Raw genomic sequence first — 106068 nt, forward strand, 5'->3', positions numbered from 1 at the left:
AGGGTGCCATATCTTCCACGGTAGCAATTGTTTTTCATTTACGCAGCATTTATCATGCACTTCCCTATCCCAGGCACCAGGCTGGTTCTGTGTGAAAGATAAGATAAATCAGACATTACTCTGTCTTCAAGGAAGTTTCTGTTTGGCAAGGGAGATAAGATCTAGACAACCACCCAACACAAGGCTAAGTGATAACGCCCCAGAAAAGTTTGGACTTGATTTTTGGAAAAAGCCAAAAGTCCTTTGGTTTCAGTCTCCTGGCCAGGTAGATGATGGCGCTGTCTGCCAGCACACTGCTTTAAGCCCGTTTGTCCTGAGCGTCTCCAAACAAGGAGCCCAGCGTGTTTCCAGCACCCCCTGCCCCAACAAGAGACTCCTGGGCATGTGTGTCTGAAGTCCAGACTCTCGCCGATGGCAGTATACTCCGAGGCCTCCCCAGCTAAACTCTGGGCTCTTTGAGGGCAGGTGCTGAGGGCTGATCCTGGTCTTCACAGTATCTGGATTCATCATACATATTAGATGAATATTCATTGAGTCACTGAGCCCAAAAGGCGTCTCAGGGCATGCCACATGGACTTCAAACCGAGTGCCCTTTCTCCCATGTGGTTTACTCGTAGTGGCAGTTTTACAGATGCCCAAGGGGCAGGAGAGAAAAACGGAAAGGGCTAAAGCCGGGGAGGGCAAGCGAGGGGGCACTGGCGGCGGATCCGGGAATGGAGCCCGCGAGTTCCTGCTTCCTGGTTCCCCGGAGCAAGTGTCCTTTGGTGGGAGCCGCAGGGAAGGGAGCAGCCCTTCCTGCGCGCCGGGCGCCCGCCCCTTCCCCGGCCTCCCAGGGACTCGTGCGGAGGGACGCCGGGTGGCGGGGCGGGAGGCCGGGCCCCGTCCACCTCCCCCCGGGACAGCCCCACCCCGGCGAAGAGGAAGGCTCTCGGCTCCTGGGAAAGAGAGTCCGGACCCCGCCAGGACGGGAGGGCGCGGGGCGCGCAACCCGCAGGCAAAGAGTCGGAGCGGAGAGATCGAAGAGCGAGTGGGCGTGGGGCCCGCAGCCGAGGCCGGGGTGGAGGGGTCCCCGCGGTTCCTCGACCCCCTCCCCCGCCGCCCGCCCCGGCCCGGCCCGGCCCCGCCCCGCCCCGGCGGCCCGGCCCCTCGCCCGCCCGCGCTCCGCGCAGTCTCCTCCCCGAGGTGCCGGTGGCCCGGCCGCCACTCCCTCCGGCTCCCTCCCTCCCGCCGCGGCGCGCATCTCATTCCAGCCCTCATTCCGCGCATTCCAGCGTCCTCCTCGCACACTCGAGGCCGGGGGGCGGGAGGGCCGCAGCTCCGGCGCCGCCGCGTCCCGCCAGGTGAGAGGCGCCCGCGCCCGCCTCGCCCGCCGCACCCGCCGGCGCCCTCCCGGGCCGCGCGCCCCATGCCGCCGCCGCCGCAGCCGACCGCTCGCGCCGCGTGCTCGGCTGCTCTTTTCTTTCCGCGGCCCGCGTTCCCGCCTCGGACCTCTGCGCCCCGGCGCGCTCCGTCCCGACCTCTGGCTTCCCTCCGCGCTCCGACGCTGCTCGCTGCCCCTCTCCCGCTTCCCTCCCGTCCGCCCCGCGCTCCCCTCCTCGCTCCCGGTTGACTCACTCCTCCAGGAATAGGGATCCCCGTGTTTTCCCGTCAGTCCCATTCTGGGAAAACTCCTCCCTCCCGCGCGCTCCGCTCCGCTCCGCTGGGTGCACCGGGGCCGGTCGGCGCGGGGTGGGCTTGGCCCCGCGGCCCCGCCTTCACTGCGCCGCCCGTCGGCCCCGGCCGGAGCCCGGCTCTACGCGCTGACGCCCTGTCGTCCCCGCAGAGCGATCGCCGCGGCCAGAAGAGTTGGCGCTCGGGGCGGACTCCTTGGAACTGGCTTAGCGCACACATCCCACCTTCCCGAACCCTGGGACCGGTAAGGCTGGGGAGCGGGGACTTGGTGGGACTTTGCCGGAGGGCAGGAGTCTGCGCGGTGAGTGCGGTGCTCCCTCTCGGGAGGAGACTGGGAAGAGCGAGGCACGTGGAGGCGGCGCAACTGAGGCTGGTGGAGGCGAAGCGGCTCCAGGGGCGGGTAAGGGGGGTGGACACTCGGGACTCTGGGGAAGAGGGAGGCCGGTGTGGAAAGCACCGGAGAGGCAGAACCGAGAGCGTCGGCAACAGAAGAGACTCAGCACCCATGCCCGTTTTCTGCTGGGCCCTTTTTGAGCCTGGAAGGGAGAGACCTGGTGGTAAGCGGACTGCCTGTTTTAAGTGCACAGGCGATGCGAAAGTGGGGGGACGCCTGCAAAAGGTCCTGCACCCCAGGGCTTGGGAAGCTGCTGTGTTCCCTGATGGAGACTAGTGAATCGATCCAGGGAGCAGAACTTTCAAACCCCAAAGTGATCATTTCCCCCGCTGCGCTCAGGCACCTGAGGCCCCGCGGACTGACTGCGTCTGTGCTGAATCTGTGTGACAACTGACTGCGCGTCTCCCTCGCTTTGAGTCTCTGTGTGGGTGATATCTATTCACGTGTGACTCACCTTGGCTTCCAGTGGGCGTATTTGTTTGTGTTGAACGTGAGTGACAGAGTGTGTGTATGTGTCTGCGTAAGAAGGGGCTCTCTGAAAGTGTGAGTATCTCTGAGTAGGTGTGTGATGCCACGTCTCTTGAGTATGTGTTTCTCTTCGAGGATATTGGTTCTGGCTAGGACTGTTCTTCCTCCCTACATAGCCGTGGGCAAGAGTCAGTGTCTTTGGTTGCCTGAGTGCAGGGATAATTTGGCTGTGGTTTTGGAGTGCGTGGCCTCCAGGCTCCGTTTCCCCTGGACCGGGCAGAGCTGGAAGGAAGCTGTCTCCACCTGCCTCTTTCAGCCAGGAGGCTGACTTTCTCAGGGCGAGGGGCTTGTGCTTCCGAGAACAAGCTGGTAGGAGGCTGAAGGAAGTTGAGATCTTTGCCTTTGGGGGAGGGGATGGGTGAGTGAGATTTGGGAAGGTGTGTTGGGATGGATCCCTCAGAAACAGGAGACAGTTTTGAATCTGGAGACTTGTGTAAATACTGCTTTTAAGTTGGCCCCCAAGGACAAACAGATAGGGAGGTATACCAGCCTGAACTACTTTTCTCCTGGTTTAACTCTCCTTGGAGCTAACCAGGTAACCCAGTAGAAGAATCCCTCATTCTTTCCAACTTGCTAGACATTCAGCACTTCCTTTGAGAAGAGGAATGAGTAGCTTGTTGCATGAGGGCCTCAACGTGGATATAATGTGTAGGGCTTTTTGGAAGGAAGGAGCCAGAAACTGTCTCGGGGATTGGGGGTTCTTGTCCTCGCCCCTCCATTCATCCTGAGGATTCAGATGTTCTTGTGGGAAACACCTCATCCTCTCACCTCTTCAGCCTGGTGTGCGATGGTCTAAAAGCAGCATTGATGGAGTGGAAAGGGCACAGGTTTGGTGTCAGGCAGACCAGGGTACAAATTCTGAGTCTCTCACTACCTTTAAGGCTCTCAGGCTGTTACCTGGTGGGTAATAGGAGGGGAGCTTGTCTGTCCAGAAAGTTTCCTGTGAAAAGTCGATGTTTGCAGAGCCCCCACGCGGTAGCACAGTGCCTGGCACACCCCACGGACTCCATAGGATGGCTGTTGTATCCAGTGTTTCCTAAGCTTATTTCAGTGAGAACCTCTTTTTCCTAGGGATTCGTGTTTTTGGAATTCGTGTTTCTCTGAGCACCATCTGAGAAACCTTGCCCTGTCTATCATGTTTATTTAGCAGACATGGACCGAGCATTTACTATGAGCCAGGCCTACACTGTGTTCTGCATCCTTAGGAATCAGGGTCCTAGTGGCCCAGGCCAGGAGGGAGGGGGACAGACAGGGCTTGGTCACCAGAGAACATAGTCCCAGCTTCTATTTTTCTGATTCCAGTTTTGCCTTGGCCCCAGGGTAAGCTTGCTGAACATTATTAGATACCCTAATGTCAGCATCTAAGTCCCTCGTTTTATTTTATTTCACTTTTATTTTACTTTACTTTTATTTTATTTTATTTATTATTGAGATGGAGTCTCACTCTGTCGCCTAGGCTGGAGTACAGTGGCATGATCTTGGCTCACTGCAACCTCCGCCTCCTGGGTTCAAACAGTTCTCCTGCCTCAGCCTCCTGGCCGGCTAGTTTTATATACATATATATATATATTTTGAGATGGAGTTTCGCTCTTGTTGCCTAGGCTGGAGTGCAATGGTGTGATCTTGGCTCACCACAACTTCTGCCTCCCGGGTTCAAGCGATGCTCCTGCCTTAGCCTCCCAAGTAGCTAGGATTACAGGCATATGCCACCATGCTCAGCTAATTTTGTATTTTTAGTGGAGACGGGATTTCTCCATGTTGGTCAGGCTGGTCTCGAACTCCCGACCTCAGGTGATCTGCCCGCCTCAGCCTCCCAAAGTGCTGAGATTATAGGCGTGAGCCACCGCTCCTAGACGTTTTTTGTACTTTATAGTAGAGTCGGGATTTCGCCATGTTTGCCATGCTGGTCTTGAACTCCGCCTCGGCCTCCCAAAGTGCTGGGATTACAGGCGTGAGCCACTGCACCTGGCCTAAGTCTCCCATTTTAAAGATGAGGAAACTGATGCCCCTAGAGGGACAGTAACTTGCTTAACGCCGCAACCCTGGCGAGTGGCAGAGCGGGGATTAGAACCGATGCTCTCCCTTTGGCGTTCTGTCTCCTACCCTGTGGATTGCAGTGCTTGTGCACTCCCTACTCCCCCCAGCCGCCTTCATACAACAGGCGGGGAAGCTGGAGCAGACTGACTTGGGCTGTGCCTTGTGGCTCAGATAAGGTTGGTAGGAGCAGAAATACTCTGTTCCATCCTGGCAGAAAGCACCTAGCTGTTCTGGGGAAGGAGCCATCTCACTGTACTATCTGTGGAGTCTGGAAGGGGCCCTCGGGTCTTTAAAACACACCCTCCTCTCCCCTTGATGAGCCGCCAGGTGAAGGTTCTCCCTATCTTTTTAGATCTCCTGGGTTGCAAATGTCACAACCTCCTTTGATTTCCACTCTGGAGTCTTGCCCCGATGACTGTCACAAAGCAATGCCTGTTGCCAAACCTGTAGCTCCTCCTCCTCCTTCCCAGTGGAAGTGGAGGACGTTGGTCCCCAGCTTTGGACCTTGCCTTTCCTGCAGTTGAGGTCAGTCCAGTGGCAGTTGGAAATTCAGGGCTTGTGAGGGTGGCTTTACCTTGCCTGTCTTCCTTTGCCCCCATGACCCTTTGTTGGCAGGGGTTGGACGACAGCTCCCTTTAAAGCTCTGAAATTGGAGCTGAACAGCTGCTCTCCAGTGAAGGGGGGTGAGGGGGCTGTCAGCAGCCTGGGGGGCCCAGGTGGAGGTGGGGGCAGGGCTTTGGCACTGGGGAGCACACAGTCTCCAGCTCCTCTCTTCTAATTCCGGTTTTGCCTGGACCCCCTTCTGAAATGACAGTTCTTCCCTTGCTTTTGGTTTTTCCGGCTCCTATCTGGGAGATTCTAATCACACCTGTGTGATCTGGCCCTGGGGCCTTCAGCTGGTAGGGACTGGATATTTGGGAAAATTTCCACTAGAACTCAGGTCTCCAAGATCTATGCCTACCTCCTCCTGCATTTCATACAGGGGGGCTGCTGGAAGGGCCAGAGGATGGGCCAGGCTCCCTGCAGCGGGGGCCAGCTCCTTAGCTTGGCGTAGGCAGGCGGGCCCCCATGGGTGGGGACTCTGCTTCCTTTGACCCAAACTTCATGGGAACAATAGACTTCAGAGGAGTCACCAGGGGCAGGAAATGGGAGCTGTGCTGAGGCAGGGGTGACCCTCCTGGGGGATGGGATTGCATATCCGGTAGAGGGTTGGGGGCAGTGCAGAGGGCGCTGGGGAGGGGCTGATGACACATAGGGTGGGCCTCTGGGGTGGGGCCCTCCTCCAAAGGGGGCTGTTGACTCAGCGTGAAGCTGGAGCTCAGTGTTGGTTCTGTGCTGAGTTTTACGCTCTGTCTTACTAGTACAAGTCTCGTGTTTGCCAGCCTCCTCTCGTGCCACGCTTGCCCCTGCCAGGACCTGGTCTTCCCCTTCCCCTCAAGCCCCTGAGTTGTCTTTGTGAATCATCCTGGGCAGGATAAAAGGCCGGTGTTGTTGCTCCCTGGCTGGCCTCCACCTTGGCAGTGAGCCTTGGGCAATTGTGGCTGGAACGGTGATGTTGGGTTGTGGGCAGAGCTCTGGGCAGGGAGTCCCAGGCTGGGGTCGCTGGACAACATGAGGGATTTCTTTTTTTTTTTTTTTTGAGATGGAGTTTTGCTTTTGTCGCCCAGGCGGGAGTGCAATGCTGTGATCTTGGCACACCACAACCTCTGCCTCCCCGATTCAAGCAATTCTCCTGCCTCAGCCTCCTGAGTAGCTGGGATTACAGGTGCCCGCCACCACACCTGGCTAATTTTTTTTTTTTTTAATAGAGACAGGGTATTTCCATGTTGGCCAGGCTGGTCTTGAACTCCCGACCTCAGGTGATCCACCTGCCTCAGCCTCCCAAAGTGCTGGGATTGCAGGCGTGAGCTACCTTGCCTGGCCATGAGGGGTTTCTTTAGCCACAGGCAGAGCGAGACAGCGGGTGGCATGTTCTGGAGGCGGAGGTCTCTTATCTTGCCTCCATCTTTGTAAGGGTGGACCAGACTTTGTGAGAAGGCCACAGCTTGCCCTGGGAGAATTGTGAGTCAGACCACATGAGCTGCTTTTCCTGAGTTCAGGTTGCCAGCTTTGGGGTCCCAGAGAAGGTGTAGGAGTGACCCCAGAACCACTGCCAGGACCTGGAAGGAGGGTAGGAGTAGTGGAGACAACACATGCTGCCTTGATTTGTTTCTTCAAGGGAGCAAGATGGGGACCCTGGAAGGGGCACACTCCTAGAATTGATTCCTTGCCCAATTCTAGGTTAGATTTTGTTTTTTAATGATTTTTTACTTTTTTGAGACAGAGTCTCACTTTGTCACCCAGGCTAGAGTTCAGTGGTGCAATCATGGCTCACTGCAGTCTTGAACTCCTGGGCTCAAGCAATCCTCATTGCCTTAACCTGAGTAGCTGGGACTACAGGTTCGTGCCACCACACCTGGCTAATTTGTAAAGTTTTTTTGTAGAGACAGGGTCTCGCTTTGTTGTCCAGGCAGGCCTCAAACTCCTGGGCTCAAGCAATCCTCCTGCCTTGGCCTCCCTCCCAAAGTGCTGGAATTACAGGTGTGAGCCACCATGCCCTGCCAATTTAAAATTTTCTAGTAGCCACCTTAAAGAAAGAAAAAAAGTGAAGTTAATGTTAGTGTTTTCTTAAACTCTAATATTATCAAAAATAATTTCAGTGTAATAAATTTTTAAAAATTACCATTATTGGCCGGGCGCGGTGGCTCAAGCCTGTAATCCCAGCACTTTGGGAGGCCGAGACGGGCGGATCACAAGGTCAGGAGATCGAGACCATCCTGGCTAACACGGTGAAACCCGTCTCTACTAAAAAATACAAAAAACTAGCCGGGCGAGGTGGCGGGCGCCTGTAGTCCCAGCTACTCGGGAGGCTGAGGCAGGAGAATGGCGTAAACCCGGGAGGCGGAGCTTGCAGTGAGCTGAGATCCGGCCACTGCACTCCAGCCTGGGCGACAGAGCGAGACTCCGTCTCAAAAAAAAAAAAAAAAAAAATTATTATTATGATCACAGACAGTGTCTTGCTCTGTCACCTAGGATGGAGTGCAGTGATGCAGTCATCATGGCTCATGCAGCCTTGTTCCCAGGATCAAGCGGTCCTCCCACGTCAGCCTCCTCAGTAGCTGAGACTGCAGGTGTACATGGTTGCACTCAGCCTTGGTTAGATTTTTGAACAAACAATCTGTGGAGAGTGTGAACATGAAGTTGAGATACCTAGTAGCCGACATGGGTTCACTCTACCAAATCTTAGAGAAAACAACTCTAATTTGAGTGGAGGAATGTTCAGTGAGGCTTTTCAGTCTAATGATCTTCTTGGTACAAGAGAAAGCAGTGTGGTCTGGCTGATCCAGCGGGGAGGTGGTTGTGTGACTGTTTGACCCACTACACTGGATGCTGACTCCTGACTCCTGAGCTTGTGTTACTGTGAGGAGGTCCCCGCGATGTGCCGCAGGGCTCTCTTTGGCTTAGTCCTCTATGTTTTCCATAGATACGAGCCTCTCCCAGGAACCTGTGTGGCCCGTGTCTTCTGTTTCTCATTTCTTTTTCTTTTTTTTGAGATGGAGTCTCATTCTGTCACCAGGCTGGAGTGCAGTGGTGTGATCTTGGCTCACCCTCTGCCTCCTGGGTTCAAGCAATTCTCGTGCCTCAGCCTCCTGAGTAGCTGGGATTACAAGCACACGCCACCATGCCCAGCTAATTTTTTGTATTTTTAGTAGAGACAGGGTTTCACCATATTGGTCAGACTGGTCTTGAACTCCTGACCTTGTGATCTGCCCGCCTTGGCCTCCCAAAGTGCTGGTATTACAGGTGTGAGCCACCGTACCCGGCCTATTTCTTTTTTTTGAGACGGAGTCTCGCTGCCCAGGCCGGAGTGCAATGGCGCGATCTCGGCTCACTGCAACCTCCGCCTCCTGGGTTCAAGCGATTTTCCTGCCTCAGCTTCCCAAGTAGCTGGGATTACAGGCACCTGCCACCACGCCTGGCTAATTTTTGTATTTTTAGTAGAAATGGGGTTTCACCATGCTGGCCAGGCTGGTCTCAAACTCCCGACCTCAGGCTATCCACCTGCCCTGGCCTCCCCAAGTGCTGGGATTACAGGAGTGAACCACCGCACCCGGCCCTGTTTCTCACTTCTATGGGCGTTGAGGGTGGCAAACATTGGCTGATAGAACCGGGGTTCATAATCATCTCAATTGACTGGAATGCTGCCATTAAGTAGAAAGATGAAGTTTAAAAATATTTCTCTCTTAAAATTAATACACGTACATTGTAGAAACCCTGGAAAATAAAGAAAGTCATAAAGGAAAAAACAAAATGATACACAATACTATAATTCGGGGTGGCTGGTATTTAGGTGAATGTCCTTCCAAATTTGTGTTCGTGCAAATCTATATATTTTAGCATAATTGCAATTATACTCTATCCTTTTTTTTCCCTGCTGAATGCTATCTAATGGGTAATAGTACAAGTCGTAAAAATTATTTAAAACCATAATTTTAAGGATCCGAGTAACATTTCATTCTATGACTATACTATATTTATGCCCTACTGACTTTAAAAAATTGTTTTTAGTTTTTAGCTTTTAAAAATTACTTGACATTGAGCAATGTTGAACATGTACTTATCTCAAGAAGAAATCTAATAGGTCTAAGTGTAAAATCCTGCATTTAAGTTCAAAACATTAATTATGTAAGTCTGGAATAGAGTGGGAGTTACTATTAATTCATGTTGAGGGAAAAGGCCTGGGGTTTTTGGCTGAAGAAGGAAGGGAGAGGGAAATGAACATATTAGTGCCTACTAGGTGCTAGACCATTATTCTAGACATTTTTGCCTCCATCATCTCATTTCATCCTCTTAGCCCTGTGAGAAAGGGTTGGTTGGTTTGTTTTTTTTGTTTTGTTTTTTAACCTCTACTTTACGGAGGGGACACTGTAGAAGTTATACTGTAGTTGAAGTTTGTACCCAGGTCAGTCTGACTCTTAAACTGCCCCATTAAACCATAAGCCTGTGTGGGCCAGTGCTGTGGTAAGGTCTATGTCAAAGGAGCTTTAACCCACTAAGCTCTGTGACACTCAGGCCACATTGGAAGCCACATCTGGTTTTGGAAAGTTTATACATCCTGGGCTGTTAAGTATTGAGCTCACCATTTTTATGGGTCTTCCCCTACCCCCTACCAGTGATCTGATCTCAAACATGTGGCTTTTTTTTTTTTCTTTTTCGAGACGGAGTTTTGCTCTTGTTGCCCGGGCTGGAGTGCAATGGCACGATCTCAGCTCATTGCAACCTCCGCCTCCCAGGTTCAAGTGATTCTTCTGCCACAGTCTCCTGAGTAGCTGGGATTACAGGCATTCACCACCATGGCTGGCTAATTTTGTATTTTTAGTAGAGATGGAGTTTCTCCACGTTGGCCAGGCTGGTCTCAAACTCCCGACCTCAGGTGATCCGCCCGCCTCGGCCTCCCAAAGTGCTGGGATAACAGGCGTGAGCCACCGCGCCCAGTCCTTTTTTTTTTTTTTTGTGAGACAGGGTCTTATCTGTTACCCAGGCTAGAGTGCAGTGTTGCAATCACAGCCCACTGTGGCCTCAACCTCCCGGGCCCAAGTGATCCTCCCACCTCAGCTTTCTCAGTTATTCAGGTCTCAGTAGCTGGGACCACAGGTGAATGCCACGTCTGCCTAACATTTTTTTTTTTTTTAATTTTTATTTATTTATTTATTTATTTTTTATTTTTTTTATTTTTTTGAGACGGAGTCTCGCGCTGTCGCCCAGGCTGGAGTGCAGTGGCCAGATCTCAGCTCACTGCAAGCTCCACCTCCCGGGTTCACGCCATTCTCCGGCCTCAGCCTCCCGAGTAGCTGGGACTACAGGCGCTGCCACCTCGCCCGGCTATTTTTTTGTATTTCTTAGTAGAGACGGGGTTTCACCGTGTTAGCCAGGATGGTCTCGATCTCCTGACCTCGTGATCCGCCCGTCTCGGCCTCCCAAAGTGCTGGGATTACAGGCTTGAGCCACCGCGCCCGGCCTAATTTTTATTTTTTATAGAGACAGGATCTCTCTGTGTTTCCCAGGTTGGTGTTTTTTTGTTTTGTTTTGTTTTGTTTTAATAGATAGGATCTTGCTCTGTTGCCCAGGCTGGAGTGCAATGATGTGATCATAGCTCACCGTAGCCTCAAACTCCTGTGCTCAGATGGTCCTCCTGCCTCAGTCTCCCAAGTAGCTGGGATGACAGGTATGCACCACCATGGCCTGCCAATTTTTAAAACTTTTTGTAGAGACAAGGTCTTGCTATCTTTATCTTGCCCAGGCTGGTCTTAAACTCCTTGCCTCAAGCGATCCTCCAGCTTCAGCCTCCCAAAGTGCTGGGATTACAGGTATGAGCCACTGTGCCAGGCCTGTGAGTGTCTTAACAGAGGCTGGATGAGGACTTAGAACCCGCCCAGCATCTGGGTGCTGTCATTTCCCACTTCTAGAAGGTAGGCACACTTTGCAGCAGCAGCAGATAAGGTCCTTCTGACCTGAAGTCTATTACTTCATTATGTAGAACCACGTAAAACTACAGTCGGCCGTCTGTATCTGTGGGTTCCATATGGATTCGACCAACCCTGGATCGACAGTGTTCAGGGGAAAAAATTCCACAGAGTTCCAAAAAACAAAACTTGAATTTGCTGCTCACTGAAAGCTGCATTGAGTCCATGCAAATGAAGTGATGTTCGTGCGTTGTGTTAGGTATGATAAGTAATCTAGAAATGATGTAAAGCTCATGGGAGGTTGTGCGTAAGTTATATGCAAACACTATACCATTTTCTATGAGGAACTTGAGCATCCTCGGATTTCAGTATCCTTAGGGGCCTTGCAACCAATCCCCCACAGGTACCAAAGGACTGCGGCACATAGAGTTTCATTATGTAGAACTTGTTAGGGACGCTTTGGAGGAGTCTCTGCCCTGCTTGGGAAATTGGACTAGGTCACCCCCAGGGCCACTGCTTCCTCGAAGATTTTGTGGTCCTGGGCCTCAGTTTCTCCACATGTCAGCATGCGGGGGTTCCATTAGATGATGTGTGAAACATTTTCCCACCTTGACACTTCGGGATTCCTGCCACAGGGAGGTAGCGCTAAGCTGCACCTGGAGCTGGAGGCAAGGCTTGGGACGAGGGTGCAGTGTCCGAGCAGTCAGAGGAAGCAGAATGGGGAGATGAGGGAATTATTGCGTGGCTGCCGTCATCTTTGTCCAAGTGAGCACGGTGTTAGGAACAAGCGGAATCTGGGTCCTGCCCTGAGGCTGCAGGATGGGGAAGATGACCCCCCACAACCCCAGAGAGTAGTGGCTGTCAGTGCAGACTCCGGAGTGGTGCTGTCCCGTAGAAATCAATGTAAGCCTAGGAACTACATTTAAAAAGTAAAAAGAACTGGGTGCGGTGACTTTTGCCTATGGTCCCAGTTACTCAGGAGGCTGAGGCGGGAGAATTGCTTGAGCCGAGGGGTTTGAGACCAGCCTGGGCAATATAGCGAGAACCCTGTCTCTTGAAAAATGAAAGGAAAAATTAACTGGTCAAATGCATTGTAATAACATATTATTTAACCTATGTCTACAATATTATCATTTTAACATGTAATCAGTAGTAAAAAGTATCAGTGAGATAGTTTACCTTTTTTTCACACAAAGCGTTAGAACTGTAGTGTGTATTGTACACTTAACAACACATCTCAGTTTGGACTAACCACGTTTCTTGTGTTCAGTAACCACGTGGGGCTAGTGGCCGTGGTTGGCACAGTGTGGCTTGGTTGGATCTCTGTTCTGCCACTTAACACCTGGGTGGGATAATAAGGTTAATCGAACCAACCTCATATGGTGTATGTGAAGACTAAATGAGTTACTATCTGTAAAGTGCTTAGTTCTTTCCCTGGCACATAATAACCACTGTGTAAGTGTTTGTCAAATAACTTAAGGACCTATAAATGGTTCTTAAAAACTATCGAAGCTGGAATTTGTGAGAGGTAGGGGTCGATGATGTGTGTGGAAAAACCCAATTGTAGAGTGGCCCTGTGGAGTTACTGATAGCCTATGCCCGTACGGTGGTAGTTCTCCATAATGAAACGGACTTCAGATCCGAAGATCCTAATCTACTCGTTGCTGTAAAGAGCGCCTGCCTTCTGGAAGTGAGAAATGACAGCATCCTGATGACAAGACAGGTTCCCATCCCTCAGCAGGTGCGTCCTGAGCATCTGTCTGCCCGGGGCTTGAACTGTGCTGGGTGGCACGCAGGAAGCAAAAGCATCCTCGGAAATGCTCCATCATAAATTGCATGACCTCATGTTGGAATGAGAGGTGGGGTCACTTCCAGCACTTGGAGGTTGAAGCAATAGTTGCTGCTTATGCAAGAGAAGAAGTAAGCTGTACTAGTGCCTCCCATACCTCCTCAGAGCACGGCCAGCTCTCCTCTCTTGGCATCAGCTCCCTCCGATTGCATCTGCCCTCACTCAATCCACAGCAGCCACAGCACCCACGGTGTGCCTGGCACTGTGCTAGGTGCAGCGGGAGTATGGATTGGAAGCCCTGGTTCCTGTCCTCACGGAGCTTGCAGGGAAACGGACTGAGAAGCTAGCAGTAACATGCTTCTAGATGAAAGAACATGCACAAGCAGGGTATGTGGCAGTGCCTGGTAAAGGACGATTGATTCTGTCCCAAGAGGAGGAGGCAGCTGAACTGGCTTTGAGAATGGGTGGGGTTTTGACAAGCGTGTATATGTCTATGTGAATTCGTGTAAGAGAGAGGGAAGCAGACAGAGAGAGGAAGAGAGAGAAATATCCTTGAGAAGACAGAGGAAATGTAGTGATTTGAGGGCTATTGTCATGAAGTGATGAGAGGAGGGGAGATAAGTGGGTATTATGTTTTTTTGTGGGTTTTATTTTTACATCTTCTTTCTTCTTTTTTTTTTTTTTTTCTGAGGTGAAGTCTCATCTGTCACCCAGGTTGGAGTGCAGTGGCGCGATCACAGCTCACTACAACCTCCGCCTCCCAGGTTCAAGTGATTCTCCTGCCTCAGCCTCCCAAATAGTTGAGATTACAGGCACGTGTCATGATGCCCAGCTATTTTTTTGCATTTTCAGTAGGGACAGGGTTTCACCATGTTGGCCAGTCTGGTCTCGAACTCCTGACCTCAAGCGATCCCCTGGCCTCAGCCTTCCAAAGTGCTGGGATTATAGGTGTGAGCCAGAGTCTCACTCTGCCACCCAGGCTGGAGTGTGGTGGTGTGATCACAGCTCCCTTCAGCCTTGATCTCCTGGACTCGAGCAATCCTCCTGCCTCAGCCTCCTGAGTAGCTGGGACCACAGGCATGTGCCACCACACCTGGCTAATTTTTTAAAAATTATTTCTAGAGATAGGATCTCACTGTGTTACCTAGGCTGGTCTCAAACTCCTGGGCTCAAGCCATCCTCCTGCCTCGGACCCCCAGAGTACTTGGATTATAGGTGTGAGCCACCACACCTGGCCAAGTGGCTTTATGAACAGGGTGTGTTTGACCTTGACCCTCTGGGCAGGATAAGAAGGTCTTATTTTACATTTGTTTATTTATTTAGCATCAGGTAGCATTTCTCTTTTTTTTTTTCTTTTCGAGACGGAGTTTCGCTCTTGTTGCCCAGGCTGGAGTACAGTGGTGCAATCTCGGCTCTCTGCAACCTCCGCCTCCTGGGTTCAAGCAATTCTCCTGCCTCAGCCTCCCGAGTAGTTGGGATTACAGGCATGCGCCACCATGCCCAGCTAATTTTTTGTACTTTTAGTAGAGACAGGGTTTCTCCATATTGGTCGGGCTGGTCTCGAACTTCCAACCTCAGGTGATCTGCCCACCTCGGCCTCCCAAAGTGCTGGGATTACAGGCATGAGCCACTGCGTCTGTAGAATAACATCTCATTCCATGAAATAGAGTGAATCTTCCCCTAAATTTATTTTTAACATACATACAGCAAAATACACCGTTTTTGGTAAATAGTAAGTGTTGACGAATGCACAGAATGTGTTTTCACCGCCACCATCAAGGTACAAGACAGTTCCATCCCCCGAACAGTTCCATCATGCAGTGGCCCCTTGGAGGTCATCCCTCCCTGTTCCGCTCATGCCATCCCCTGGCCACACTGATCTGTTCATTCCTGTAATTTTGTCTTTCAAGAATGTCTCACAGATGGAATCCTGCAGTTACGTAGCTCTTTGCGTCTTTGCTTCTTTCACTCAGCAAGGTCATAGCTCACTGCAGCCTTGACCACCCAGGCTCAAGTGTCCCTCCCACCTCAGCTTGCTGGGTAGTGGGGACCACAGGCACATGCCACCATGCCTGGCTTATTTTTGTACTTCTTGTAGAGATGGGGTTTTGCCACGTTACCTAGGCTGGTCTTGAACTCCTGGCTCAAGCAATCCACCCGCCTCGGCCTCCCACAGTTGTGGGTGTGTGCCACCATTCCCAGCTGTTGTTCTGAGAGTTCTTTAATATTCTGGATACAGGTTGTTTGTCAGGACAGTCAGATATGTGATTTACAGATGTTTGGAGAAAATTAATTTATGGAGAAAATCTTCAGAAGATGATGGGAGTGAGGAACGATGAAAGTGAGGCAAGAGTTTGGTGTCCCGAACTGTGGCCTTTCTCAGAGTGCAAGATGGGACCAGAATGAGAAGTGGGGTACACCTAGAGAGTGACCTATGAAAAAGAGGAGTCCAAGAAGCTCTGTTCCTGGCATAGAGCATGGTTCAGAATGAGAGGCACAGGTGGGAATTTTGGTTTGCCAGGCATCCTTCCTGCCTGGCGGCCTGCACCTGGTCTGCTGCTAATGGCCTGCTGGGTCAGGCTGGGCTGGTCCCATCCAGAAAAACAAATGTTCATGTCCAGCCTACATTTCAACCACTTCCATGGCCTTGTTTCCAAACCGGATGACCGTGCCCTCTGGAATGGGAGGTGCGGTAACCGTCAGGCCTGCAGGAGTAAGGTACTGGGTGTGTGGCTGGTGCAAGACAGAGTCAGTGAGGGTGAGTTTTCTGGGTCAGGGTGGGTCCTCTGGGATGGTAACCTCAGCGTAGGGTCTGAGTGAAGGCTTCCAGCTATTTTTGTTTTCTTTTTTCTTTTTTTTTGAGACGCAGTCTCATTCTGTCGCCCAGACTGGAGTGTAGTGGCACGATCTTGGCTCACTGCAGCCTCCGCCTCCCAGGTTCAAGATGCTTTACCCTCCTGAGTAGCTGGAATTACAGGCTTGAGTCACCACGCCTGGCTAATTTTTGTATTTTTAGTAGAGATGGGGGGTCTCGCCATGTTGGCCAGGTTAGTCTCGAACTCTTGACCTCAGGCCATCCACCTGCCTCGGCCTCCCAAAGTGCTGGGATTACAGGCATGAGCCACTGTGCCCGTCCGGCTTTGAGCTATTAACAGAATATCTGAAACATCATAATCTTCCTTCCTATCCCTGACCAGGCAGGGTGGCTCTGGGACAGAAGACTTCTATGAAAAATGACCAAGGCCAGGATGGATGCCGCCTCCCACCTCTTGTCCAAGCTCATTCTAACCCCACCTGTTCCTGTGTCCTCAGAGCTGTGGCCCAGTCCAGATGCTCGAGTCTTCATTCTTCCCCCGGGGTTGCAGGTGCTTTTCTAGAGGTGCTTAGGCCATAGGGCTGGAGAGCAGGGCAGAGCTGAAGAGTCCTACTTTCCTGGAGCTCCTACTGCCTCGCTGCCTCCAGGATGTCCTGTGGCTCCCTGAGGCTCTGGGTCCTGGAAGGCGTTCCCTGATGTGGAGACTCCCTCTTCTGCCTAGCTCCTCCTCCCTGGGCAGGGCGTGCACTGAGGCCCCACCCAGGGTGCCTGTGCTGCTTGGACACCTGGTTTGGGCTGACCCTTGGGTTCTGACAGGGTGGGACCCTTCTGCCTCTCTTTGAGACAGCAGCTGATTGAGGGCAAACCCACCCCCAAGGCTGAGGAAACAAGTGTGCTGGCTTTGATGGGATTCCAGGGCAAGCTTCTGTTAGTCACTCCAGAGCTAAATCTATTAATATTTTCAGATCTGCCTTTTCCTAGGACACGCCTACTTAAAGTGAAGCCAACTGGTTTGGTTCAGTACTTGTGCCTCTCAAGTACTGTATTTTCATAACTTTTGCTTTATTTTACTTTTTAAATTTTGTATTTATTTATTTGTTTATTTTTATTTTTATTTTTTTTTTTTTGAGACGGAGTCTCGCTCTGTTGCCCAGGCTGGAGTGCAGTGGCCGGATCTCAGCTCACTGCAAGCTCCGCCTCCCGGGTTCACTCCGTTCTGCCTCAGCCACCCTCGAGTAGCTGGGACTACAGGCACCGCCACCTCGCCTGGCTAGTTTTTTGTATTTTTTAGTAGAGACGGGGTTTCACCGTGTTAGCCAGGATGGTCTCGATCTCCTGACCTCGTGATCCGCCCATCTCGGCCTCCCAAAGTGCTGGGATTACAGGCTTGAGCCACCGCGCTCGGCCATTTATTTATTTTTTAGTATCCCTGTCATGGCAGCTTTTGCTTTATTCTAGAAGAAAGGCCCCGAGGAGATAGTCTTACTCTCAACCTTTAAAAACAAAAAAGATTATAATTTTGAGTAGTTTGGGGTTTACAGAAAACTTGAGCGGAAAGTACAGAGTTCCCGTAGATACATTCTTGCCCTGCCCCCAGTTTCTCCTAGTCTTAATATCTTGCATTTGTTGCAATTGATGTACGTTTGTTGCAGTTAATGAGCCAATATTGGCATATTGTTATTATTATTACTATTATTTGAGACGGAGTCTCCCTCTTGTTGCCCAGGTTGGGGTGCAATGGCGCGATCTCTGCTCACCGCAACCTCTGCCTCCTGGATTCAAGCAATTTTCCTGCCTCAGCCTCTCAAATAGCTGGGATTATAGGCATGCACCACCACGTCCGGCTAATTTTGTATTTTTAATAGAGACCCGGCTAATTTTGTATTTTTAATAGAGACAGGGTTTCTCCATGTTGGTCAAGCTGGTCTTAAACTCCTGACCTCAGGTGATTCGCCCGCATCGGCCTCCCAAAGTGCTAGGATTACAGGCGTGAGCCACCGCGCCTGGCCTGCACGTTATTTTAATCCATAGTTCACATTAGGGTTCCCTCTTGGCGTTGTCCACTCTATGGGTTTTGCCACATGGTAATAACGTGTACCCACCATTACAGTGTCATGCAGAATAGTGTCACTGTTCCCCATATCCTCCAGGTTCCGTTTGTTCATCCCTCCTTCCCACTTCTGGCAGCCATCAATCTTCTGACTGTCTCTGTAGTTTTGCCTTTTCTAGAATGTCATATGGTTGGAATCATACACTATGTGGCCTTTTCAGATTGGCTTCTCCCACTTAGTGATACGCATTTGAGTTTCCTCCATGTCTTCATAGCTCACTTCTTTTTTTTTTTTTTTGGAGACAAAGTCTCACTCTCTCATCCAGCCTGGAGTGCAGTGGCACGATCTCGGCTCACTGCAACCTCCGCCTCCCGGGTTCAAGTGATTCTCCTGCCTCAGCCTCCCGAGTAGCTGGGATTACAGGCATGTGCCACCACGCCCGGCTGATTTTTGTATTTTTAGTAGACACAGGGTTTCACCATGTTGGCCAGGCTGGTCTTGAATTCCCGACCTCAGACGATCTGCCCGCCTCAGCCTCCCAAAGTTCTGGGATTACAGGCGTGAGCCTCCACGCCTGGCCAGCTCATTTCTTTTCTTTTTTCTTTTTTTTTTTTTTTGCTGATTAAAATTACATTCCCCCACCTTTTGTTTTTGCAAATGAAGGCACTGAGGCCCAGAGAGGGGAAGTGACTGGCTCAAGAGGCACCGCGAATCTGTGGTGAAGCTGCGCTTGGAAGCAGATGGGCCTTCCTCTGGGTGCCTGTTTCCAGGGGCCTCTGGGCCGGGCGCTGTTCTGGAACTAAACCTGTTTCATCACAGTCCAGAGGCTGAGGGGAGGCCAGGGGCAAGGGCTTTGTTCACCACTTGCCTTGACCCACTTCCTGCATGTGTTGGGTGGGGCCTGCAGATACCCACGCCCCTGACGCGGAAGGGGTGGTTGGGGGGGCGGTGAGGTCTCAGCTTCCACCTCCCTGAGAACTGAGGAGATGGGATACTGGGGCCAGGCCTGTACTCACCACCCCACTGCTGCCCAGGCCTGGGGGCTGGGAGGGAAGAGACTGCTTGGGTTGGGCCTGAGCTGGGCCTGCAGCATTTAGGAATCTTATCTCCCTCCATTGCTCTCTGAGCTGCCCCTCCCACTGGAGACTCCTCCTGGCTGGCCTGCATCCCAGGCCATCTCCACCGACTTATTACCTCCCCTCTTGCTAGCCTGCAGGCCTCCTGCTCCTTCCTCTCCATCCCGCCCTCCATCACCCTTCGTGATGACTACAGGGCAATGACGGGGAATGTGTGAGGAGCCCCTTTTTGGGCCGAGCTCTGTGCTCCTGTCTCATGGACATGATGGGATTCAATCCTCACAGCAGTTCTTTGGGGAGATTGAGATTGCATTGGTGCCTCTTCAGTGGTTGGGAGGACACTGAGGCTTAGAGAGGTCGAGTAGCTTGCTCAGGACTCCCAGGTCCCTGTGAGGCTGGGCCAGGATCTGAGCTCAGGCATCCGAGTCCAGAGCCCAAACGCTACATCTCTGCCCCACGGTGCTTCTCTCTCTCTCTCTCTCTCTCCCTCCCTCCCCCCGCTTCCTTCTCTCTCTCCCTTTCCCCCGTACCACCTTTTCCCTCTCTCTTTTGACTAGGCATTGCTCAAGGGTTCCAGCTCTCTGACTTTTGTTCCAACATCTCCATAGCCTGGGATGGACTGTGGAGCCTCTCCTCCTCTCACCCGCTCCGCGTTCCTGTCCCGTCCTGAAGCCGGGTGTGACGAAGGCCTCACACCAAAGGATGGCCGGGATGGTGCTGCCGTGCGTTGCCTTGCAGGGGCTTTACTTGCTTTTCTCAGTCCTCAGTGGCTCTGCAGGCAGGAATGCTCATCCCCGTTTGACAGGTGATGAAACAAGCTTTGGGGGAGGTTCAGTAAGTTCCTGAACAGCTGTGCAACGTGGCTGGTGAGAGGCAGGTTTAACTCAGGTCACAGGACTTTGAGGCATCTTTAATGTGTCCCAGACTTCATGTGGCCTTTCCCTGAGAACCTGTTGCATTCAGGAGAGGAAGGGGCACTGCTCAACATGAGGGAGGGACTCCAGTGGTGGGAGCTCAGGCCCCGGGACACCTAGGTTTTCTTGGTCTTATTTTCTGAGAAGGGCCCTTTTCTGGCCTCCAGCAGGCCGTGGCCCTTCCGAAATCACAGTGGGATCTGTTTGTTTCTAATTGAGTACATGGCCTGGCCCAGCCTAGTCCAGCCCAATCCATTTCTCTGCTGGGTTCTTTCCTTCTCCACCATTCCCTTTCCTTCCATCCCTAGGGACTCACCTGCCTGTGACCTGGGGACTCTCCTGTCCTTCCCTTTTCCTTTCCAGCTGTAACCAGGCTCTTTACTTTGTCTCCTGTATTTTGGGCCCAGGTTTCCTGCAGTCCCTCTTTTCCTTCTCTGCCCTCTTCTTTTTATCTTCTATCTCCTCGTGCACTTTAAACAGTTTTTTTTTGATGAAATATATGTAACATAAAATTTGCCATTTGAACTCTAAATGTGCAGTTTAGTGGCATTAAGGACATTCGCAGTTGTGCTGCGGTCTCCTGCTTCCATCTCCATGACTTTTTCATCTTCCCAAACTGAAATTCTGTACCCATTAAACAGTAACTGCCTGCTTTTTTGTCTTTTTTTTTTTTTATTTGAGAGGGAGTCTCACTTTATCGCCCAGGCTGGAGTGCAGTGGTGCAATCTTGGCTCACTGCCTCTGGGGTTCAAGCGATTCTCCTGCCTCAGCCTCCTGAGTAGCTGGGACTACAGGCCTGCACCACCACTCCTGGCTAATTTTTGTATTTTTAGTAGAGACAAGGCTTCACCATGTTGGCCAGGCTGGTCTTGAACTTCTGACCTCAGGTGATCCACCTGCCTTGGCCTCCCAGAGTGCTGGGATTACAGGTGTGAGCCACGGCACTTGACAATGATTGTTAATGTTATGAATGAAATTCCCCATTGCCCCATCCCCAGCCCCGATAGTCTCTCTTCGGCTGTCTCTGTGAATTTGCATATTCTCAGTACCTCATGGAAGTGGAATCGTATGAGATTTGTCCTTTCATGGCTGGCTTGTTTTACTTAGCGCAATGTCCTTAAGGTTCATCAATGTTGTAGCCTATGTCAGAATTTCATTCCTTTTTTTTTTTTTTTTTTTTTTGAGATGGAGTCTCACTCTGTTGCCCAGCCTGGAGTGCAGTAGTGTGATCTCAGCTCACTGCAACCTCCTCCTCCCTGGTTCAAGTGCTTCTTGTGCCTCAATCTCCCAAGTAGCTGGGATTATAGGCACCTGCCACCACGCCCGGCTAATTTTTGTGTTTTTAGTAGAGACAGGGTTTCACCTTGTTGGTCAGGCTGGTCTCGAACTCCTGACCTCGGGTAATCTGCCTGCCTCGGCCTCCCAAAGTGCTGGGATTACAGGCATCAGCCACCGTGCCCGGCCATTTCATTCTTTTTTAAGGCTGAATCATATTCTATTACGTGGATGCACCACATTTTGTTTATGCATTCCTCTATTGATGGACATTTGGGCTGCTTCCCCTTTTGATTCTCCTGGTGCCTTTTGACATTCTTTGCTTAGAAACAGTAGACAGCACTTCTGCACTATGCTTGGGGCCACTTGAAGGAGCACAACCACCCACAAAAGTGCAGAAGTCATAGCACTAAATAGACCCGGAACAAGACACTTGCTTACAGCAGGAGAACTGACCCAGGTAGACAAAGTGCAGTGTCGCCGACCTCAGCTGGGAGCGAATGTCAGGCAGTGAGAATTTGTGGCTTCTCAGTGCACACATGTGTCCATGAATGACTGTGAAAGTGCTGGGAGTAGTGATTTGGGGGTTAGAAATTCTAGCAAGTTGGCAAACTTGTAAATACAAAATCTGTGACTTCTGTGATTAATGAGGATTGACTGTACTTGCATCTTCATAGATGACTCTCCTTCCCTCCTGAGATGACAGCATTCATCCATTCAGGAAGGCAGAGCCCACATGACCCAATCACATCTTAAAGGCTCCATCTCCCAACATTCTTGGCTCCATCTCCCAACATTCTTGTGTTGGAGATTAAGTTGTTTTTTTTTTTTTTTGAGACGGAGTCTTGCTCTGTCGTCCAGGCTGGAGTGCAGTGGCCGGATCTCAGCTCACTGCAAGCTCCGCCTCTCGGGTTTACGCCATTCTCCTGCCTCAGCCTCCCGAGTAGCTGGGACTACAGGCGCCCACCACCTCGCCTGGCTAGTTTTTTTATATATTTTTTTAGTAGAGACAGGGTTTCACCGTGTTATAGCCAGGATGGTCTCGATCTCCTGACCTTGTGATCTGCCCGTCTCAGCCTCCCAAAGTGCAGGGATTACAGGCATGAGCCACCGTGCCCGGCCAGGGGATTAAGTTTTTAACCCACAAATTTGAGGGGCACATTTATACCAGAGCAGTGGCCAATGCCTGGCATAGAGTACATGCCCAGCGAACAGTGAGTGAATGAAGGCACAAGGACTGAAGTACCCATGCTGAGGTGTTAGGCATTTAGGCATGAGAATCAGCAGGGAGAGGTCTTTCTGGCAGGGGAGCCTGTTCCTCTCCTCCCTGGGAACAAACCCTCTCCTGTGCTCATTGACAGGCGTCCAGTTTCAGTCATGGAGGTCGGAATTGTGCGGCAGAAAAGTGCAGGCCTGAGACGTAGTTCTAGTCCCAGTTGTAACAGCTTTTGTGGTCTTAGGCAAGTCACTTCACCTCTCAGGGCCTTAGTCTCCTCACTTGTACATTGGAGGGCAGTTTTCTCCCCTGCGATTCTTTCCTCACACAAACCCTGGGATCCCTGCCTCTCTCAGCTGGGACCTTCACTGGAGGCTGTGGGAACAGTGGGGTCCACGCGAAGAAAGAGACCAGGAAGTCTTCAAGTCTGCAGAGAGAAACTTCTCTAGCTCCCCTTAGCCTGCCGATCCAGGCTACCCCTCCCTCCTACTCTGCACGTCTAACTGCATCCCTCATGCTGCAGCCAGATCATCCGCCTTCCTATTGCCAACAGAAGTGTTGGCAAAATAGGCTGAACGTGGTGGCTCACACCTGTAATCCAGCACTTTGGGAGGCCGAGGCGGCTGGATCACTTGAGGTCAGGAGCTCGAGACCAGTCTGGCCAACATGGTGAAACCCCACCTCTACTAAAAATACAAAAATTAGGCCGGGCGCGGCGGCTCAAGCCTGTAATCCCAGCACTTTGGGAGGCCGAGACGGGCGGATCACGAGGTCAGGTGATCAAGACCATCCTGGCTAACACGGTGAAACCCCGTCTCTACTAAAAAATACAAAAAACTAGCCGGGCGAGGTGGCGGGCGCCTGTAGTCCCAGCTACTCGGGAGGCTGAGGCAGGAGAATGGCGTGAACCCGGGAGGCGGAGCTTGCAGTGAGCTGAGATCCGGCCACTGCACTCCAGCCTGGGCGACAGAGCGAGACTCCGTCTCAAAAAAAAAAAAAATACAAAAATTAGCTGGGCGTGGTGGTGTACACCTCTAATTCCAGCTGCTCAGGAGGCTGAGGCAAGAGAATCTCTTGAACCTAGGTAGGAAGGGGAGGTTGCAGTGAGCCCGTATCGCTCCACTGTACTCCAGCCTGGGCGACAGAGAAAGACTTTGTCTCAATTAAAAAAAAAAAAAAAGTGTTGGCAAAATAGGTCAAAGAAGCATCATGGCCGGGCGCAGTGGCTCACGCCTGTAATCCCAGCACTTTGGGAGGGTGAGGTGGGCGGATGATCTGAGGTCAAGAGCAAAACTCCATCTCAAAAAAAAAAAAAAAAGCAGCATCATGATGGGCAAGAGGCAGCTTGCAGTAGGGAAGGGCTTCAGAGCCACAGACTGAGCCTTGACTCTTACTGACTTTGGGCTGGGACACAGCACTTCACCTTGAGGAGCCTCCGCGTCTTCACCTGCCAAATGGGGCAGTGCAGCTACCTCAACGGGATGGGGGCAAGACTGGAGGAAGACGTCATCAAGTGCTTTGCCCAGTGCCTGGCGCAGAGTGGGCATTCGAAACTGGCACCTCCTAGTGTCAAAGTAGTAAAGTGTGTGTCCCTCAGCGTCCTGGGCACCTCTTTGACACTCAGGCCTCCCACAAGTGCTGGGCTGTCTGTATCCGTCCTGCAGGGTCCCCTGCCCACTGCACAGAGGCTTGCACTGTGTGAGGAGGCAGCACAGCCCACCCGGCACTGCCTGCAGGACAGGTTCTTCTTTCCCCCCCGCAGGTCCCCTGGCCTCCTCTCTTTGTCTCCTAGCTCCTGAGTTTCCAAGCCTAGTTAGCATGGAAGACAGCAGACAACTGATGGGCCAGAGTAGCACTGCACATTCAGGCAATCGGTGTAGCAGCTCAGGGGCCTCTGGGAACTGGGACTCAGGGAAGCCTTCTGGGTGGAGGGGGCCTCTCAAGAGTTTGTTGATGGACTGTTGACAGGAATTAAATTAGTACTGAGGCCCACCCTAGCAGGGAAGCAGTAGGAATAGACTTGGGGCTCAGGAGATGGTGAGGAGCCCAGGGGTGCTCCAGGGTAGTGAGGATGAGCCTGGAAGAAGGCTGGGGTCTGCTGCTCCTCTTTCCCCTGTCTTATTTTAAGAGATGAAATCTCTTAAAATGAAGAGACTTCTTCATTTCCTGTTTTGAGAGATGAAGCCGGTGGCTAAGATCAGGATGTTTCTTCTGGTGCAGTCCACAGCTCTAGAGGCTGGAGGAGTTGTATGAGGGGAGCAGGGATCACGAGTGGCCACAGAGGCTGAAAAGGAGGGCTGGGGCGTGAGATGGAGGACTGGGGAGAGGGGCGGGGACTGGGGGAGGGCGGGACTGGGGGAGGAGGGAGATGGGCCGGGACTGGGGGAGGATGGGGCGGGGACTGGGGGAGGAGGGGCGGGGACTGGGGGAGAGGGGAGATGGACGGGACTGGGGAGAATCTCGAGACCTCAAAATCGAGATCCGTCGAACAAAATCAGTCAGATCGCGCCTCGAGATCAAAAAGCGTCATTCAAAATCAGCTCGAGATCAAACTCGGCGAGATCCAGCATCGGGCTCGAAATCAATCAGACTCAAAAGCATCGAGACTCAAAATCTGACTCGAACTCAAAAATCGATCAGATCAAAACTCGTTCAAAAAATCGATCAGACTCAAAATCAGCTCGAGACTCCGGGTCATCAGCTCGTTTTCAAAAAAGATCCGCTCGAAGATCCGCGTCGAGATCCGGCGTCGAGGACTCCGAAACAGAACAAAATCGAGGATCGGCGTTCAAAAGCGTCAGGCTCAAAATCAGATTTCCAGAAAAAAATAAAACTCAAAAACTCGAGATCAATCACGAGATTTCAGAAAGATCAAGCTCAAAAGAAATCGCTCCGAGATTTCAAAATCGGCTCCAGAAGATCCGGCGAATCTCAAATCGGTTCTGCCTTTTCTCAGGGCAGGTCTTTTGCCTCCCTGAGGCTTGGCCTCTGCGTTTGGAACTTCCATCCTGATTCTCTTCCTGTCCTGGAAGTGTTTTTGGAGGAGCTTATTGTTCTGAGTATTAGGGAGATCTTAATAAAAGCCCGTACGTTCCTGATCCTTCTGGAAATTCCTGAGTAATTAGCACCTGTGGGCCCGAGGGTGGAACAACCTGCTGGTCTGAGGTTGCCCTGGGGGCTACCCTGTAGCTTTTGGGTGGGGCTGAGGCAGAGTAGAGGCTCCTGGGCTGAGCCCTGAGAACCAAGTCTGGGATTATTTTTACTCCTCTGTTCACAGCGCATGGCCCAGCTCCATGATGCCATCTGTCCCCCGCCTCCGGCTCTCCCCTGGCAGGCCCTTCTGGGTCACTATGGAGCACTTGGGGAAGGAGGAGGAGGCTGGTGCTGGCTTACCCCATTCCACGAGCCTCAGGGCAGGGTGCTGCATGGGAGGTTTGGCGGGAGGCAGCTGCCAGCCCCGGGACGTGGGCCGGGGGCAGATAGGAGAAGCTCAGCTGTGAACCTGGAGCACCAGGGACACGTGGGGCTGGGAGCAACTCCATTTCGGTAACAAATCCTGTGGCCCAGGGCCTTGGATGACCTGCTGCCCTGCTTTTCCTGGGACAGACCCAATCCTGGGGACATGGAGTGCAGGTCCTCAGAAAACCCCACTCGTGGGGCAGGGTCTGGCATTAGGAGTCTTTGGTTCTCCCCACGTGTGTGTTTTGCTGGGCTGCCCTAGGCCCAACTTCTGCAGGCACTGATGGTACCCGCTTCACCAGGCCAGTCCAGCTCAGCTTGGGTGAAGGAAGGGGAATTCTGAGAAGGAGCAGGGCCCAGAGACCATAGGAGGGATCAGGTGGGGCGAGGGAGGTGGCAGCCCTTCTTTCCATCTCCTGACATCCTGGCCTCCACCGCTCGCTCCACCTGACTCAGGGCATCCATCTGTACTTAGTGTCAGGTCCAGAGGAAAATCTAGGCTACAACCAGGACTTAAAAGGACTCAGATATTAAAATGATTAATTAATTAAGTATTAATATTAGGCATTAGGGCTTGAGACTTTCCACTTGGCATTGTTTATGGCTCAATAATAATGAAGACAGTAAGAAATAGCTTTTTTTTTTTTTTTTTGAGACGGAGTCTCGCTCTGTCGCCCAGGCTGGAGTGCAGTGGCGCGATCTCGGCTCACTGCCAGCTCTGCCCCCGGGTTCACGCCATTCTCCTGCCTCAGCCTCCCGAGTAGCTGGGACTACAGGCGCCCGCCACCTCGCCCAGCTAATTTTTTGTGTTTCACCATGTTAGCCAGGATGGTCTCCATCTCCTGACCTTGTGATCCACCCGTCTTGGCCTCCCAAAGTGCTGGGATTACAGGCGTGAGCCACCGCGCCCGGCCAGAAATAGCTCTTATGAGCACTGACTGTGTCAGGCCCTACACTAGATGACATCTCACTATGTCATCTCTCCTTCGGGACAGCCCTCCAGGATGGATCAGTTCCCCAGCTTTCTGAGCAGAGCCACACGTGAAAGTGTGCAACGTAATTTTAGAGGCCACTGGAGACTTCCGGGATCTGGGGAGGGAGTGTGAACCACAGATATGCTAGCACAGAAAGGACCCTGGATCCCAGTGAGGGCATCCTCGTTTTACAGATGAGCAAAATGAGGCCCAGAGAAATGAGGTGGTTTGTCTGTGGTTGCGCAGTTAGTGGTAGAACTGGAACCAAAGCCAGGCTCTTGCTTCCCATACATCACACTTCCATTCTACAAGCCTCCAAAATAAGCCGAAAAGGGATTTATGCACGATTCAAGCTCTTTTTCTGGTATGCCAAAATCCAGACGTTTCCTGAGGTTTCTTTTGTTTCCCAAAACTAAGCACAGAGCAATCTGTTCTCCCCACAGGGAAATCATTATTCCACAATAACACTTAACAAATATCCCTTCGTCTGTTCGTTCTGTGTTCATCAGCTCTGCAGTGTGCCGAGGACTACAGAGGAAGACAGCTGTGCCTGTCCCCATGGTGTGTAAAGGATGGTGGAGACCGGTGCTTACTGGGAGATGGGGGCTGGCTATGGAAAGGCAGGAGTCTGCTAAGGTTGGAGTCATCTTCCCAGAGGAAGTGACATGTGGCTGGACCTTAAGGCTGAGCAAGAGTTGGTCAGGTGAACAAGGAAAGGGAAGTTTCAGGTAGCACTTCCACCAGGAGTGGAGAAAGCCTAGCATGTTGGGGGGTGATTTGGTGGGTGCAAAGAAGGAAGTGCAGAGGGTGGTGCCTGTGGGCGGAAGGTATGGCCGGAGAGCAGGGATCAGCAGATGCAAGCGCTAGAAAATCCCATCATGGAGTGTGTGGTGTTATCTTAAGAGCAAAGAAAAGGCATTAAAAATTTTTAGGTAGCGGCATCATGTGATCAGGTTTGCATTTTAGAAAAGTCACTCTGGCTGGAGTGAAGAGATTATGGAGCCTGAATGGGGTTGCCAGAGTCATCCAGATGTGCGTTGGTGGAAGCTTGGATTAGGGCTGTGAGATAGAGTAGATTTAGGAGACATTTAGGCAACAGAAGGACAGGATGTGGTCATTAATTAGATGTGGGAGCTATTAATAAGAGGGAAAAGTCAAAACATAGTCATGTGCTGCTTCACGAAGGGGATGCCTCCTGAGAAATGCGTCTCTTGGCAATTTCATCCTTGTGCAAACATAATAGAGCATCGTTACACAAAGCTAGATGGTATAGCCTACGACACACCCAGGCTGTATGGTACAAGCTGTTGCTCCTGGGCTAGAAATCTGTACAGCACGTGACTATACTCAGTTCTATAGACAACTATAACACAGTGGTAACTGTAAGTGTTAGTATTTGTATATCTCAACATACCTAAACAAGGAAAAAGTACAGTGAAAGTAAAATATAAAAGATAACAAATGGCACACTGTATGGGGTACACCATGAATGGAGCTTGCAGGACTGGAAGCTGCTCTGGGTGAGTCAGAGTGAGTGGTGAGTGAATGTACACTACTGTAGGTTTTACTGTATACTACTGTACACTAGGACATTACTGTAGACTTTATAAAAACAGATACTTAGGCTACACTAAATGTATTTAAAATGTTTTTTTCTTCAAGAATATATGAACCTTGGATTTCTATAACTTTTTTACTTTTTAAACTCCTTAATTTTTTGATTCTTTTATAATAACACTTAGCTTAAAACGCAAACACCTCGCGCCTGTAATCCCAGCACTTTGGGAGGCTGAGGCGGGCAGATCACAAGGTCAGGAGATCCAGACCACCCTGGCTAACACAGTGAAACCCCGTCTCTACTAAAAATACAAAAAAATTAGCCAGACGTGGTGGCAGGCACCTGTAATCCCAGCTACTCAGGAGGCTGAGGCAGGAGAATGGCGTGAACCCAGGAGGCAGACCTTGCAGTGAGCCGAGATCACGACACTGCACTCCAGTCTGGGTGACAGAGCGAGACTCCATCTCAAAACAAAACAAAACAAAACAAAACAAAAAAATGCAAACACATTGTACAGCTGTACAAAAATATCTTCTTAATTTGTATCGTTATTCTATAAGCCTTTTTCTTTCGTTTACAAAATCTTTTTTTTTTTTTTGAGACGGAGTCTCACTCTATCCCCCAGGCTGGAGTGCAGTGGCACAATCTCGGCTCACTGCAACCTCCACCTGGGTTTAAGCAATTCTCCTGCCTCAGCCTCTGGAGTAGCTGGGATTACAGGTATGCATCACCACGCCCGGCTAATTTTTGTATTTTTAGTAGAGACGGGGTTTCAGCATATTGGCCAGGCTGGTCAATATGCTGGTCAAGCTCCTGACCTTGTGATCCACCTGCCTTGGCTGTTTTTTTACTTTTTAACTTTGTTGTTAAAAATAGAGACATACCAGCCGGGCGCGGTGGCTCATGCCTGCAATCCCAGCCCTTTGGGAGGCCAGGAGGGCAGATCACCAGAGGTCAGGAGTTTGAGACCAGCCTGGCCAACATGGTGAAACCCTGTCTTTACTAAAAATACAAAAAAATTAGCTGGGCATGGTGGTGCGTGCCTGTAATCCCAGCTACTCAGGAGGCTGAGGCAGGAGAATCGCTTCAACCTGGGAGGCAGAGGTTGCAGTGAGCCCATATTGCACCACTGCACTCCAGCCTGGGCCAAAAAAAAGCTCAAAAAAAAAAAAAAAGATATATTGGGACTTCATTCCGTTTCCTGCCATACAACACCTAAAATCCTTGCAATCTTCAAAATGATGTGTCTTTTTGTATGCTAATGAGTCGGCTTAGGGCTTGCAGCCCCTAGGTAGCTTCAGGATGGGACCAGACTCCAGAAAGACCAAGGGTGGGATTAGAGGGGTGGAACTTTCAGCCACACCCTCCACACCCTCCAACCTCAGGGAGCTGAGAGGGGCTGAAGGTCAGGTTGATCACCCATGGCCAATGGTTTAATCAATCATGCCTGTGTAATGAAGCCACCGTGGACACCTAGAAGGACTGGGTTTGAGGAGCTTCCAGAAAGCCAAACACGTGGTGGAGGGACCTGAAGGGTGGCGTACCCAGGAGGGAACATGGAAGCTTCTCCAACCTTTCTACGCGTCTTGCCCTGTGTGTCTCTATCCTTTGTGAGATCCTTTATAATAAACTGGTAAAGGTAGGTGGTGTTTCTCTGAGTTCTGTGAGTTACCCTGGCAGGTTAATTGATCCTAAGAAGAGGACTGTAGGAACCTCATCTATAGCTGGTGGGTCAGAAGCACAGGTAGAACAACCCAGGGCATGGGATTGGCATCAGAAGTGGGAGGCAGTCCCACGGAACCGAGCCCCCACCCTGTGGGATCTCCTGGCTTCAAGCAATCCTCCTGCCTCTTGGCCTCCCAAAGTGCTGAGATGATAGGTCTGAGCCACCATGCCCAGCCCTGTTTTTCTCAGTGAGGCTTTTTGATTGGTAAATTATCTATTTTTGTCTCAAAATGCCTCTGTTTGATCTTCACTCTTGAATGATTTTTTGTTTGGGTTTTAAATTCAAGATTAACAGATATTTTCTTTTAACAATATGGTGATGTTATATTGAGTCTTCTAGTGTTACTGTTACGAAGTTTGCTATCAGTTTGTTGTTGTTGTTGTTGTTGTTGTTGTTTTGGAGACAGAATCTCCCTCTGTCACCCAGGCTGGAGTGCAGTGGCACAACGTGGGCTCACTACAACCTCTACCTCCTGGGTTCAAGCGATTCTCATGCCTCAGCCTCCCAAGTAGCTGGGATTACAGGCGCCCACCGCCACACCCAGCTAATTTTTGTATTTTTAGTAGAGACAGGGGTCTCACTATGTTGCCCAGGCTGGTCTCAAACTCCTGACCTCAAGCGATCCACCTGCCTTGGCCTCCCAAAGTGCTGGAATTAAAGGCATGACCCACCACACCAGGCCAAGAAGTTCAATATCAGTTTAATAGTCCTTCTTTTCTAGATAATCTGCCCTTTTTCATTCTCCCTGCTTTAAAGATCTCTGTTTTGGGTATTCTGCAGTGTCCCTATGTTATGTGTTCCTTTTATTTGAATTTATCCTGGTTAGGATTCAGCATGGTTCCTGAATTATTGGAGTCATCTCTTCTATTCATCTGGAAAATTGCCTGCTATTATCTCTTCCAATGTTGCTCTACTTTATTTATTTTCTATGTTCTCTTTTTCTGGAATTCTGATGTTGAATTGCCTTATTCTGTTCTCCTTGCTCTTTACTGTCATTTAAAAAATACATCTGGGTAATTTCCTCAGCTCTGTCTTCCAGATTGTTACTTCTTTATCTAGCTGTATCTAACTTGTTAATCCCAACCATTGAGTTTTTAATTTCAGTGACTAAAATGTTTATTTTTAAATGTTTGATGTAGTTCTTTTTCCAGCCTACTTTGTATTTTTGATAATACCTTGTTCTTTCCCATATTTACAATTCCTTATTTAGGTCAATAATCATTTAAACATAATCTCTTCAGAGATTTTCCACCTGGGACCACTGTTTATTTTTAAGAATTGACTGGAGGTTACTAAGCGATATAAAATTCAAATTTCAAATCCATTAAAGGGTAGGCCCTTGGTTACAAATTTTTTTTTTATAAGAATTCTTGGCCGGGCGCGGTGGCTCAAGTCTGTAATCCCAGCACATTGGGAGGCCGAGACGGGCGGATCACGAGGTCAGGAGATCAAGACCATCCTGGCTAACACGGTGAAACCCCATCTCTACTAAAAAATACAAAAAACTAGCTGGGCGAGGTGGCGGGCGCCTGTAGTCCCAGCTACTCAGGAGGCTGAGGCAAGAGAATGGCGTGAACCTGGGAGGCGGAGCTTGCAGTGAGCTGAGATCGGGCTACTGCACTCCAGCCTGGGCGACAGAGCAAGACTCCGTCTCAAAAAAAAAAAAAAAAGAATTCTTTTTTATATCTAGAATTTAGGCTAAGACAGAGAATCTTTTTTTGTTTGTTTGCTTGTGTTTTTGTTTTTAAGATGGAGTCTCTGCCTAGGCTGGAGTGCAGTGGCGTGATCTCAGCTCACTGCAGCCTCTGCCTCCCAGGTTCAAGTCATTCTCTTGCTTCAGCCTCCCGAGTGGCTGGGATTATAGGCATGTGCCACCATGCCAAGCTAATTTTTGTATATTTAGTAGAGATGAGGTTTGCCATGTTGGCCAGCCTGGTCTTGAACTGCTGACCTCAAATGATCCTCCCGCCTCAGCCTCCCAAAGTACTGGGATTATAGACATGAGCCGCTTCACCTGGCCCAGAGAATGCCTGGCCCAGAGAATCTTCACTGTCACATTTTGTCAGTGTTCTACTGGTTCTCTGAGGATGTAGGTAATAGTTCCCAGTTTCAGCTTCTCTGCATCTCTCCGGTCTAAGGTCTCATCTCTGAGCATCCATTATAACCCAGCTGTGGCCAGGCATGGTGGCTGCCTCCATGGGAGGCCAAGGAGGGAGAGTTGCTTGAGGCTGGAAGTTCAAGACCAGCCTAGGCAACATAGTGAGACCTCTACAGTAAATACATAATCTCTACAATAAATAAATAATTAGCCAGGCATGGTGGTGTGTGACTAGAGTCCCAGCTACTCAGGAGGTTGAGGCAGGAGGATCTCTTAAACCCATGAGTTCAGTGCTGTACTAAGCTATGATCTTGCCAGTGTGCTTCAGCCTGGGCGACAGAGCAAGACTCTGTCTCTAAAAAATAAAAAAAAATGTAAAAATTTAAAGTGATGAAAAATAAAAAACCAGCTTCCTCATTACTAAGGGAGCTTTGCTCAGTTGTTTATAAATTTATTTATAAAATGAGAGTTTTAAAATCATCTTATCTACTATATTGCCAGAAATTAAAGTTGACAACTCTTTCAAGTAGTTTGTTTTGGGCCGGGCATGATGGCTCATGCCTGTAATTTCAGCACTTTGGGAGGCCGAGGTGGATGGATCACCTGAGGTCAGGAATTTGAGACCAGACTGGCCAACGTGGCGAAACCCCGTCTCTACTAAAAATACAAAAATCAGCTGGGTGTGGTGATGTGTGCCTGTAATCCCAGCTACTCCGTAGGCTGAGGTGGGAGAATTGCTTGAACTTGGGAGACGGAGGTTACAGTGAGCCGAGATTGCACCGCTGCCCACCAGCCTGAGTAAGAGAGGAAGACTCCGTCCCCCCCCACAAAAAAAAAAAAAGACATTTGTTTTGTAAGTATGGAAAAATGTTTTCATGTTTAGAATAGAGTCAAGATCAGAATTTCTGGTAAGAGAATAAGCTAGTTTATTATTGATCAAGCGACTCTGCCCCCAGACAAACTCTAATGAAAACTGACTTTAACAGCCACAGAGACCACAGATGATACTTGTTACACTAAAAAGACCAGTGACTCTGAAGGGCTGAGAACAAGACCTTGGCCTGCACCTTGGTCTCACTGCGCGACCTTGGGCGCGTCCTTAGGCCTTTGGGCCTCAGTGCCCTTTTCAGCAAGCTGAAGGAGCTGGCTTAGGTTTCCTTGTGGAGGGGGGTTCCTGCTTTTTTTTTTTTTTTGTGATGGAATCTCGCTCTGCTGCCCAGGCTGGAGTGTGGTGGCACCATCTTGGCTCACTGCAACCTCTGCCTCCCGGGTTCAAGTGATTCTCTGGCCTCAGCCTCCTGAGTAGCTGGGATTACAGGCACCTGCCACCGTGCCTGGCTCATTTTCTTATTTTTAGTAGAGACGGGGTTTCGCCGTGTTGGCCAGGGTGGTCTTGAACTCCTGACCTCGGGATCCACCTGCCTTGGCCTCCCAAAGTGCTGTGATTATAGGTGTAAGCCACTGTGCCCGGCCGGTTCCTGCTTTAAGTATCAGTGGCTCTACCCTCTTTCCCACTACATGTCTGTGCCAGCTGCTTTGCCAAGCTCCTTTTGACCTCTCCTCCTGGGATGTGCCTCCCACACTTAGCCCCTCCCTTCCCTCGACCCTCACCCCCACCCTCACAGCGCCTCTCTGTGAAGGACATTGTCCTTCTCACAGGCCGTGGGTGGGAGATGAGGGGTTTGAGGGTATGGAGGGGAGTGATAAGCAAGGAACGCTCTGGGAGGTCTCACTTTAGAGGGTCCGAGGTGGAAGTGGTGAACTCGGGGGTTTAGACCCCCAGCCTGGGTTTGGGCTGCTGGACTGCATTACTCTTCAAGGCTGGTCAGGGAGAAGGGACGGGCAATGTGTGTGGTGGGGTGAGGTCCTCCTTTACAAGTGGACTCAGTGGCTGGGATGGGGAGAAGCTGGGGGCTCTGGGAGGGCTGTGGGAGGTACGTGGTTCCCACCTGGTACTCATAACCCAAAAACTGCCTTAAGATGACTAGTATGTCCTGCTCTTTCATAAACCCCTGAGAACTGTGTCTGGAAGCTTACAGCTTGGATGGTTGGAGCCGAGAGGTCACTGGATTTGTTTCATGTTAGGGGAAGGCGGGGTTGTGGCCATGAGCCCCCAGAGGCACCAGAAAGTCAATCCTGCCATTGCGCCAGTGTGTGAGGAGCTGCCCAGACTGTTTCTTTTAGACAGAGCCTGAGTCGGGAAGGGAACAGGAGAACAGTGACCTATATTGTATTGTATATGCATTTTTAAAAATTTTTCATTGTGGTAAAAAAGACCACAAAATTTACCATCCTAACCCTTTTTAAGTATCCAGGTTGGTAGTGTTAAGTATATTCGCGTTGCTGTGCGGCAGATCTCCTGAACTTCTTCATCGTGCAAAACCAAAACCCTACCCCTCAAGTCACAAGTCTCTCTTTCTTTCTCCCACCAGCCCCTGGTAACCACCATTCTACTCTGTTTCTATTAGTTTGACCACTTAAAAACATTTTTTCTTTTTAACATTTTTAGTAAAGATGAAGTCTTGCTGACTCCTGGACTCAAATGATCTTCCTGCCTCAGCCTCCCTAAGTGCTGGGAGCCACTGCACCCTGCCAACTACTTTATTTTTATTGTATTGTATTTATTTATTTTGAGACTGCCTTGCTCTGTCACCCAGGCTAGAGTGCAGTGGCGCAATCAGGGCTCACTGCAGCCTTGACTTCCCAGGCTCAAGTGATTCTCTCCCCTCACCCTCCGGAGTAGCTGGGACTGTAGGTGTGAGCCAGCACACCTGGATACTTTTTTTTTTAATTAATTTTTTGTAGAGATGGGGTCCCCCTATATTGACTAGACTGGTCTGAAACTCCTGGGCTCAAGGGATCCTCCTGCCTCAGCCTCCCAAAGTGCCGGGATTGTAGGCATGAGCCACTGTGCCTGGCCTAATGTGACTGCTTTAGATACCTCGTCAGTGGAACCATGTCGTGTTTGGGTTGTTTTGTAACTGGTGTATTTCACTCAGCGTAATGTCCTAATCAGGAGACTCTGCCCCCAGACAGAGTGCTGTGCTGCAGCACGTGTCCAGGTTGCCTTCCTTTTTAAAGCTTATCTGTTGCTGTAAGTATAGACCCATTTTGTTCATCCATTCATCCATTGATGGACACGTGGGTTGTTTCTACCTTTTGGCTCTTGTGAATAATGCCACCATGAACGTGAGTGTGCACATATCTCTTTGAGACCCTGCTTTCCGTGTTTTTGGGTATATACCCAGATGTTGGGTCATATGGTCTCGCTCTGTCGCCCAGGCTGGAGTGTCATGGCGGGATCTCGGCTCACTGCAACCTCTGCTTCCCGGATTCAAGCGATTCTCCTGCCTCAGCCTCCCGAGTAGCTGAGATTACAGGTGCCTGCCACCACACCTGGCTAATCTTTGTATTTTTAGTAGAAATGGGGTTTCACCGTGTTGGCCAGGCTGGTCTTGAGCTCCTGACCTCAAGTGATCCACCTGTCCCAGCCTCTCAGAGTGCTGGGATTACAGGCGTGACCCCCAGCGCCTGGCCTGCACGATTTTGCATTCCCACCAATAGTCCCCAGTATTTTGCATGCTTTTTGCCCAGTGTTGATTTAATGTCAGTGCATCCCTGGCACTGCGTCCTTGTCTCCTACTTCTCAGCCCTTGTCTGGGTTCCTAGAACCTTGATGTCAGGGAGTGCCTAGGTCATTGTGCTCATTCGACAGATGGGAAGACGAGCTCTCCAGAGGAGAAATGACCTGTTCAAGTCCCCAGGCCTGATTCTCACAGACCTGTCACTTGACGCTTTGCTTCCTGAGCAACTGATTTGGGCTCTGGCACTCCCTGGAGGGCCCTCATCCTGTGACCCACACAGTTCGTCCACTTCTCACCGGGGCTGCGGTTCCTGTCCCCACAGGTCCAACGGGCGCCCCTCCAAGCGGAGCCTTGGAGGGCAAGGCCGGCACCATTACCTCCAACGAGTGGAGCTCTCCCAACTCCCCTGAGGGGAGCAACGTCTCTGGGGGCAGTCAGGCGCTGGACAAGCCCATCGACAATGATGCGGAGGGCGTGTGGAGCCCGGACATCGAGCAGAGTTTCCAGGAGGCCCTGGCCATCTACCCGCCCTGTGGCCGGCGTAAAATTATCCTGTCGGACGAGGGCAAGATGTACGGTAAGGAGCCCGTCAGGTTCGGCCCCGTACCTGAGGCTGAGGCAAGGGGCCGACACGGAAACCTTGGGGTTCCTGCCAGGCCGCGGAGGGGGATGGCCATTTGGGGCTTCGTCACGTGGACACTGCTTTCTTCCTTCCTGGGCTCCCAGGGATGGGGGCGTCTGAGGAGAAGCCTGTGAGGGGGTGTGGAGGGTGGGGCCCCTGGCGGTGAGCAGCTGTGGGAGTGGGAATCTTGGAGAGTTTGGAAAGGGCGAGTCTGGGTGGGGTAGAACGTCCCCCCAGAGCAGACGGGGAGCACCCCACAAGCTGTACCCCAGCAGGTACCTGAGCACCAGGCTGCCCACTTTGACTGAAGGATGCTCAGTCATCCCCTCTTTCCCTCATTCACTCACTCATTCGTGCAGCAGACACATGCCGGGCCTTCTGTGTGCCTGGTGTGGGCTGGGCAGGTCTGGTCCCAGCCCATCATCTGGGGTGCGGGGAATGTGAACTCACAGACACTGGCTCTGCAACGCAGCCTGGAGAGCTCCTAGGAGAGGCAGAGTGCTGGAGACCACTCCCCTAGGAAAGGCCCCCCAGCCCGGCAGAGGGTCACTAGAAATGGCTTGATCTTCGTGAGTGACTGGGGTTGCAGAACACAACAGAAACTGTTCAGCGCCACGTGGGAAGGACCGAGCAGGTGGCATGGGGCCACGATGACTTTTGGATGGAAGAGGGGGCATCTGGAAAAATGAAGCAGGGGCCAGGCATGGTGGCTCACTCAAGCCTGTGATTCCAGCACTTTGGGAGGCCAAGGTGGGAGGATCACTTGAGGCCAGCAGTTTGAAACCAGCCTGGGCAACAAAGCGAGACACCACCTCTAGTAAAAATTTTTTTTTTTTTTTTTTTTGAGACGGAGTCTCGCTCTGTCGCCCAGGCTGGAGTGCAGTGGCCGGATCTCAGCTCACTGCAAGCTCCGCCTCCCGGGTTCACGCCATTCTCCTGTCTCAGCCTCCCGAGTAGCTGGGACTACAGGCGCCCGCCACCTCGCCGGCTAGTTTTTTGTATTTTTTAGTAGAGACGGAGTTTCACCGGGTTAGCCAGGATGGTCTCGATCTCCTGACCTCATGATCCGCCCGTCTCGGCCTCCCAAAGTGCTGGGATTACAGGCTTGAGCCACCGCGCCCGGCCTCTAGTAAAAATTTTAAAAAAATTAGCCGTGTGTGGTGGTGCTAGCCTGTAGTCCCAGCTACTGGGGAGGCTGAGGCAGAAAGATCGTTTGAGGCCAAGATGTCAAGGCTGCAGTGTGCCATGATTGCACTGTTGCACTCCTGCCTGGGTGCCAGAGTGAGACCCTATCTCAAAAAAAAAAAAAAAGAAAGAAAGAAAAATGAAGCAAGAATGAAAGCTGAATGGCTGTTGGAAGGCCCAGATCAGGCAGGCTTCTGTTCCCACTGGAAAGTCCTCTGGGAGCCCTAGCTCAAAACAGTGGTCTTGGGCAGGATGGAGAGCCCTGAGTGGGTCTCTAAATGGCTGAAGTCAGTGACAACAAGACCTCTGCTTAGCTTCCAACAGGATAGCCCCAGACCAGCTGCCCACTCTCACGGGTTTCCATTCATTTCTCCTCCGCACCCAACACTGGTGCCACCCCCACCACTGTTGCTTTGCTCACCTTCCCCAGAGTCTCCCTTACTTCTGGGTCGGCCCTCCAGACCATCCCTGCTCTGACCACTTCTTGCTCTGATGGTTGCTTATTTTTTCTTTTTCTTTTTCTTTTTTTTTGAGATGGAGTTTGAGATGGAGTTTCATTCTTGTTGCCCAGGCTGGAGTGCAGTGGCGTAATCTTAGCTCACCGCCACCTCTGCCTCCCGGGTTCAAGCGATTCTCCCACCTCAGCCTCCTGAGTAGCTTGGATTACAGGCATGTGCCACCACTCCTGGCTAATTTTGTATTTTTAGTAGAGACGGGATTTTTCCGTGTTGGTCAGGCTGGTCTTGAACTCCGGACCTCAGGTGATCCTCCCTCCTTGGCCTCCCAAAGTGCTGGGATTACAGGCATGAGCCACTGCGCCCGGCTTTGCTTTTCTTTTTTTTTTTTTTTTGGAGCAATCTCGGCTCACTGCAGCCTCTGCCTCGTGGGTTAAAGTGATTCTCCTGCCTCGCCCTCCCAAGTCGTTGGGTCTACAGGCATGTGCCACCACGCCCGGCTGATTTTTGTATTTTCAGTAGAGCTGGGTTTCACCATGTTGGCCAGGCTGGTCTTGAACACCTAACTTCAAATGATCGGCCCGCCTCGGCCTCCCAAAGTGTTGGGATTACAGGCATGAGCCACTGCCCTTAGCCTATTTTTTTCTTTTTTACAATTACGTATATTTTATGTGCATCGCTTAAAATATAAAATTGTAGTACAAGGTTTAGAGCAGAAACAGAAGTCCTTTGGGCCTCTTCTGCTCATTCCCAAGTGCAACTTCCTAGATCTTCCTAGATGCCAACTCTTCGTCTTTTTTTTTTTTTCAGACGGAGTCTTGCTCTGTCGCGTAGGCTGGAGGGCAGTGGCGCGATCTCGGCTCACTGCAAGCTCCGCCTCCCGGGTTCATGCCATTCTCCTGCCTCACTGTGCTTCCCAAGTAGCTGGGGCTACAGGCGCCGCCACCACGCCCAGCTAATTTTTGTATTTTTAGTAGAGATGGGGTTTCACCATGTTAGCCAGGATGGTCTAGATCTCCTGACCATGTGATCTGCCCACCTTGGTCTCCCAAAGTGCTGGGATTACAGGTGTGAGCCACTGCGCCCGGCCTCATCTTTTTATTCTACCATTTGCATCTGTATTTCTTTTTTCTTTGAATCTGTATTTCTTTTTTTTTGAGACAAAGTCTCGCTCTCTCCCCTGTTGCCCAGGCTGGAGTACAGTGGCACAATAGAGATGGAGTTTCACCATGTTAGCCAGGAGGGTCTTGATCTGACTTCATGATCCACCTGCCTCAGCCTCCCAAAGTGCTGGGATTACAGGTGTGAGCCACCACACCTGGCCTTGCATCTGTATTTCTAAATAAAATACTTGAATGTGTTTGTGGCAGTTAAGATGAAGTTTGGCTTTAACAGATCCCAAATAGCAGTGGCTTATATAAGAGAAATTTCCTTCTCTCTCCTGTAAATGTCTGGAGGGTAGGTAGTCCAGGGAAGGTGTGGCAGCTCTGCTCCATGAAGCTCTCAGGGACCCAGATGCTTCCGTCTTGTGGCTCATGAGCATGACTTCCATTGTGAATATTCCCTTAAGGCCCAAGCAGCTGCTTCGGTTCCAGGAGTTACATTGCAGCTAGCAGACAGGAGAATGGGATGAAGAAGAGTGACCTGGCTACCTTTAAGGAAGACACTGGGAAACTAACCCCTGGTATATTTACTGTCCAGAACCCAGTCTTGTGACCGTATTTAGGAGCAAGAGGCATTGGAAAAATCCAGCAATACTCTGCCATAGCTAGGTGCATACGACCACGCCTGGCTAATTGTAAAGTTTTTTATAAAGTCCGGGCTCAGTGACTCATGCCTGTAATTCCAGCGCTCTGGGGGGCCGAGGAGGGCACATCACCTGAGGTCAGGAGTTTGAGACCAGCCTGGCCAACATGGTGAAACCCCGTCTCTACTAAAAGTACAAAAATTAGCCAGGCATCGTGGCACGTGCCTGTAGTCCCAGCTACTTGGGAAGCTGAGGCAGGAGAATCGCTTGAACCCAAGAGGCGGAGGTTGCAGTGAGCTGAGATTGCACCACTGGACTCTAGCCTGAGTGACAGAGTGAGATTTACAGGCTACAGATTACAGGTCACAGAGTGAGAAAAGTAAAAAATAAATGTAAAATAAAAAAATTTTTTTTTTTTTTTTTTTTGAGACGGAGTCTTGCTCTGTTGCACCCAGGCTGGAGTGCAGTGGCGCTACCTCGGCTCACGGCAATCTCCGCCTCCTGGGTTCAAGCGATTCTTCTGCCTCAGCCTCCCAAATAACTGGGATTACAGGCGCCTGCCACCCAGGCACCCGGCTAATTTTTGCATTTTTAGTGGAGATGGGGTTTCACCATGTTGGTCAGGCTGGTCTCGAACTCCTGACCTCAGGTGATCCGCCTGCCTCGGCCTCCCAAAGTGCTGGGATTACAGGTGTGAACCACAGTACCTGGCCAAAAAATAAATATTTTATTGAGATGGTGCCTCACTGCCTTGTGTAGGCTGGTCTCGAACTCTTGGTCTGAAGCATCCTCTTGCCCCGGCCTCCCAAAGTGCCGGGATTACAGCCGGCCTTCTGCCCAGGTCACCTGCCCGGCCTTCCTATAGTTTTTGATTAAACTTATATTCGAGACTTTAGTATCTTTACAAAGTAAACATTGGTCACAGTTGTTCCATATAGTTTTACGTTTCTTTTCGCATACAGCTTTTTGGTTTTCCTGGAGATAATGTTCTTGATTTTTTTCATTTGGTCACTTGTTTCTACATCTATCATTAGTTTATCTTCAAACTGTTCAGAAAAGAGTAAAATTCTCACTCTTTTTTTTTTCTTTGTTTTAAGAGACAAGGTCTTGCTCTGTCATCCAGGCTGGAGTGCAGTGGCATAGTCGTAGCTTGCTGCCTCACCGCAGGCTCTACCTCCTGGGCTCAAGCGATCCTGCCACCTTGGCCTCCCGAATAGTTAGGACTACAGGCAAGCATCACCTTGCCTGGCTACTTTTTTTATTTTTTGTGGAGACGGGGTCTTGCTGTGTTGCCCGAGCTGATCGTGAACTCCTGCACTCAAGCAGTCCTGCCTGGGCCTCCCAGAGTGGTAGGATTACAGGAGTGAGGCACTGCACCTGGCCTAAAATTCTCTTAATATGGTCCAGTATACCAGGTGACCTAAGATTTTTTTTTTTTCCTAAAAGTAATCCTCCCGGAGGCCGCTGCCCTCCTGCTTTATTCTGTGCCAGATGCCCCCCAGGCCTGTTGCACAACTGTCATTCTGCGATTTTCTTTTTTTTTTTTTTTTTGTTTTTGTTTTTGTTTTTTTAGATGGAGTCTCACCCTGTCGCCCAGGCTGGAGTACAGTGGCACGATCTCGGCTCACTGCAACCTCTGCCTCCCAGGTTCAAGCAATTCTCCTGACTCAGCCTACCGAGTAGCTGGGATTACAGGTGCCCGCCAGCACGCCCGGCTAATTTTTGTGTTTTTAGTAGAGACGGGGTTTCACCATGTTGGCCAGGCTGGTCTCGAACTCCTGACCTTAGATGATCCGTCTACTTCAGCCTCCCAAAGTGCTGGGATTACAGGCGTGAGCCACTGTAGACTCAGGGTCCCAGCAGACCCCGCCATCCTGGGATTTTCTTCCTCTGCATCCTGTGAAGTCCCTTCCGCTTCTACTTGTGAAGTTTTGCTTCTTACTTTTAGTGCCTGGGGAAGCGTCATGGGGGAGACAGCTGTGTATGGAGCACCTGGGGGTGTCTGGTGTGGTGTTGGGTGCTTTGCAGAGATTGTTCCCATTTGGCCAGGGGGGATGCAGCCTCTGGGACCCCCAGGCTCTTTCCTCTGCTTTGGTGGAGGAGCGGATGGCTATAGATTATGAGCTTAGGTATGAAATGAGAAAGGGCAGGGGGAGTGCAGGGAAGGACAAGCGGCTTGGCTGGGGAGTGTGTGCCCTGACCCTTTACAGGCCACGTCTGTGTGCTTTAGAGGCAGAGATGGGCTGGAAATCCTAAGTGTGCATGAGGCATCCAGCAAGGGGCAAGGACGGAGGGCGCTGCGGGTGTCTGGGAAGGCCCCGTGGAGATGCCAGAATGCGGTAAATCAACAGACGTCTGTGGAATTGAGCACCCCTGGGGACCAAGGGCTTTGAGTACTTGCTTTTTTTGGTGGGGTGTGTGTATGTGTGTGTAAAAATATACGTAACATTTTCCATTTTAATCATTATAGTTTTTTAGTTTATAGTTTGATGGCATTAAATATATTCACATTGATGTACAGCCATTACTACCACCCATCACCAGAAATATTTCATTTCAAAGTGAAATTCTTTACCTTTTAAACAATAATTCCCCATTCTTGCCATCCTCCCCACCCTCCAGCCCTGGCGACCACCGTTCTGCTTTCTGCCTTTATGGGTTTGACTAAAGCTTTAGTTACCTCATATAAGTGGAATCATAAAACATTTGCCCTTTTGTGACTGGCTAATTTCACTTAACACAAGGTCCTCAACGTTTATCTGTATTGTAACCTAGGTCAGAGTTTCCTTCCTTTTTAAGGCTGAGTAATATTCCATTGTATAGACCACATTTTGTTTATCCATTTGTCTGCCGATGGACATTTGGGTGGATACTTAGTTTTATTTAGTTCTTATAGGTAGATGTTTCTGAACCTGCTCCACATATAAAGATATTGGGGTTAAGAGACTGTGACCAAGCCTGGGGAAGCGCCAGGCTGTGGATCTCTGGCAGGCCTTGGGTTGGAATTCTCTTTGGCAGGAGGGAAGCCACTGACTCGGGGAAGCAGACTGAAAATGGTTTGGCAAACTGTCCTGGCCATGTTGGCATCTCGGATGCTGCTCCTCCCCTGTGCTGAGACCCGGGGAGGGGTTTGGAGTGGGGACGCTCGGGAGGGCCTGGAGGAGGGGCAGAGGCGCTGCTTCCCTGTGCTTCATAACACACCAGCGCTCCCAGCATCCTGGGCATCCGTGATCTTTCAGTCCTTTCAAGGGTCCCTTCAAGGAAGGAGGAATGGCATCTGTGCTTACACATGCAGAAATGGAAGTCCAGGGAAGCCAAGACTTTCTCCAGTCTCTCAAGTCGGAAGTGGAGAGTGGGGCTTTAACCCAGTTCTCCTGCCTCCGAGCTTGGCGCTCCTCTGTCAACTGAATGGCCTTGCTCCTCCGCTGCCTGGTCCTGGCTCCAGGTGGGTCAGGCCCTGGGCAGGGCCCTGGAGGCTGTACTGCAGGCTCTGACAACCGCCCAGCCCCCACAGCACCTGTCCTGCATGAGAATAGGTTCTGCTGGGATCCAGACACCCGCTCACCCCGTCTCTTCTTACCAGTCCCGGGGGCCGAGCCAAGGCAGGACTGCGTGGGGACTGATGGAGGGCTGTCAGCAGGCAGAGCTGCCTGGCCCGGCTGGGAGCTATAGATAGCTCTGAGCTCACCCCAGTGTGTGGGATGGGCCCTCTGGGAGGCAGAACGGGAGGCCAAGCTGAGAGCTGACTCAGACCTAAGCTCACCGTGGCTGCTCCCCTCCTGTCTTCTCATCTTCCCCTCGGGGACCTGCGCTTCCCATCCTCTGTGTACCCCAGCCCCATTCTGAGCCCCCAGGTGCTTCCAGCATCCCCAGAGCTCTGGTCTTTTCTCACCCCTGACTTCCCTGCATCCAAAGACCACCAGTCCCTTTCCAAGTGGGCTGGCCCAGTGGGGTATGGGGTGGGGCTGAGAGGCTGACTCCTGACCTGGGGACCTGGCCTTAGCTGTTTGAGGACAGGGGTTAGGCCTGCGGCCATGACACATCCAGCATAGGACACACTGACCAAGGCCAGGCAGACATGCAGATGACATGCAAAGCAGCATGACAGATTAACACCTGCTATTTCTGAGCTGAGTCTCCCACGCTTGTTGGCTCCGGCCCTCCCCTTGAGCACCTCTCACCCTCGTGGGCCGGCTCCCTGGCCTGGGGTGCTTGCCTTCTCCTACTCACAGCCGCTTTCATTTCTGCCCTGTCACTGTGTGACCCTCCCCCTGGCACAGCCAATGCTGGCCTTTCTGACCTCCTTTGGCCAGGCTCGCAGTCGGCCTAGCCTAGCATGCAGGTGGTGGGATTTGAACAACTTCTCACCCCCTTCTGCCTGCTCCTCGCCTTCCCCACTCCTCACACTCAGTGCTGGCCAGGTGGGCTCGCGTCCCGCCTCCTGCTCTCTGGAGGGCTGTGGCTAGCTCTGGGGTTTCCTCTGCATTCATCCCTTTCTGCCTCCTATGCTTCTCACCTTCCTGAGGTTGCTCTTGACTTTCCCGAGTCTTCCTGCCTCTTCTTTTCCCTGCCTTTCTCTCTGCTTCTCCCCTCCTGTGTCCCAGGTGGGCCATCCTATTAGCTGCCCGTCAGCTGTTATTAAGCGCCCACCCCCACTGGGCAGGCCGTACTGAGGCCGTGTGGTCTCTGCTCTCCACGACTTCATGGTCTAATGAGAGGGGCAGGAGAAATCTCTCTGGGCAGTTAGCCACCCAGGCAGACACCAGGGTTGTCCACAGCCAGTATCAACCAGATTTATCTTGGAAGTTGTCTTGAAGGAAGCGGAGCTGAGGGTGGGTGCTTGTCTTGGTCTGTTTTCTGTTGTTTATAACAGAATACCTGAAACTGGGTAGTAAAGAAGAAGTTTATTCCTTACAGTTACGGAGGCCAGGAAGCTCCAAGGTCGAGGGGCTGCATCTGTGAGGCCCTTCGTGCTGGAGGGGACTCTGCAGAGTCCCAAGGTGGTGCAGGCATCCTGTGGCGAGGGGGCCGGCTGTGCTTGCTCAGGCCTCCTCTTCTCTGGTAGCCCCCAGTCCCCCTCCCGTGCTAACCCGTTAGCCCATTAATCCATGAGTGGGTTAATCCATCATGAAGGCAGTACCCTCAGGGCCATATCACTCCTTAAAGGCCCCACCTGTCAGTACTGCCACATGGGAGATTAAATTTCAACGTGAATTTTGGAGGGGACAGATACTCAAACCATAGCCGTGCTCCAGGCCAGGGGGCGGAGAGGTTGTGAGCATCGGCCTAGAGGCGGGACTTTGTACGGTGGGTTTGGGGGACCTGATGGAGGGTCTGGGCAAAGCACTGTTGATTCATCAGACTGTCAGAGGTGAAGGGATCCCCTCATTTTGTGGATGAGTCACACAGCTATTAAGAGGCAGAACCGGACCCAGACTCGGGCTGAGTTTGGGAGTAGAGCAGGTGGAGGGGTCTGTTCACAAAGGCGATGGGACAGAGGTGAGGAGTCTCACCTGGGCTCCTGCCCCCACTTCTTCACCATGGCCTCGTTCGCGGGATTCTCTGCTCCTCTTTGCTTTGTTGCCTTGTGGGTTTCCAGCTGCTCCCATGCTCCTCCCTACGGCCTATAGCCCTGGCTTCAGGTGCTTGGAGGCCTGATGACGGAGTGTTCAAATCTACTCTGCCCCGAGAGCTGGCATGACCTTGGGCAAGTTATTTAACCTCCTTGGGCTTCACTTTCCTTTTGTAAAGTGGAAGTCATAATACTATTGCCTTTGTGGGGGATGTTTTGGTTTATTTTATTGTGAAAAAATATACATTACATAAAATTAACCATTTAAGCCATTTTTATGTGTGCAGGTCAGTGGCATTAAGTACATTCACCTTTTTGTGCAACCATCATCACGATCCATTTCCAGAACTTTTCCATCATCTCAAATAGAAATTCTGTACCCATTAAACAGTAATTCCCCATTCCCCTCTGCCCCAGCCGCTGGTAACCTGTTCTCTTTTCTTCCTCTACGATTTGCCTGTTCGAGGAGTTTCATAAAAGTGGAATCAAGCCAGCCGCGGTGGCACACGCCTGTAATCCCAGCACTTTGGGAGGCCGAGGCGGGTGAATCAAGAGGTCAGGAGTTTGAGACCAGCCTGGCCAACATGGTGAAACCCCGTCTCTACTAAAAACACAAAATTACAAAATTAACTGGGTGTGGTGGTGCACACCTGTAATCACAGCTACTCCAGAGACTGAGGCAAGAGAATCTCTTTAACCTGGGAGGCGGAGGTTTCAGTGAGCCGAGATCATGCCACTGCACTCCTGCCTGGGTGACAAAGCGAGACTCTGTCTCAAAAAAAAAAAAAGTGGAATCAGGCCAGGTGTGATGGCTCACACGTGTAATCCCAGCACTTTGGGAGGCCAAGGTGGGCAGATCACTTGAGGTCAGGAGTTCGAGACCAGCCTGGTCAACATGGTGAAAACCCGTCTCTACTAAAAATACAAAAGTTACAAAATTAGCTGGGTGTGGTGCACCCCTGTAATCCCAGCTACTTGGGAGCTGAAGCACGAGAGTTGCTTGAACCTGGGAGGTGGAGGTTGCAGTGTGAGCTGAGATCGCGCCACTACACTCCATCCTGGATGACAGAGTGAGACTCCATCTCAAACAAAAAAGAAAAAGAAAAATGGAATCATACAGTATTTCCCCTTTTGTGTCTGGCTTATTTCACTTGGTACAATGTCTTTAAGTTTCATCCATGTTGTAGCGTGTGTCAGAATTTCCTTCTTTTTAAAGACTGAGTAGCCGGGCGCGGTGGCTCACGCCTGTAATCCCAGCACTTTGGGAGGCTGAGGCGGGCGGATCACGAGGTCAGGAGATCGAGACCATCCTGGCGAACACGGTGAAACCCCGTCTCTACTGAAAAATACAAAAAACTAGCCGGACGAGGTGGCGGGCGCCTGTAGTCTCAGCTACTCGGGAGGCTGAGGCAGGAGAATGTCGTAAACCTGGGAGGCGGAGCTTGCAGTGAGCCGAGATCCCGCCACTGCACTCCAGCCTAGGCGACAGAGTGAGACTCCATCTCAAAAAAAAAAAAAAGACTGAGTAATATTCCATTGTATGGATAGACTGCATCTTGCTTATCTGTTCACCTGTGGATAGACATTCGTATTGCTTCTACCTTTTGACTACTATGACTAATACTGCGATGAACACTGGTGTACAGGTCTCTTGAGTCCCTGCTTTCAGTTCTTGTGGGATTGGAATTGCTAGCTCATATGGTAATTTTATGTTTAAGTTTTTGAGGGACCACCGAGCTATTTTCCACAGCAGCTGCATCATTTTACATTCCTGCCAGCAATGAACAAAAGTTCTGATTTCGCACATCCTCATCAACACTTGTTATTTTCCATTTTTTGGATCGTAGCCATCCTAGCGGGTGTGAAGCCCTATCTTGTGGTTTTTGATTTGCATTTCCTTAATGATTCGTGTTGCAGAGCATCCTTTCATGAGGTTATTGGAATAAGACCTTGCCTTCTAGTGTAGTAGCAGGGATGAGAGCACACAGCAGGTGCCAAATGCACAGCACGGGGTGAAGGGAACATGCACCTGCCCTCAAGGAGCTCACGGCGTGCTGGGGGAGCGCGACTAGGACAGAGACTGAGGCAGGAATGGGCATGTCCTCTTGTGGGGAGCCGGACCGGCTTCTTGGTGCTTCCTGGGGCTGTGGCCTCGAAGCCTGGCTGATTTCACAGAAGCCTCAGAGCCCTCCAGGGACAATGGTAGGAACAGCTCGAATGTCAGGCCCAATTGCTGCCTTCTCAGGCTTCAGTCAGAAGTTCCTTCTCCACAAATAGCCTCCTCCTCCAGCCCCAGGTGTTTATGGCTTTAGCTGATCCCTGGATAGCTGCACGCCCCCACACACACCCCGGCCCCCATTTCCAGGCCACTGGGGATTAGGGTGGGGCAGGGAGGATGGGCCCAGCCTCCTCTCCCTGAGCCCCAACCTGCAGAGGTGCAATATGGTGCTTGCTCGCTTCACCGAGGCCTACAGTGAACCAAAGATGTCCTCGTGCGCTTCCACCCGCTCTTTGGTGGGGAGGCTTGTGCCCTCAGATCCTCAGTCCTTTTCAAGTTTGAAAGCTAATAGCATTCACTGTAACAGGGCTTCGTTAACAATATTAACAATACTCGCTGACCTTGCTGGCCCTCTGCTGAGTGGCAGGTGTTTGACTTACTCCATGCCATTTAATAGTTTATGGCCTGGGGGGTGGGCTGCCACGGAGAGAGGGGACTCGGCGCAGAGGAAATGAGATACAGAAATGAGCTAGCCCAGGCAGGATTGTGCAGCTGGGGTAACGATTTTAGTGGTGCTATGTGACGGCAGGGTGTGTGTGAGGCTGGGTGTGGGGCTAGGAGAAAGCAGAGATTCCTCGTGGACGGACGCTGCCTCGGGAATGCTCCATCCTCAGCCTTTGGGCCACAGCTCCTGTTTCTCCGTGGGCAGGCTTCGCCCCTGGTGGGGTGGGGCCGTGGGTGTGAGCTGTGTGAGCTGGGGGCTGCTGGACACATGTCCTCTGACAGATGGGCCACAGTCTGGCAGGGTTGTCCTTCCCAGCCCCACCCAGGCCTGCCCTGGGGTTGGCCGAGGCCACCTGCCACATTGCAATGCGCAGCTGCCCGACTGGCCTCCTCCTCCCCAGCCTCTGTTCTCAGCCACCAGAGGGAGAAGGCCTGAGGTTATGCGGCTGGGGGCAGAGCTGGGACAAGGACAAGCCTTCCCACCGCCACCACCTCAGCCGGGTGCCTTACAAGTTTCTCACTGCCATGGCCCTTTGCTGGTCTTCACTCTGGTTCCCACGCTCTGCCTGTAGGCCCACGCTCCCTACTCCCTTCCGCGCTTGCCCCTGACTCTGGGAGCCTCCTGGTGTCTACATGATCCAGGGTACGTTGGCTCCCATCAGCTCTAGGTACCACTGTCCATGAGCGGTGGGCAGGACCTCAGGTCCAAATAGTCAGATCTCCCTCCAGGACCTTACTTCATGCAGAGACTTAGGAATTGGGGGATTGATCCAAAGGGGAGGAGCAGCATCGTCCCTTGCAGAGGAAGCTCAGCCCTATTGGGGGAACACATCCTAGAGGGAAAGAGCCAGCAAGTAGGAGTCTCAAAGCATTGGGGACAGCCTTAGAAAACACCTTCTCGTGGTGCCTGGGACACTAGCAAGCCGTGAGACTATAAATAAGTCATTTCCCCTCTCTGGGCTTCCGTTTCATCTTCATCAGGCTAAACAGGACCCCTGGGCTTCCGTTTCATCTTCATCAGGCTAAACAGGACCTCTAGAGTCACGTGGTCCAGCCCTGCTTCTAAGAGAAGTGACCTCCAATTCCCTGTTCATTCGGAGTGGTACCGTGCAGTAGTCACAGATGGGCACTGGCACCAGACTACGTGGACCCGAATCTCAGCCACCTGCTTGCCTGTGACCCTGAGGACATTTCTCAACCTTGCTGTTTCCCTGTCCGTGGTGGGTGACCGCACCACCCTCACGGAGCTGTTGTGAGGATCGAAGGGGTGAATGCAGATAAGCTGTCACAGGATACATATCCATGTCCGCACAGATACTGGTACTGAGGAGGTGTGCGGCAAGCGTTCATTGTCATTAACGTTGTCACCGGAGTGACAGGCCACAGCAGCTCCCTCTGTGTGTAAAGCCTGGATTAGATGCCAGCTGGTCTGGAGGCAGTGAAATGGCTGCGTTGACCTCTAGAGCACCCCTGGTGGCAGGAAGGAAGCTGCCTGTTCCCCTTGACTAAAACACCCACAGACACCCACAGACACCCCACACTTCACTGCCCCACAGGAGGTTCTCAACTGCCGGCATCACCCCCGACCAGCACAACGAGGCTGGAGGGTCTGAGATGAGCCAGCAAGGGAGAGGAGGTAGAAGCTCCCCAGACAGCCAGGGGAAAAACACAACTTTAACAGATACAAACCTGGAGGACAGTGTGCCGAGTGACGTATACCAGACCCGGAAGGACAGATGCCCGAGGGCTCACTCAGAGGTGGAATCTAAACCAGCGGAGCTCACAGCAGAGAGTAGAAAGGTGGTTACTGGAGGCTCCGGCAGGCGCGACCGGGAGGCGTTGGTCAAAGAATACAGTTTCAGTTAGATGGGGAAATGTTTTTGGTTTTTAGTTTTTTTTTTTCTGTTTTGTTTGTTTGTTTGTTTATTTTAGACAGGGTCTTTCTCTCCCTGGCAGAAGTGCAGTGGTGTGATCACGGCTCACTGCAGCCTCAATCCCCTGGACTCAAGTGAGCCTCCTGCCGCAGCGTCCTGAGTGGCTGGGACTACAGGCATGTGCCACCACACCTGGCTAATTTTTAATTTTAATTTTTATTATTTTTTTATTTTTATTTTTATTTATTTATTTTTTTGACACAGAGTCTCGCTCTGTCGCCCAGGCTGGAGTGCAGTGGCGCGATCTCGGCTCACTGCAAGCTCCATCTCCCGGGTTCACGCCATTCTCCCGCCTCAGCCTCCCGAGTAGCTGGGACTACAGGTGCCCGCCACCACGCCTGGCTAGTTTTTTTGTATTTTTAGTAGAGACGGGGTTTCACTGTGTTAGGCAGGATGATCTTGATCTTCTGACGTTGTGATCCGCCCACCTCGACCTCCCAAAGTGCTGGGATTACAGGCGTGAGCCACCGTGCCTGGCCTTATTTTTATTTTTTTGCAGAGATGGGGTGGGGTCTCACTATATTGCCCAGGCTGATCTTGAATTCCTGGGCTTGGGTGATCTTCCTGCCTCAGCCTCCCAAAGAGCTGGGATTATAGGTGTGAGTCATGACGCCCAGTCAAGGAGGGATGGTTTTGGAGACCTATTGCCCAGCATGGTGACTACAGCGAATAATAATGTATTGCATTTTTCAAAAGTGCTAAGAAAGTAAATTTCATGTTCTCATCATGAAGAATGATGAGTATTTGAAATGATGGACATGTTAATTAGTTTGATTTAATCATTCCACATTATATAAATATATCATAACATCACTTTGTACCCCAGAAGTACAGGTTGAGCATCCCAAATCTGAAAATCCAAAATCTGAAATACTCCAAAGTTTGAAACTTTTTGAGTGCTGATGGATTTTAGGATTAGAAATGCTCAACTGGTAAGTATATAATGCAGATAGCCCCCAAATTTGAAAAAACCCCAGATCTGAAACACTTCTTGTTCCAAGCATGTTAGATAAGGGCTAGTCAACCAGTATGTACAGTTTTAAAAAGAAAGAAAAGCCAGGTGTGGTGGCTCACACCTGTAATCCCAGCACTTTGGGAGGCCGAGGCAGGCAGATCACCTGAGGTCAGGAGTTCGAGACCAGCCTGACCAACATGGAGAAACCCCGTCTCTACTAAAAATACAAAATTAGCTGGGCGTGGTGGTGCATGCTTGTAATCCCAGCTACTTGGGAGGCTGAGGCAGGAGAATCACTTGAACCCGGGAGGCAGAGGTTGTGGTGAGCTAAGACTGCACTATTGCACTCCAGCCTGGGCAACAGAGTGAAACTCCGTCTCAAAAAAAAAAAAAAAAAAAGATAAAAATAGAAAAAAATACAAAGACGGGCTGGGTGTGGTGGCTCATGCCTATAATTCCAGCACTTTGGGAGGCTGAGGTGGGCAGATTACTTGAGGTAAGGGGTTCGAGACCAGCCTGGCCAATATGGTGAAACCCTGTCTCTACTAAAAATACAAAAATTAGCCAGGCGTGGAGGTGTGTGCCTGTAATCCCAGCTACTTGGGAGGCTGAGGTGGGAGAATCACTGGAACCCGGGAGGCGGAGGTTGTGGTGAGCCAAGATCACACCACCTGCATTCCAACCTGGGCAACAGCGAGACTCCATCTCAGAAAAACAAAACAAAACAAAAAAGAAGACGGCTGAGCCTGCCTTAGACCCCTTGGTGTGGCTTCTGTCCTGCCCGCTTCCTAGCCTCTCGCCCAGGGCTAAGATGCCCTTTCTAGCAGCAGAGCCCTGGAACCTTGTGGCAGGAGGTGAAGGTAGTTGTGGGGTGGTGGGCAGGGGTTCCTTGCAGAGGCTGAGTCCTCTGTGATGTTTGGGGTGAGGGTCTCAGCTGATGGGGGGCAAGGTCTCCCTACTGCTGCTCACTACAGGCTGTGGAGGAAACAGCACTGTTACGGGGCGGTCCTGCCTGATGACAGGAGGTTCTGTTAACTAAGCATCCTGGCTGGACCGGGCCTCAGGCCATATTCAAGCCCCTGAGCCAAGAGTCACACCTGGACAGCAATTCTCTGGCAAATAGGTATCATTACCTGCCCATTGCAGGGAGGAGGTGGATTTACTGTGAAGCTCATGAGGTGACCCAGCACTCACACGGGCCCCTTCCAAGTCCCTAAACTTAATTTTTGCTTCATTGAAGTAGAACTGACATACAACAGACCGTACATGCTTAAAGTGGACAGTTTGATACATTTTGACAGATGGAGGCACCTGTGAAGCCATCACCACCATCAAGATAATATGTTCGTTGCCCCCAAAAGTTTTTAACCTAATTTTGTATTTTTTTTTTTTTTTTTTGGAGACAGAGTCTTGCTCTGTCGCCCAGGCTGGAGTGCAGTGGCCGGATCTCAGCTCACTGCAAGCTCTGCCTCCTGGGTTTACACCATTCTCCTGCCTCAGCCTCCCGAGTAGCTGGGATTACAGGCGCCCGCCACCTCGCCGTGCTAGTTTTTTGTATTTTTTAGTAGAGATGGGGTTTCACTGTGTTAGCCAGGATGGTCTCGATCTCCTGACCTCCTGATCCGCCCATCTCAGCCTCCCAAAGTGCTGAGATTACAGGCTTGAGCCACCAGGCCCGGCCTCCCAATTTCTAAATGTCTTAGTCTTCACAAAAGTCGGGGTTTGCTCAGGTACAGAAAAGTTCAATGAGACCAGGACAGGACGGCGCTTTGAAAGTTACGTCAGAGTAATCAGAAGTATAAGGTTGTTTGCGTGTATTTAACTCACTCCTTTGTCTGAGAAGACTAAAACAGTTACGGGACATCTGACTAGCATCTTAGCATTCATTCCCTTGTCATTCAGGCAGCAAGTATTTATTGAACGCCTACAGTATGCAGGCAGTTTTCTAGGTGTTGGGTATAAAAAAGTGAATAAATGGACCAAAAATCCCTATTCACATGGACTGTGGTTCTGATGGGGGTGGGGGCACAGACGGTACTGAAATAAGTTAGATTATGTGTTATGCTACAAGGTGCTGTGGAGAAAAGGAAAGGCCAGGGTGGGCAGGTAGGAGTACGACTTCAGCCCTCGGTGGGGTGGTCAGGGAAGAGAGTGTGGCACCCGAGGGGTGCAGGTGGTGTGGGACTCTGGGGCCGAGTGTTCCCTGGAGGAGAAACAGGAAGCACAAGGACCTTGGTGGGGCAGGTGTGGGCCTGGTGCATCCCAGGACAGTAAGAGGTTTAGGATGGAGCAGGTAGACTAGATCAGAGAGGTGACTGAACTGGGGTGGCCACATCCCGCAGGGGTTTCCATGCCGTTGTAAGGACTTGGACACCATTAATCTGGGGCAGATGGAAGCCGTTGGAGGGCTTCTGAATTTCGATAGGGTCGCTGCAGCTGCTGTGTTGAGCAGACTGGGAGTAGGGAATACACGTGGACGGTGATGATCCTAATGCAAGCCAGAGATGACGGGAACTTGGACCCTGGAAGGTGCGGTGCTGCACAGTGGCTGAATGAATTCTGGATATGTTTTGGAAGTGGAGCCACACCAGACTCGTTCATTCGTTCAGCAAGTAGGTGCCAGGCACTGGACATGCAGACTTGAACGGATGCATGGTCTCTTCCTCTGAGCTGTCGAGAGTCTAACAAGGAAAGACAGACACGGACAACCCATGAGCACACGGTAACCTGTGTGCAAGGCACGGGCCGGAGGAGCAACCAAGAACTGTATCCCAGATGGTCTGCCATCCCCATCCTTCCTGCTACACCATCACCCACTTCGCAGCTCTTGGGAACCTCTTCCTCCCTCATGCTCTTCCTTGCTCGCAGACTAGTCTCTGAACTGGGCCTAGAGCATGTTCATTTTACAGAAAAGGAAACTGAGCCACAGAGTGTTGTCACTGAGCCAGCGTTGAGCTCTGTTTCCTACATTTGTAGAAATTTGGAAAAATCTGCAGGAAAAACCTTAAAGGAACTAGATTCAAGAAGAGAAGGCTGGCCGGGCGCGGTGGCTCAAGCCTGTAATCCCAGCACTTTGGGAGGCCAAGCCGGGCAGATCACGAAGTCAGGAGATCCAGACCATCCTGGCTAACACGGTGAAACCCCGTCTCCACTAAAAATACAAAAAACTAGCCGGGCGAGGTGGCGGGCGCCTGTAGTCCCAGCTACTCGGGAGGCTGAGGCAGGAGAATGGCGTGAACCCAGGAGGCAGAGCTTGCAGTGAGCCGAGATCACGCCACTGCACTCCAGCCTGGGCGACAGAGTGAGACTCCGTCTCTTAAAAAAATAGAAGAGAAGGCTGAGTGAAGGTCCTTAAAGGGAAGAGACTTACTGTGCTCCCAAAACTCATTTGTGGAGCTGCCAGGCTCTAGCCTGGCTCGCCAGCTCGCAGATCTGTGGCCCTAGTTCATTCACCCACTGGTGATGACTTACACCCGAGATGCTGCACAGGTGACTTTAGCTAGACCTAGGGTAGAACTGTCGACCGTTCACTGGACCGCCAAAGCCTTTCCCTAGAACGCTTTGAGAGGAGACATCTTGTGGACTCAGGGTTTTAGGTGCAGAACAGCCCACAGACAATGTCCCCAGACTCCGATTCTCCCCTCCCTCCTTCCTCTGACACAGGCAAACCTTTTCTGGCAGACAGTACCTCTGGAGAGTAGCCTCTTAATTTGGCCTTGGCATTGGGGAAAGGTCAGCTGGGGGGTCAGCTTGGCCGTGGCCGTGCACTCTGGTTACAACCCAGGTGGCAGGCAGCCCACTCCCCTCACCTCCCCCACCATCAGCAGCTGCCTCCTGCGGACAGCCGGAAGCCCTCCAGGCTCCGCAGGACGGGCCGGGCTGGCAGCTGCTCCCTCTGATCCCCGCACTCAAACCCTCTTGCTCTGCCTCTCCTCACCCGCTGCTTTTCTGTATGGTCTAACACTACCCAGGGGTCAAGGGCCACCCAAGGGTTTGCCTGACCACCCAGCCCGAACTGGCTCCTGGTCCTGTGAACACGCTCCTGTCCGTAGCACCCATGGATTCCATTGTGTGGGCACATGCCACTCCTGAACTAGGTGACGCTTTGAGATGAGGAACCCCTTTGCATCATCTTTTTCAATACTGGAAGCCATGGACGCTCTTTGGGGTTTTCCAGGATGCTTCAGGCACAGCGGCAGTCCCTCAGGGGGTGGGCCCATGGGGAGTGCTCAGCCTTCCTTGTTGAGGGCTCCGAGTCCGCCATGGGGCTGCACATGTGCACTAACTGGCTTTTCTTTATGAGCGAACAGGCTCAGGCCTCCTCTCCGGGTCGCTAAGTGTCTCCAGCAGTTGCACCCCCCATGCCTGCTGCTGCCTGCAGACAGGACAAGAAGTCTGGACGCTCCTACTCGTTTACAGAGGCGGAGGGCACGGTGGCAGTCACACAGGGCAAGGCCGAGGGCCGGGCACCTCCCTGGAGCCTCCCAAGTGTGAAGAAGGCCCCAGGAGAAAGTGTGGGGAGAGGGCAGGAGGTGGCCAGCGCTGAGGTGCCGGGGGTCAAGGGAGGCTCTGGAACTTCGTCAGGCTGTGTGTGGTTGGTGGCCATGGGCCCTGTTAACCTTGTTCGCAGGTTTCAGTCCCCACAGTGAGGCCTTGTCTTCCTCTCGCTGTTGGGAGATCCCTGTGATCCAGAGAGGGAACCCACAGAATCCTCACCCCACAGATCTGCTTAGGATGGGCAGAGAGGGAGCGTAGGGCTCCTCCCCCGCAGAAGGTGCCCCGCACCCCCTCACCGCTTCCAGCCTTTTGTCCTCTCTGCTGAGAGGCTGCTGGTGTCTCTGCAGGTCGGAATGAGCTGATTGCCCGCTACATCAAGCTCCGGACAGGGAAGACCCGCACCAGGAAGCAGGTGGGCCTCAAGAGACGGGTAGGGGTCCCAGGGGTGGTACCCCAGCACCAGCCTGCTCCCAAGGTGGGCCAGGCCCTCCCAGGACCAGACGCAGGCTTTCAAGGGGCGGCAGCTGTGGATGAGTTATCTCTATTGGGCGTGTCACGGGTGGTCCAGTTTTTCTTTTTTTCTTCCTGAGACGGGGTTTCACTCGTGTTGCCCAGACTGGAGTGCAATGACGCGATCTCAGCTCACCGCAACCTCCGCCTCATGGGTTCAAGCCATTCTCCTGCCTCAGCCTCCCGAATAGCTGGGGTTATAGTCACCCGCCACAACGCCCAGCTAATTTTTTGTATTTTTAGTAGAGACGGGGTTTCACCATGTTGGCCAGGATGGTCTGGAATTCCTGACCTCATGTAATCCGCCCACCTCAGCCTCCCAAAGTGGTGGGATTACAGGCGTGGGATTACATGCCCGGCTGGGTGGTTCAGTTTTCTTGGGGTCCCTGCTGTCATCACTTAGGAGGAAACTCCTCCCCTCTCTGGAAAGTCAACAGCCCCCTCTTATTCTTCTCCAGGACACCAGGACAGACAGTAAAACATTGGCACTACTTCTTTTTTTTTTTTTTTTTTTTGAGACAGAGTCCCGCTCTGTTGCCCAAGCTGGAGTACAGTGATGCAATCTCCACTCACTGCAACCTCCGCCTCCTGGGTTCAAGCAATTCTCCTACCTCAGTCTTCCAAGTAGCTGGGATAACAGGAATGCGCCACCACACCCAGCTAATTTTTGTGGTTTTAGCAGAAATGGAGTTTCACTATGTTGGCTGGGCTGGTCTCGAACTCCTGACCTCAAGTGATCCACCTGCCTTAGCCTCCCAAAGTGCTGGGATTACAGGTGTGAGCCACTGCTCCCTGCCGGCACTGCGCTTTTGAAATATTGCCAGCTTCTGGATTAGCTGGGCAAGGCAGGACTGAGGGCCGACCAGTTGACCCTTTCATTCATTCATTCATTTTGTCCACAGATGTGGATCGAGGGCGGTGAAGGGCGAGGGTCGGGAAGCCAGAAGCCAGGCTGGGGAACACAGGTTGTTGGGAGGTAGAGACAGGAGCCCTCTCTCCCTGCCACAGGTTTCCAGCCACATCCAGGTGCTGGCTCGTCGCAAAGCTCGCGAGATCCAGGCCAAGCTAAAGGTAAGGAAACTGCAGTGTTGGGGGCTGGAGGGGCCAGGAGTGGTGGCTTTCTCCAGCCGTATGCCTTCCCTTTGGGGTCAGGGCGTGGCTGCTGGTGTGCGAGTCAGTGTGCTTCTCTCTGTTGAGGAAAGCCAGGTTGGGTCTGTAACCTGTCTCCCATCCGCACAAGAGGGCCAAGTGGTGGACGCCTGTCTCCCCACACCCTGGGAGCTACAGGCCAGGCTCCTGCTGGGATCCCCCCTCGCTGGCTCCTGCTTAGAGGGGCTCACATGGCTCAGAGCAGCCAGATCACCCGCCAGCCCTCATTTCTTGAGGGCGCCTTAGTGCCCTCAACCAGAGCATGTAGAGCAGCAGGGGCATGGGGGGCGCCTGCTGTGGGGGTGGGGGTGGCGTTTATGGTATTGTGGGAGCTGGGGAATTCCTTCCTGCTTCCTGCCCTGTGGGACTGGGGGTTCCTTCCCTTCCCTGGGTCAGCCCCATCTTGCAGGGCCCCTGCTCATAGGTGACAGCTCTGGGGGGCCTGATGTTGCGGCATTCCCCTCGGGGTAGCCCTGCTCCCCACAGGAGTCAGGCCTCTGGGACCCTGGAACTGGGGGCCTTTGGGTGAACACTAGGAGGGTGTGAGCTCTCCATCAGGGAGATGATGACCACAGAGCCTGCACAGCCAGTCGGTGGGAAGATCTGACATTTGAGGCATTAAGTCTAGACCATTTATAAACATTTTTATTGATGTATTTTTAGAGACAGGATCTCCGTCACCCACGCGGAGTGCAGTGACGCAATCATAGCTCACGGCCGCGTTGACCTCATAAACTCCAACCATCCTCCCACCTCAGCCTCCTGAGTATCTGGGACCACAGGCAAGTGCCACTGCACGGCCATTTTTTTCTATTTTTTTATAGAGACGGAGTCTCCCTATTTTGCCTGAGAGGTCCATAAACCTTTGGGCTCAAGAGATCCTCTTGCCTTGGCCTCTCAAAGTGCTGAAATTATAGGCATGAGTCACTGGGACTGGCCTGCAAACATTTTTTTTTTAAAGCAATGTAGCCCCTTTCCTTTTTTTCTCCCAACAAAATATCACCCTGATGTGTTATCAGAGGAGCTGTTCTGGTCAAAGCTAGATTGGCAAGGCTCCTCTCCTCCCGTGAATCCTTTCCTACCTCATGACACTTGGACTCTAGGGGACCTCAGAACCCAGTTTAAAAGGTACTAGGAGGTCAGGCATAATGGCTCACGCCTGTAAGCTCTTTGGGAGGCCAAGGTGGGCGGATCACTTGAGGTCAGGAGTTCGAGACCAGCCTGGCCAACATGGTAAAACCCTGTCTCTACTAAAAATATAAAAATTAGCCAGGTGTGATGGCGCACACCTGTAATCCCAGCTACTGGGGAGGCTAAGGTAGAAGAATCACTTGAACCTGGGAAGCAGAGGTTGCAGTGAGCCAAGATAGTGCCACTGCACTCCAACCTGGGCAACAGAGTGAGATTCCATCTCAAAAAAGCCACTGGGCTAGCTGGGCACGCATGCCTGTAATGCCAGCTACTTGGAGGTTGAGGGCAGGAGGTGGAGTCTGCAGTGAGCTGTGACTGCACCTGTGACTGGCCACTTCAGCCTGGGCAACATCGTGAGACCCCATCTCTAAAAATATTTTTTATATTAAAGAAAAGCCACTGAATTAGATGACCTTGAAGGTCCCGTCTGGTCCTGGCAGTTCATGATCCTGACACTGGAATCTCAGAATGAGTGGGTGGGAACCACAGACCTTTCTGCCTCCTAGGAAGCCACACCCCACTGCCCACTCAGTTCCATTCCTCCTGCCATCAGCCCAGCTGTTCCCCAAGCCCCACAACTGTGGCCTGGCACCTCGCTCCTTTTTCCCTGGGACAGCTGACCAGCCCTCAGCTGTTGCTCCCTGCCTCTCCGCCTGGCTAGTGTACCCTGGAAGTACCCACAACCTAGCCCTGCTCCCTGTTTCCCCTCTTTTGTCCGCCTCTGACTCACCGGGACCCCGCAGATGACCACAGTGAATAGACTTCCCACTGCTGCGTTTAGGGCAACCCCTTGGGAGCCAGCTGTGAGGCCCAAATTTGCCCCAGGGAATTGTATTCATCCTTGTCTACAGGTTCTGACTTGGGGCCCAAGGACAGCCTTCAGTGGATGGCTGGACAGACACCAAGGGGAGCCATAAACTCCTTAAAATATGCAAATTTTCATGTATATGTGAGTTTTCTTGGAGAGATTGCTGTGAGGATTTTGTCATATTCTCAAAGAATCTAGAACCCGAAGTGATTAAGCTCTGAGTTAGAGAGTGATCCGGTAGAAATCCCTGAGTGAGAGGCTGGGCCCTAGGCCTGGCTCTGCCCCATGGCCGTGGGTACTTGGGCAAAGTCACTGGGACCTCCTGGAGCTCCGTTCAGTTTCCTCATCTGTAAAGTGACAGACGAGCAAGGTGATATCCAAGTGCCCCTCCCGGCCCCAGTTAGTGGCTCCCTGGCTCCATTGCCCGGCTACTGCTGTCACTCCCATCAGGTCCTTCCCACTTCCTCCTGACCCCTGCCCTACCCTGCTCAGGCCGTGGTTTCCTGAGCCCCAGCCGTTTGTTTAGATCAAGTATCCAGGAAGGCAGGCACTGAGCAGGTGCAGCCCCGGCCTCGTGATGCAATTAAGTGCCGAGGTCTGCGGGCTCGCGGGGGTGCGCCTGCCAAGTCCCTCGTGCCCTCCTGCGGGGAGAGGCCGGGGGCTGGCCTGGGCACTTTCCTCCTGAAAACTGCAAGTGTCCCTGGATGAGACACACCCTTAGACTTACTAGTTAGCTCCCTCTTTGGTTATCAGAGACAACCTCTGAGAGCAAAGCCCAAGTTTGGCCCCAAAAGGACAGTGGGGAGGAGGCCAGGAAGGACCAGGGACAAACCTCATCTGTTTCACTGCTTTGTCCACGTTGACAATGACCCACTGCTCAGAACGGTTCCCCACTCCCCACCGCCCTCTATGATGCGTCTCCCCCGACCCCTTCATTTGCACGGCCCCCTGTGTGCCAATCTGGACCAAGCTCAGCTGGCCACCCTCACCACTCTCAGCACCCTAGTCACCCAAATTCTCGGAGCCTCAGTTTCTTCATCTTAAAGATCCTACTAGTCCTGCCAGTCTCAGGACGCAGTGAGGTTGTGTTCTTGAAAACCTTCCCTGGGCTGCCTCATGCCACATGGGTGAAATGGTCACCTTGAGAGGCTGAGTGGAAGGGCCTGCTGTGTTCTGGTTCCACACCTGCACGGCACCAGGACGGCAGGGGAGCACTAAGCCTCTCTGAGCCTCCGGGCTGCGGTGCTGCGCGCCTCATGGAGCTGCAGTGTGGACCGTGTCGAGGCATCCCTCAGAAGAGCTTGTGAGGTGCAAGGCTTGCCGTTGCTTCTCAACTTCTGTTTTTACTTTATTTTTTAGAGACTCCCACTCTGTCGCCCAGGCTGGAGTGCATTAGTGCTGTCACAGCTCACTGCAGCCTCGACCTCCTGGGCTGAGGTGATCCTCCTGCCTCAGCCTCCCAAGTAGTTGGGAGGTTCTCAACCTTTGTGTCACTTAAGGGAGATCCGGATCTACCAAGTTAATTATTATTAGTTATTCAATAATGGTTTTATCTTTCTCATTAAAAAAAAATTCATGGCTGGGGGCAGTCGCTCATGCCTATAATCCCAGCACTGGGCAGTCGAGGCGGGAGGATCACTTGAAGCCAGGAGTTTGAGACCAGCCTGGGCTAATGAGATGCTGTCTGAAAAAAAAATAATAATCATAAAGATATTTATTTATGTATTTATTTAGACAGATTCTTGGTCTGTTGCCCAGGCTGGAGTGCAGTGGTGCAATCTCAGCTCACTGCAGTCCCTGTTTCCCAGGTTTAAGCTATCCTCCCACCCCAGCTCCTTGAGTAGCTTGGCCAAAGGCACACACCACCAGACCTGGCTAAGTTTTGTATTTTTTGTAGAGACAGGTTTTGCCAAGTTGCCCAGGCTGGCCTTGAACTCCTGGGCTCAGGCAATCTACCAACCTCAGCCTCTCCAGGTGCTGGGATAACAGGCATGAGCCACCGCTTCCGGCCAGATACCAAATTTCTAATCAGAGCTCCTGAGTTGACTCAGTCGAGCCATTTAGCCCTGATAAAGCTGCAGACGGTGAATGATGCTTGCTGTTCCAGCCTGGGTGTGTGTGGTCTTTTAGGATAATCCCTGCTGGGTACAGTAACGCATGCCTGTGGTCCCAGCTACTCAGGAGGCTGAGATGGGCAGATCATTGGAGCCCAGGAGTTTGAAGCTGTCGTGAGCCACAATTGTGCAGTACTCCAGCCTGTGTGACAGAGCGAGACCCTGTCTCTGAAAAAAAAAAAAAAAAAAAAAAGACACAATTTCCATTAGGCTTCTTGCAATAGGGAATGTTGTGTCATTGGTTTTGAAGACCTTTGGAATTCAGGCACTCAGGATGGAAAGCACTGGCTTATACGAATATAGCAAACTATTACTATTGTTACCCGTGCCATCCATGTGGCTTTCCCTGTGTGCTCATTTGTTCCGGGCCTATTCAGGGTGAACCCATCCTCTGGGGTCTTAGAGCCTTTGGAGGGCAGACAGTGGGTATTTACCTTCTGATACGTGAAAGACGGGTGAGTCCCAGGTGCCTGCAGTGCCCAGGGAGATCCTTAGGGAGGACCGAGGCAGGTAGGGCCACAGAAAATGGTCTCTTGCCTCCAGACAGCCCGTGTGGCCAGGGACGATGCTTTCTGTGCACTTGAGTCGGGATCCAGCAGATATTTATGCTTCGTTTTCACAAGACAAGTGCTGAGCTGGGCACCCGTGGTAGAGAGGTGAGCAAAGCATAGAAGACCCTCGTTCTCGAGGTGGCCCCGTAATTAATAAAATGACAGATAATGTCTCTCTAAGCTCTGAAGAAATAAGCAGGGCAAGTGTCATGCCCCTTTGACAGATGAGAAAACTGACCAGAGAAACCAGGTGACTTTTTATCAGTTGTAAAACAAGTTAATAGCATGGCACAGACTTAACGCCTGGTCCCCCAGCTCTGGCCACTGGCAGTGAGACAGCTTCCCTGACCCCAGAGCCAGACCCGCCTGGCCTCAGCCTGACTAGTGACCCTGCTGAGGTCCTCCCTTGCAATGTCTCCCCCAGGACCAGGCAGCTAAGGACAAGGCCCTGCAGAGCATGGCTGCCATGTCGTCTGCACAGATCATCTCCGCCACGGCCTTCCACAGTAGCATGGCCCTCGCCCGGGGCCCCGGCCGCCCAGCAGTCTCAGGGGTAAGTGGGCTGCCGAGAGCCGGAGGCCAGGCCAGCCCTCTCCTCCTCCCTCCTCCCTGTTCAGAAGGACCAGAAGCATTGGCCAGCCCAGATTTCTCTCACCTGAGTCCTATTGGCCAGGGCAGTCAGGGAAGGAGGGAACAAGACCAAGGGGCCACACAAGTCCCGGCGTGGCTGATATTGGGATGCCTTTCTTTGGGTCCTCAACAGTGACTGCAGACTTTTCACAAGGGGGAAATGGGAGCTTCCAGGAGCTGACCAACTGGTAGCTCTGCCAAGTTGGCCCAATTTACAGATGAGGAAGCTGAAGCCAAGGTGGCTGAGCTGAAGCCTGAGACCAGCATGTCCCTGGGCAGCCCGTGCCATGCAGCCTCATTCCTGCCCTCCTGCCAGGTGGAGAGCTGGTGCCCAAGAACAAACCCCCGGTCAGATTTTAAATTTCCCAGCCATGACCATGTTGGCCACACTCTCAGAATGATCCAGAAAAGCCCCTTTTCAGAGCTGTCTCCTCGGAGGGGTTTCTTGGCTCCAGGGACTAAATGAGTCTTCAAGGCACCTGCAGCACCACCGTAGGCACGTGAGGAAGGGGCAGTGCCAGGCCACAGCAGTTTTCAAAGTGTGTCCCAGAGAGCACTCGTCCATCCGCATGTTAAACAGATGGGACACAGTGGTGCTGTGGGTACGTTCGGGACCCTTGGCACTAAGTGGGTTCTTGGCACTGGGACTTTTCCGAGCCTTAGGTCTGCACTGTGACTCTGCAGGGGGTTGTCCTGTGCAGTGTGGACCACACCTGGGTGCTTTTCCCACGGAGCCCCTCATCCACAGGGCCTGAGAGTCCCCTGAAACCCACTCTGGGGGTGCTGCTGTGGTCTGTTAGCATTCACTAGCTAGACGAGGGCAAGGGCTCCAGCCTCTCCTCCCAGTGGAGGCCCTGCCCTGTCCCACCCCCACCCCCATGCCACAAGGCCCTGGGTACACCTGGGGCCATGCTGATTCCATGCCTTTTGCCTCCTCAGTTTTGGCAAGGAGCTTTGCCAGGCCAAGCCGGAACGTCCCATGAGTGAGTATGGCCTGCTTTCTGCTGCCAGTTGCTCCCTGAACTGAACTTGAACTCATAAACTCATGACATTGAGCCCGGGCCCCAGGGTGTGCTGGGGCTGCTGCTGGGGTCCGCCTTTCAGGATGGCTTTGAGCTCCGGGATTGGGCTCTCCTACTCTCAGGCATCACTGGGCTCATCTGTGATGTCCACACCCTAGGGTGGTATTTGCCAAAACCCCAGTCTGTCCAGGGTGTAGGCAGGGCCAGAGCTGAGGTCCCCCAGGGGAGGAGGCTGGGAGTCAGATCTCTGGCTGGCCTGGGAGGAGGAAAGGGAGGGGTGGATTTCTTCATGTCTGTGTCTGTGACCCACCACGAAACCCAAGGGAGTCGGCAGGGGGGGGAGTGGGAGGCCAAGGCCCATCAGGACCACTGAAATCCAGACCACCAGGACCTACCACACAGAGACCACTGGCCCCAGTGCAGGGATCCGTGGTGGCAGCCTGCCCGAGGCTAACACCTCCCCTCTTCTCTCTCCCGCAGTGTGAAGCCTTTCTCTCAGCAAACCTATGCTGTCCAGCCTCCGCTGCCTCTGCCAGGTGGGTGAGCGCTGCGTGTCTCCCTTGCCATCCATCGCAGCTGTGCGGCTCCGGCCTCTGGGTCCAGGCCCCTGCATGTCCCTGTTAGATGCTGCCCCATCACGCATTCCGACCGCACATCCTGGTCCCTGGCCACACCCCATTCCTTGCCCCCAGGAAGCACACCTCAGCCGTGTGCCAAGCCCCTTTGTGCCCTTCGGGTTGCCTTGTCCCTGTCCCCTCCCAGCTGTGCTCAGGGCTTGTGGGGCACATGCCTTCCAAGGGCAGTGCCTGTGCCCGGGTGGCTGCCCCACTTGTCCTACCTTGTTACTGCAGTGTGCCTCGCACACCTGGCTCCTGGGAGGGCTGAGGGGTGTCTAAGTCACCAGTCCGGGGCCCCTCCCGAGCAGAGGGACCCTTGTGAAAGAAGACCTGGTGGAGGCAGCCAGCTCTGCCGACAGGAGCCCCCCCGCCCTCTCACTGACAGGCTCCCCTCTGTCCTCGCCTCTTTCTCGGGAGGGGCCCTCACCACCTCCCACTCCGTAGGGCAAGACCAGCTCCTCACCCTTAAACTGCCCATTCTGGTGTGGACTCTGCCTGCCCAGCCCCTTGGCTTTCCTGCCACCGAGAGCAGCCCTGCTGCCTCCTGCCCCCCCACGTCCTGAAGGCTGCGTTCTCTCGTTCACACATCAAAACGAAGTCACAGCGTCGGATCCCGTCCACCCTCTGTCTCATGGCAGTCCTCTCCCGTCCACGCTGACCCTGTCTTCACTCCAGGCCTGCTGGCTTTTGCCTGCGTTCCTGCAGCAGCCTCTTCACCGGCTCCCTGTCCCGTCTCACCTCCTCTCGTCACCCTGTCATTCACCAGAGCTTCAGTCTCATGGTGTTGCTTCCAGGCTTATGGTGCCTTCCTGGCCCCCCGTTGCCTTCAGAACATGATCTAAACTACAGTAGGACTGGAGTAGCTTCATCTGTTAGCAGCGCTGGATGGAGAGCCTCTTCTGGGCCAGGCCCTGTTCTGGGAGCTGGGGAGACACCTGTGACGCACACAGGAAATGTCCCCGTCTCTCCGGGGTGATGCCACATTGTAATAGTTGATTCATCTGGTTATTTCCCCGACGGGAACAGAAGTTGCTGGACGGCAGGAACTGAACAGTGCCTGTTCTGGAAGCCGTGGTCCTGCAGGACCCCAGTTGCCCTCCAGAATCCAGTCTTGCTGGGCGGTTCCATGCAGAGTCCTGAGTGGCCTGAGTTGTACCAGATGAGCCCCTCCCCACCAGAGAGGCTCCGGGATGCCCAAGCCTTGCACTCTCTCCTCCACCTCTGCTAGGAGGTCCGTTTAGGGAGACAGGCGGCCCCCCAGGCAGCACGGGTCTGTCCGAGGAGGCCCGGGGTCCTTGCAGAGGGTGTGGGCAGGGCGGGTGTCCGTGACCAGGTTCCATGTGCCTCTCTTACTTTGTGCAGGGTTTGAGTCTCCTGCAGGGCCTGCCCCATCGCCCTCTGCGCCCCCGGCACCCCCGTGGCAGGGCCGCAGCGTGGCCAGCTCCAAGCTCTGGATGTTGGAGTTCTCAGCCTTCCTGGAGCAGCAGCAGGACCCGGACACGGTAGGTCCTGGCCTGTGCCTGGCTGGCTCCCCCGCCACCCCCTCTGCCTCTGTTTCTGCTTCCAGTACTCTTGTCCCACTCCACACTGGGGCTTAATTCAAGTTCCTTGTTCCTTTATGATCTTTCCTTCCGTCCTTCCCCCGACTCCTTTCCTCCTTCACGTCACCCCTCTTCCCTCTTTCCCTCCTCCCTGGCCCAGTGCCCTGTTCCTCCCTCCCTGTCCTGTGTTCCTCCTCCCCTCCTAACCCAACCAACCCTTAGTCCAAGGTCGCTGTGGTCCCAGCCCCACCCCCACACTGTCCCAGCCTTTCCCTGGCTCTGAGAGGCAGGCAGGAAGCTGGGGAGTCTCCTGTGTGTCTGCTCCACATCCTACGGGATACCAGCCTGTCCCCTTCAGTGTCCAGTGTCCTGGGTGACCAGCGTCACCTGCAAAGATCAGAGGGGGACCTGGAGGAGGCCAAGGTGACAGGATGCCAGGGCCCTTCTCACTCTGACATCTTCAAACTTCTTTTTTTTTTTTTCTTGAGACAGAGACTTGCTCTGTCGCCCAGGCTGGAGTGCAGTGGTGTGATCTCAACTTACTGCAACCTCCGCCTCCTGAGTTCAAGCGATTCTCCTGCCTTAGCCTCCCGAGTAGCTGGGTGCCTGCCACCACACCTGGCTAATTTTTGTATTTTTAGTAGAGACTGGGTTTCACCATGTTGGCCAGGCTGGTCTTGAACTCCTGACCTCAGCTTCCCAAAGTGCTGGGATTACAGGTGTGAGCCACTGCGCCCAGCTCAGACTTCTTTTTAGCTGACGACCCCGTGAACCGAATAGACTCTTAGAAGTTCAGGATGTAAAATAAAAGAAGTCTTTTACCATCTCCGTTTCACTCATGGGGAAACTATGGTCCAGAAAGGCCAAGCGGCTTGCGCCGGGTCACGTGGTGGGCATGCAGAGCCGGGGCTGTCTGACCGTCTGGCCTGTGCTCCGCCTCCCTCAGACCCACTCTCTCTACAGTACAACAAGCACCTGTTCGTGCACATTGGCCAGTCCAGCCCAAGCTACAGCGACCCCTACCTCGAAGCCGTGGACATCCGCCAAATCTATGACAAATTCCCAGAGAAAAAGGGTGGACTCAAGGAGCTCTTTGAACGGGGACCCTCCAATGCCTTTTTTCTCGTGAAGTTCTGGGTAAGCCTGTGATAAATTCTTCCTTCCTACCACCAGGGCGTCCGTGGTAGTGAGAATGGGGTGAGAGTACCCAGAGCGTGCCCTTGCCACAGTAGAAACTTGGGGAGGTGGCACCAGTGAGAAGGGGAGAGCAAGCCCAGCATGGTTATGGGGTGGTCAGAGCTGAGCTGAGGAACAAGGTGGTGATCCCAGAGAGCTGGCCTAGTTGAATGAAGCCTTGTCTCGTGGGTGGTGATGGCAGCTAACCCCGGCAAGAGGTGGAGCCCTCAGGAGGTGAAGTTCCAGAAAAAGACACAGGGGACCCTACGGGGATGAGTGAAGACATGATGAGGAGCGCCCTCGTCACCCAGGTCTTTGAATGACAAGTCGTGCATGGGTTTCCGGGCCTGGAGCTCGTCCTTCAGTGCTCATGTCCAAGGCATGTTGGGCTGAACAGAGCTTGGAGAAGGGGAGGGAAGTGTTGGATGGGCGAGGCCACCCCAGCAGAAACACCCACCCAACTTCTCAGATAGCTCAGCCCATAGACTTGGCCTCTGCGGCCCTCCTACCTCACCCCTGGGCAGGTGTTTTGTGGGTAGAACCCCCTCCATTAGAAACGTCTTGTCTGAGGCCCAGAGGTACAGTAGCTGCCCTGGGGGCTTAGCTTCCTGCGGGCCCAGTATGTGCAGAAAAGGAGTGCGAGGAGAGAGTCAGACAAATAAGTGCTAATGAAGCCCGCGGTGAGGAAGGACAGGAAATCAGGCTCTGTGACTGAGGCTTGGAATATTCTCAGGACATGGACTGAGGTTTTGGTGGCTCTGCCCACATCCCTCTTCCCCACTCCCCTTCAGCTCTCTGCACGCTCTTTTCTTTTTTTGAGACGGAGTCTCGTTCTGTCGCCCAGGTTGGAGTGCAGTGGTGCGATCTCGGCTCACTGCAAGCTCCGCCTCCCGAGTTCACGGCATTCTCCTGCCTCAGCCTCCCCAGTAGCTGGGACTACAGGCGCCTGCCACCACGCCCGGCTAATTTTGTTTTGTATTTTTTAGTAGAGACAGGGTTTTACAATGTTAGCCAGGATGGCCTCGATCTCCTGACCTCGTGATCCGCCCGCCTCGGCCTCCCAAAGTGCTGGGATTACAGGCGTGAGCCACTGCACCCGGCCTTACACGCTCTTTTCAATGCCTCTTGTGCAGAGATTCTTGCCATTTATTTGCTCCCAGGCCATTTTCATAATCTGAAAGCTTTACTTTTCCTAGAAAGAGGCGTATTCACACCAAAGTTTACATACACGTTCAGATGGCTTGCCAGCTCCCAGTGACCAGCCCCCAGCCTGGCTCTCACCCACAGCTGAACGTGGGGGCAGGCTGTCTCCAGAAGGGACAAGTGTTGGAACTGAGACCTAGGGCCCCTGACCTTCAAGACACTTAGCGTTTGCGCTCAACTAGCAGGATGGAAGTTGGACCCCAGCCTGAGGGATGGGCACAGCTGTTGGCAGAGATGGGCAAGGCTGTTGCAGCCTGGGAGTGCATGAGTAGTAAAGGCAGAAGGAAGTGGGCTCTGGAGTGAAGTTGAAGCTGTAGGTAAAGGTATGAAAGAGGGAATAAGAGGAGACAACTGGAAAAGTGAGTTAGATTCTGGAAGGTCTAGATCATGCTAAAGTTTGAGTTTTAACCTGTTCTGGAATGAAAAATAAGTAATATTTTATTTTACTTGGTCTTCTTTTTAAATTAATGCATGTTTATGGTTAAAATGTTAATTAATACCAGGAGGCTTATTTAACAAAAAAGAATGAAGGGCCAGGTGCGGTGGCTCATGCCCGTAATCCCAGCACTTTGGGAGGCTGAGGCGGGCAGATCACAAGGCCAGGAGTTCAAGACCAGCTTGACCAACATGGTGAAACCCCATTTCTACTTAAAAAAAAAAAAAAAAAATTAGTCAGGCGTGGTGGCGCACGCCTGTAATCCCAGCTACTCAGGAGGCTGAGGCAGGAGAATCACTTGAACCTGGGAGGCAGAGGTTGTAGTGAGCCAAGATCATGCCACTGCATTCCAGCCTGGGCAACAGAGCGAGACTCTGTCTCAAAAAAAAAGAATGAAAAGCATCATATTCTTGTCCTACTCCTCCCCACACCCAAATCCCAATCCCCAAAGGTAGTCACTGCAAATTTCAGCTGTTTATTTTGGGCTTTATCTCTTTAGTTCTAAGTAATATGCTTATATTGCTATATCTCGATGCCCAGATTAAGACATTTTATTTTCATTCCACTTTCCCCCCTTATCATCCCAATGTAATTATATCCAATAAGTTATTTAATTTAGCAAAAGTCATAAAACGTTCACATTTTTTGACAATGTAGATTGATCACCAAAGAGCCAAGAACGGGCCAGGTGTGGCGGTTCATCCCTGTGATCCCAGCACTTTGGGAACCCAATGTGGGCAGATTACTTGAGTTCAAGACCAGCCTGGGCAACATGATGAAACCCCGTCTCTACAAAAAATACGAAAAGTAGCTGGGCGTGGTGGCATGCGCCTGTGGTCTCAGCTACTTGGGAGGCTGAGGTAGGAGGATTGCTTGAGCCCGGGAGGCAGAGGTTACAGCGAGCCAAAATCGCACCATTGCATTCCAGCCAGGTGACAGAGCAAGACCCTGCCTCAAAACAAAACAAAACAAAACAAAACAAACAAAACAAAATACAAAGAGTCAAGAAGGGTATTATGATTACATTTTTACTTCTTGTACAACTTTTTTTTCCTGAAAATAAATGGCTATTGCATATTTCTTAATGAGCCTATTCTTAAAATTTTATAGATTGCTCCATCAAAACCACCATATAAAATTAAAATTTTTTTCCCCAAATATTCAGAACTATTAGATAATTTATCCATTTCTCCTTTCTTCTGGAGATCTTCCTCCTGGCTGCCTCTGTTCTGCTCCAGTTTGAACGTATTATTCTTTTTTTTTTTTTTGAGCCAGAGTCTTGTTCTGTCACCCAGGCTGGAGTGCAGTGGCGCGATCTCAGCTCACTGCAACCTCCACCTCCCGGGTTCAAGCACATTCTCCTGCCTCAGCCTCCCAAGTAGCTGGGATTACAGGCACCCGCCATCCTGCCTGGCTAATTTTTGTCTTTTTATAGAGACAAGGTTTCACCATGTTGGCCAGGCTGGTCTTGAACTCCTGACCTCCGGTGATCTGCCCACCTCGGTCTCCGAGTGCTGGGATTACAGGTGTGAGCCACCACACCCAACCCGAACGTGTTCTTCTCTAGGCTTGCCCTACAGTTGTCATCCTGAGCCTCCCCTATATTGAATGTACACTTTCCTAGCTCTTGCATTTCTCTCTTTATTGGTGTAACCCCTTCATTTTGTGGGAACACATCCTCTAGTACCTTCTAAGAAAAGATGCACGGTACATAAATGACCTTGCTTCTTTGAAATGTCATTATTTTTGTTATATCCTTATACTTGACCGATTGGTGTTGGTAGTCTGGGTAAAGAATCTAGATCATACATCATTCTCCCTAGAAAATGATGGCTATTTTTTTTTTGAGACAGGGTCTTTGTTTGTTTTGAGATGGAGTCTCGCTCTGTTGCCCAGACTGGAGTGCAGTGATGCAATCTTGGCTTACTGCAACCTCCGCCTCCCAGGTTCAAGCAATTCTCATGCCTCACCCTTGCAAGTAGCTGGGATTACAGGCGTGTGCCACCAGGCCTGGCTAATTTTTGTATTTTTAAGAGAGATGGGATTTTTCAGTGTTGGCCAGGCTGGTCTTGAACTCCTGGTCTCGAGTGATCCGCCCACCTCAGCCTTCCAAAGTGCTGGGATTACAGGTATGAGCTACCACACCCTGGCCTAGAAATGGTTTTCAAGGATCATTTTTTAATGCGTTTGTCATTATCTTCTGACATAAATAGTCTGCTAGCATTCTAATTCCCTATCCTTTATTACATAACTTGTTTTTTGTTTTTTGGGGTTTTTTTTTTCCCCCTCTGGAAGTTGTAATATTTCTTTTTTCTCCCTAATGTTCAGTTTCACACTGGTGAGCTTTGGGATATGTGTTGTTTTACTTCCCAGTGCTGAGCTGGGTACTTGGTGGTCACTTTTCACTGTGAGATTAGTCTTTCAGTTTTAGGAAATTTACTCGTCTTATTTCTTTGATAATTTCTTTCCCTCTGTTTTCTGTTTTCTTTTCCAGGAATCTCTGTTGTGATGTTGGAACCCTCTATGATGTTTGCCATTTCTTTATTTTCCTGGACTTATCCTCTACGATTTTTACCATTTATTTTCCAATTTACTTTCTTGGTCTGTTTTCTTAGAGATTTCCTTAATTTTGTCTTCTAACCCTTTTCTGAATTAGTTAAGGTTGTATCCAAGTGCATATCACACAAACCCCAAAGAAACAGTGGCATAAATAGTTTTTCTTTCACATCAAGGAAAGCTAGAGGTAAAGACTGTCCAGGGCTGGCCCAGCACTCCTGACATCATGAGGGACCTGGCTTCTGTCTGTCTGCTATCCTCAGTGTATGACTTCTGTACTCAGGGTCTTGACTGCTGGAGTTCTAGCCACTGTATCCATCTTCCAAGCATCAAAAGAAGCCAGTTTAGCTCCCTGCAAGGGGCCTGCCCGGAAGTCCCATGCAACACATAATTAGTTGTATAGTTGCATCTTGCTGTAAGGAACCAGGGAAAGGTACTTTTTTAGTTGGGTAAGTTGCCGTTCTGGATAAAATCAGAGCTCTAATACTGTAGAAGAAGCTACATCCATCCTTTTATGGGTGTATCTGAGTTCAGCTGGTGACATTTTGTTTTTCTGGGTAGTTTATAAAGTGTGCATCCTGCAGTTCAGGGTGAATTAGATTAATGGAATATAGCAGCAGCTCTGCCACACCTTCTGTTGAATACTTAATTTTGGCTCTGACATTTTAATTTTCCAGAGCTCCTTCTTGTTCTGTGATGGCATCAAGATGTTTGATGGATGTAGTTTTTCTCTTCTTTTTCTTAAAGGATTGAAGTGAGCGTTATTTCTTAAGCTTTCTCCTGCTCTTAACCCTCCCCCTACCCACGCCCAGACTGTCTTGCTGTGTTACCCAGGCTGGAATGCAGTGGTGTGATCTCGGCTCACTGCAACCTCTGCCTCCCTGTTCAAGCGATTCTCCTGCCTCAGCCTCCCAAGTAGCTGGGATTACAGGCGCCTGCCACCACGCCTGGCTAATTTTTGTATTTTTAGTAGAGGGAGGGGTTTCACTATGTTGGCCAGGCTGGTCTCGAACTCCTGACCTCAAATGATCCTCCCGCCTTGGCCTCCTAAAGTGCTGGGATTTACAGGCGTGAGCCACCACGCCCAGCCTCCTGCTCCTTTCTTTGTCTTCGTTTCGTTTTAATTTCTTTTTTCTGTCTGTTTTGGTCCTCGTCTTTCCAGCAGGAGGGTTTTCTTCAGTGTCTTTAGTTCTTAGCTGCCTGTCTGTATTTTTTTAACAGCTTTCTTGCAATGTAATTACCTTACCATACAATTCACATACTTATAACATACAGGCCAGGCACAGTGGCTCGCGCCTTAATCCCAGCAGTTGAGGAGGCCAAAGCAGGCAGATTGTTTGAGCTCAGGAGTTTGAGACCAGCGTTGGCATATGGCAAAAACCTGTCTCTACAAAAATAATACAAAAATTAGTCAGGCGTGATGGCATGTGCCAGTAACCCCAGCACTTTGGGAGGACGAGGCGGGTGGATTGCTTGAGTCCACAAGTTGGGGACCAACTTGGCCAACATGGCAAAAACTCGTCTCTCCCAAAAATACCAAAATTAGTCGGGCATGGTAGTGCGTGCCTGTAATCCAAGCTACTCGGGAGGCTGAGGTGGGAAGATCGCTTGAGCCTGTGAGGCGGAGGTTGCAGTAAGCAGAGATCACGCCACTTGCACTGCAGCCTGGGCAACAGAGCAAGATCCTGTCTCAAAAAATAAAGTATACAATTCAGAGTTTTTAAGTATATTCACAAAGTTGTGTAACCTTCACCACAATCAATTTTAGAACATTTTCGTCATCCCCAAAATAAGCCCTGTTCCCTTTAGCTGTCACTCCCCACTCCCACCCCCCAGCCCTGTGCAATAATCTTCTTTCTGTCTTTGAAGCTTTGCCTGTTCTGGACATTGTATATAAATGGGTTTATACAGGATGTGGTCTTTTGTGACTGGCTTCTTTAACTTGGCGTAATGTTTTCAAGGTTCAACCACGTTTTAGCATGCACGTTCCTTTTCATGGCCAAATACTTCCTTCTGTATGGATAAGCCCACATGCTTTATCCATTCATCCGTTGATGGGCATTTGGGTGACTTCCTCCTCTTGGCTATTATGAGCAGTGCTACTGTGAACATTACGTACAGGTGTTTGTGTGGACATTCATTTTCATTTGCATCTGCTTACGTGTGGAATTACTGGGTCACGGCAACTCTGTTTAACTTCTTGAGGCACTCCCAAGCGTCTTCCGAAGTGGCTGCACCAATTTTATTCCCACCTGCAAGGTATGAAGATCCTGTTTTCTCCACATCCTCAGCAACACTTGATATTCTCTGTAGCCATCCTAGTGAATGTGCAGTGGTATCTCGTTGTGGTTTTTATTTGCATTTCCCTGATGACTGACGATGGTGAGCATCTTTTCATGTGCTTACTGGCCGTTTGTAGATCTTTTTTGTAGAAATGCCAATTCAGAAATTCGGATCCATTGCCCTTTTTCTCTTTTTTTTTTGAGACAGAGTCTTGCTCTGTCACCCAGACTGGAGTACAGTGGCATGCTTTTGGCTCACTGCAACCTCCGCCTCCCAGGTTCAACCGATTCTTGTACCTCAGCCTCCTGAGTAGCTGGAATTACAGGCACACACCACCATGCCCAGCTCATTTTTGTATTTTTGGTAGAGACAGGGTTTCGCCATGTCGCCCAGGCTGGTCTTGAACCCCTGAGCTCAAGTGATTCACCTGCCTCAACCTCCCAAAGTGCTGGGATTACAGGCGAGAGCCACTGTGCCCAACCCCATTGCCCATTTTTATAATAAATTGGGTTTTTTAAATTACTGAATTATGAGTTCTTGGTTCTGGATGAAAGTTCCTTATCAGTTCTATGATTTGTAATTCTTTCCCATTCTGTTGAGTGTCTTTTCACATTCTCTTTTTTTTTTTCAGAGACAAGGTCTTGCTGTGTCTTCCAGGCTGGAGTGCAGTGGCATGATTATTGCTCACTGCAGCCTCGAACTTGGGCTCAAGTGATCCTCCCGCCTCAACCTCTTGAGTAGCTGGGACTAGAGGTGTGCACTACCACGCCTGGCCAATTTTTTTTTTGGAGACGGAGTCTCACTCTGTCGCCCGGGCTGGAATGCAGTGGCGTGATCTCGGCTCACTGCAAGCTCCACCTCCTGGGTTCACGCCATTCTCCTGCCTCAGCCTCCCGGGTAGCTGGGACTGCAGGCGCCCGCCACCATGCCCGGCTAACTTTTTGTATTTTTGGTAGAGACGGGGTTTCACCGTGTTAGCCAGGATGGTCTCAATCTCCTGACCTTGTGTTCCACCTCCCTCAGCCTCCCAAAGTGCTGGGATTACAGGTGTGAGCCACCGCACCCGGCCACCCTTTGGTCTTCTTTTAAAAAGTTTTTTTTAAAAAAATTTTTAATTTCGTAGAGACAGGGTCTTGCTATGTTGCCCAGACTGGTTTTAAACTCCTGGGCTTAAGCCATCCTCCTGCCTCAGCCTCCCAGAGTAATGGGATTATAGGCGTGAGCCACCATACCCAGCCGACCCTTTGATCTTCTGCCGATGCATGATGCACGGGAGGGATGGGCCTGGGGGCTGGACCATTCAGTGTACAGACTTTTTGTCAGTTCCTTGGGTCAAATCCTGTTCCCTCCAGCTCTGAGCCATGCAGCTCGGCTTATCTGTCACCCCGAAGCTATTGGTAGGTCGCGACTCTTTGCTTTCTTTACCCCGTGGAATCCAGTCGGGTCCTAATCAGTTGTGAGTCTCCAAAGCTTGCTGGCCTCTTTGCTTTCTTTATCTTTGTGGTGCTGCACATTTTTCAAAGTTCCTTGCCATTATCCTTCTAGCTGGGTCTCTGGAAGGGAAAAACATTAACTTGTGTGGTCCGTCTCCCACCTTGAGCCAGGTGTCCAGGATGATGGGTGTGGCCTGTGTGCCACTTTGAAGGGGTCGGCAGTCGCTGTTTGGAGTGCCGGACTGAGAAGGCTCTGGCAGGGAGGAGTGCTGGGTGGACGGTCACGGCCCCGTGGCGTAGTCAGGGAAATATTTGTCAGCCCTTCTCCTTAAGTAGTGAGGAGTCATTTAAGGTTTTTGAACAGAGCAGGGCGTGGCCATAGTTGTGCTTACTTGGATAACGCCAGCACTCAGACTGGAAGCAGGTGTGAGGCTCCTGCAGTGGAGATCAGGCAAGAGGCATGCGCCTCCTAAGGACCTCAGCTGGAGAGGCTGGCTTCAGGGTGTAACGTGGGAGGCAGGATGCTGTCCACTTTTTCTCGGGTGGGGCTTAAATCATCTCCCAGTCTCCCTTCCAGCCTTGGATGTGGGAATTGGAACCTGTACAGCCGGCAGTGGCGACTCCCAGCCGTGCTGAGTCTAAGGGGGCCTCCAGCCCCTGGAGGAGCCTCCACCCTTGCTTGATCACTCGCCCCCCTGGCCTGTCCAGGCTCAGCCCTGACTGAGGGGAAGGAGCTTAGGTGAGCCGATCTGTGGCTCTTTCCTGGCGTGGCTCAGGACCCTGGGGGTACAGTTGGGGTCAGAGGGGAGACCCAGTTGGCAGTGGCAGGAAGCACTCTTGGGACCACTGCCTTGGAGCGGCAGATGGCATGTCCGGGACCCTCTCACCTTTAGCTGTTGGTAATATTCTCTGTTCTTCTAGCCACCCTCCAGGTGAGGACCATCCTAGGTCTCTTGTTTCACAAGTAGGGGAAACGGAGGCATGGAATAAGCCAGGGCCTGGTGACCCCTGTCCTGTGGGCACTCCTGTTGGGTACATGCTGTGAGACAGCTGGGCCCGGACAGACTGGGAGAGATGACAGCCGTGCTCTTCTCACCACATTACGTAGAGTAACACGTCCGGTCCTCACCACAGCAAGACTGTGGATAAGCTCCCCTGCAGAGGGGAAACTGAGGTACAGACAGGTGAAATCACCTGCCAGAGGTTGCCCAGTTTGTAGTACCCGACCCATACCAGACCATGGATCCATACCTGAGCAGCCTGACCCCAGGCTGCGTGCTTGGAGCCACCACACTGAACAGTCTTCCTTGCAAAGTCCCTGGCTGCCCTCCATGCAGCGTCCTGGAGCTTCTCCCGCTCCCACTGGAGAACGCTCTGAATTGTCTAAAACAGATCCCCAGCCCCTGAGGAACAGCAGGCAGTGGTGGCGTGGGGAGAGCAGAGTTAGCTCCGTGCAGTCAGTGTAGAGCCAGGCACTTGGACTTCTTGTGTCTTCTCGACCTCAGATATCCCTTCCAGAAAATAGGGCAGTGGCCTTGCATGGAGACTAAGGTTGCCAGGGAGGAAGGAGGACCTAGAAGGTACTTTTCCAAACTTGGTGGTGGCCCGTGTCCCCTCTTCCCTTCTGACTCTTAGGGGAGTTTGGAGGTGGGGGTTCATGGGAGAAGAGAGAGTTGGGACAGCCAAGGATATGGGATTCAGCGGGTTCCCTTGTGGACTGTGTGTTCCGGCCGTGTGCTGTGCGGACCCAGCGTGGGCCTTAGCTCCCAGGAGCTCGCACTCTGGATGGGAGGATCCAACGTGAGTCTCGGAGTCCTGGGGCAGGAGCTGCTGGACAGGGGAGTGTGGGGTGCCCACCAGCAAGGCCCTCCTGGCATGTCATGGCAGGGCACGGCGGGCAGCAGTTGGCCCAACTGGGGCAGAGTCTCAGTTTTACCACTTGAGAACTGTGTCCTGGGCAAATATTGGCTCCTGTGCCTCTGCTTCTTTGTGTGAATAGTCAGCAGTTTCATCTTGGGGACCTGCCAGGGGCTGTGTTGCTGAAGACCCCGTGTGTGTGGCCGGCTGGTACTGAGTCGGGGGCGGTGGCCTACCCTTGCCCCACCCCTTGCCTGAGCCCTCTGAGTGCCAGCGGCCTGGGCAGGGTGAGGACGGGTGAAATCAGAGACGAGGGAGCGCCGGAGGCCAGGGCACCTTGGCGGTCATCTGCTCCCTCCTCCGCATGTGTGGGGCGGGCAGAGGCACCGGAGGAAGACACATATGTGGCGGGGAAAGGTAAATACTCGTGTTTGCCGACAGCGAGACTTCGCGTCAATCGTGGGTCCCCACGGGCTGCTTCGGCTCCCCCAGCGTCAGAAGCTCCTGTCTTCTGCTCCCTGGTCTGGCCCCGCCTTCCCCCACCATCAGCTGGTGTGAACTTGGCCACACACAATTAGGAAGGAAAACTCCTCAGGCAAGGAAACGGTGTCGCCTCTCCCGGAGCCTTTCTTTTCCTGCCTGGCTGTTTGCTCAGTCCTGGCTCCCAGGCCCTGAGTGTGCGCGCTGGAGAGGCAATCAGAACCCCTTGGAGTGGGAGGAGGACTTGTCCGTCCCCACTCCCGCCTCCTTGCCTGTGCCCTGAGTTACTGCTCTTACTGCGGGCGCTGTGGTGGTAATTCATAGACTCTCGGACTGCTGGGACACATTTCCAGCTGCAAGTGGCATCTGCCAGCCTGAAGGCCTGAGGCTGCTGGGGCTGTGCACTGTCTGATGAGTGCCACAGGGCCTGGAGCGAGGGACTGGTGCAATGAAGCCCCTTCCTCCCCCAAAGCCCTGCAAGTCCAGCAGAGGCCACCTGTCCCTGAGGCCGGGGAGAGGGGGCCTTTGGTCACTGGTGACCATTAACGCCGCTCTGCACATTGGAAATGCCGGGCGGAGCCGGGCTGCACCGTGGAGGCAGCAGAGTACCCCAGGCCTTCCTCCCATCTCAGCCTGCTGTTGCCTTTCAGGCCCTGACATTTCTTCCAGGCACATACCAGCACATGACAATGAATCTGAGCCCCTCCAGGCCCCCACACCCGGCTGCGGCTGTCTCTGCTCATCTGTCAGTCACCCGATCCCCCACACCTGTTCCAGGCACAGCCTGTGAGCTGCCCACCCGCACGCACAGCTATGAATAGGGTGGAGGGAGGGTTGCAAGGGGGCACTCACGGGGCAGGGGACGGGGGCAGCTCCCATTTTTCCTTAGGCCGAGAAGCATAGCTTGTTTTGGGGAGGTGCTCAGTGTGGGGAGATATGAGGGTGGACAGATGTCAGGAGTATAGCTGCAAGAGAAGGGGTCGGGCTGTAATTAGAAGGATCCAGGCACTGAGGGAGTCGAGGTGCTCTGGGGCGGGTCATCCGCGTGGCCGGCTGGTGTGTTCCGGGTCTGTGCAGTGTGACCACGAGTTCTGGGTCTGATTGTGGGATCTCTCTTTCTCCCCCGACCCCCCGCGCAACCCCAGCACCTGTATTCTGTTTGCTCCCAATTAGAAATTCCGTGAAGCAGAAACAGTGTCTCAGCCTCTCCGGGCCCCCTGCCTCTAGCAGTGCTGGCCTGGGCTGGATAAAGGGGCACCCGAGCAATGGGAAGAGCCAGGGAGCGCGAGCTGATGACAGAAGAGTGTATTTGAGATGGGGGTGGAGCTGGGGTGCAAACTCAGGGTGAGCAGGACAGGGTAGGTTCCTGCTTGTGACTGAGGGACCTTGCTCTTCTCACTGGTGCCACCCGGAGGTGAGAGGGTGAACAGCTGCCTGCAACCTTGATTGACGGCCCTGGGAGAGCTTAGTTCTTGCCTCCAGCATCCTGTCTGCAAGGGGGCAAGGACATCTGGACAGATGATGACAGACAGGGTAGTGGAGGGGGATGTGCCAAATGCTCCTGGGGGCTGGGGGCAGCTGCTGCCTCTGTGTGTCTGGAAGAGCTGGGAGGTGTGGGTGCCAGTCCTTCCCAGCTTGGCACATGGGATTCTTCTAAGGTGCCATATGAATAAGCTTTTTTTTTTTTTTAAATAGTTATGTAGTTGCCCAGGCTCAGTGGCCCATTCCTGTAATCCCCCCTACTTTGGGAAGCGGAGGCAGGAGGATCGCTTGAGCCCAGGAGTTTGAGACCAGCCTGGGCAACATGGCGAAGCCTAATCCCTATGTTTTAAAATAATTTTATTTGAAAAATAGTTATAGGCCTGATGTGGTGGCTCATGCCTGTAATCCCAACACTTTGGGAGGCCGAGGCAGGTGGATCACTTGAGGCCAGGAGTTCGTGACCAGCCTGGCCAACACAGTGAAATCCCATCTCCATTTAAAAAAAAAAAAAAAAAAAAAAAAAAAAAAACTAGCTGAGTGTGGTGGTGGGTGCCTGTAATCCCAGCTACTCGGGAGGCTGAGGCAGAAGAATTGCTTGAACCCAGGAGGCAAAAGTTGCAGTGAGCTGAGATTGTGCCACCACACTCCAGCCCAGGTGACAGCAAGATTCCGTCTCAAAAAATAAAAATAAAAAAAAGTTATATAGTTATTTTCATCTATATGAGAAAGAATAGAATCCTTGATTTCATGGACTTGTTGCTTAGAACGGAGTTAGGGAATAAAAGTGAGTTGATTTAAAAGAATCAGGGTGTGTACCGGATGACACATGAATGTGGCATTGATCAGAGGGGCCATGCGTGGCTGAAGTCTGAGGGTCACCAACATTGATGCCTGGCCTCACCTCGTGGTGTTCCCCACCATGTCCAGTGCGTCCTTCCCAGGCGGCTGGGCCTCCTGCCAGCGGCATTTCAGGCATGGTTCACATTTCTGCCCTGTACTTCTAGCTGCAGCATGTCCTGAGGACACAAACTGTCCCCCAGCCCCTTTTTAGGAACAGTCTGACAAACTCAAGTCTCCTAGGAGGAGCAGGTGACTTAGAGAAAACAGGAGACAGGCCAGGTGCAGTGGCTCACACCTGTCATCTCAACACTTTGGGAGGCCAAGGTGAGAGGATCACTTGAGGTCAAGAGTTTGAGACCAGCCTCGGCAATAGCGAGACTCTGCCTCTACAAAAAATTTAAAAAATTAGCCAGGTGTGGTGGCACATGCCTATAGTCCCAGCTACTCAGGAGGCTGAGGTGGGAAGACTGCTTGAATCCAGGAGCTCAAGGCTGCAGTGAGTCGTGATCATACCACTGCACTCCAGCCTGAGTGATGGAGCACAATTCTGTCTTTAACCAAAAAAAAAAAAAAAAAAGAAGAAGAAAATAGAAACCCGAAAGCCCAGGTTCTGGTCCCATTTGCCTGTAAGACCTTGGGCCAGTCACGGCCACAGTTAAATCTTACCTGGCAGAGGCCTCAGCCACCTCTGCCATGCCCCCTGGGCACCCTGCCTGCCATGTGTCATCCCCTCCCTCCCAGCATCACAGATGGAGACAGAGTGGGGAGACTGAGGCCGGCCCAGGGCTGGTAGTGGAGGGTGTTTAGGGTAAGCGTTGCTCTCTGTTTCAGAGGCTGAGCATTGACTCGAATGCTCTTTTTCCCCAATGGCCTCATCAAAGCCGAGGCAGATGCACCGAACCATATGCCATTCTGTTTCAGCATGAAAACAGCCTTTTTTTCCTCATCATAAACATAATCCTCCCTCATTCTGCTCCGCAGCCTGCTTTCCCACTCAGTGTGTTTGTAGTCATCCATGATAATACATGCAGGTCCTTCTCAGCGTTTTTGGTGGCTACATAATGTTTCTATTGTGCTGTAGACAATCGACAGCCCCCGCCAGTCTAGAGAAAGGTCCTGCTCTGGGAAAACTTCTCTCCAAAAGAGAGAAAAATAATGATTGAGTGTCCCCTCATGGCCAGTAGTAGAATTGCTTGGTGCCTGGCTCTGAATCTGGCCAAAACTTCTTCCTGGGGTTCTAGGGATCCCCTCATCTTCGCACAGAAGAGTCCTTGGTGTCAGAACCTTGACCAAGGCCCGAAGCTCTACTGCACTCCTAGGGCTGTGCTCTGGGTAAAGCTTGCAGTGATTTCAGACCGGGGGTGTGGGTGGGAGGACTGGCCGCCCCTGAGAATAAGCCTTTTGTAATGTGCCTGTGCATTGTTTCTGAGTCTTCACTTGTTCTCTTAGCACCCTTGGCTCAGATGTTTGATGTGGGGCTGAAGTTCTGGGCATGGGGTCCCCTCAGAGGCGTAGGGCTTCAGGAATGCAGTTCCTGCCTCAGAGTCCCCAGAGCTTGTCTGTGTGGTGCCTTCCTTTCTTCGCGGTGGCACTCTGCTGGTTTGGGACAAGTCTTGGGGTTGGAGCCTGAAGACCTGGGATCTTTCACTTACCAGCTGGGTGGTGGTGGGCAAGGCTAACAGTCAGGACCCGTCATGGATAAAACCGAGGCTGTGATTTTGGGTGTGAGATCGGCAGAGTCTTACTCTGCCTTTTCTAGAAGAGAAGTTTCAGATCAGCCCCACATTCAGCAGGAGGCCCTCTGGGCTCTGCTTTATCAGGGAAAGGAAGAGCAGCCTGTCTGAGGCAAGGTGAGAAGCTGACCTAGAGGACCAGTGGCTGGGCCTGTGAAGGGCCTTCTGAGCCAGGCCGGGGACCAAGACTCCTGTCCCTTGTGGCTAAATGGCTCGATGAGATGATGCAGTGACGTCTTCTGAAGAGACTCCCAGGGCCGTTAAGAGAATGAACCAAAGGGAGGGACAGCTGGTGCCAGGGATATTGCTCTGGAGGCTGAAGCAGAGATGTCAAAAGATCCAAGGTGGCAGGACCCCGCAATGCCTAGAGGGGCAAGAAGCCAGCCCTAGAGCAGTTTCTAAGAGAGCATCGATCGGGTCTCCGGCGAGACAAGAGGATGAGATAGGAGCACCCTTCACCCCTTCCACCCTCCCCCCTGCCGGTCTCCTGCCCTGGTTTTCTGTTCTCATGCTTCCTGCACTATCAGAATTCACTCTGGAACGACTCTGATAGATGCATTCAAACTAAAATAGAGCTGTCTGATAGAGATTCAAACCTTTGCAGTTTAACAAGAACAAAGTCTTAAACTATGAAACTTGAAGTCTTAAAGATGGAATCTGGGGCTCCCACCTGCTGGGTGTATTAGTATCTGGGCAGGCAGCAGTGGCCTGAAACTATGTGGGTCCCAGTGTCCTCTTTTCCCATGATTTAGGCAACACGACCTGATTTTGTACCAGGCAGAGATGTAGAGGATGGTGGAGGCTTTCCAGCGTCCTACTGTCTACCCTCAGTCTGATTTCTTCCCAGCCCTAGAGCCGGGACCGGGACCCTGAGGTCTCCCTGATGCTCCCGTCTGACACGGCACCTGCTGACCCTCCCTCGGCTTCCCCCTGTCTCCCTCCAGGCAGACCTCAACACCAACATCGAGGATGAAGGCAGCTCCTTCTATGGGGTCTCCAGCCAGTATGAGAGCCCCGAGAACATGATTATCACCTGCTCCACCAAAGTCTGCTCTTTCGGCAAGCAGGTGGTGGAGAAAGTTGAGGTAGGAGGCCACCCTGGTGGGTGAGGGGCGCTCCCCAGAGCCATTGCTGCCCGTTCAGGATCTTCCAAGCACGTCCTTACAGGCGCCCCCGGTCCTCTCCAAGATCAGAGCCGCAGCACAGGCAGGGCCCTGGGGCATCTACCTAGTCCAGCCCTCTGGCTTCACAGTGCAGGCCCAGAGAGAGCAGAGGCCTCCCCCGACCGCCCGCATGCGGTCACACCGCTCACTAGTGCAGAAGCAGGGTTCGGTGCCTAGGATCTCTGTCCGCTGCTCACTTTGCTCCATGAATGCCTAAAACTCCCTGATTTTCTACTTGTGGGTACCCTGGAGACCCCGCTCTAGTGGACGTTACAGAGAAGTCAAGCCTGCCTTTTAGGCATTGGTTTCTCCCACTCGGCTAAACCCCTGGCCAAGGGCAGTGCAGGACAGTGGTGAGGAGCACACATTCAGGGGGACCCCCCATGCAGCCATTCTGCTTTCCGGTGGGTGTTTGGGGGGTTGTGATAAAATCCTCCGTTTATCTCTAAACAAGGGCCAAGTTATCTTCACTGTCCGTGACACAGTCTCCTGCAGCACCCTGTGTTCTGGGCCCGCTGCGTAGTGGCAGTGACAAGGAGCTGGGACTGAAGGCCTCCAACCCGAAACACCTGTGCACTCTGAGAGTCCGGGACCCTGTGCCGCCCACACACTTGTTAAACCAGACCTCCTTGCCATGCAGGCCGGTCTGCGTCCCTCTCCTCACCCTGTCCCCAGATCGGTCTGAATTCATGAAGTCCTAGTCTCACAGCCTATCAGTTATTGATAACCTTCCTCATGCCAAATGCAGCCAGATGCCAGGCCAGCACCAGGGAAGAGAGATTCCTTCCCCCAGTGCTTCTCACCTGGCTGCACCCTACAGTCTCCTGGGAGCTTTGGAAACACACCAGTGCCTGAAACCCATTCAGCACCCCTCAATCTCTAGGGTCGAGTCCAGGCATTATTGGTTTTTAAAAAGTGCCTCAAATTATTTATTTCTAGTTAATCTTGTAAAACTTTTGAGATAATTGTGGATCCACTTGGGATCATAATCCCATGTGCCCTTTACCCAGTTCTTGCCCTGGCAATGTCTCGTGTAACTAGAGTATAAAGGGGACACCCAGGAAATTGACATTGATGCAGTCCTCCAAGCTGGTTCGGATTTCACCAGCTTTATACGCGCTCCTATGTGCACGTGCATGGGTGCGTGTAGATATGGAGACTTGCATGATCACCACCAGACTCCCAGGGGTCCCTGTGTATCCCCCATGGTGTCCTCATGTACAGCCAGGATTGAGAGGTTCCTGCCACTGCTCCTGTGTCTCCTTAAGCTCCCCTCCTGCCATCCCCGGTTCCTGCTGGTCACCCGTGGAGGAAGGAGGTCTTGTTTAACGTCCACCAACCTAACAGGGTGACTGTTTTTTTTGTGTGTGTGAGACAGTCTTACTCTGTCGCGCCGGCTGGAATGCAGTGGTATGATCTCAGCTCACTGCAACCTCCGCCTCCCAGGTTCAAGCGATTCTCCTGCCTCAGCCTCCAGAGTAGCTGGGATTACTGGCGCGTGCCACCGTGCCTAGCTAATTTTTGTATTTTGATAGTAATGGTTTCACCATGTTGGCCAGGCTGGTCTTGAACTCCTGACCTCAGGTGATCCGCCTGTCTTCGCCTCCCAAAGTGTTGGGATTACAGGCATGAGCCACTGCCCCTGGCTGGGGGTGACTCTTTTCTTAAGGGCCCCTAGGCCTCCTGCCTTTCCTTCCCATGGAGTTGGGTCTGGGTCCTGGGGCTTCCCATGGAGTTGGGTCTGGGCCCAAGGTGGTCAGAATGGGATTCTAAGCCCCTGCTGTCCCTGGGCCCTGCAGACAGAGTATGCTCGCTATGAGAATGGACACTACTCTTACCGCATCCACCGGTCCCCGCTCTGTGAGTACATGATCAACTTCATCCACAAGCTGAAGCACCTCCCCGAGAAGTACATGATGAACAGCGTGCTGGAGAACTTCACCATCCTGCAGGTGTGCCGCGGGTGTGGCTGGAGTCTGTGTGTGGGTAGCAGCGAGGGCGTGCCCTCATCTGGGGCCTTATTCACCCTTGTCTTTTTCTCTCCCACAGGTCGTCACCAACAGAGACACACAGGAGACCTTGCTGTGCATTGCCTATGTCTTCGAGGTGTCAGCCAGTGAGCATGGGGCTCAGCACCATATCTACAGGCTGGTGAAAGAATGAGAGACTCGGGGAGGAGGGAGGGGGGAAGAGACGTGTGTGCAGGAAACAGGGACGTGGGGAGGGGACCTGCAGGGGCAGCCCCTGAAGTGCCAAGAGAGCTGAGAGGAGCAGTTGTGACTCTACCCAGGAACAAACTGTGCCTGAACCTGCGGTGCCCAACCCCAAATAAACCCAAGATGCTGTGTCTTTTCAGAGGACCTGGTCTGGCTGTGTGAGCCTCGGGAGGGACTGGGGGAGCAATGGGGCCATCTGGGAGGCAGGCCGGAAGCAGTGCTCAGAGACGCACCCCGGGCATTTCTGAAGCCAGCACCCCAATGGACTCAGCCAGGAACATCACCAGACCCTGGAACCGAAGATGTGACGGTCCCCGTGCTGCCTCTCAAGCCCCTGCACTGTGGCGGTGGCCACGCCGGGAGGTCCGAGAAACGCATGGGCTATGCACCCGCAGCCACGTGCACCCCTGCTGCACTCGCAGGGCGGTTCACACAGAGAGGCCCCGTCCCCGGGGGGGCGGGTTTTAGGTGTGGAGGTGACAGTTGTTGGACGGGGGCACCGCCAGAGCTCTCTGGATAGTTTCCGTCCATCTCAGTGGATGTGGATGCCATGACCATCTTCCATGACCACGCTGGGGGCGCTGGCTTCAGATCGAAGGAGCCTGAGGTGGGGAGGGCAGGAGGCGGGGAGGGCAGGAGGCTGGGAGGGCAGGAGGCAGCGGGGCTGAGGAGCCTGGACTTAGATACGCAGCTGAAGGGGTTCCTGGGTTTATTTCTCCTGAGAACTGGCGTGGGCTCAGAGTTTTGCCAGTCCTGGCTTCGGTCCTAGTATTCTAAGCTGCCTGACCTTGGGCATTTGTCGACCTGTCTGAACCTTAGTCCCCTTTCCTCTTTGTAGAGTGGGAAGATACGAAGTCCGGGAAGTGCCTGGTGCAAGGTGCACTGAATACACCTAACAATGAACTCCTCCCTCCCTCCCTCCCTCCCTGCCACGGGGAGGCCGGAATCCGGCTCCTTGCTGCCACCTAGTGGCTCTTTGGGGTCATCTTCCCTCATAGGAACCACAGATCAGTAGCCTAGAGTGGAAAGGGAAGGAAGATTCAACCTAGGGGTGTTAATGTTTATCGTGTGTCCAGCGCTCGGGGAGATACGGCATGGGACTACGTAAGTAAGTAAGACAGCATCGAAGAGGTGTCATGGAGTGTGGTTAGGAGCAAGGGCTCTGGAGTCAGACTAGCTGAGTGACCTTGGGGCAAGTTACTTTATTTCGCTGTGCCTCAGTTTCCCCATCTGTAAAATTTGTATAACAGTAACCTACCTCGCGTATCTACAGTGCCTAGCATAGTACCCCACACATAAATGTGTTCACTAAGTATACGTCGTTATTAATCATAGGAGCTTGTAGTCTCCCTAAGTCAGACTGGAAAACTGTTAAGGGATCCTCAAAGCCACTGGCGCTCAGAGACGGGAGAGATCAAGGTGCAGGAGATTCAGGGAAGGGTAGTGTTTGAGGGGAGCTGCCCTTAAGGGGTGGGCAGCCTCTAGGGAAGCAGATGGAGGGAAGTTGGCAGCATCCCGGATTTGGGGAAGAGGCCAGCAGCCTAGTCTCCCGCTCCTCCATGGCCCAGCCCCTACTGTCTTACCACAGAACAGCTTTAACCAAACCTCTCCGGGCATCAGGACCACCGCTACACCTCTTGCCAGGCTGCAGAGCTGCGCAGTCTGGAGGCCCAGCTCTCATCAGAAGCTGGGGCGTGGGCTCTTGGGGAACCTGGGGTTGGAGGAGCCCCTGAGCAGGTGCCTGTATGTCCCCGCATGGGTTTGTGTTTGTGTAAGGCTCTCCTGCCCTCACCACCAGGCACCAGCACAGCCTTTGCCTTCGCTCTCGCCCCTCCCCTGTCCCTGGGGGATTGAATAAGGGAAGCTGGAGTTGGCCGTCCTAGCTTGACTAGCAGCACCAGCGCTGTGGCGGAAGGATGTGTTGTGCCAGCAGCCTCTTGGCCACAGGACAAATGCACATTTAAAGAGAGAAACTTTTTGTGTCCTGGCTGGGGAAGAGGTCAGTGCAGATGTTTTTGGGTCCAGGTGTTGGCTGTGAGTTTTCCTTCCCTCTATGAACTGACCTCAGCAGCCTAGTGGACAGTCACCTCCTTACAGGTGTAAAATCCAAGCCGGTCAACCATAGCAGGTGGCAGACTTAGCTGCCTTCCCCGTGGTGTGGTGCAGACCATGACCCTTGAGGCAAATGGGTGAGCTGGCCCCACCTCGCCTGCAGCCTTCTCTGAGGCTCCCTGCTGCCTCCCCACTAGCCACCCTGAGTCACCTACTTCCCAGCACCCCCGGCCAGTAGTGCTCATCCCGTCTTCCATCTGCCCTCTGTCGCTCGTTCTTCCAGAGCCAAAGAGGAATCCCCTCTTCTCATGCAGAAGGCTTAGTCATGCCTGCCCTTGTGTGTCAGAGGCATTCCATTTACACCCTGTTAGAACCCCTGTCACATGCTTGGTACCTGAACACAGGTGCCTCTGTCGTCTCTTCTCATCCTCACCCAATGGGTACTATGCTAGCCCCATTTTACCGATGAGGCAAATGTGGCACGGAGAGTTCCGCTAACTTGCTTGGACGATTCGTGCATCTGTTCATTCACTTAGCAAATACTTATTGAACTTCTGCTTTGTGCTAGGCACTGGGGATGTGTCAGTGGGAATGTGTCAGGGAGGAAGACGACAGACAGGCTCCTTGGGAAGCAAAGAGGAAGCAGGTGAGGAGACAGGCGGGCGTGGTGAGGCTGCGCAGGTGCTGAGGTCGAGTCACTGGGGGAGGCCTCTCTCAGGAGATGGGGCTTGAGCTGATTCTGAAGGGCAGGAAGAGCCAGCCCTGGGGGGCCGGGGGAACAGTATTCCAGGCGGAGGGAACAGCAGGTGCTGGGGGCAGGGAGATGACAGATGTGTCCAGGCACAGAGAAGAGGCCACTGTGTCCAGAATACAGAGTGAACGGAGAGAGGAGGGACCAGCGCATTCCAGGTGGGGAAGGGCAGCAGGCGGCCCGGTGGTGCCCCCTCTCTTGGTGAGGGCTTCGGACTTTACCCAGTGTGATGGGAAGTCCTGGACGTGTGTTAAGCAAGGGAGTCTTTTTGATCGGATTTTCTAGAAAACAGCAGTGGGCTGCTCTGGACCTCAGAGAGGCGTGTGTGTGTGTTTCAGTTTCTTCCCACAAAACTCAGCTCTGCGCAGTGAGACCTCATTGCCTGGTTCCGTTTGATGAGGGAGCGAATGTGCATGGCAGGTGGTCATGTCAGTGGGGCCTGTGAGGCAAAGAAGGGTCCCTGAGCCCTGTGGGGATAGAGACTCCTCCACCATTCTGACATGATCCGAGTTAGGCAGCACTGTCCAGGTGGAAATGGGGACGGGAGATGGACCGTCTCTCTCAGTGGGTCCAGGCATGAGCCAGCAGACTGTTTCCCATTGGCCCCCGTCTTTCAGAGCAGGATGATCTTTCTAACAGAGAAACCCGCGCAGGAGTTTGGGGGGGGTGTGTGTGTGGTTCTTCCCTTTCAGAACGGAAGCCAGTGGGGTGTGGAGCGAGGGGCTGGCATGGTTGGCCTCGCCCAGCTCCTGTACCGTGTGTGTGCTTAGAGCGTGCACCTGCTCCCTCTGCTGGGCTGAGACTCAGAGGACACCAGGCAGGTGGTGGGGGGTAGGAGGGCCATGGCTGTGTTGGGTGGGGCCGCATCAGGTGTGTGGCACAGAGGGGGAAGGCGAGGTGGAATGGCAGTGTGCTCCACCCAGTGGTCCCTGTGTTTGACCTCTTCCTACACTCTCTGTTGTATTAGCTCTCAGAATGAAAACGAGACACTTTTCCCCAGTCTGTGTACGTTGTTCTTAAGAATGTACACTTGGCCGGGTACAGTGGCTCACGCCTGTAATCCCAGCACTTTGGGAAGCCAAGGTGGGCGGATCACCCAAGGTCAGTTCAAGACCAACCTGGCCAACGTGGTGAAACCCCATCTCTACTAAAAATACAAAAACTACCTGGGTGTGGTGGTGTGCACCTGTAATCCCAGCTACTAGGGAGACTGAGGCAGGAGAATGGCTTGAACCCAGGAGATGGAGGTTGCAGTGAGCCGAAACCGTGCCATTGCACTCCAGCCTGGGCAACAAGAACGAAACTCCGTCTCCAAAAAGAACTTAAAGTTAAGCCAGGCCAGTGATCAAATTGACCTCTTACGAGTCATGTGATCTTGGACGAGCACCCCCTTGGGAACTTCATAATCTCATTTGTGAAATGAGAATAAAGTCTCCGACTTGGGGTTGCTGTCGGGAGGAGGAAAGGTCATGGCATGTGAAGGAGCAGGGCCACCCCTCACTCGTGGCATGCACTCAGGGAATGTGAAATGTGGGTGTGTAAAAATGTCCCCTGACTCTGCCCTTCCCACCCCTAAAACACACGCACATGCACGCATACTTATTTTTAGAGGAAAAAAAGCTCTAATGTCCCTCAAAGAAGGTGAGTAGAAGACCTCAAGTCTTGGTTTAGCGAGAACTGCCCAGTGCAAGTTTTATATCTTCACCCTGGTGTCAGGAAAGGGGAGGGAGTGTTCTAAATTGGGGAGATAACTTTGTGACCCATTAAGGGGAGAAAGAGGCCCCAAGGGATAGTCTAGAAAGGAAAGACAGGCCGGGTGCGGTGGCTCACACCTGTAATCCCAGCACTTTGGGAGGCTGAGGCGGGAGGATCACTTGAGCCCAGCCCGGGCAACATGGCAAAACCCCATCTCTACAAAAAAACAGAACAATCAGCAGGGCATGGTGGCATGCTCTTGTAGTCCCAGCGACTTGGGAGGCTGAGGTGGGAGGATTGCTTGAGCACAGGAGGTCAGGGATGCAGTGAGCTGAGATTGCATCACTGCACTCCAGCCTGGGCAACAGAGCAGGACCCTATCTCAAAAAAAATAAAAGAAAGGGAAGGCAGCAAATGGAGGACTAAAATACTCTAAGAAAGCGTCAGGAAATCTGAGTTTCATTCAGCTTCTTGAGAAACGGCAGGGAGAGGTGGTCAGGTGTCTTCACAGAAGGCGGGAGCCCCACTGGTAGAAATGGCTGGGTCTTCTTAAGCTCATGGATGTCTAATACTCAACTTTCAGTTTTTTGTATTTTTGCTATGTAAAGCCCCTTCATCTCCAAATCTTCAGTAAAGTTTGCTACATACACAAAGGCCTTTGTGTGCGTGATCTTTTTCTTGGAAATGACAGGTGCACACCTGTCCACAGAGCGCAGAGGTGGAAGCAGCAGGTCGCGGTCACCGAGGCCGTCACAGCCTGAAGCGAGGCAGTGGAAGCGGGGACTCAGCTGTGCAAGCTGCCCAGCCTCCCACCCAACCCCCCACTCAGAGAATGAAAAGCACTCGGGGATGCCTCCAAGCCTGGGGTCAGGTTCAAGCCAGTATCACTGGGTTCCCTGGGAACAAGTGTCTCCATGGCCATGTGGTTATATCAGTCCTTTACTGTCCCCGAGTGAGGTTCCAGGAGTTCTGTCACCAGGTTCTGTGAGCACTGCACCTGTAGGAGGAACAATAATGGACACAGGACCCCCTGGATTTGAAGAGTGGTCAAAGGGAGAGGTTCAGGCAGGGGCCGGCAAGATGTGATCCACAGCTTGGCATCCTAGGAACTTGAGTCTAGCACTTGGCTCAGGAATAAGCAAGCTTACTTACTAGCAGCCCACATGACTGACTTGCTAGCCAACATCAGAACAGCGTGATTGATACGCCCAAGTGCCGCTTCATTAATTCACATGGAACAGCACCGCTCCCAGCACATGCGAGTGCTTCTGTCTGCCTGTCAGCACATTCCTTCCTCCATGGAGCACCAGATCGCTTGCATACGGCAGCTGGTGCCAGTGCTTACGCAGGGAGTTGCACGGCCTTAAAGGATTGCAGGCCATTGTTGAGGACCTGATGCCGCTGCATCCATTACAGGGACCTGAATTCTCCCATCTGAGGATCAAGAAGTCCTTTTTTCTGGACATCGGTTAGCAATGACTTTTTTTGTTTTGTTTTCTTTTTTTAGAGATGGGATCTCACTATACTGCCTAGGCTGGTCTTGAGCCCCTGGCCTCAAACAGTCCTCCCACCTCAGCCTCCTGAGTAATTGGGATGACAGGTGTGAGTCGTCGTGCCCAACAACGTTTTGCCACCACAAGTCCATGCTCTCAGAGGTCCCCAACCCCTGGGCTGCAGACCGGTACCCAACCGCGGCCTGTTAGGAACCGGGCCACACAGCAGGAGGTGAGCGGCGGGTGGGAGAGCGAGCATCACTGTCTGAGCCCCACCTCCTGTCCAATCAGCCGTGGCATTGGATTCTCATAGGAGCACGAACCCTGTTGTGAACGGTGCACGCGAGGGATCTGGGTTGCACTCTTCTTAAGAGAATCTATTGCCTGATGATCTGAGGTGGAACAGTTTCATCCCAAAACCATACCCCCTGGACTCCCCCCACTGCCATCCATGGGAAAATCGTCTTCCATGAAACCAGTCCCTGGTGCCACAAAGGTCGAGGACTGCTGCATTACATCATGCGGAAAAGTGACGATGCTGCTGGAGAGGGTACAGGACGCAGCCGGTGGCCATTCCCCAAACGCTACTGAGCACCTGAGAGTTGGCTGCTCGACTGCACGCGTTTTCAGTAGTTCAGGGTTCAGAGGGGGACCATTCGGAAGCCCCCTTTGTACCTGGAACAGTTTCTCCCTGCTTCCTCTCCCCGTCTGGGTGGGGAGACTCGAGGCCTGCTGGTCACATGCTCCGCACCTTCCTTTCAGACTGTGGGCTGGACCAGTGACCCGACACGACCCCTCACCTTTAGGGCCGGGAGGGTGGAGGAGGGTCTGCTGTAGACTGAGTTCTTTTTGGTTCAGGCTTGTGGGTTGTGCTGGGCATCACAGACAGGCTTACAGTTTGAGACTGACGAAAGCAAGGAAGGGGAAAGGAACCGGAAAACACAAGCGGAAGGGATGTGGGAGGAGCCAGGTTGGGAGTCCCATTATTGCCCCTGAGAGTTGTCCTTTCAGGCACTGCAGCAGTGATGAGCAGGGTGAGGGTGGCTGGTGCGGCCCAGCGGCTATTCTGCCACAGCCGACAGCTACATTTCCTGAGCAAACACTAGATGCGAGTACTGTCCTAGGTGCTGGGCATACAGCAGGGCAGAATGCAGAGGTCCTCACTCTCCTGTGGCCTCCCTTCTAGCAGGGGAGACGTCCCAGAAACAAGCAACGGAAAAGGAAGGTAAACAAGAAAACAGCAGGAAGTGATGTGTGCTTTGATGAAAATAAAACCAGATGAGGCCGGGCGCGGTGGCTCACGCCTGTTATCCCAGCACTTTGGGAGGCCAAGGCGGGCGGATCACGAGGTCAGGAGATTGAGACCATCCTGGCTAACATGGTGAAACCCCGTCTCTACTAAAAATACGAAAAAACTAGCCGGGCGAGGTGGCGGGCGCCTGTAGTCCCAGCTACTCCGGAGGCTGAGGCAGGAGGATGGTGTGAACCTGGGAGGCGGAGCTTGCAGTGAGCCGAGATCCGGCCACTGCACTCCAGCCTGGGCGACAGAGCGAGACTCCGTCTCAAAAAAAACAAAACAAAACAAAAACCAGATGACGTGTTGGAGTAGGGTTTGGCCAAATCCAGCCCAGCGCCTGTTTTGTTTGTTTTTCTTAGAGACGGAGTCCCACTATGTTGCCCAGGCTGGTCTTGAACTCCTGGCCTCAAGCGATCCTCCTGCCTCAGCCCCCCAAGTAGCTGGGGCTACTGGCCCACACGATCACCTCTGGCTAAGAATGGTTTTTACATTTGTTTGTTTAGAGACAGGGTCTTGCTCTGTTGCCCAGACTGGAGTGCAATGGCACAATCACGGCTCACTGCAATCTCAGCCTCCTGGGCTCAAGTGATCCTCCTGCCCCAGCCTCCCGCGTAGCTGGGACCACAGGACTGCGCCACCTTGCCAGCTAATTTTAAAATGTCTTGTAGAGGTGGGGTCTTGCTATGTTGTTCAGGCTGGTCTCAAACTCTTAGGCTCAAAGTGATCCTCCCACTTCAGCCCCCCAAAGCACTAGGATGTGTGAGCTACCATGCCCAGCAGGATTTTATGTTTTAAAATGATTGAATAAAAATTGAAAGCAGGCCGGGCGCGGTGGCTCAAGCCTGTAATCCCAGCACTTTGGGAGGCCGAGGCGGGTGGATCACGAGGTCAGGAGATCGAGACCATCCTGGCTAACATGGTGAAACCCCGTCTCTACTAAAAAAATACAAAAAACTAACCGGGCGTGGTGGCAGGCGCCTGTAGTCCCAGCTACTCGGAGGCTGAGGCAGGAGAATGGCGTGAACCCGGCAGGCGGAGCTTGCAGTGAGCCAAGATCGCGCCACTACACTCCAGCCTGGGTGACACAGCGCGAGACTCCGTCTCAAAAAAAAAAAAAAAATTGAAAGCAGAATAACATTTGTGACCCTGGAAAATGATATGGAATTCCAGTTTCAGTGTCCACAAATAGAGTTTTATTTGTTTGTTTTGTGAGATGGGGTCTTGCTCTGTTGCCCAGGCTGGAATGCAGTGGTGCTATCTCAGCTCACTGCAGCCTCCACCTCCTGGGCTCAAGCAATTCTTCTGCCTCAGCCTCAAGAGTAGATAGGACCATAGGCACACGCCTGGCTAATTTTTGTATTTTTTTGTAGAGACGAGTTTTTGCCATGTAGTCCAGGCTGGTCTCAAACTCCTGGACTCAAGCGATCCGCCCGCCTTGGCCTCCCAGAGTGCTGGGATTACAGGCATGAGCCACTGCGTCCGGCCATAAATAGGGTTGTATTGGAACATAGCCACAGCCCCTTATTTACAGATCTTCTTCGGCTGCTTCCGTGCCACAGTGGTAGAGTTGAGTGGTCGTGGCAGAGACCATAGACAGCTCACGACACCTGAAATATTTACTTTCTGACCCTTCACAGAAAAAGTTTGCCCACTCCTGCATTAGGGGGTGGCTGGAAGGGCTTTTTCAGAGTGGGTGGTCCTTTAAGACCCCTCTGAGGCGACACAGCAGCCAGCCACGTGAAGACCTGGGGAAGGAGCCCAGGGCCAGTGTGTGGAGGCGGGAGAGCCCACGTGTTCTGGTGGAGAAAGAGGGCTGGAGTGACGTCCTGGTCCTCGTCCACAAGAGTGTATCTTCAATCGTTTACTAGAGGAGAGTAGCGGTTTCGGGAGGTGGTGTTTTTCCCCCGCTCCATCTGTTTCCGCCCAGTTGGCTTTTGTCTTGGCCATTCATGGCAGAGCCTTTCCTCAGAAGCCCAGCAGTCCTGGTTGTTCAAACTTAAGACTGGGCGCTAAAAGCTGATGAGAGGCTCTGGCTGTGCAGCAGGTGCTGGAGGCTGGGTCATGCTCTGTGACCATCTGGCTGGGCTCTTATTTTAGGAAGTGGGTTTATTTAGGGTATTTCCTCCTGACCTGGTCAAATTCCATGGACAGGGTTTCTTCAATTTCTTGCTGTTTAGAGCCTGTGGCCACCCGCATTCTGGGAACCAAGTGCTGGAACGTCTCGACCTGCAGTATGGAAACTTTCACTAATCCCCCTGTTTTATGCACTATGCTCTTGTGTTCCGCTGTATCTAGTGTCCCCCAGGGAGAGAACTCCCAGCTGCTGCCTGAGCTATGGAGGGGAAATCCCCCGACTGCACGGGGTTGAGGAGAGATTTGGGGAATCTATGTCTTCTTGAGCTCAATTTGATCAATTCTTCTGTCTTTGGCCCCATCTCTACCTCTACTTCCAGAGATACCTGGTGCCACCAATTCATGACTTTTGAAGGGTTTGGTGGTATGAGTCATGTTCCTTTGTGGCTTTGCCTGGGTTAGGATTCAGCTTCCTTCCCCTTCTCCCTTCCTTCCTTCCTTCCTTCCTTCCTTCCTTCCTTCCTTCCTTCCTTCCTTCCTTCCTTCCTTCCTTCCTTTCTTCCCTCCCTCCTTCCCTCCCTCCCTTCTTTTCTTCCTTCTGTTTTTTAGAAGGAGTCTCACTCTGTCACCCAGGCTAGAGTGCAGCAGTGGTGTGATCTCGGCTCACTGCAACCCCCACCTCCTAGGTTCAAGCAATTCTCCTGCCTCAGCCTCCCAAATAGCTGGGATTACAGGCACATACCACCACGCCTGGCTAATTTTTGTATTTTTTAGTAGAGACGGGGTTTCACCATGCTGGCCAGGCTGGTCTCAAACTCCTGACCTCAAGTAATCCACCCCCCTTGGCCTCCCAAAGTGCTAGGATTACAGGCATGAGCTACCATGCCCAGCCCCTTGCTTGCTTGCTTGCTTTTCTTCTTCTTTCTTTCCCTTATTAATATTATTTTTTTGAGACAGGTTGGAGTACAGTGGCATGATCTCAAATCACTGCAAACTCCGCCTCCCTGGCTCAAGTGATCCTCCCACCTCAGCCTCCAGAGTAGTTGGGACTACAGATATCCGCCACCACACCTGGCTAATTTTTGTGGTTTTTTTGTAGAGATAGGTTTTCACCATGTTGCCCAGGCTAGTCTCAAAATCCTGGACTCAAGCAACCCACCCTTCTCAGCCTCCCAAAGTGTTGGGATTACAGGCGTGAGCCACCGCACTCCAACTTTTCTTTCTTTCTTTCTTTCTCTTTCTTTTCTTTCTTTCTTTCTTTCTTTCTTTCTTTCTTTCTTTCTCTTTCTTTCTTTCTTTCTTTTTCTTTCTGTCTCTCTCTTTCTTTCTCTTTCTTTCTCTCTCTCTTTCTTTCTTTTTCTTCTCTTTCTTTCCTTTCTTTCGCTCCCTCCCTCCCTTTCTCTCTCTCTCTCTCTTTCTCCTTTCCCTTCCCTTCCCCTCCTCTCCCCTCCCCTTCCCTTTTTTTGATGGAGTCTTGCTCCGTCGCCCAGGCTGGAAGTGCAATGGCATGATATCAGTGATTTAAGATAGAAATGTATTTCTCTCTCATGAAATCTGTCCATCATTGTTATGATACTCCATGGTATCAAGGACCCAAGATCTTTTTTTTTTTTCAAACAGTCTCACTCTGTTACCCAGGCTGGAGTGCAGTAGCACGATCTCAGCTCACTGCCACCTGCGCCTCTCGAGCTCAAGGGATCCTTCTCCCTCAGCTTCCTGAGTAGCTGGGACTCTGGATGTGTGTCACCATGCCCAGCTAACTTTTTGTATTTTCTGTAGAGACAGGGTTTCACCATGTTGGGGTATTTTTTTGACCAGTTCAGGCTGGTCTCAAACTCTTGGACTCAAGCAGTCTGCCCCCTTGGGCTCCCAAAGTGCTGTGATTACAGGTGTGAGACACCGGACCTAGCCCCAGGATCATTTTACCTTGCTTCCTTACCACGGGTAGTTTCTATTCCTAAGGTCATATCATGGTCCAGAAGAGCTTCAGGAAATCCAAGACCGTTACGTAACATTCCATTCAAATGAAAAGAAAAAGGAGTGAAGAAGAGCATGCCCCTCCCTTTTGGGACATTTCTGGAAATTAAATTTCTGCTTACCTCCACTGGCCTCATTTAGCTGTAGAAGCCTCTAGGAAATGTAGTTTTTATTCCAAGTGACCATATGCCATACGGAGGAGTCCCATTACTCAGGAAGAAGAGGAAACCAGGGGTCTCTACGACAAATGCATTTATCTGCCCTCATCTTAACTTTCTGTCTGTAGCATTTGACCACTATCCCTGGAAACTGTTTTTTCTTTTTTAGATATGGCCTCACTCTGTTGCCCAGGTTGGAGTGCAGTGACGTGATCATGGCTCACTGTAGCCTTGAACTCCTGGGCTCAAGTGATCCTCCCACCTCAGCCTTCTGAATAGCTGGGGACACAGGCTTGCGCCACCACGCCTGGCTAATTTTAAAATTTTTTGTAGAGACAGGAGTCTCACTATGTTACCCAGGCCAGTCTCAAACTCCTGGACTCAAGCAATCCTCCTGCCCTGACCTCCTAAAGTGCTGGGATTACAGGCATGAGCCACTGTGCCCAGCTTCTTCTTCTTCTTCTTCTTCTTTTTTTTTTTTTTCCAGAGACAAAGATCTTGAGACAAGATCTTGCTCTGTTGCCCGAGCTGGAGTGCAGTGGTGTGATCATAGCTCACTGCAACCTAGAATTCCTGGCCTCAAGCAATCCTACTACCTTAGCCTCCTGAGTAGCTGGGACTACAGGTGCATGCCATCACACCCAGCTAATTTATTTTATTTTATTGTTTAGAGATGGAGGTCTCACTATGTTGCCCAGGCTGGTCTCGAACTCTTGTACTCAAGTGATCCTCCTGCCCTGTTTTCCCAAAGTGCTGGGATACAGGCATGAACCACTTTGCCCAGCCACCCTGACTACAGCACTTTTCAGTTTACAAAGCACTTTCAAATACAGTGTCTTGCTTGCTGTTTACAGCTACACTGTGATACTGTAGACATCCTCTTCAGAGATGCAGACAGAGGCTCAGAGAAATCACTCACTCACGCCACTTGGTTACTAAGTCACAGATCTTGCGCTGTACTTCAATTGGAAGTCCTGGCTCCTCTGCAGTGCCCATGAAAAGAGGTGGACAGCAGGTGATGAATGTGTAGGGTTTGCCTAAGGCCAGGTAGGAGAGTTGGAAGCTGTCCCTGAAGGCCCCAGAGAGCACCAGCATTAAGCAATCCCTTTTTGGTGCAACAATTTCCCTCCCTCCCTCCCTCCCTCCCTTCCTGCCTTCCTGCCTTTCCTCTCTCTCTTTTTGTCTTTTTTTTTTTTTTTAAAGACAGGATCTCATTCTGTCGCCCAGGCTGGAGTGAAGTGGCCGGATCTTGGCTCACTGCAGCCTCTGCCTCCCAGGCTCAAGCAGTCCTCCCACCTCAAGCTCCAGAGTAGCTGGGACCACAGGCACGCGCCACCACGGCCAGCTAATTTTTCGGTATTTTTTTGTAGAGACAGGGTTTTGCCATGTTGCCCAGGCTAGTAAAATACTTCTGTTTCTATAGGGGTGATGTGGGGTGCAGGAAATTGTGGAGAATAGAGGGAAGTAAAAATGAGACAGCCACCACGAGAGGGAAATGTGCTTGCCAGCTGGTGCCATAGCAATCCCAGCTGAGAAGTAATCAGGGAGTAATCAGATGTTCAGATCAAGAGTCTGCTGAGTGTTGGCCGGGCGCGGTGGCTCAAGCCTGTAATCCCAGCACTTTGGGAGGCCGAGGCGGGTGGATCACGAGGTCAGGAGATCGAGACCATCCTGGCTAACATGGTGAAACCCCGTCTCTACTAAAAATACAAAAAACTAGCCGGGCGTGGTGGCGGGCGCCTGTAGTCCCAGCTACTCGGAGGCTGAGGCGGGAGAAGGGCGTGAACCCGGGAGGCGGGGCTTGCGGTGAGCCGAGATCGCGCCACGGCACCCCAGCCGGGGGGACACCGGGGGACTCCGTCTAAAAAAAAAAAAAAAAAAAAGAGTCTGCTGAGTGTCTTGTGACTGTATAAATGCTTTCTTGGAATCAAAGGGATCTGCTTCTCTTTGCCGTCTCCCTCCCTCATAGGCCAAGCTGAGAAGTTTTGAAATTTGGCACGATTCTCTTATTCGGCTTTTCCTCGTCAGTAACTACTTGGCTGACTTCTTTCCAATTTCTCTCTCTAAATCCACACCAATCCTGCACAGACCCTTTGCGGCTGGTGTACAGCAATATTATGCTGCAGTTGCCGGGGACAGACAGATTTCTGATTTTAAGCTGTTTAAGGGTTTGCACCATCTTAACAGCAAGCGAAGGTGAGTGACTTTTACGTAACTTGCTCAAGTTTACACAGTCGGAGAGTGGAAGTTGCGACTCAAAGCCAGCCTGTGACTTCTTAGACCACATGCTGTCTCCCAGCATTAGTTCTGGAAAATGAAGAGCCCCCAGGAAAGACCATTCTGTCCATCACATCCCTGTGCCCCTTTCATCTTGACTGATCCACCCTAGCACTGGCCCTGGAGACACATTAAAGCACGCCTCGGATGCCTGCTCCTGGGAAGGCCTCGAGCCCCTCCCGGCTTATAATCGGCCCACTTGCTCTGTCTCTTCATCTCGCTGGGTCTTGATTCCTGGCTGGAGTCCCTGCCTTTGATATTTGCTTTTGCTCTCCCTGGTTTGGCATCTCATCACATTCCCCTTGTGGCCTCCATTTTTCGCTAGCCCCCTGCTCTGCTCCCTCCTCTGGGTTTGTGTCCTCCCTGGGGCCTCCAGGAGGAATTCTAGGAATGCCTAGTGTCCAACCAGGCCTCATTCATCCCATGAACATGTACTAAGCACCTAGGATGTGTTGGGCACTGTTCTGTCTGCTGAGGATGCAGCAGTGAATAAAATCAAAGTCCCTGCCCTTAAGGAGCTTATATTCTAGCGGGGGGAGTCACGCAACAACTTAAGAGTTGTGTCAGGTCTCCTATGCTATTTCTCCCCCTCCCAGCCGTACCTAAACTACTCTTGGATCGGATCTCTGTGATAGAGGCAAGGCCACACACACACTAGATCAACAGAGGGAGTGTGAGATGCAGAAGTGAGAGGGGGCAGGTGCCCCAAAACCTCCTGAGACAAGGTCACTGCTGTTGTGTGAAACAAAATGCTAGAGAAGGCCAGGTGCAATGGCTGACGTCTGTAATCCCAGAACTTTGGAAGGCTGAGGCAGGAGGATTGCTTGAGTCCAGGGATTTGAGACCAGTCTGGGCAACATAACAAGACCCCTTCGCTATAACAAAACAACACTACAGAGAGAAAGGGCGGACCTGGCTGAGGGAGCAGCCCCGGCCTGTGTTCACTGGGACCGCGGAAAGAGCCACATGCACAGGCGCTCACTTGTGAACAGCACCTACTTTCTGGTTTCCGCGCGTGGTCCCCGGAAGGGTGGCAGTGTATTCTGGGAGCTCACAGCACGTGCAAACCTCACCCCACGCACTCCAGTCCTTCCCAGTCAAAATCTGCAGGGGGTTCCTGAAGTTTGAGAAGCAACAGAGCTAGACTTTTTGACCAGGTACAGGTTGATCACCCCAAGGCCATGGTCAATCCATAATAATTCTTCTCCCGTGGAGACGGAGTAGGGATATGAGTGGAATACAGAGACTGTATGTATTTGAGCAGCATATTCATCACTGTTTGTAAAAATTAGTGACTTTTCTCTTTACAAACAAAACACCAATAAAAATGAATGAAAGAAAATTAAATTTGAAAGAGGTGCTTCCTTTTGACTTGTAATATTTTTTAACTGTCAAAATTTCAACAAATAAATCGCTTTTGATACTTTTGTATTAGTTTATAAACTACTAAGTCACTGTCAGTTGAGTTTTTAATGCCCGAGGGAAGCTTTTATGCGTGGAGAGGAACAAAGTTATTTGTGGATTTTGTTTTTCCAGTTTATCGAAGGTGTACATTTTATTGTTGTTTTCATTTTTATTTGTTTTACTTTATTTTGGGGGACAGAGTCTCGCTCTGTCACCCAAACTGGAGCACGATGGTATAATCATGGCTCATTGCAGCCTTCAACTCCTGGTCCCATGTGATGCTCCTGCCTCGGCCTCCCAAAATGGTGGAACCATAAGCATGAACCACTGTACCCAAAGTTGTAAATTCTCAACGCTAGTTTTGTTAATTTAAGTTCAACTCATACAGTTTATTACTTTGCTCGTAAATCTAGTATTTTTATGTTACTTTGCTCATAAATCTAGTATTTCTATCACTTGTTTTTGATTAATGCCTGGTTAGCTTATAAATTCTCTAAACATTAAATATTACTTACAAGCTTGGATTCTGGTCAAAATTAAGCAGGCTGTTTAAGCCTATATTAAGCTATTCAAACATCTAACAAGGCAAGTTACAGTATTTTTCAAATCTTAGAACACTAAGCGTTATAACAATAATAATTAGCAGCTATTCACAAAACTTATAGCCTCAGTTATAGGCCAATTAGTTATTTGAGCATTTCTTCACAAAGCAATTTACTAAATCTAAACTAATGTCTGAGTTTAACAATGACAATATGTCACATGCTTTTACGCTTTTTCAACACTTTAAAAAGCAGATTTTAAAATTCTATACTTTAAAGTTGTTAGTGGTTAATTTTATGTTATGTGAATTTTACCTCAACTAAAAAGCAGATAAGACCCAGATCATCCCAATGTTTGCAGTAGTTACTAACATACTCCCCCTAAAGCTATCACAAGAGTATTAACCTATGTTTGTGTCCATTGTCTTCTTTATTTTTAAATATAAAAATTTGCCGGCCGGGCGCGGTGGCTCAAGCCTGTAATCCCAGCACTTTGGGAGGCCGAGACGGGCGGATCACGAGGTCAGGAGTTCGAGACCATCCTGGCTAACACAGTGAAACCCCGTCTCTACTAAAAAATACAAAAAACTAGCCGGGCGAGGTGGCGGGCCCCTTGTAGTCCCAGCTACTGGGGAGGCTGAGGCAGGAGAATGGCGTGAACCCGGGAGGCGGAGCTTGCAGTGAGCTGAGATCCGGCCACTGCACTCCAGCCTGGGCGACAGAGCAAGACTCCGTCTCAAAAAAAAAAAAAAAAAAAAAAAAAAAATTGCCTCCATCCAAAGAAAGAAAGCAGAATTAGCCTCATAGTTGGGCTGAAATGGCTCTGTTGAAGATTTAGGTCTGAGAGACAGTTACAGATCAGGGTATGAGTTCCAGATTTGGAGCTGCCGTGCTGTTCCGGCATGGAGAGTTGCTTGGAGCCTGGGTACTGGGTCTGGGAGTGGGGCCTGGATGTGCCTCCTGCAATCATTTCTCCCAGGCTGGCAATGATCAGTGTGGGTGGCTTCCTCTGGTCAAATTTTGCCTGCGGCACTTGCAAGATTCATAGAACTCTCACTGTTTTTGTTTTGTTTTGTTTTTGTTTTTAAATAACTCAGTGCATCTTTCATCCCTGAGTGTCCTTTAACTCTCATTGCCCGATATAAATACATAAGTACAAGAAATTCATAGCTTAATTATTAATCAAAACTTGGCTATGGTATGCACATTGTTTGAAAAGTGGACACTTCAGAACAATTGGCTTTGGCAAAACAACAGCAACAACAACAACAAAACAGCGGACATTTTCAGGAACTCACATATACTTCTTTTAGAATAACCTGCATCCAATACCGTTATGGACTCAGGCTTTTCACTAGATTTTTGCTTTCTTTTTGATAATCAGATGATCACAGTTTTGCCTTTTTTTCTTTTCTTTTCTTTTCTTCTTTCTTTTCTTCTCTTTAGAGATAGTGTCACTGTAGCCTTGAACACCTGGGCCCAAGGGATCCTTCTACTTCGGCCTCCCAGGTAGCTGGGACTACAGGTATGCACCACCACACCCAGCTAATTTTCTCATTTTTTGTAGATATGGGGTCTCGTTATGTTGTCCAGGCTGGTCTTGAATTCCTGGCCTCCAGTGAGTCTCCTGCCTCAGCTTCCCATAGTGTGGGGATCACAGGCGTGAGCCACCGTGCCTGGCCCGGCTTTGACTTTTTATGCTGTGTCCTTTTTCCTTTTAACACTACCTCAAACATTTTTTTAAACTTATATACTTCTAGCAAAGTCTACTTAGGCCGAGTATGATTTTTCTTGCACCAAGGTATGGAATCAGCTATTCCCCAAGGAGCCCTGTTTCTCTGAGTGGCAGATGTTATTAGGTGAATGTTATGTCTGGGCGCTCATGGTGCGAATCACATTATCCACATGAGAACCAAAGGCAGGCATCTGTTTCTAGTGCGCTCCAGTGGGAGCTGGGAAATGAGTTCGCGCTGATGTGTCTAATTCAACTCCAAGTCAAAGTCCTTTAAAAAAATATATCCTGTTGGCCGGGCGCGGTGGCTCACGCCTGTAATCCCAGCACTTTGGGAGGCAGTGATCACAAAGGTCAGGAGAATCGAGACCACAGTGAAACCCGTCTCTACTAAAAATACAAAATGGCGAGGCGGTGGTGGTAATCCCCAGCTACTCAGGAGGCTGAGGCGGGAGAATGGCGTGAACCCGGTGAGGAGCTTGCAGTGAGCGGATCAGCCACTGCCTCCAGCCTGAGGCGACAATGTGAGACTCCGTCTCAAAAAATATATATATATATATCCTGGTATAAAGGTTTTTTCATTTTTTGTCCCCTTTTAACTTCCAGCTTATTCTTCTTTTATAATAACAACTATATATATATATATGGTTTTTTTTACCTCCTTCCCCCCATATGTGTATTCCAATTAAAACATTAATGAACTTTTTAACGTCATAAATGGATGTATATCCACTTAGATCCCAGACACCCTGGCGGGGGCTTCAGATGTACCATCTTCACTTTTATAATCCTTATGTGTCTTATCAACCATCATCCTCTGGTCTTTTTTTTTTTTTTTTTTTTTTTTGAGACGGAGTTTTGCTCTTTTTGCCCAGGCTGGAGTGCAATGGCGTGATCTCGGCTCACCGCAACCTCCGTCTCCCGGGTTCAAGCGAGTCTCCTGCCTCAGCCTCCCGAGTAGCTGGGATTACAGGCATGTGCCACCACACCTGGCTAATTTTGTATTTTTAGTAGAGATGGGGTTACTCCATGTTGGTCAGGCTGGTCTTGAACTCCTGACCACAGGTGATCCACCCGCCTCGGCCTCCCAAAGTGCTGGGATTACAGGCGTGAGCCACCGCGCCCGGCCATCCTCTGGTCATTTTATTGACAGTCACACAATTTCATTTCACCCAACTCTATTGAATTCACGAGGCTTTGATTTCAATTTCAAACATCGGCGTGGGCTCCCTGCTCTCCGGGAGCAATCGCTGCCTTCTGACTCTTCCCTGCGTTTGGTACTGGAGATCGGGGATGTCATTTTCTCATTGTTTCTCCCTGTTATCTTCAGGGTTCCCCTCAGACGGTCTCTGTGACCTGCCCTTCAGAGAGCTTCTGGAGGAAATATAATTAACATGCATCTAACAAAGTTAACCTTTTTAACACTTTTTTTTTTTTTTTTTTTTGAGACAGTCTTGCTTTGTCGCCCAGGCTGGCGTGCAATGGCGTGATCTTGGCTCACCACAACCTCCGCCTCCTGGGTTCAAGCAATTCTCCTGCCTCAGCCTCCCAGGTAGCTGAGATTACAGGCACCGGTCACCGTGGCTGGCTAAGTTTTTTTGTATTTTTAGTAGAGATGGGGTTTCACCACGTTGGCCAGGCTGGTCTTGAAATCCTGACCTCAGGTGATCCGCCCGTCTCGGCCTCCCAAAGTGCTGGGATTATGGGCGTGAGCCACCACGTCCGGCCACACATGTGTTTTCATAAATAAGCAGATTTCTTTTTCACAGCGCATACAATGGAGAAAAGCAGAGAATTCTATCTCCATCAGTTTGTCCCCAAAGTCCAAGCCCCTCTCCTTGTCACCTATCACACCCTCATCTTCAAGTGCTCAGCCTTTCTTGTCCTGACCCATCTCCCACCTTCCCCACATCCCACCTCCTCCACCATGCTGCCCTGGCGTAACCAGCAAACACCCTATATCCTCACCCCTTCTGAAGAGGACACACCCTAAGAGGCCCGCATGATCTCTGGCTGCTGGTGCTCACATTTCTGTGTAATGCCCTCTCCTTGAGTACGTGTGCACCTGTCACTTGCTTCTAATGAACAGAATATGCAGTGGGGTTGGACGTCACGCTGTGATGGAGTGATATTATATGAGACTGTCTTGCGAACAGGCTTGTTCTGGAGACTTTTTGCTGGCTCAGTGAAACGAGTAGCACGTTGGAAAGGCCCATGTGGCTAAGAACTGAGGGCAGCTTCCAGCAGCCAGCCAGTGAGGAATCAGGAAACGAATTCTGCTGCACCCTGAGTGAGCTAGAAGCAGATTCTTCTAGTGGAGCTTCCAGATGGCAATGTGGCCAACCCCCTGATTACAGCCTCCTGCAATCCCGAGCGGACAGCCCAGCTAAACTATGCTGAGACTGACTCACAGACCCTGTGAGATACTAAGTGTGTGTTGTTTTGAGCCTCTAAATCTGTAGTAATTTGTTCTGCAGCCACAGATAAATGCAATCATACCCCAGCACACATTTTGTCTTCCGTAGCCCTCCTACAGTGGTGGCTGTCATTTTCCCGATGCTACAGCTTAAAAGCTGGGCAGTAAGGTCATTGTCTTCCTTGCTTTCCATTTCCCTTAGGCTTTTTCTGAGTCTCAGCCGTACAGCTACGATACCCTCTTCCCCTCCTGAAAGCTTCCGTCATCCACCGACCTGCAAGTCCCTCCTTCTTCCAAGATCTCTGCATCAGTCTCACCACTTCCTCCTCACCTGTGTGCTGCTGTCATCCTAGGTCAATTCAGCCCTGGTTTGGGTGAAATTGTCCACAGTCCAACTGGACTCTCAGCTTCTTGACTTCCTCCTCCCTAAAGATCACCTCTACTGTCACTAAGCCCCCCACTTCCACAGTCACAGTTTGGGCTTTGGCACTATTGGAAGTTGAGACTTTCCACTTCCAAATCACTGAGTATTCACTCTCCCCTTCTCTGACTACTGCTCCTTTCCCCACGGCTGGCCTGTGCGGGTACCCCCACTGCACCTGTTCACCGTCATCAGCACCTCTGATCTGTGGCTGTCTCTACTTATCCCCACGCCATCAGCTGTCTCCCTCCCTTCCTTCCTCCTTTATCATGCTTAGAGTCCATGTCTCTAACAATCTTGGTCAAGCCCTCATCTTAGTCTGTTGTCATTTTTTTTATCCTATCTGGCAAAATCCCAACTGTGTATGGACCCAACTATCTGTTACCGTGCCTGCTCTCAGGCAGCCTCTGGGAAAGTCACACAACAGCGCATATCAGTTCTACATCAATTCATGACTACTATGTCCAGAGGGGCCCTCACTCCACCTGGGAAGCCCTGATAACTGTCTGATGAACTTACTCTCCCACAGCGATTATTTCAAACCCCTGTCGATCTCCCCAAGCCCCTGGCCCTTCCTTCAAACCTCCACTTGCAGATGACCTTGTCTCTTTCTTTTTTACTTTGAGACAAGGTCTTGCTCTGTGGCCTAGGCTGGAGTGCAGTGGTGCAATCTCGGCTCACTGCAACCTCTGCCTCCCAGACTCAAGTGTTCCTTACATCTTGGCCTCCCAGATGCTAGGACCACAGGCATGCACCACCACACTCAGCAAAGTTTAAAATTTTGTGTAGAGACAAGGTCTTACTGTATTGCCCAGGCTGGTCTCAAACTCCTGGGCTCAAGCAATCCTCCCTCTTCTGTCTCCCAAAGTGCTGGGATTATGGGTGTGAACCAATGCGCCTGACTTGTCTCTTCCTTTCTCTTTCTTTTTCTTTCGCTTTTACATGGAAATAGAAGTGACCAAATGAAAATGCCCATCTACAACCTATAAATCCGCCTGTATTTGCTCTCATCCTATACTTCTTTTCCCTCTGAAATAGCCTTTGCCATATCATCACTGTAGAGAAATCTGGGATGGCTGACTCCATCTTGCTGCTGGCCTCACATGCTGGCTGTCTTTGCTGATTCCTGGGCATGGGCCAAGCTAACTTTGTAGGAAATTTCGTTCATAACTTAAATGATAATAGCCCCAAAACTAAATTGCCCTTGTAACGCTAACGAAAGGCCATTGCATTAGGAGGATGAGAGGGGTCTGAATTCTACTAAGGTGTAGACATAGTGAAACGATTCCCAGTCATTATTGAAGATGTCACAAGATGTGGAATTTCCCCAATTACTCCTATAAATAGCATCACTATTGTAGAATCTGATTGACCTTTTGAGATGTTTTTCTGGTTTTTGCATTTCTGATGATCAGTGGCTCTGCCTGGACTT

General features: G+C 51.7%; 1 protein-coding gene across 4 annotated transcripts; it reads left to right on the plus strand.

Annotated features, from left to right (window-relative positions):
• The first annotated feature begins 1170 nt into the window (after positions 1 to 1170).
• TEAD4 (TEA domain transcription factor 4) lies at positions 1171 to 84489 on the plus strand. Of its 4 annotated transcripts, XM_017946487.2 has the most exons (13): positions 1171 to 1340; positions 1823 to 1915; positions 35991 to 36245; positions 55705 to 55769; positions 56876 to 56938; positions 62105 to 62233; positions 63250 to 63293; positions 63813 to 63868; positions 65312 to 65451; positions 66454 to 66627; positions 81914 to 82054; positions 83932 to 84084; positions 84182 to 84489. In XM_017946487.2, exons 3-13 carry the CDS (start codon positions 36239 to 36241, stop codon positions 84293 to 84295), a joined length of 1086 nt encoding a protein of 361 aa, XP_017801976.1. In that variant the 5' UTR covers positions 1171 to 1340; positions 1823 to 1915; positions 35991 to 36238; the 3' UTR covers positions 84296 to 84489. The 4 variants fall into 4 exon arrangements, with proteins under 4 accessions (XP_017801976.1, XP_017801977.1, XP_031506063.1 ...); XM_017946488.2 differs by lacking the exon at positions 62105 to 62233; XM_031650203.1 differs by lacking the exon at positions 1171 to 1340 and having other exon boundaries at positions 1445 to 1915.
• The last annotated feature ends 21579 nt before the right edge of the window (positions 84490 to 106068 follow it).

Source organism: Papio anubis, chromosome 9 (genome assembly GCF_008728515.1).
Source record: "Papio anubis isolate 15944 chromosome 9, Panubis1.0, whole genome shotgun sequence".
Lineage (NCBI taxonomy): Eukaryota > Metazoa > Chordata > Mammalia > Primates > Cercopithecidae > Papio > Papio anubis.

Bases quoted from the DNA above. Each gene is read 5' to 3' on its own strand.
- TEAD4 (XM_017946487.2), top strand. The intron at 62,234-63,249 runs GTAAGTGGGCTG...TTGCCTCCTCAG, and splicing joins GCCGCCCAGCAGTCTCAGGG to TTTTGGCAAGGAGCTTTGCC. The intron at 84,085-84,181 runs GTGTGCCGCGGG...TCTCTCCCACAG, and splicing joins AGAACTTCACCATCCTGCAG to GTCGTCACCAACAGAGACAC.